Source organism: Haliotis rufescens, unplaced genomic scaffold (assembly GCF_023055435.1).
Source record: "Haliotis rufescens isolate VD_foot unplaced genomic scaffold, xgHalRufe1.0.p SCAF_10, whole genome shotgun sequence".
Lineage (NCBI taxonomy): Eukaryota > Metazoa > Mollusca > Gastropoda > Lepetellida > Haliotidae > Haliotis > Haliotis rufescens.
Genome location: NW_025963780.1, coordinates 34,281,927 through 34,403,822, shown reverse-complemented (window position 1 = coordinate 34,403,822; position 121,896 = coordinate 34,281,927). Strand labels below are relative to the sequence as shown.

Below are 121,896 nucleotides of genomic sequence, written 5' to 3'. Positions count from 1 at the left end.
TTATGCCTGCTATGTGAATCATGCAGACCTTTATGCCTGCTATGTGAATCATGCAGACCTTTATGCCTGCTGTGTGAATCATGCAGACCTTTAAGCTGCTGTGTGAATCATGCAGACCTTTAAGCTGCTGTGTGAATCATGCAGAACTTTATGCCTGCTATGTGAATCATGCAGAACTTTATGCCTGCTATGTGAATCATGCAGACCTTTATGCCTGCTATGTGAATCATGCAGACCTTGACGCTTGCTATGTGAATCATGCAGACCTTTATGCCTGCTTTGTGAATCATGCAGACCTTTAAGCTGCTATGTGAATCGTGCAAACCTTTAAGCTGCTATGTGAATCATGCAGACCTTTAAGCTGCTGTGTGAATCATTCAGACCTTTAAGCTGTTGTGTGAATCATTCAGACCTTTAAACTGCTGTGTGAATCATTCAGACCTTTAAGCTGCTGTGTGAATCATTCAGACCTTTATGCCTGCTATGTGAATCATGCAGACCTTTAAGCTTGCTATGTGAATCATGCAGACCTTTAAGCTGCTGTGTGAATCATGCAGACCTTTATGCCTGCTGTGTGAATCATGCAGACCTTTATGCCTGCTGTGTGAATCATGCAGACCTTTATGCCTGCTATGTGAATCATGCAGACCTTTAAGCTGCTGTGTGAATCATGCAGACCTTTAAGCTGCTGTGTGAATCATTCAGACCTTTGAGCTGCTGTGTGAATCATGCAGACCTTTATGCCTGCTGTGTGAATCATGCAGACCTTTATGCCTGCTATGTGAATCATGCAGACCTTTATGCCTGCTATGTGAATCATGCAGACCTTTAAGCTGCTGTGTGAATCATGCAGACCTTTATGCCTGCTATGTGAATCATGCAGACCTTTATGCCTGCTATGTGAATCATGCAGACCTTTATGCCTGCTGTGTGAATCATGCAGACCTTTAAGCTGCTGTGTGAATCATGCAGACCTTTAAGCTGCTGTGTGAATCATGCAGACCTTTATGCCTGCTATGTGAATCATGCAGACCTTTAAGCTGCTGTGTGAATCATGCAGACCTTTATGCCTGCTATGTGAATCATGCAGACCTTTATGCCTGCTATGTGAATCATGCAGACCTTTATGCCTGCTGTGTGAATCATGCAGACCTTTAAGCTGCTGTGTGAATCATGCAGACCTTTAAGCTGCTGTGTGAATCATGCAGAACTTTATGCCTGCTATGTGAATCATGCAGAACTTTATGCCTGCTATGTGAATCATGCAGACCTTGACGCTTGCTATGTGAATCATGCAGACCTTTATGCCTGCTATGTGAATCATGCAGACCTTTAAGCTGCTATGTGAATCATGCAGACCTTTAAGCTGCTGTGTGAATCATTCAGACCTTTAAGCTGCTGTGTGAATCATTCAGACCTTTAAGCTGCTGTGTGAATCATTCAGACCTTTATGCCTGCTATGTGAATCATGCAGACCTTTAAGCTTGCTATGTGGATCATGCAGACCTTTATGCCTGCTATGTGAATCATGCAGACCTTTAAGCTTGCTATGTGAATCATGCAGACCTTTAAGCTGCTGTGTGAATCATGCAGACCTTTAAGCTGCTGTGTGAATCATGCAGAACTTTAAGCTGCTGTGTGAATCATGCAGAGCTGCTGTGTGAATCATGCAGACCTTGACGCTTGCTATGTGAATCATGCAGACCTTTAAGCTGCTGTGTGAATCATGCAGACCTTTAAGCTTGCTATGTGAATCATGCAGACCTTTAAGCTGTTGTGTGAATCATGCAGACCTTTAAGCTTGCTATGTGAATCATGCAGACCTTTCAGCTGCTGTGTGAATCATGCAGACCTTTAAGCTTGCTATGTGAATCATGCAGACCTTTAAGCTGTTGTGTGAATCATGCAGACCTTTAAGCTTGCTATGTGAATCATGCAGACCTTTCAGCTGCTGTGTGAATCATGCAGACCTTTAAGCTTGCTATGTGAATCATGCAGACCTTTAAGCTGCTGTGTGAATCATGCAGAACTTTAAGCTGCTGTGTGAATCATGCAGACCTTTAAGCTGCTGTGTGAATCATGCAGACCTTTAAGCTGCTGTGTGAATCATGCAGAACTTTATGCCTGCTATGTGAATCATGCAGACCTTTATGCCTGCTATGTGAATCATGCAGACCTTGACGCTTGCTATGTGAATCATGCAGACCTTTATGCCTGCTATGTGAATCATGCAGACCTTTAAGCTGCTATGTGAATCATGCAGACCTTTAAGCTGCTGTGTGAATCATTCAGACCTTTAAGCTGCTGTGTGAATCATTCAGACCTTTAAGCTGCTGTGTGAATCATTCAGACCTTTATGCCTGCTATGTGAATCATGCAGACCTTTAAGCTTGCTATGTGGATCATGCAGACCTTTATGCCTGCTATGTGAATCATGCAGACCTTTAAGCTGCTGTGTGAATCATGCAGACCTTTAAGCTGCTGTGTGAATCATGCAGAACTTTAAGCTGCTGTGTGAATCATGCAGAGCTGCTGTGTGAATCATGCAGACCTTGACGCTTGCTATGTGAATCATGCAGACCTTTAAGCTGCTGTGTGAATCATGCAGACCTTTAAGCTTGCTATGTGAATCATGCAGACCTTTAAGCTGTTGTGTGAATCATGCAGACCTTTAAGCTTGCTATGTGAATCATGCAGACCTTTCAGCTGCTGTGTGAATCATGCAGACCTTTAAGCTTGCTATGTGAATCATGCAGACCTTTAAGCTGCTGTGTGAATCATGCAGAACTTTAAGCTGCTGTTTGAATCATGCAGACCTTGAAGCTTGCTCTGTGAATCATGCAGACCTTGAAGCTTGCTCTGTGAATCATGCAGGTCTTGAAGCTTGCTATGTGAATCATGCAGACCTTTGAGCCTGCTATGTGAATCATGAATTGCAGGTCTTTTAGCTGCTATGTGAATCATGAATTGAAGACCTTTACTGCCAGGTGAATCATGAATTGAAGAGCTTTACTGCAATGTGAATCATGAATTGAAGACCTTTACTGCTATGTGAATCGTGAATTGGAGGTCTTTCAGTCCACTATGTGAATCATGTATGGGGATCTGTTTGCATGTGTAACATGCTTCAAGTACACGCATGAGTTCATGGCATATGGTAACAGATTCACAAGGGTGAGTTTGCATACAATTCTTATCATACAAGGTCGTCGAAAGCTTTGATCTTATTTCATTGTGCAAGCTAATTTCAGTTTATATTACGATTTCTTGCATGTGCTACAATATTCATTTGGGGAATATGTACATTCATGTGGGGAATATACATACAATATTCATGTGGGGAATATGTACAGTGTTCATTTTGGATTGTGTACAGCATTCATACAGGGAATATGTACAGCATTCATGTAGGGAATATGTCCAATATTCTTTTAGGAACTATGTACAACATTCATGTGGGGAATATGAACAATATTAATACTGCATTATATACACAGTTCATATGGGTAATATGTACAACATTATATTGGATTATGTACAACATTCATGTGGGGAATTTATTCATATGGGTATGTATATGTATGCTATTCATACGTGGAAAAATGTACAGCATTCATACAGGTAATATGTACTATATTCATATGGGGAATATGTATGACATTTATGTTGGAATATGTACATTATTCATATGGGAATATGTAAGCTATTCAAACAGGGCATAGTGTACAGTATTCATATGGGAATAGAACTGTGTACCAGGCTTGCCAGTAATCAGGTTCTTCACACTGGGATGGATGGCTGTCGGTTTGTACGCTGTTCATACAGAGAGACTACAACATTGGACTCGTTTTGTCTCAGTTAATCCTGGGGAATCTATACTTCTAGTACGATAATCCTTTTTATCATAACATCTAACAGCAATCTCATTAAAATCAGGTCTATTACTCAATGTGATACCTCTTCTCCATTCTGATCATGTCTTGTGAACCATGATCTGTCAAATCAGATTGAAGGATGGTTTGGGCACCAATCAGATATCAGCTTTCTCAAAATATTTGAGTCTAAATTTTTCGTCAACATGATCTATTGTCAGTCAAAGTTTCTTTGATAAATGACTTTACCATCTCTGCCTGATGCTGACGTTGCAGTCATGGGTAAAGGACATTTCCTCTGTAGTACACCCTGTACAGTGAAGATGGTGCTCAGAAATGACTGAAGTATCCACACCAACACAGCCATTGTTATTCTTCATTTGGCACCGGGGTGGAGGGGAATCCTAGTTGTGAAAGTGTTCACTTTGTGCAATATGTGAAACCCATTTCTGGTGCCCCCTACTGCATTATTGCTGGAATAATGCTGAAAGCGGTGTGAAAACATACTCACTGTATTTGGAACTGCTATGAACACACAATGCCTTTTGGAAAGTGGTCAAATGTAACAAATGTTATATTTGGGATAACACTTTCTGAGTAAAGAACAGATTCTCGTACTTTTTGGGGTCCCGTCCTGGTTTCGGACCCACACTGCCAGAGTAAGGCACCTAATCGCCAGCACACAAAGTCAGCAATCTAACCCACTCAACCACCGAGGATTCCACATAAATGAAAGTCTAACAACTGGTAGTTTAGATCACATACTTTGTGTACCCCTCTGACAAGTGTAAATTGGGTTCGAATCCCGGACGAGACTCAACCCCAAAAATTATGAGAATCTGTACTTCACTTAGAAAGTGTTATCCCAAATATAACATTTGTTACATTTGAACTGCTAGCTGCTTAATTTTGTGATTCAGAAATGAGATATGCAGCTCCAAATGTTTGCTCGCTTCTCCGGGAATTTTGACTCTGTTCTGATTGGCTGATGAGGAAGATCACTAGAAATGACCTGTGATGAAAAGTTTCCCAGATCTGACTGATAGAGCTAGAGGTATGGAATTGGTTTGAAGGATCTGATTCAATGACATACAAATGTAGTCTTAAGGGGGCAGGGGTGGCCAAGTATGTAAGTCTCAGAGGACAGGGCCTGAAGCCACTAATCATGGGTTTCAATCTCGAATTAACCTCTGTTATCATCCTCAGGCTCCAGTTCATGTGCTCACTGAAGTTGTAAACATGTACAATGCACATCAGTTGGTTTTTTTTCTATTTCCGCCTTGTTACAGTGCACATTCCACTGTACTTTATCATTCTGTTTATTATCATTTATCGTCCAAAACTGGCTCCCACAGGAGATATTGCTTGGGTGAGATCAAACAATATCTATACTGTAGATATCACTGCAATGAAATTGCATCACAATGCTTTGCTGACCATTGTGACGTGTTTGGTTACCATGACGTCACAATCAAATGACATCACTAATGGCTCTGCTACTGAAGCTGTTAGCAGTACTTTTTACACTTAAGACACTGCTTATTACTTTCTACAAACTGAAAAAGTTGGAAGAATGATGTTGGATGATAAATAAAATGTCAGCCGAGTGTCTTTTGATATCAAATATATCAACACGAGTTGATAAAAGTGGAAAAAAATCCTCGGCAAGCCTCAGAGTTTTCCCATTTTTATCAACTCGTGTTGATATATTTGATATCAAAAGACAATGGGGTGAGATTCTCTATATGTCAGGAGTATGTGCAGGCTTGTAAGCTGTTTATTACAGGGTTTGCTTAGAATGTTGTTGATATTTTTGGGAAACATAGGGTATGTTGTTTATTGTTGACATACCAGTACATATCAAGTGCTAAGGGTTGGAATGCATTGATATTGAACTTTTGTTGGGTGAATCACAGGGTGTAAATTGTCATGTTTTTCACATGAAGTCATCTCATACTTTGAATATAGGACTTATGGATTGACACATCTTTGTTCCTTCTATGTTTCGATTTAAGTGCTAGTATCGCTCGCTTGACAAGGGTAATAACAGTAAGGCCATTTTACTGTGCTGTATCTCCACACCACACAGAGGCATGCTCAAAACACACAAAGGTACTAGCACCTGTACCAAACGACATATAGAAAGAAAAGAAATTTCTGAAATCGATAAAGTCAATTCTGTCTTCCATCTTCTAAAAAGCCACCTTAAGATGTAATTTCATACATATAACGGTGTAATAAGGTGTTGTGAGTCTTTCATCCCTGGCAGCTACACTTTACCCAGGGTGCACTGTGATCTTAGGCACTGAATCCCACTGCGAAGAGTTACCACAACGTCCCAGGTCATGAGTTTGATTCCTGGGTTTGAATCCTGTGTTCACCCCAATTATGACCCTTGGATCGTCAGCACCAACCTCTGCTCATGGATTTCCTTCATAGGTGTCAAGCAGCATGTCCCTGTTTTCTGGATTGTTTGTCCCTGAAGTGACAGTTCTGGATTTAAGAATAAAATAAAAGGCCTTAGCTGCTCCTTAAGCCATGTTGGTAGTGGAACAGCTAACAGTTAATTCATTGTGGACTTACAGGAAATTGTTCAAGGCCTTAAGAGATATGAATATCTATACCAACAGAAAGTACCCTACCTGATAACAACTTCTTTAATACTGTAAAAAGCAATGTTTCGGTATAGATCCATATATCGTCAGTCTTGCTTGACATTGGTATAAGGATCTATACTGAAACGTCACTTTTTACAGTATCAAAGAAGTTGTTATCCATAAAATTGTGTCTACCTTGTCATCCGCCAACTTCTAAGTAATGCCTATCAAACAATTTATCTGATAAGGGAGTTCCAACAAGCCCTGCTATTTGCACAGACTACTTTAATTGTTGGATGTGTGATATCCTTATCTTTAAGAGTCTATTTTCGATATGTCGGATGGGATTCGAGATAATAATAATTTGACTGTATTATCTGTATGTTATATGGTGTGGCTGAGTTTGAGCCCAGCTAGATGATGGATGACTGTAAGGCAATATAACATAGGCCAGGAAGAGTGATGATCATCTGTTACTCGGAATCAAATTGTTTCATTACAAATAGTTTTCATATGTGGGACATATATATATGGATTTGATTGTTTGTACATTTATATTTATTTTCATGGTTATCCTTTGTATTGGATTTGAGTTCACAATCAAACTGTTTCTTGTTGCACTCACTTGTTGTTACAATTGTTGATTTTGTCCTGGGCCTTGTTCCACAAAGCGATCTTAGTGCTTCAATTGTCGTAAGTCTATGTTAACGTATGGGAGTTATGATCACCTTAGCACTAAGATCGCTTTGTGGAACAGGGCCCTGGTTTGTTTTCATAAGACAAAACATTTATATTTGAATTTACCTCAATTTGATATTTAAAGGTTTTAGGTTTATAATACACTTGGCAGTGAGATAAAATTGATATCGTCATTCTGTAGAGTGGTTATTGCCACAGCATAGAAACATTGATGTCATCAAACAATGCTTCTATGATGTCATTTGTTGCCATTACTGGCCTTAAGACATCTAACATTGTTTCATATTTCCTTTTGTTGCATCACAATAAATTTGTCAATATTGTTTCAGTGTGTGAAAGAAAATACTTTCATGTATCAGATTTATTGCACCTAGTGAAACAAACGAGCAAATTATATGCATCATTTTGGTTTCAAATATGCCAACTTCTAGAGCAATGTGAAAGTAATCTTTATAAGTGCCCCCATTTAAGTGTGAAAATGTACACTACAGTCCATGTTTTCTTGTGTATTTTACACATTTCTTACAGAAATAAGGGGAATATTATTGCCAAGTGGCTATTATTGAAAATGTTTATGGTTTTTTTATCGATGTTTGAACTAAGTTCGTTCACTGTCTCTGACAACAAATTTAACTTGTGTATGATTTTACTAAACGACCCCCTTTGTCAATTTTCTATGTTGATGACAGCAGATGTGGTATGGGAAATTCTATAAATAGATCCAACTCCACCTGACTTTCAGCCATTATAGCGCCCACCGTTGACCTGATCACTGATGGTGATTTCAACGCTATGAAGTTTTACATCCACCATACATCAAAGACTTGCATCACTTCAGGCTTTCCTCCCATGTCAAATTGACATGCTATGATATAATGGAAACATTGTGCAAAAGGGGTGTTCAGCACAACTCCTCACTCACTTGTTATGTAGGTCTTCATCATCCAGTCACTGTTTGTTGTAAGACGCGACTATGCTTGTTGTATGAGCCGACTAACGGGATTGAGTGGTCAGGCTTGCTGACTTGGTTGATGCATGTCGTCTTATCCCAATTGTGTAGATCAATGCTCTTGATGTCAATCACTGGATTGTCTGGTCCAGACTCAATTATTTACACAACGTCGTCATATAGCTTTAATAATGCTGAGTGCGACATTTAACAACAAACAAACAAACAAACACCATCTAGTCAGTAGTTGTCAGTATTTTCCCTGATTTTGTTGCTTTGTAAAGGGATAAAACTGTGTGTAATTATCATAGTCAGCTGGCCCTTGTTCAATTATATGTTTGCCAATATTAGTCAACTGTCAGCTGACCTGACTGAAAGTTACGTGAGCTCACGTCATGGTATATTTGTCGGGCACCTGTCATACACATCCACTCAGAAACCACTAGGCCATTGAAACTGAAACATCACATGCTTGTTTCACGAATGATGACACCTGAATTTGTTCAAGAGGTTTGAATATGATTTTCAATATGCCAGCCATGTCAGCTGTAGTGGAAAAACGCAACTATATATGACCAATGCTCAGCCATTTATGCTTAAAATGTTAAAATGATTGTCGTAGCAGAACTTGCAAGTTAGGCTCTCCGTTTTATTCAAACTAATTAGGAATTTTCTGTGTTTGGGGGTAAAATTGTTTGGCATCAGCAAAATGATTCTCCTCAGAAGGTTTATGAGGCGCAGAGTTGAAAATTCGTGTAAAGTAAGTTTAACTGTGTATTGCAAGAATGTTCTACAACCATACATTCATTCTTGCAGGTTTAGAAACATTGTTGATAGTTCCTAGTTTAAATTTGGTGTCCTCAGTAATTATTCAAAAAGTATTTGAGTAGCAATGCTGACAGCATTTTAATTGTTTCTGTTGACCTATAAATTGTTGACTAATATCCAGGCAAACTGCAGTGCCTTGGCACTATATTTTCAACATTACATGTACATTCTGTGCAGCAGCAGAAATAAGGTTTTAAAATGTTTCATAATGGATTTGTTCTGTGCCAAGAGGGGGCACAGGTGGCCCAGTCATCTAAGGCGCCGCGATTCGCTGTGCAGAGTTGCGTCCCTTGGGCACGCCAGAAACCTATGATTGTGGGTTCGAATCCCGGTTCGCCCCGATTATGTTTCTAGGTTTGTCAGCACCATACCCGTGCTCGTGGGTTTCACCGAAGTGGTAAACGTCTGAGACCTGCATTACTTTGGGCTTTCCTCCCACATTAAGCTGACACGCCGCGATATAACTGGAATACTGGTAAAAGCGGTGTTAAACCCAACTCACTCACTCACTCACTCACTCTGTGCCAAGTAGATTCGTGTCACAAAATCACATTATCATAGATTATAATGTTTGTTCATTTAAAAAAAAATAGTAAAAATGTTTTAATAGTGAGTAAAGTAGAAATTTAAAATGTCGTAGTGTATGCATATCATAGTTTTCTTTCAGACAGTTGTGCTATATAGAAGTAATTCTGCATCCCCATAATCATTTTAAAAAGTAAATGGACTGAAAAACATCACCATTTAATTTGATGGCTTCGCATAACTATGTTTCCTCCATTAGATGTCCGGGTTTCTATTAATTTTGTGCAAACCAGTGATCTGACATTTATTAGGGGCAGGGCATGTATTGTGTTTAATGCTGGCTTAATGGCAACTCACTACCTTACTGAATCCCAAATTCTATAGTCATTCAAAGGGTACATTTGCAGGAAACGGTAATTATTAATCACCAAAATATAACAGTATCAAATAGGATGGGGATTCAGCTTCTATTTGAGCCCTGGGTTCTATTTTTGAGACAGAGCGTGTGAACCGGCATCAATTAGAGGCTGGTGTGTATTGAAGACCTTGTGTCTGATAGAGGAAATGTGGCGTTTGATTTTGACGTCCCTAACAATTGATGATGTCTTGTTTTCAACAATGCAGCAGTGTGAGGTCATATTATTTCCATTGACTGTTAAGAATCACTGAAATATCAATATGATCTCGGTGGCTGGATAGTCATCTTCCCATGGCAATGGTGTTCACTGACTTTCTGTGGACCTTTAGAAAGTCAGCTAACTCCTTTGCTGCGGGAAGATGCAGGATTGTTAGGTCTCATCTCGTTCATCCTCAGTGATGCAGGGCGTTCTGCCTCCATGTAGTAATGATAAATATCCTGGATAACCATAACTTCATCTAGAGTGTCAACGGCATCACATTTGGTTACTCTCGTGAGTGAGAGATATTCTGTGCTACGTTAGCGATGGGCAGATGGATAATCATGGATTTGCAATGGCATCAGTTCATGCACTCGGTACCGCAGCTCATAACTATCAGCCCATTTCTGGTGTTCCCCGCCGTGATATTGCGTGACTATCATCAAAACAAGCACAGATTGCAAATGACAATAATTGTACAAATTGTAGGGTGACAATATACTGCACTTCTGTGATACAGCGAGGTCTATGAGTACAGGGGGCACGGGTGGCCCAGTCCTCTAAGGCGCCGCGATTCGCTGTGCAGAGTTGCGGCCCTTGGGCATGCCAGAAACCTATGATTGTGGGTTTGAATCCCGGTTCGCCCCATTTATGTTTCTAGGTTTGTCAGCACCATACCTGTGCTCGTGGGCTTCACCGAAGTGGTAAACGTCTGAGACCTGCATCACTTCGGGCTTTCCTCCCACATTAAGCTGACACAACGTGATATGACTGGAATACTGTTAAAAGCGGTGTTAAACCCAACTCACTCACTCACTCACTCACTCTATGAGTACAAATGGTTATGGACACCTCATGGGTTGTTTGGTTGTATACTCCCCAGGGAGCAGAGAATGAAAATCAAGTGCACACTGAACAATTGACCAGGGTAATAATGTAGATCTCTCATGGTCTATGCAAATTTTGGCAGCTATAAATTGGAAAGTGTAAAATACAGTTTCAAAGTTAAATTTAACTTAAAACAAATGAGCAACATCAACATATTTCATGGTCTTATATGTCCGTGGATTTCCATATCACTTTCGGATTCTCCTCATTCCAACATTTGAATACAATATTGCCCACTGATATATGTAACCATGGCCCGTTCTGTCATAAACCAATGTTAAAATGTCGGAGTTATGATAACCTTGGCGCTCCGACAGTCGTAAGTCTGTTTTAAAGTGTGGGAGTTACGATGACCTGAACACGAGGATCGCTTTGTGAAACGGGGCCCTGTGCACAATAATTACATCCAACCCACAGCCACAGACCCCATTACCATGCATGTACTAAATATCACACCCCAAGACTTACTGACCAATCAGAAGTGAGTCCTGCTAAGTGTGTTATTACACCTTCATAAATGTGTGAAATGTTAATATTACTTTTAGTGTGCTCTTGAGACCTGACTCCAGTATGGATGTTCCTGTGTAGGAACTAACTTCTCCTCTCTAAATCACCTGTATGTCAAGTTATTAAGCAATACATCACATGTATGTTAAGAAATTGCTGGTTATATTATATATTAAATATGTGCCTTTGTCTCATCTTTGAATATGGTTATAATGAATTATGTACATAAACATTATGTAGAATAGTTGTCCTGTCTTTATTCGGAGAAAACGTCAATGTCCAGTTCTCCCATTCAGTTACCTGCCCCTTGAGGTATGTGACCGCGGGTGTGTCAACATGTAAAATTGTTTTGTTTGAGATCATTTGTTGACAGATTTTGGGTATCTCTATGTGTGTGAATTGAAGAAAGTGTGACCTATGAAGATCCGGGTTAGAATAAATCTTCAGCAACCCATGCTTGTTGTAACAGGCAACCCATAAGCAGCAACTAACGAGGTCAGGCGGTCAGGCGGTCAGGCAAGCTGACTTCGTTGATACATGGCATCGTATCCCAATTGCATAGATCGATGCTCATGATATCAATCACTGGATTGTCTGGTCCAGACTTGATCATTTTCAGAATGCTGTCATATAGCTTGAATATTGCTGAGTGTGGTGTTTAACAACAAACAAATCAAGGAAATGTCAACTGTTTTCTTCCCTTACTGTGACCATCCTCATGTACAAAGGGTATTACTTCTCCAGGGGGAATAGGCCGCCTCCGTGGTCTAGTGGTAGAGCGTCCGCCCGGAGAGCGGAAGGTCCGGGATTCGATCCCCGACCGTGTCATACCAAAAGACGTTAAAAGATGGTACTTGTTGTTACCCTGTCTGGCGCTCGGCATTAAGGGGCTAAAAGAAGGACTGGTCGGCTCGGAGTATACTGTGTCTGAGTGGGGTATTCATGTTAAACTGCGGCATGGTATCTCAGTGGTCTAGCACTATAAATCGGCATCAGTCCGGACTAGTACAAGCAGCCTCACACACACACGTGCATGCACGTCGCTATATAAGTGCAATAATCTTGGACGCGTCGTTAAACCCAATTTCACCTCACCTCCAGGGGGAATACCCTGGACCTATTTTCAGCTCTAACTTTGTTTTTAGACCAGTTTGTAAGCATGACACAAATCAAATAACTCAAATAACGGAGATAGGAGTGATGGAGGTGGTGATGTCACTTTCAAACAAAGCAGAATGATAAAGTGGGCACTTACTTTTACCCCAGAATCCTAATTGGGGACTGATCTGGTTTCATCTCACCAGAGAATGAATGAGTGAATGTTTTCAGATGCAGTCCACAATGTCACAGCTATTTTACCTTGGCCGGTAAAAAATGGAATCTGGGCCAGACAGGCCAGTGATTGACATCATGAGCATCCATCAATATCGTCGGGGTACCATGATACACACAATATCATCAGGGTACCATGATACACACAATATCACCAGGGTACAATGATACACACAATATCATCAGGGTACGATGATACACACAATATCATCAGGGTACGATGATACACACAATATCATCAGGGTACGATGATACACACAATATCATTTGGGTACCATGATACACACAATATCATCAGGGTACCATGATACACACAATATCATCGGGGTACCATGATACACACAATATCATCGGTGTACGATGATACGCACAATATCATCGGAGTACGATGATACACACAATATCACCAGGGTACGATGATACACACAATATCATCGGAGTACGATGATACACACAATATCATCGGAGTACGATGATACACACAATATCATCGGGGTACATTGATACACACAATATCACCAGGGTACGATGATACACACAATATCATCGGAGTACGATGATACACACAATATCATCGGAGTACGATGATACACACAATATCACCAGGGTACGATGATACACACATCATCATCAGGGTGAGATGATACACACAATATCATCGGGGTACCATGATACACACAATATCATCGGGGTACGATGATACACAATCGGCCAGGTCACACACTGCAATCATCAATATCATCGAGGTACAATGATACACACAATATCATCGGGATACGATGATACACTATCAGCCAGGTCACAGGTCACACATTGTAATTATCAATCTTCATTTTAGTTGGCTCTGGCTGCTGGGAACATGCTATCTTGGAATCCACTTACGGTCTCCCAAAAGAAACACAAAAAGTCGCATCTCAACTTTATTCTCAACAGCAAGAACATTCAATACAGTTCAATCATTTAACAAAGTAACCATAGCTGGCAATCTGAGTACAAACTTTGTATACATGTGTAAAGGTAACATTGGTAAATACCTGTATCCTACAAACTGAAAGACATCCACTAATTCTGCAAATAGTGTTCCCTGGGTCACTGACCCACAAGTGAGTCCGGGTGATTCACTGGTACACCCATGAAGATCCGGGTTACAAATGGTCTTCAGCAACCCATGCTTGTCATAGGAGGCAACTAACGGGATCGGTTGGTCAGGCTTACTGACTTTTTGATGCATGTTGATGCATGTTATCTTATCCCAACTGTGTAGATTGATGCTCTTGATGTCAATCACTGGATTGTCTGGTCCAGACTTGATTATTGACAAGCTACCGTCATGCCGCTGGAATATTGCTGAGTGTGGCATTAAACAAACAAACAAACAAAACTGTTAGAACACCATACTTAACTCGAAGACGCAGCACTATTTATGCTGCATGTTTTGGATTTAGTCCACAATTCAATTTTGTTACTTGATAGTTAACGGCACCATCAGTGACATTCCAGCTGTATCAAGGCAGACTATAAATATCTTCGTCTGTACAGGGTACAATGACATGCAAATTCTCTGAGCCAAGTTTGATCATCCGATCGTATTTAGTCACCTCTGACAAGCAATAATGTGCTGGGGACCTGTTCTAACTCGTCGGTTTTGTCTTGAAATTATGACTTACAAAAGAGGAAAACACCAATCCGTTTCTGGGGTATAAATGTTGGGCCACACTTCTTTAATCTTTTGTTTCACATATTTATTCCAGCTTTGCCACACAAGGTCAGTCGAAATAAAAAATAAATAAATGTCAATTCTTTATTTATTCATAAGAAAATCATTCCGCTGTGGATTTGCAGGTGGCCTCTTGAATCACAGATAGTGATGCCATGGAACTTGTATACCGTATTCGACCCAATAAGCGCCCATGTCCCAATAAGCGTGCCCCCCCCCCCCCCCCCCCCCCCCACCGGTCCGGAAATTTATATAGTAATTATTTCGTTTTAAATGAAAATCGTCCGGGAACCGAGGTTTCCAGATATTTGAAGTCCGTATAAGCAGGGCATGTAGATATTTGTGACTTAAGGCTTACTGATGAATTTACGCCAATTTGACTCTGAATTGGTCCCAATAAGCGCCCACCCCTTCTGTCTTTATTTTAAGCGCCCTGGGCGTTTATTGGGTCGAATACGGTATACCTTTATATTGTATAAGAGGGTCTATATTTACTAGCGGGAGACATAACAAAAGTAAATAGTTTTATGTTCAATTTATTTCTTAGACCGGCGGCTTTTCAGCAGGGGCGGTGGGCCTGTGAAACAAAAATAAAAAATGTGTGGCCTTATCATCCATTCACTGGACTGGACTTGAAATGGTGTATTATGATATGTATCACAAGAATGGAGTTTCCAGGTGTTGTATGATAACTGGTGGATCTTTTTTCAGCCCTGTTTTGATCCAATAGACTCATGCTATAACAAACACAAAAAACAGTTGTGATATTGACTTGAATATCTTCAGTATTAACTGTCCACTTCATTTCTTTTAACAACTAGTTACCGTATTCGACGAAATAAGTGCCCCGCTCTAATAAGCGCCCACGGCGATATTCGCTAATATATTGGCAAGTGAACAATCCCAATTAGCACCCTTTCCGATTGATCAATGTACACAAGACTTATTTATTCGTGTATAATATGCACTCGTGTGTTATAGGCACCCTTAATTATGGGCAATTTAATTCTGGAAATATATGTCGTGTATAATACGCACAGACTTTTCTTTTGTATCATTTCAGGCTGTCAGGATCAACAACAAAATTTACAATCTTTCAACTCTGTTTTTTTTCTCTCACCAAAATTATATTCTAATAAGAGCCCCCTACTTCTAATTTTGAGAGCGCCCTGGGCGCCTATTACGTCGAATACTGTATCTGCAATATGAAACCCAGATATATTCCAGCTCTATTCACAGTTAGAATCTATTCAGATATTCTATACATTAATTCAACACAACAATATAACAAACTTAACAAAATATCAATGTCGTTTTGTTAGTGCAACAGTTGATTTCCATTGCACTTGCATATTAATACACATATTGGTGACGTAATAATGATACTAGATAAATTATCAACACCTCCACTCCCTACATATACTTAGACATGACTTTATTCTAATTGGTTAACACATTTTGCCTAAAATAATGGAAAGTAGAAATAAAATAATAACTATGAAGCCCTTTTTTTCTATTCTGCTGGATGCAAACTGGTTGTTCACCACTAAAATAATTTCAAACCAGGGTTCTTCACACAGTTTTATGAATCAAAACCTAAAGAACATCTGTCCTGCACTAGGTGTGTTGGTAGTAAGAATAAGTGCCCTGAACTTATTACATCCTAGGGCACGGATCAAGTTAACTACGGTACACCATATTATGCCATACTCACGCATGGAACGTCCATTATGTTTACATGGCGACTACACAAGAACGTACATGTTATTTCTTAATGAGGAGTCACTGCCCCGAGTCATTGACAAGGGAAATCTACACCCTAGTTTAGAGCTGCCACTATCTTGTGGGAGTGTATCATATTGATATAACAAGGGTTGACTCTTCTTTCACAAAGCCAAATGTCAATGAAATCACTGTCATTGTTAAACTCGATGTTTCTGTTTTAAAGGCAAATTTAATGATGATCAGGGGAAAGATCTATTTCATCAAGATCTCATCCCAACAGACTGTAAGTGAGTGAGTTGTGTTTATCGCTGCTTTAAACAATATTTCAGTTATATCATGGTGTGTCAGCGTGATGAGGGTAGAAAGCCCGAATGGTGCAGGTCTCAGACATTTACCACTTTGGTGAAACCCACAAGCACGGATATGGTGTTGATAAACCAAAAAACATAATTTGGGTGAACTAGGATTCAAACCCACAAATATAGCTTCCTAGCCTGCCTCAAGGACAACTCTGTACCGTGAAATGCAGTGTTTTAGACAACTGGGCCACCCATGCCCCAGACTATGACAAAGACTTCAAAGGTCAAAGGTCATTACCTTTAAATGTATTACATCATGTACAATGTGCCTCAGTCACATAACATAGAGTTGTGCTTCCCACAACAAAAGTAGTTCTATGGAAAATACAATTTCTCTTTTAAAAGGAATAAAGACAAATAGGTAACAAACATATAATATACATTATACAAAAGCTGATATTAGAAAATAGTTTGTATGAAAGCTCATAAAAATATTTTCTTTACAAAACAGCTCCTAAATAGTTGTAACAAGTGAATAGATAAGGTTGCCTACCCCCTTGCATCCCGAGTCTGCCAACCATTTGGACCCCTTCACATCAAAGATGATAACCACATTTGGAGTAGTAACATATACTACTCAAATAAAGTAGAGCACCGGATTCTTTCCTATTAGGGACTGGTCATGTATTATAGGAGAGTGGGCCAGTGAAATTAAGGGGGAATGAGTTGGGGGAGCCCAAAGTTATCACAATTAAATTTAAGAGTGAGTGAGTATGGTTTTATACTGCTTTTAGCAATATTCCAGCAATATCACGGCAGGGGACACCAGAAATGGGCTTCACACATTGTACCCATGTCGGGAATTGACCCTGGGTCTTCGGCGTGACGAGCGAACACTTTAACCACTAGGCTAACTGACCGCCCCACAAAATTTAAGAAGTGGGGCATAAAAAAAATGGCACTTCTATTTTTTCACTTAAAAAATGATAAATTTGATCATTATGAGGGACTGTCATGAAAAAATGTTACATAAAGTGTGTGTGTGTGTGTAGAAATATGCAAAATATGTACAGAAAAGTTTCTAGTTTTCATAAAACATTCAGTTGCATCTGACATACCCCATGTCTGCTAACCAAAAGTGGGCAGGCAACCTCATAAGTGTTTTAAAGACAGTGTTTCCCAAGCAGTTAACCGACACACACACACACACACACAGAGCTAGGCACATCACATATGACGTGTACGGTATGTATAACATCTAGACCGCAGACTACTCCAGCACATGGGGATAATATCTAATATCACGAGGGACGATGCTGTCCTTACTTCATCCCCTACGAAGCTCAAAGTTAATAGTCGGTTGTCATAGTGACAACAGACATCCACATATTCTCTTCACAGCTAAATCAGCGCCTCCTTGTCTAACGCCTCAAGGTCAGTGTAGACTAGAGGATCTGTTCCTGTGTATTGAGATCATAACTATGAGTAATTTTTTAGGAATAGTTCCACAATTTTTAAATCAAACCTTTTTAGTCTGAACCTCAAAGACCAGCCATGTAACCAAGGCAGCATATATCTACAGTAAACTACGTTTATAACGAACACGCTAATAACGAACTGACCAATATAACACTTATTTTTTAGCCATATGTTGTATATATGCTTATAACGAACTGCTGTTATTACGACCTAAAATTAGTGGTCCCTTTGAGTCGGTTACAGTCGTAGTTTACTGTATTTAATATCTAACTTGAAAAATGCCATCAGTGTCTTATCTCCAGTATAAATCTCAAAGTACCACTCTGTGTTGATATTTAACCAATATTTCCTGATGAAAGGAGTGAATCCACCAAATAGCATCTGGATCCTGGAGATTAACAATAATGCCCTTCCCTGCACAAACTATATTTCAGTTGCCAGGTGATCATTTATAGCAAGTGTCAAGATGAACTCCTATAGAGTGTATAGTTGTTATAACAGGAAATCTTTCCAGAGGTCAAGTGAGTGAGTGAGTTTAATGATGCTTTGAACAGTATTTCAGTTACATCAGATCATGTTAGCATACGTGGGAGGAAAGCAGAAGTCATGAAAGCATGGGTATGGTGCTGACAAACCAAGAACAATAATAACAGCAATTCTGAGATTAGAAACACAATCATAGGATCAGGTCACACCTAAGGGAGGCAACTCTATGCAGCGAATATTGGCAACTTTGACAACAGGGCCACCCGAGCCCCTAAACTTGACTAGAAGAGTACAGAGATATTTCAGAAAAACAGTAAAAATCATGAGCAGATCTAGCATTATTTAAAGGGATGGGTCCAAAATATCAAAATCCTTTCTCAAATAATTTTACTGCCTACAACATACTACATTTGGTTTGCAGAAGGGGAGGGGGGTCCGGACCCCTGGACCACGCTCTGGATCACCAAGTGATAGAGGAATAACACCTTGACAACAATCTGACAGCATCACAGGTCATGGACGTTTGCTACTTAATGTTAATTTGTTTAACACCGCACTCAGTAATATTCCAGTTATATCATGGCAGCCCGTATATAATCAAGTCTGAACCAGACAATCTAGTGATTGATATTAGGAGAAAAGGTCCAGGGGAGTCAAGGTACCATGACACCAAGTCACCGAGTCTGACCGCCTGATTCATTAGGCCGCCCCATGCTTGCTGCAAAAGGCGACTGTCGTAAGAGGCGACTAACGGGATCAGGTGGTCAGACTCGCTGACCATTGATCCCAAATGCGTGGATCGATGCTCATGATATTAATCACTGAACTGTCTGGACCAGACTAGATTATTTACAGACCGCCGTCATATAGCTGGAATATTGCTAAGTGCGGCATTAAACAACCAAACAACCAACCAACCATCAGGCCGCCTCTTATGACCAGCAGGGGTGCAGTGGAGCAATTCTAACCCCTCTATCCCCACGAGATTTCTACTTGAATGAAATCCACAAGGAATGGTATGGAGCTGCTGCACCAAGCATCATTATGAAGGCAAGTATGGGACGGGAACCAAAGCAAGGGAGACAACTCTGCACCAAGCATCATTATGAAGGCAAGCATGGGACGGGAACCAAAGCAAGGGAGACAACTCTGCACCAAGTGGTGTACATGCAGTTATGTCACTGGTTGGTTGGTTGGTTGGTTGGTTGGTTGGTTTGTTGTTTAACGCCGCACTCAGCAATATTCCAGCTATATGACGGCGGTCTGTAAATAATCGAGTCTTGACCTGACAATCCAGTGATTGATGTCATGGGCATCGATCCACGCAATTGGGATCGATGACATGCATCAACCAAGTCAGCGAGCCTGACCACCCAATCCCGTTAGTCGCCTTTTACGACAAGCATAGTTGCCTTAGTCACTGGTAGGTAATTATTGTTGGTTCTCCAGAATATCTGCAAACAATTAACAAATATCACAAGACAGAGTCTGACAATCAATATCATCAACAGACACAACAATTATTATCACAGTTGTTTGTGTTTAACGTCTCCCGAGACAAGTAAATTGTGCTCAGGACAAGCCAAAAATGATGATAGCCCTCACTGACCAGTAACATTTGCGGGCTATAATTCTGAACCAGTTCTCAAGGCTTCAAATTTAACTACAAATTGGAACTGAATAAATCTGACAGAGTAAACATGTCTGTCTCCTTCAAGTAGGACCAGCTACAAACAAAGAAAATAAAGTTTCTACGAGTCTTACAAGAAACAAAATGGCTGCTCCAACATAAACCATCAACAGCAGGGTACACCTGTCTATATCGCCCTCTCCATGTAATTCATGTGCCATACATTTAGGAAACAGCTGAATTGCAATTTCACAGCTACAATTGTGAACATATGGGCTATTTTTGGTCAACAGTTATTTAAGAGTTCTTGTCAAAAGATCGATGAAGACGATTAAAAACTTAGTTAATTAAGTTTTTCTTAAATCTCCCCACCCCCTCCCTTCCCACTGCCCCAAAACAGAATTATAAACATACAGACAGCAATATTTCACGCAGGTTGCATAACAGGACAATTAATATTTTGTTTTGATTGTTGTTTTAACACTGCATACAGCAACATTTCAGCTTATGATGGCAGTCTGTAAATAATCAAGTGGACCAGACAATTCAGTGATTTATATTGTGAACAACGATCCATGTAATTGGGATGGATGACATACAGTCAACCAAGTCATGGAACCTGACCACCCGATCAATTTAGTCGCACTTACGACAAGCATGGGTTGCTGTGAACCTATATTCTTACATAAACGAAACTCATTACAAGATATTCAAAACATTATTCCATGAAGTATTATCAGTTTTCATAAAGAAAGCCCCTGGTCTCACAGCTAACAAAAACACTTCGATGACAAAATCCATATTAGCTTCACCGATCTTTTAACCCATAAGTAGATAGTACTAGGCACATAGAAAAATATCACAGGACCCTGAAGCTTGGACAAGTATGTTTCTGCATATCACTCGGTAATGCATAAAAGATCTTGTCACATACCACACACTTCAGTACAAATGCCCATAAACTGTCTTCTGGAATATCCAACTAATTGCACTTGGGTAAAGGTCAATCTCATTCAAACTAGATCTTCAACACAGATATGATACCTCTCAGCTTCAAGATCTGCGATCTTTGAATCAGCCAATCAGTACTGACCTACTAAATTCTCAGTACGAGTTAGTGAAGCATTCAGACCAGATTAACTGATATCTTGAAAACTAATTTAATCAGCGAGCTCTGGTTGCTAAAAATTACACCAAGGTTCTGTAGATCATTATGAAGAAATAATGGCGGCCGTGTTTAAAGTCAGACTTGTGTGGAATTGTGTATGCAAATGTTCCGAGACTCCACAGCTGGAATGGAAATATGCCCCAAGTTGTATGATATGTTATTCCACATACCCCTACCTACTGCAAATAAAGTCACACTTTTCAGAACCACCATAACTAGGATCATTGCTACCAAGTTTCAGCTCCACGGGCCTTGTAGTGGAAGTCGAAATGTAAACGCTGATGGACGGACAACTGGACGCCAGACGTGTCCATCACAAGCACATTTGACTTTAAATGTGAACTATAAAAGTAAAGCCACTATCATATTGTCTTGGATAATTAATACATCTTGCTGTGTTAGCGTCATGGGGCTGACATCCAAAATGGTGTACTGTCAAGGAATATGTGTGTTCTGTGGCATTTTTTTTTGTTTCACAAAGATTGAATTTTCTAAATCGAGGGGTGAAGAAATGAAGCTGTCATCTGATTTTTGATTGCAGAGTCAAAGTTCGCTCCGGGTTCACCTGACACAACCTCCTATGGAGGTGTCCTCAGATCTTCACACAAAGAGGTGAGTGAGTGAGTTGGGTTTAACGCCGCTTTTAACAATATTCCAGTTATATCACGGCGTGTCAGCTTAATGTGGGAGAAAAGCCCGAAGTGATGCAGGTCTCAGACGTTTGCCACTTCGGTGAAACCCACGAGCAAGGGTATGGTGCTGACAAACCTAGAAACATAATCGGGGCGAACCTTGATTCGAACCCACAATCATTCACACAGAGAGGTATCGTATCAGAGTGAAACATCTAATGTCTGAATAACGGCAAGAGGAAAAGTGAGTACATAATGTAACAAAAAGTATTCCATGAGTCAACACTAAACTTGCTAGGAACAAAAAGGAAAAACATTAAAGAAATAACTGATTACAATTATGCCGACGCATTATGCCAGAACAAAACAGACAATTATTAAAAAAATACATTCTTGTCCAAGCTATAAAGATAAAATAAAGCTAGGAAAATTGTATAGCCACCAATGTGCATGAACACAGAACAATAAAAAATAAACATTTCAGTCATCTGTAACATCACACACACAGAAAAACGCAGTCTCGCTTAATTCACTGCCAAGAAATTATGTAGCTCCAATTTGTTGAAACCATAAGACATACATCATATGCAGAGGTAAGGCTTGTGAATGTTCTTTTTCACCTTGTATAATATCATAGAAACTAAGTCAAGAATAATGTAACAGTATTCAGATTGATGTCAACAATTGTCATGATTTAGAAAGATGTATTCGACAGGGAATACATTGACAAAAGAATACAATACTTTTCTCTATAATAAATAGAGAAAAATCTACCAGAGCTGTCAGTTTTATCACAGGCAGGGCTAATCTGGGATTCAAATCCATGATCATAGGATCCTGTCATGTCTAAGGGAGACAACTCTGCGCAGAGAATTGCAACACCATAGACAACTGGGACACTGGTCCCATCTACTTCATTCGATAATGGATGGACTTGATTGCGATATGTCATTGTATATATGATATCGATACAAATTCATGAATACCAATAGTAAATTAATGATTTCCACAGAAATGTTTATATTTATTTAGATTACCATGGTAATAATAAGGCAGAAATTCTATTTATTGGATCAGCCTTGTTCATATTAAGGTGACTAATTGAAGGTCTAGATACACATACAGAATAACAATATTTTTAATTAATATCAAGATGTCGTGAGACTTGTGAATCTATATACTGACACAAAACTTTCCCATCAATGACAGCCCTCCTGGCTTGCACTGACGATGTATGAACAGTGTCACATGAGAGGAATCAATAGGCACAAGATATTATCGCACAGAATAAAAAAATAATAAATACTGTTAAAAAATTCCTGTCCTGTGAAAATTTGACTAATCTATAATGAATGATTCTTTCATTAGGACTATTACAAGGAAATCTGTCCACTGAAAAATAACCTTGTTTAATCCTGCACTGGCCATGGAATGAGATGACTCAATAAATGCACTGGTATGACCGATGGTTAGAACATAATCACAGCAAGTCAACCAAGCCCTATGTGATGTCCATGTTTAGCCTGTTAAACTGTGAGCTCACATCGCCACACACTGATTGGCTGTTGACAGAGTTGTCTTTTCCTGGCTTTCCCACCAAACACCAACAGGAAGGGCTCAGCATCCAACGAGTCCTGGAAATGAGGGCAAAGAGGGTTCAGAACTTATCTTGTCTCAAATACACAAATATGTAGTTTGATGCTGCTTCTTTCAACATTTTGCACACTTCTGGTGTGTGTGTGTGTGTGTGTGTATGTGTGTGGTGTGTGTGTGTGAGTATGTGTGTGCGTGGAGTGTGTGTGTGTGTGTGTGTGTGGTGTTTATGTGTGGCTGTCTGTTTGTGTGGCTGATTGTGCTAGTCAATGTTATAGTGTATGTTAGTGGTGTCTGGCGTGTGTGTGTGGTGTGTGTGTATAAGTTGTGGGAGTGTGGTGTGTGTGTGTGTGCGTGTGTGGAGTGTGTGTGTGTGTGTGTGTGTGTGTGGTGTTTATGTGTGGCTGTCTGTTTGTGTGGCTGATTGTGCTAGTCAATGTTATAGTGTATGTTAGTGGTGTCTGGCGTGTGTGTGGTGTGTGTGTATAAGTTGTGGGAGTGTGGTGTGTGTGTGTGAGTGTTTGTGTTGTGTGTGTATGGTGTGTGTACGTTGTGTGTACGTTGCGTGTACGTTGTGTGTTGGTGAGTGGTGTGTGTGTGAGTGTGTTGTGTGTGTTTATGTGTGTCTGTGTCTGTGTGTGTGGCTTATTGTGCTAGTGTGGCTTATTGTGCTAGTCCGGACTAGCACAATGTTATAGTGCTAACCCACTGAGATATCATGCCACATTTTACCATGAACACCCCACTCAGACACTGAGATACCATGCCACATTTTACCATGAACACCCCACTCAGACACTGAGATACCATGCCACATTTTACCATAAACACCCCACTCAGACACTGAGATACCATGCCACATTTTACCATAAACACCCCACTCAGACACTGAGATACCATGCCACATTTTACCATAAACACCCCACTCAGAAACTGAGATACCATGCCACATTTTACAGCAAATGGCTGGGACAAAAACAATTAATTTGTTATATCCGTCAGTATGTTATAAGCGTGTTCGGGTCTTCGGCATGACAAGCGAACGCTTAACCACTAGGCTACCCCACCACCCCTCCCAAGTAGGTAGTCTGGCTACTTAATTATCTATTCTAAACCTACTATAGACAGGTCCCTGGCTGTTATTGAGTTTTGTCATTTTGTGTTGGGAAGTATACTTAAGACTTGTTATAGTTGACAGGCATATCAAGATTGTGCTTTGTGCAACAGAGCTGTTCATACCTTTCCTTCTTCTTGAATAGAAGCTATCCTCTCTCCCGGATTGCTAGGTCGAAGGTCAAGGTTACTTCCTGTCTGAGTTGCCACAGTTACAAGAACTTTATTAAATCCTCCATCTTGACCTTGTACCTTGTACCTTGTACTAGCATTCTGAGAACTATTCACATCCGCACCTGAGCATAGAGCAGACCCTGAATCTCTTGACCTTGGACTACGGAAATCACCAGTGTCTGACAGGAAGGTGGTGCAGAGGTCGTGTCCCGACCTTGACCTCTGACCTTCAATTGAGCTGCCAATTTTTGGCATGTGAAACAATTCAAGTTCCATGCAGTCTTGCATTATCACCTGCGTGGATTCCTTGGTCAGGATGAAGGGATTGGGCACCTTGACAGGTGACAACTGTTCTTGTTCAATGTCTTCAATATACAAATCATCACAGTACTTGGAGTAGATAGCCTTCTTAGGAGGGTCTATGGTTGTATCACGGTTGGCCGGACTGGTGTGGGCCAGTGTCGAGGTCATCTGGGGATGGGTGGTTTGACAATTGGGTTGGGTGGTTTGATAACGATTTGGAATGGTTGGTGTCGTCAGGATGGTTTTGTGTGATTTCGAGCTGTCGACCTGCGAGCTTCCATGAAGAACAACAGCAGATTTCCTATCCCTGATTTCACTGCCTTGATTCTGGACATGAGGTTCCCTGACAAGGTCGTCAGCATGATGAGTATGTACAACAGAAGATTGTTCTTTGGCATTAAGGGGTTTGGCCGTTGAGTCAGAGCACTTTTTACTTACAGGAGCATGAGATTCATCTGCAGTACAGTCCACTACATTGTCAATTCCAATAGATTCGTTCGAATCTCGAGACACAAATCTCAGCAAGGGTCGTTTGTCGTCACCTGTCATGACCTGTGACCTCGGAGCATGATCATGACCTCTGACCTTGGTCATCTCTGCACTATTTACACTACTGAACTCTAGGGAGAGAATATCACAGTTTCTGCTGGCAGACTTCGCAGGGTACACCCATGACGTCTGTGGAGTGTCTGTTGACGCTGAAGGGCTTGTTCGTGGACGACCGGCATTGATTACACTTGCATTAGGGTTTGGGCTCTGTAATACTGATTCAGAGAAACATCTGGCAGAGTTATCTGCCCCTGCTTCTTGACTGTTGCTACTGGTTACACACACTGTTGCATGCTGGGAACTAGGTAGTGGATGATGAGGGCTGCTTGGGAAAGCAATCTTTCTCCAAACACTTGAATCTGTGGACAGTATCAGTGATATGATCACATATATTGAATGATATGAACTATAATCTATATACTACCATGACTCAACTTTGATTGGTCAAACAGAGGTTTCAAATCACAGCAACCACCTCTAAATTAAACAGCTGATTTGATGCATTGACAGTTCTCCTTCACTAATATTGATAGAAAAGTACTACTTCGTAATCATGATCTGTAGGAATATTTGAGACAAAGAGATGTACAACTGTAGGTTATCAATGCAGAGTTACTGCTACTACAATTTATCATCCAAAACTGGCACCCACAGGAGATATGGCTTGGGCGAGATCAAGAGATATCTACATTGTAGATATCACTGCAATGAAATTGCATCACAATGATTTGCAGCCCATTGTGAAGTCACTGGTAACCATGACATCACAATCAAATGACATCACTAATGGCCCTGCTACTGAAGCTGTTAGCAGTACTTTTTACACTGAAGACACTGCTAGTTACTGTCTACAAACTGAAAAAGTTGGAAGAATGATGATGGATGATAAATAAAATCTCATCCTTGTGTCTTTTGATATCAAATATATCAACACTCGTTGATATATTTGATATCAAAAGACACTCGGGTGAGATTCTCTATGTATACAAGGTATGTGTGCAAATACATTTTGAGCAGGAAACATGATAGAAAACGACTAAGTGAGAGTAAATCAGGGACAACAGGGAGCTTGATATTTGACACTCATCTGTGAAGTGATGTCATAATAGTGATACGTGGTTAAAAACTAGCTACACTTTCACAAAAAAAGTCTCCGTGACTGAAGATGCCGGAAGTTGTTTACAGACATCATGACTTACTGAAGCAGAAGAGCCAGACGTCACTGTACATCTGTCCCTGGTTCTCTCCACCCACCAGCACCATGCTGTCCTTCACCTGCAACAACGTCACATACAGGCGTAATAGGAACATCACATACCATCACAATAGCAACATTGCGTACCATCACAATAGCAACATTGCATACTGTCACAATAGCTACATCGCATACCATCACAATAGCAACATTGCGTACCATCACAATAGCAACATTGCATACCGTCACAATAGCAACATTGCATACCATCACAATAGCAACATCGCATATCCTCATAATTACAACATTGCATACCATCATAACGGCAACGTCACATACCGTAATGACAACAACACAAACTGTACTAATAATAACATCGCACACTGGCATAATAGCAATATTGCATAACATAATGAGCACCATAATGTCGCATTCAAGATTATTGCACTTACACAGTGACATGTGAGATATATGCAAGCCCACTGAGATACCATGTCTCAGTTTCAACATGGATACCCCACTCAGACACAGTACACTGACTCCGAGCTGACCAGTCCTAGTTTTAGCCCTTAATGCCGAGAGATAGGCAGGGTAACAAGAACCATCTTGTCATGTCCTTTGGTATGGCGTGGCCGGGGAATCAAACCACCCACCTTCCACTCTGAGCGGACGACCTATCCGCTACACCACAGAGGTGGTCCTGTAACCATGGTAACAGATTCTGGTGACAAGGTGAGTCATACTTACAACGTCGGCGGAGTGCCCCGTCATGGGAGGGGGGCCTTGCACTGTCTTCATCCTCTGCCACCTCTGACTCACTGGAAAACATAGCTACCATGTACAAACACAGCCTACATCCACTCTCTCCATCACAATGTACAAACACAGCCAACATCCACTCTCTCCATCACAATGTACAAACACAGCCAACATCCACTCTCTCCATCACAATGTACAAACACAGCCAACATCCACTCTCTCCATCACAATGTACAAACACAGCCAACATCCACTCTCTCCATCACAATGTACAAACACAGCCAACATCCACTCTCTCCATCACAATGTACAAACACAGCCAACATCCACTCTCTCCATCACAATGTTACAATTACTTCAGTCTGAACCAGTATTAGTTTCTTACCACTAGTATTCGGCTATAGTGTGGACTACAAATCCAAACCAAGGTGGAGAGGGCAGTATGGACCAACATGCACCTTAGTATGGACCACTGGTCTGAACCAGAAATTAGCCAGTACAAACTAGTATGCAACTAGTACATGTGGTAGGGCGGTCGGGTAGCCTAGTGGTTAAAGCGTTCGCTCGTCACGCCGAAGACCCGGGTTCGATTCCAGACATGTGTACAATTTGTGAAACCCATTTCTGGTGTCCCTCGCCATGATATTGCTGGAATATTGCTAAAAGCGGCATAAAACCATACTCACTCACTAGTACATGTAGTATGAAGCAGTAATTCAGCTAGTATGAACCAGTATTCAGCTAGTATGAACCAGTATTCAACTTGTATGAACCAGTATTTTGCTAAAATGAACAACTATTCAACTGTGATGAACCAGTATTCAGCTAGTATGAACCAGTATTCAGCTCGTATGAACCAGTATTCAGCTAGTATGAACTAGTATTCAGCTAGCATGAACCAGTATTCAGCTCGCATGAACTAGTATTCAGCTAGCATGAACCAGTATTCAGCTAGCATGAACCAGTATTCAGTTAGTATGAACTAGTATTCAGCTAGTATGAACCAGTATTCAGCTAGCATGAACCAGTATTCAGCTAGCATGAACTAGTATTCAGCTAGTATGAACTAGTATTCAGCTAGCATGAACCAGTATTCAGCTAGCATGAACCAGTATTCAGCTCGCATGAACTAGTATTCAGCTATTATGAAGAAGTATTCAGCTAGCATGAACTAGTATCCAGCTCGCATGAACTAGTATTCAGCTAGCATGAACCAGTATTCAGCTAGCATGAACTAGTATTCAGCTCGCATGAACTAGTATCCAGCTAGCATGAACCAGTATTCAGCTAGCATGAACCAGTATACAGCTTGCATGAACTAGTATTCAGCTATTATGAAGAAGTATTCAGCTAGCATGAACCAGTATTCAGCTAGTATGAACCAGTATTCAGCTAGCATGAACCAGTATTTAACTCATATGAACCAATACTCAGCGGTTATGAACCAACACTCAGTCAACGCCTTCCCACTAAATACTGCAGCAAGTATTCTCACAGAAATGGTAGCTCCACAGGTCTGCTTTGAGAGTGAGGTCACACAGCCCCCCAAACGTCCACATGCTGTTGCCGTGCATTATGCTGCTGTGGCCGTGACGACCACCAGGTGTCTCTGACGATGCTGGGGGAATCAGTTGCCAGTAGTCTTCATCTGTCAAAAACAGGAAATAGGTAGGTTTGAAGTCTTCTAACACACTACATAAGACTAGAGAGTAGATTTTATTTTGTTATTTAATACTAGATAAAAAACAACAAAAATGGCACAAGGAGTGCCACGAAGGAGGGAATATCACAATCACTGCCTGTAGGAATAGACACATACAAATAGAGTTAGTGAGTGAGTATGGTTTTACGCCGCTTTTAGCAATATTCCAGCAATATCACGGCGAAGGACACCAGAAATGGGCTTCACAAATTGTACCCATGTCGGGAATCGAACCCAGGTCTTCGGTGTGACGAGCTAACGCTTTAACCACTAGGCTACCCGACCGCCCCTATACAAATAGAGAATTGGAGCAAATAATTAATGCTTTATATAACCGACATTTCTATTCGTGTGAGAACAACACTCAAAGTTCAGAGTGTCAACCCACAAACTATATCACTCTTCTGGACTCGCCATAGTCTCCTGGTAGACCCTGGTTTGTCTGTTCGTTGTACAACGCAACACTCTGCAAAATTCCAACTTCTTGACGATGGTCTGTGAATAATAAGAGTCTAGACCACACAAGCTAGGACTGCATGAGCATAGATACCATGACATGCATCAACCAGGTCAGCAAGTCTGCCAACACAGTCACCTCTTACCACAAGCATGGGGTGCTGAAGACCAATTCCAACCTTGATTGTCATGGGTGAGACCCAGGTAAATCCCTGAAAAGATGGTGATCAGTTCTCCACCTACCTGCATTGTACGCCCACAGTTCACTGCTGGACCCCCTCAGATCCACGAAGCCTCCATATATGTACATAATCCCACAATGCATCACTGCGGAGTGGTCCCTTCGACTGGTTGGCTGTTGAACGTTCACCTCAGTGCAGGGCTTGTGAACAAACTGCTGATCTATATACACAAATAACAGCATTGTCACAGCGACATCCTACAGGCATGACCCCAATGCACATACAACATACAAAGTGATTTCTGTAGCGTTCATCAGTTTTCCCATTCCACCACAATTGTACCCGTCTGCTTCATAGTTTTGATCAAGCATTTGTTTCACTGTATATTTGTTGTTAACGCTGCACTCAGCAATATTCCAGCTATATGATGGCAGCCTGTAAATAATCTAGCCTGGGCCAGACAATCCAGTGATTGATATTGTGAGCAACAAACCATGAGGTACAATGACATGCAATAAACCAAGTTACCGAACCTGGAGTCCGTTCCACAAAGCGATCGTACCGCTAAGGTGACCGTAACTCCCATACTTTAACATAGACTTACGACTGTGGTAGTGCTAAGATCACTTTGTGGAACAGGAACCTCACCATCTCATCCATTCAAACGCCACTAACGACCAGCATAGGGTGCTAACCCGAAATCCTCATGGGGTTGATCAAGAAAAGATCACAAACAAGTTTCATTTTAAATGTGTCCTGCACATTAACACACTGTTAATGGTAACATCGCTAGTGAATTGTCCGGAATATCATATTTCCAGATTAACGAATACTATGTACATTATAATGACCCTACAACAATACAGATCTACATTCCAATAATAACAGTTCATTAGACAGGGTTCTTGAATGACGGGTTTCAGACCGTCACTATACACCTGGCGAAAATCCACTAACTCTGAACGATTAAGAAAACTGTTACATGTTACAATGTTCATTATAATTACAGATGATCATGTGTGACAATATGATAAATTAATGTTGAGTAAAATATATTACCTATGTTAAAAATCCACAATGGTGGATCGGTCCCTGTGCTGAATTCTCCACCAAATATCAACAGCTTCCTCTGAAACATGGCAGACAATGGCTTAAAGACATGGTACATTCTCATTCCTCCATAACATCACAGGGATGTATCTGGACCATGGGCTCCTTCAACAACACGATCTAACACTGTCGTAACTCACATACGTTAACACAGACTTACGACAGCTGGAGTGCTCAGATCGCTTTGTGGAACAGACCCTGTTCAGAGGCCATTATTTCCGCCCCCTCCATCATCCACACTATCAATAACCATGGCAACACCTCTATTATCAAGATTATCCTGAATAACAATACGCTTGTCGTCCATCGCATGTTCAGGCTGGTACGCCACCAAATCAGGCGTTTATTGTTACAACGTACAATTAACGAATTTGTTCCCACTCATTTTTTATCACTCATCTTTGCGCATGCCATTTGCCTTTCCCAATCTACACATGATAATTTCCGATTTTTGTATTGCCATTTATTCGTTCTCACCTTTTGAATTACTGGTAGTGATTATTTTGGTCTGTATAACCAAGGTTTTCGGTTACGGCATATGTCACAAACAAACGTGATCGCAGCTCACACATTCGTACAAAATGGGGACTAAAAAACTTTTCCTCTGTCAATTTCTACAGATGAATTTTCATTCCCCCTCCGGAATATTTCTACATGGGACTTATTTTTCTCTCACATACACATGCAGCTTTTGAGTCTGACTGACCTTGTGAGAGACGATGGTGTGGCCCTGAAGATGTGGCAGTGATGTTCCCCGATACGTCAGACGTTCCCAGGTGCCACTTCCTGTAAACAAGACACTGTAGTTTAGCTGTTTTACATCCCAGTCAGTAAGATACCAGTTATACCATGAAAGCCTGTAAATAATCAAGTCTGGACCAGACAAACCAATTGGTTTATTTCATGGGCAGCAGAGCTCGAGTTAGCTACATAAAACATGCACCAGTGCAACCTATTGTTGAAAAGTGTAACCTCATATCTATGTCTACAAGCACCAAGTGGATGGAAAAGAATCAAATTTGTGTCTGACAAATCCTTACTTGTTCACACATCAACGATCTTTGAACACACATGATATAAGGGTAACGCTATTTTTCAGGGCATTATCATTTGCAGAAGCCTGAGGTCTTCTATTAACTGCCCAACGAAGGAGAAAGACCGAGTAATAAACGACCTGTAATAACGAGTTACCGTTATTATAGCTAAAATGGATGGAATTTGTTATCAAACTAAAAGAAACAACAATATCGGTTTTGAAACATTTACTGCAATCAACACAAATGCCACTGACCCACCTTTACAAATATGGAAACGTCATAGAACAAACCAGATGACGTCACTATTCAAAACCTGATTTACCTGTGAGAGAGATGCAGTTCACCTACCTATGTCTGGTTTACCTGTCAGAGAGATGCAGTTCACCTACCTATGTCTGGTTTACCTGTCAGAGAGATGCAGTTCACCTACCTATGTGGTACCGCCAGAAATCCTTTAGAGGTAGTGTGTTGTCTTTCCCACTGCAGATATAGACATGGCCGCCATGGATGCACGCCGCATGTTTCAGTCTGGCTCGAGGACAGCCATTGCATGCTGGGATTGCCGGGATCTCCCTCCATGAACAGGAGAAGTCCTGTCTTGTGTTGACATGATCATTCGGGGTGTTTATTTTCATTGTATGTGGCAGGTCTTGGTGCGGAGCATATTGAACACCTAGGAAACAAGTGAAAGATGTGTCAGGGACGGATCATTAGGGCATTTATTATGGGGGTTGGGCTGGTGGGATTGGTCTTGGGACTGTATCCATCTTCCTGAGGCAAGAGAGTTAACTGACTTTAAAAGTCCAGTTTCCACCCTTGCTGAACTAGCTAATCAAAATCGCGCACCGAAATCAAAATCCGGTTCGTAAACTGTTGTGCAGATTTTGATCGATTGCAGGATTTGCAAAGCATGTGCACCGCCAACTCGTTGTCAGCAGATATTTTCCAAATCCTTTCATGTTTTTAATCAAGGCGCTCACATGATTTGATGCATTTCGCGATGTAAGACCTGTTTTATCACAATATAGATCTTGATTATTGATCAGATCGTCCTGACTGGGCGCCACCATTTTGTGTGAAGAAAACGCAAGTGATACGAGAGGTGGAATCTGATTGGTCCACAGGAGAGGTTTAGAAGGGACATAATTGGTAATAGCCACTGGTGGCGCAACGATCGAGCCCAGTAATTCCAGCCAAGTTCGCCAAGGGTGGAAACTGGACTTTTAAAGTCAGTTAACTCTCTTGCCTCGGGAAGATGGACTGTATCATGTTTTGCTGACACCTTAAGTTTCTTTTCATGACACCCCCTTATCTATACATATGCTATAGTAATTGACAAGTCCCTAGATAATGTTCAAATAAATAAAAAAAACATCATTTGAAAAAAAAAAACAGAACTGTTTCCAATTTTCATGCCCATCTCCATGTAGTGACAAATTTTGGTGACCCCCTCCACCACCCTGCCACCCCTGCCCAGATATCTAGGAATGTATTTTCTGTATAAAGTCTTAATTCTCATGCCATGGACAAATCAAAGTTTTACAATGATCATACATATCTTCAGTTTCAGTTACATGGGTCTTGTGGTTGCAGAAAACAGTTCCAAATGATTTCAAAGTTTTGAATTTCAAAACAGAAATTAAATCAAATCAAATTTTCATTTTAAAAGCATGAACTGATGTGAGTCCCATTGCCATTGTACACACAATATCAACATGTCAGCTTCTCTGGCCTTCCGGCTTCTGAGCTTCTTACACAATTTGCACCAACTTCTAGTGCTAGGACAAAACACTGCATCGGTAGATCATGATTTTTCACTTCTTAATACAAATATATCTAGCACAGTTGCAAACTAAGTAAAAAAATATTGATTCTTACCTCTTAATGTTTTCTTTAATAAATGATACACTTAACACTAATTAGTAGTGAAAATTGATAGTGAAAATGAAAATATTTTCATCCATTGTGCCATACTTGACACTGCCAACTGTAAATCATCAGTGTGCCAGGTATTCGCCCACCCTGTCCATGAAAAGGATGGCACCACAGAAAAGAGCACTTGCAAATACATGTATCATGATATGTATGGGACTGTGAGTAAGGTATCGTGATTAATATCGGATCGCACAGTCGGTATAACGTCCCAGCCCTACCAATTTCCTCATCGCTTCATCCAACAAGTTGGTTGGTTGGTTGGTTTGTTGTTTAACGCCGCACTCAGCAATATTCGAGCTATATGACGGCCGTCTGTAAATAATCGAGTCTGGACCAGACAATCCAGTGATTAACATCATGAGCATCGATCCACACAATTGGGATCGATGACATGCATCAACCAAGTCAGCGAGTCTGACCACCCGATCCCTTTAGTCACCTTTTACGACAAGCATAGTCACCTTTTACAACAAGCATGGGTTGCTGAAGACCTATTCTACCCCGGAATCTTCACGGGTCCATCCAACAAGTAGAAAGTTAAAGAACGAACTGACACATGAACAATGTGTCAGGAAATCTTTGTACTTGGGTCCCGGTGGGCTGACTATTTTGAGTACTGTCATATTGCATTCACTGCACAACAGTGTTACTGTCCTACATCAGAACTCCTTCAACAACCATGTTATCAAGTCAATACATCCGCATCATCAAGGCAAAACAGTACTTCATTTACAAATAAACGTCAGGTAACATTCATGGCAAAAGCAAAAAAGAGTAGCAGGCAACATGGTTAAACAATGACCTCACTGCATAGTTACTTCCTTGTATGATGTCGCAACACTATGACATCATCAGTGAGTGCACTAGTAAGTAGGGTATAACACCACTTTTAACATTATTCCAGTTATTTCACAGCGTGTCAGCTTGATGTGGAAGAAGTCCAAATGATGTAGGTCTCAGATGTTACCACTTTGCTCAAACCTACGAAGACGGGTATGGTTCTGACATGAGCACAATAACATATAGCAATCATTATGTTTCCTTACAGATTAAATTATTATAAACAATTAAATACTCTTATTGAATGAATTATAACTTTATGAAAAACTGACGGTGAGCGATTAGCCCATATGACTGGAGAGTAAAGCATGAATTTGACATGGTAGCAAATGAATAAAAGAATGCACATTAACACCCTTCCTTCTGTTTTCAATTGGAAAACTGGACTAAATCATCTACATTTTGATAATACTTACCTGAACAACGTTAACAAGAACAGCAGATATCATTACATTGAAGAGTTCATACAATTAATCCCCTGCACTGCACACCGAACGAGAGGCAGTCAGGTATAGAGTCATTACGACACAGAGGTGAAGCAGCAATTGTTTTGGTTACGAAATCTCAAAACAAAGATGTCGTAACAAGCCAGTCCATCAAACTCTGTTGCAACACATGCAAACAAAGCACCAGTCAATCAATCTCTATTTTTGCACTGGAGAGATCACAGGTCTATGGAATATAGATATTATATCAGTGGAATAGAGTCTATAAACATCATGGCATGATAAATGAACATTGACAACCGTTTGCAAAAAATCAAATTTAAAGAAACTTGGGTAGACAAAGTAATATTGGGATATCATATTTTCTTTATTTTATTGATAAAGACTGCCTGTACTTGTCCAGATCTAATGCCATTTTTTGTAATTCTGGGCCTCGTTCTTCAAAGCTATCTTAGCGCTAAGGTGATCGTAAGTGCCATACTTTAACATAGGCTTACGATCATCATAGCGCTTTGAGGAACGGGGTCCAGCAGTTTAACATGGATACGCCACACACATGGACACAGTATATTGACTCCAAGGAGACCAGTCCTTGTTTTATCCCCATTATGCTGAGTGCCAGGCAGGGTGACAATAAGTACCATATTTTAATGTATTTTGGTGTCAGTGACGCAGCCGGGGATCAGGACCTGCTGCTCTCCAGGCAGACGCTCCATCCACTTAAGGATTGAAGTTGCATTTGATGACATTCATCAGCTGATGAAGACAGTACCTCACGGGAGCAAATTCCATGATGTGCAAGCGGTGATATTGACAGATATATAAATCATAACAAAACAATCCATTAAACATCAAACTTTAATTATTCAAAGCGAACTATATCAACGCGGAGAACCGTGACGTCATCCGCCCCAAACATTCCATTTGGAGTGACATCCCTTGGTTTTACAAACAGCGGAAAATAGCGGCTACGGCAATGTCATTCACTTGAAATAAAAGTTGCACCAAGTAAAGTTAGCGTTGGAAAGAAATCCAGACCCGGCTGAAGCTGAAAATGGATTGATATTAACGTTCTGTGAACTTTGAGAGTGCGTTTGAGTCATAATATGGCTGCTGATGACGGGGGGGTTACCGCTTGAGGTGGCGCAGTTTGACTTTCTGAAGCAAAGCACAACAGTGTGGAGCTCAGTGATTTCTTTTCATAAGTCAAGCATTCTGTGTTATAGCTTGGAATGGACGCTTCATTTCGGAGACCCGACATATACGTGATCTGTCTGGCTTCAAAGCCTGCATCAGCCCTAGCCTGAATCAATGTCGCTCTCAGAGAGTGGGCTGAGTACCGTTTTGAACACTTGAATATTCGGAAACATCGGCCATGAAACCTTTAAAACCAGTTTTCCCTAATGATTATTTTTAGACATTGAGGAATTCCCCTAAAGTAGTTCTGAATGTCTCCACTCGATTGACAACGTAATCACGTGACATACTGACGTTCATCGGGAAACGAATGACAGACAGCTTGGTAGTGTTCACCAAGGTGAGGTCACCCGCTACTGTCAATATTAGACCATAGAGGTGGTCGCATTTGGTACTGGCTTGTGCCTTTAAAGCACATGTGATTTCAAAGTCAATGGAAGATGTGCAGAATCAGCATGTGACTGTTTTGTTAAATCGTTTTTATGCTCGAAGAGCACTGATGAGGCGATTGCATCATAAGTTGTAGTGGTAGCATTCGGTGTACATGGGCTTTTATGCATCCTGCATTAGGTTGTATACAACTCGACTCTAGCTCGTGGTAAAAAACCTAACGTGGGTGGCTTGTGGCATAAAACCTAATAAGTGACGCATAAAACCACATGTACCCCGAGTGATACTTCTACGAAATTATCTTACCGACATACAATAATCTGCCATTGTAAATGAATTAAAACAAATTCAAAATTGATAGACAACAACTGTTTCATTGAGTTGAGGTTAATTTGTGCTGTGTCACGTGACTTTCATTGACTCAGAAAGAGCGTGTGGCTTTTTGCTTAAAAGCAAGATATAAGGGATTTATTCTCCCGCTCAGAAATCCACATGCATCCTGTCTTTTTCGCGGCGGGGTATAAGAGATTTATTCTCCCACTCAGAAATGTATTTCCCTCCCAGGCCGGATACATAGTAATTAATAAAGATCATGTGAACCAATCAGATCTCAGATTCTGACATGGAGGTATGATAAAGTCAATTACACCACTTACAACAATAAACATAAAATCACAAACATTCAAAACTGTTCCACATCTTCCAATCATAATATGAAAATCTAAAACAGAACATAAATCAAGTAATATCTACCAAATCTATTTGCAATTTAGTTGCCAAAGAAACGTTGTAAACTAAGTAATCAAGGAGAAAATCCCAAAGTGAGTGATTTGGACTTTCATTGTATTCAATCACGAAAGTCTGATAGAGAGTCTTACTCTTAGATGTCCAAGTATTTAAGTATTAATAGGAACGTCCAGCCAAGTTGTTCCCATGATCAATACAATGCTAGGAATGAGTGATCAATGTTGCATTCATGGGAAACTCATTCTAAGTGAAAGACATGGTTTAGTTTAGCAAGTGACACATGTAAAACTTGCAAGGGTAAAACGGCAAGTTGTCGGCCATTTGAACATGTCTGATAATCTCCTGGCCAATATTTCAAAGTTTTGTGAACACATAAAATTTGCTGTTTCCTGTCATTAACCTAAATGTCTTGCACACCCGTGGGTGAGAAACCCATGTGAGATAACTGGTATTCCAACTTCACGTACCCAACAGCCAAGTCAAATGTCTTACTGTAGGGCTTTACCTTAACTTACATATGTTGTAGTCGAGGGGACCTCCAATAATTAATTTCAAGGCCCTTACATGAAATATGAGGGTCCTGGGGTAGTGAAATGGTGCAGTGTACTGTATTTGATAATTACTTTAATTACCATGATTACAGGACCTTAATACTTCCTGTCATAAATTTGATATAATGAATATTATTGTGTGTTACTCGAGACACAATTAATATTTTTTATGAATCAATTCTAAACATTTGTGAGTGAGTGGTTTTACGCCGCTTTTAGCAATATTTCAGCAATATCATGGCGGGGGACACCAGAAATGGGCTTCACACATTGTACCCATGTTGGGAATTGAACCTGGGTCTTCGGCGGGACGAGTGTACGCTTCAACCACTAGGCTACCCGACTGCCCTAAACATTTGTGAGTACTAGATGCACATTTCTGCATCATGTAAAAAACCTGTTACCGTCCAGTAAACTCTTCCTAGACTGATACCACATCCGTGCAGATCCCGGTTAAAATAGGTCTTCTGCAAACCATGCTTGTCGTAAAAGGCGACTATGCTTGTCGTAAGAGGCAACTAACGGGATCGGGTGGTCAGGCTCGCTGACTTGTTGATGCTTGTCATCGTATCCCAATTGCGTAGATAGATGCTCATGATGTCAATCACTGGATTGTCAGGTCCGGATTTGATTATTTACAGACTGCCATCATATAGCTGAAATATTGCCGAGTGTGGCGTTAAAAAACAAACAAACAAACAAACAAACAAACAAAATACAATGACACCAAAGGACTTGTCTAGACTAGCACCTCCTGCACGCCACCTACCCACAGTGTGAGACAGAACACTCCGGTGCATCCATCCACCCCAGAACAACCTGTCACTCCCGTGTCACCTGCACAGGTCCGGCAGCTGGCACGGCCTCAGTCATCATCACCGCGGTCAGACTTATCCACCACCATCAGCCAGGTGATGCAGACTCGGATGTATTGATCAAGTCAACCATGTGTCCGTCACCAGACAAAGAGCATGCAGATCATTCAAGCAGTTGTTCCCACCGGTTGTCGTGGAAACCCACAAACAAAGATACCCTACACATGACAAACAGGAGTTATTCAGACATCCACAGCCAGGAGAGAAGGTTTAGAGGCTGAATAAAACAACTGTTATAACGCCCTGTGTCTAAATGAAGGGAATAACTGATAGACCCCTGTGATGTATCAACTAATTAATGGCCGGGAGCACTCATGTTTCACTGCAATAATCAATTTACAGGCTCTGATCACCCAGAACGAACAAAGTGCTTAGTCATGATACGTGGTTATAATCATACCAGTAAATGGATAAATATCTGATTGTATTCTGATGTTTGACGTGTAACAAATGACAGGAAAAGTAATTAACTTTTCAATTACAAATCTCGTGATGGTCGATGCTAACATTGTTATCGAGTCAGGGATGTAGGTGAGAAGATGAGTATATGATGTATGCTGACATGCTCACTTGTGTATGTGTATATATCTGTTATTGTTGCCATGGGGACAGGCAAGAGGGGTGGGGCACAATCATTTCAATATGGCGGACATATTTGTCCAATTTTAGAAAGTCAAATAAATATTACATATTATTTTTTCTTGTGATTGAATCCTTCAATTATGTTAGTCATTGACATTGGACCTATGCACTTTCTCATGTAACTCACACAAAGTTTTACTCCAGAAACATGTGCTTGTCATAAATTGAGTGTCAGGCTCACTGACTTGGTTAATTGCATGTCACCGTATCCCAATTGCATGCATCAATGCGCAAGATGTCAATCACTGTATTGTCTGGCCCAAACTCAATTATGTACAGATGACCATCATATAGCTGGAATACTGCTGAGTGAAGTGTTAAGCTACAAATAAACAAATTTTACTCTAACTCCCATATTATATTAGGAGGCATATTAGGATTTGAATTCATGATCAGCAGATCCTGCCCATGTAAGGGACACAACAAAGTAGAAAAAATCCCTGGAACTACAGAGGTGGAGGAACAGACAGCCAAGAGAACCAGTATACAATAATTTCCACACAAAACATTCTAATATGAATGAATGACTAATAAACCACTGAAGGAAATCAAGAACAAACCAATTCATAATCATATCTACTGTTCTGCACATCACATAACAAGTTATCACCAGCTTTTTCACAAGAAAGTTCTATATAAATTCATAAAAATCTTGTACTGCAGATTTCATAGTGCTGGCCCACCATGTCGAAGTTTAACCTAAATGCCCCACTGAGATACAGTATACTGACTCTGAGCCAACCAGTCCTTGTTTAAGCACCTTTATGCCGAGCGCCAGGCAGGGTAACAACAAATACCATCTGTTAACGTCTTTTGGTGTATCGTGGCTGGGGATCGAACCCCGGACCTTCTGCTCTCCGGGTGGACGCTCCGTCCACAAGACCATGGAGGGGGTCCCAGGGTATTGATCATAACAGTATGAAAATATAATACACCAGGACTTGGACAATACACCAACTGTGCGATCTGATACGCATCACAATACCTTGCTCACGATACTTGCATGTGCTCTTATCTGCGGTGTGTAAGCCATCTTTTTCATAGACAGGATGGTGAAATACCTGGGCCCACTTGCACAAAGCTAAGACTATCGTAAGCCTATGTTAAAGTATGGGAGTTACAATCATCTTAGCACTAAGATTGCTTTGTGCAAGTGGGCCCTGGTATACTTACGATTTACAGTTGGCAGTGTCAAGTTAACAGCGTTAGAAACCAACAGTTTTCGTCCACCAGTCCTTATAATGATAACATATAGCAAAACCCTTAAAAATGGCAATTTTCTACTAGTCCTTATGATACCTTTACCATTGGACAGTTTGGCAAGGACTATAGGACTAGTGCCAACTTCTATCACTGAAGTATGGTGCAACGGATGAAAATATTTACATTTCACTACTCATTTTCACTATAAATCTGATGTAACATTTATTAAGGACTACATTTAAGGTAAGAATCAATACTTTTTACGAAGTGTGTGATAGTGATCGACACTTGTATCATGAAGTAAACAATCACAATCCACTGATGCATCAGTCTATCATCCCACTACTACAACAAACTGAGATGAAATGAATTTTACCGGTGTGTCCAAGATTATTGTGACGTGTGTGTGTGTGTGTGTGAGTGTGTGCGTGCGCTCTTGTCCGGACTGATGCCGATTTATAGTGCTAGCCCACAGAGATACCATGCCACAGTTTAACATGAATACCCTACTTAGATATTGTATACTGACTCCGAGCTGTCCAGTCCTTGTTTTAGCCCCTTACTGCAGAGCGCCAAACAGGATAACAAGAAGTACCACATTTTAACATCTTTTGGTATGATGCAGCCGGGGATCAAACCCCGGGCCTTCCGCTCTCCAGGCGGATACTCTACCACTAGACCACTGAGGCAGTCCCTACAACACACTGAATAATGGAATGTGGTTTTCACATTGCTTTCAACAGTATCTTGACATGACGGACTCAAGTGGGAGGAAAGTCTGTGTTACCACAGACATTAACCAAGGCTCACATTCAGGTCAAATCTGGGATTCAAACCCATAATCACAGGATCCTGGCATGGCAAAGGGGTGCTACTCGGAACACCTTTACACCTAGGCAGTATTTTCATTGAAGTGTGACTTAATTGAAGTTGGTTGTCAGTCCATCGATCTGTTTACAACTTTGCATAAGGCATGCAAATACACTCACCAATTTGTTATCCAAAAATCAATCAATCCCTGAGGGAATATTTCTGAAAGGGTCAAGCTGACATTTTAGCATTTGACTTCAACTGTTAACAGACAGACAGGCATCTAGACATCCAGACAGACAGTCAGTATAAAGGCATCATGGACAAAAGTATAAATACCTGTATAGCAGCTCCTAGTGGTTTAAAGATACACAATGAATTATTGAAGCTTACATACGATTTCTTCAAAAGGGGAAACAACTCTTCAAAAGTGAATGAAGTATTTATACGATAAATTCTAGTGAATGTTAAAAACCCTTTTTAAGTAGATAAAAACTGCTCTTATGTTTCATCATGTTTCATAGGTGCTTTGACTGTATTATCTCAGGGGTAGAAATTAACCAAGAAAGCCTACTAGACCAAATAGTGATAACCTTTTGGACCTCTAAGGTAAATATATTCCATGTTATGTCTTGGACTATATAGCAATACCCCCTAAAATGTTTGAAATTCTACTCGCCCTAAAGGATACATTAAAATCAACAAAACTGGTCCGGGTGAGCGAATTGGTGCTAATTTCTATCCTTGCTATCATAACAAGATCCTGTTTATATTAATACTTATGAGCAATATTAATTTGCTGGGTACCTTTTTCTGATTGATAAATATTTTTAAATCTAAATAATACATGGTATTTCCAGTTTGTACATACACAATCAGCTTCCCACACAACCGAGCCCATTCTGAAGAGGTTTATGTTGAGTGATTGAGTGAGTATGGTTTTACGCCGCTTTTAGCAATATTCCAGCAATATCACGGCGGGGGACACCAGAAATGGGCTTCACACATTGTACCCATGTCGGGAATCGAACCCGGGTCTTCGGTGTGACAAGCGAACGCATTCACCACAAGGCTACCCGACCGCCCCAGGTTTATGTTGAAACTGTGCAAAAATATTCATAACTTACTGCTTACATCCAATGACATGTTAGATGATGCTGCAAGATAGTGATTCACGTCCACATACATGCCTGCTCCAACCATTGCCTCCAACAGGTGTGTGTGTGTGTCAGCAGTATGGGCGCTGAGGGCAGGAATACTTGCCCATCTGTCAGCATATCAACTTACTATCACATCATACGTTTGTTGTATTGACAAGGTGGCCATGGCCTACTTGACAGCTAAAGCGTGAACCAATCAGAGTTGGTCATTAATGAGAACATAAACTGTTCCGATAAATAAGAGTTTTCTATGATATTACATGTCATGTGTTTTGTTATGTGACTCAAATATCTTGCTGTGAACACAAATGTGACGGGGTTGTTAGATGCATGGTTTGTAGTATTCCCTTCCAGAAACAAACTCTCATATTTCTCCTTTTCCAAAGACAACCTCACTCTCACATTTCTCAAATGTAGCAACAACCTTTTCATGTTTTTAAGTAATGTCTGTCCTATATTTAGAAGACAAACTCACAATCATGACAGTGAGAATGTCATGGCCAAGATATGTCATATATCACCTAGAATATCATGTCATATTTATTTATACCCGGAACACCACTGCAAGGGCGAGACCGAGTGACAACTGGGGATTTATTACACAACAGATAAACTGTGTCATCGAACTTAGTCCACAAGCTCAAGTTATGGTTTGAGCTTTCAGTTTAATAATCAACCAACCTCCGTCTAAAGTATTGAGCCAAAAAATTGGGGTTAATTCATTAATACTTTCACTGCCACTCTAGTTTTCAGTTGAACTGGAAAACATTCAACTACATGTTGTCTACACCATAAAACAATATTCACACACTCACCCACATATGCAGGATTTTACATGATATACAAATGTGCCTCCAGTACGCTAAAATGTAGGGAATTGACGCAGAAAAATAATATACTGCGTCCCAAAGGATGCACAATAATATTCATAATATACCTTTCAAGCAATTATGGGCATCTGTCATTTCATCCATCAATCATATCAACATGATCACTGATTCATTTCAGGCTCTAAGTAATTATCTAAACGTACAGTACACTACATCATTTCATTACAATACATTACAGGACCCTCATATTGCCTTAAAATTAATTATTGGGGTTCACAATTTTGTAAGTCAAGGTAAAACACTGGATATCTATATTCACTCAACAACAACCAATCAAAGTGTGGCAACGCCTTAATTATAAAATTATTAAATAAAAATTAAATTAATAAAAATTGAATAGAATGAAATGAGAGCATCAAACCACAAACAGTACAATGCAAAAGAAATTGGAAAGAATGCTGTAATCTGATTGGTAGAAATATGCTCTGACATGGGATTGGATCTGGAAAATGTTTTGGAATTTTCATTGAACATGTTGAATAGGAATATTTTTCTTCATTGGTACCTCTTTTTTTACAATGTCAAATTGAAAAACCCAGACTATTCAGCTTGGAAAAATAGTTACCACAATCATGTAAGATAAATATTTGATAAATATCTTTATCATCCAATACTGGCTCCCACAGGAGATATGCTTGGGTGAGATCAAGCGATATCTACACTGTAGATATCTCTGCAATGAAATTGCATCACAATGCTTTGCAGACCATTGGATGTCATTGGTTACCATGACACCACAATCAAATGACATCACTAATGGCTCTACTACTAAAGCTGTCAGCAGTACTTTTTACACTTAAGACATTGCTTATTACTGTCTACAAACTGAAAAAGTTGGAAGAATGATGTTGGATGATAAATAAAATCTCACCCTCGTGTCTTTTGATATCAAATATATCAACACTCGTTGATAAAAGTGGAAAAAATCCTCGGCAAGCCTCAGAGTTTTCCCACTTTTATCAACTCGTGTTGATATATTTGATATCAAAAGACACGAGGGTGAGATTGTCTATATCTGAACAACTTTTCAATGCTTTTGTCGATACTTTGCTGAACATACCCGGTACAGGGTCAGTTATCAAGGAAGCGTATGACATCACCCATTGTATCATGACGTAATGACATGCCAGTGTGACGTCATGCCTGTCTCACAACTGTAGGGTACGGAAAGTTACGTATTTTTTTGTATTTTAAAATGTCGATAAACATTACATGTTTCCAGATTAGCAGGTGGTACATGTATTAAGAATTCAATAGTTTTAACATTTTAACCGCTGGCCACCATGGGTTCAAAAGGAAATTTACGGGCATCAAATACTCAATAGCACCTGCAAATCTGAAAACAAATAATGTTTATCTCCTTAATACCTTCAGGTGTCGTATAACAATTTTAGTGCTAAGAGGATCTTAACTCTCATACTTTAACATTAACTTACAAATGTAGCGCTACCATAAATGCTTTGAGGGCCCTGCAGAATATTTGGTTCACAAATTTACTGAAAATGTCTTTATTTTCATCTGCATCTTTGAATGAGTGAGTGAGGATGGTTTTACACCACTTTTGGCAATATTCCGGCAATATAATGGCAGGGGAAACCAAAAATGGGCTTCACACATTGTACCAATGTCGGGAATCCAACCCGGGCCTTCAGTGTGACAAGCAAATGCTTTAACCACCAGACTACCCCATTGATCCCTGCATCTTTGAACAATCATAAACGTGGATGTACATGTATAAACATTTCTGGGTCACGGATGAGAATAAGTCCCTAGCAATCACACCTGGTTCAGAGCTCCAGATAAGCTGCGTATCTGCGTAAAATACGCATAAAAAATGCAGAAATATGCAGTAAAATAAAATCCAAGTGTATCAAATACGCAACAAACATTACAGATTCGCTACAAAAATAAAAAATCATATCATCAAAATATTGTGAAGCAACCCTGACTATTCGATTAGCAAATCAGCAACTTATTTTGAAATTATAAACGGACATTCCGTCAACCTTGCCAAACTCCACGATGACAGTTACATCATGATCATTTGCCATCACACTTTCTTGTGGAAGTATCGTGGTATTTTTGAGTCCTATATAGCTCTCGAACCCACACAACACCAGTTTGCAGGAACTAGATGAATAGTGTTTCTAAATATTTTACTTAAATACCCACATGTGTAAAAACTAGTGGGTAACAGAAATTTGAATACCCAGATAGAATTACTGATACCCAATGATTTTAAAATGCATGGGTAAAATACCCAAAACACCAAAAGCTTATCTGGAGCTCTGCTGGTTGAAAGGGGCTACCAGGGGGGTCGGATGGTCAGGCTTGCTGACTTTCATGTGATTGTACCCCAACAGTGTGGATCGTTTCTCATAATGTTATATCACTGGATTGTCTGGTCAAGACTCAATTATTTACATGTCGCTGTCATACAGTTGGAATACTGCTCAGTGTAGGATAAACAAGAAACAATAGTAATAATTGCTGGCTTGAGTCATTGAACAAATTTAAAAAATGGTAGAAGGTAGATCTACCAACATGAAGTCTAGCTGGGTCTATGCATACACTGTTTCCAGGGAGTCAATGGCAGTCTGGTAACCATGCGACTGTAACCATAGTAACAATACACTTTGTTGCGACACAACATATATCTCAGTTCATATTGCAACTTGACACTTGCCATAATAGCAGCTATACATTAGATCACTGAATGGTATAAACACATGCCCACTCAATCCATTTTTAGTTTATTTATGTTGATTAGATTAACATTTACGTCAATGTCTGCGTTGCTTTGATATACAATTTCAAGGTTTAATCATACTAAACCCTACAAATGAAATCATGATTTAAACATGTTAAATGTAATTATTTCTGCTTATTTTGAGTTTATCACCCTGTATATGTTTCAAATAGTAATGCTGCATGCAGAAGGAACATCAAACAAACATGGCAGATAGCTGTTTGGAAAGATGCATGTGTACTATATGGTTGAGAGTGACAGAAAACAACAGTGGTAAACAAACAAGAGATAATCTTTGGCAAAATGGGGAACTTTTCAGCAGAAAAAGAAAAGTTCATATACGAATGAAGACCCACCTCAGTGGAACAGGCTATATATATGTACAGTAAGTCTTTGGTGACAGAAACACTGGGTCCTAACAAAGCTTATTCTCTATATTTTGATTATATTATTAGTATTATGTATATACACTATACACGGTGTTTTTGTTCCTTGATATGACGCTGGAATTATACAGCATATAGGCTATGGTGAAATGTGAAATCAATATTACTTGGCCTATAAGCCTAATCAGGCTTTCGAGGATTCAAAATACTCACGTCAAATCCTGAAAACAGTCAGAGAAAGTCAGTCGGACTGTTACTGTTACTTGCTGAAGTTTTAATGAGCGTTGTGTTTACATTTCGTAATCGGCTGCCTTGTCAGCCTGTGGCAAACTCGTTATTGCGAAATACGATTACTGATCAGGGCCGGCTAGGAAATTTTTAGATGTGACTGAACAATTAACTCGTTGATAATCCGATATTTGTACCTTATTTTACAAAATATGAAATGCTATATATACTTACCGTATGTTGAAGTTGTGTCACCTCCTAAAACGCAGGGAATATAACATAAACATAGCTTTCACTGGTAGGTAGATTGTTGTTGTCAGTTGACATTGATAAACGCGCGGAGCTCCTGACAGCAACGATTCAATAACGAAAGAACGATTCGGAGTTGGAAAAGCAGTGTACCGAGTTTATGGCGCTCCGTTTGGTGAAACTCGGGTTATTCCGCTAACCGAGATGACTGTATAATGCAAGGTGGTTCCGATTGATTGTCCCTTATTGGTTATATATATATATATATAACTCTTCAAAAAAAAGAAACGCACGGGTAGTATGTAGTTTAGTGAACCTGACTACACAAAAAAAACGGTATATAAATTTGATATATGTTATTGGAATTTTGGTGGCCTGATATTCGACAAAGGGTGCGTCAAAACGCAGCCAAATGTAAACCAAATGTAAACAGACAGAAGTATACTTGAGATATTCATGTCTAAGTTTCATTCAACCCATTCTTATTTGAACTTAGTGCATTTGTCCGTAGTGAAATAGTGGACAAATCAAAATGCCGATTAAAGAATATTTTACTCCTTAAGTTGAATGGCCTACGCTGTTACAGGATTATAAGATCTATTCTGCAGTATCCCAGTAAAGTGATATAAAAGCCAGTTAAACGCACCCGTTGAATAATAACCATTGGTGTCTAAACATAGCGAATGTCACGCCATGGTATCATGATTTGTCTTTACATGAACAAGCGACGAAACCACAGTTTAAAGACATAATTAAAGTTTTAAAACGTCTCTTTATCGGAAATATTGTGTGAAGGGAGACATACCCACATGACAGTAGACCTGCCTTCACTGAAGACGGAAGGTGAACATGCAGTTGTTTAGAAAATTAAGAATATACACAACAACAATCTAGGTAGGCCTATATAACAATCTAGATTCAAACAAGACTTGCGTAAACTCTGATATTGTATTGTCCACTAGTTAATATAATGAAATTTCACTTCAGTTTTGCAATACTACTTACGCAAATTTGAGTAATCTTGTGCAGGAACACTTTGTACAAAAATGGCGACAACCACTCAGTATAATGACGTCATCTAGCAACGTCATATAGTTTACAATCACTGCTGATAGTATACAAACACTAGAGTTAAAGGGTAGTTAAAGTGATGGTTTATACCTGCTGGTTCTAAAACTGATTAGAAGCGGATGGTGTACGATCCTTATATGGAATAAGTGTAAGTGTATTCAATTATTGCTTGTCATCATTCATCATCAAATGTCATCATATAAATATAATATATAACAGAGATAGCACAGATATATATCGGTGTGTTGTGGTATTATAATGCAATTTTTTTCTGATCAAATAATCTTATGAACCAACTTGATGCTACTATGATATGATTCATATGATCAGTAGTTTGACCTTTGGGTAGTTCTTTTTTAATTATTTTGTTTGTTTGTTTGTTGTTTAACGCCGCACTCAGCAATATTCCAGCTATCTTCCTTATATGACAATCCAGTGATTAATATCATGAGCATCCCAAGCAATTGGGATCGATGACATGTATCAACCAAGTCAGCGATCCCTTTAGTCGCCTCTTACGACAAGCATAGTCGCCTTTTACGGTAAGTATGGGTTGCTGAAGACCTATTCTATCCCGAATCTTTACGGGTGTTATGAAGTGGTGCGTCACAACTGGAGCTGAAACATTAGAGACCAACTAATTAATTGAAGTGGTGCATCGCAACTGGATATGAAACATATGAGAACAACTCATTATATGAAGAGGCACGTTACAACTGGAGCTGAAACATAGAGATGAACTCATTATATGAAGTGGCGTGTCACAACCAGAGCTGAAAAATATGAGAACAACTCATTACATGAAGTAGCGCGTCACACTTGAAGCTCCAACACAAGAGACCGACTCATCATATGAAGTGGCGCGTCACAAACGGAGCTGAAACATTAGAGACCAACATATTATATGAAGTGGTGCATCGCAACTGGATATGAAGCATATGAGAACAACTCATTATATGAAGTGGTTCATCACAACTTGAGAAGAAACATATGAGAACATCTCAATACATGAAGTGGCGCATCGCAATTGGAGATACAACACCGGAGGGTTATGGTTTCATGTGAAGTGGCGCATCACAACTGGAACAGAGCTGAAACATAAGATACCAACTCATTATATGAAGTGGCGCATCACAACTGGAGCTGAAACATGAGAGACCAACTCATTATATGAAGTGGAGCATCACAACTGGAGCTGAAACATGAGAGACCAACTCATTATATGAAGTGGAGCATCACAACTGGAGCTGGAACATGAGAGACCAACTCATTATATGAAGTGGCGCATCACAACTGGAGCTGAAACATGAGAGACCAACTTATTATATGAAGTGGAGCATCACAACTGGAGCTGAAACATGAGAGACCAACTCATTATATGAAGTGGAGCATCACAACTGGAGCTGGAACATGAGAGACCAACTCATTATATGAAGTGGCGCATCACAACTGGAGCTGAAACATGAGAGACCAACCTATTATATGAAGTGGCACATCACAACTGGAGCTGAAACATGAGAGACCAACTGATTATACCAGGAAGTGGCGCCTCTCAAATGGTTCTGAAAAATTGAAAGACCAACTCATTAAAATAGGATTCTGTACTGGATCTAAAACATTAAAAGACTAAATCATCGTTACTGCAGGTGGTACATTTCAGTATAGACTATAGTCTTGATTTTGTTTTCGAAATGATCCTTTGGTAATGATACGCAAATCGTTTTAAAACTCTACAAAAGTTACTTGCCGGAACGGGTATGCACAACAGACGTCCATAACACGAAACCTTTGCAGTGACTATTGTGCTAAATTAATGGTCAAAGGGAGGTCAGCGTATCTCTTCATTTAAACTTGAAGCTTAGAGCTTTTTAATATCTATCAGTACATGTGCTAAAGAGATCAGACTTCCAGACGACCTCAGCTGACACTACAACTGCCTTTCTACGGTAACTGGGGTTTCATTGGGTGTGGACAGCACCCGCAACTCATTCTTACACTTCACCATGAATGCGGAAGGTTATACTTCCCCTACTACTCGGAACATTCGGACCAGCAAAATACACCCCTATATCTACTGACCACATTCTTCACAGAGAAAGTCCAGCATAGCATGGCTTTCTCAGAATGGAGCCCACATGACCACGGACAGTTGCAATGTGTAACCCATGTCCAGGCACCTTGGTCGTCTAGGTATAACGTACAATTGTAGGAGGACATGCTTACATTCAGTCAAAGCTACCGTGACCAGAAACTTTATGGAGTTAAAGTAGCGCCGAGTTTAAACCATAATGTTGAAAAAAATATTCTGTCTTGAAAAATAATCTGATTCGTCTAAGTGATGCGTCTCAACTGGACAAAAATCATAAAAAACAGCTCATATTAGTAGGAAGTGGTGCGTCACAACTGGGTCTGAAACATATGTGACCAACTCATTATATGAAGTGACGCGTCACAACCAGAGCTGAAACATATGAGAACAACTCATTACATGAAGTAGCGCGTCACACTTGAAGCTCCAACACAAGAGACCGACTCATCATATGAAGTGGCGCGTCACAAACGGAGCTGAAACATTAGAGACCAACTCATTACCGAAGTGGTGCAGCACAACTGCAGCTGAAACATGAGAGACCAACTCATTGCATGAAGAGGCGCATCACAACTGGAGCTGAAACATAAGAGACCAACTCATTATACTACCAGGAAGTGGCGCCTCTCAAATGGTTCTGTAAAGGTGAAAGACCAACTCATTAAATTTGGATTCTGAACTGGATCTAAAACATTAAAAGACTAAATCATCGTTACTGCAGGTGGTACATTTCAGTATAGACTATAGTCTTGATTTTGTTTTCGAAATGATCCTTTGGTAATGATACGCAAATCGTTTTAAAACTCTACAAAAGTTACTTGCCGGAACGGGTATGCACAACAGACGTCCATAACACGAAACCTTTGCAGTGACTATTGTGCTAAATTAATGGTCAAAGGGAGGTCAGCGTATCTCTTCATTTAAACTTGAAGCTTAGAGCTTTTTAATATCTATCAGTACATGTGCTAAAGAGATCAGACTTCCAGACGACCTCAGCTGACACTACAACTGCCTTTCTACGGTAACTGGGGTTTCATTGGGTGTGGACAGCACCCGCAACTCATTCTTACACTTCACCATGAATGCGGAAGGTTATACTTCCCCTACTACTCGGAACATTCGGACCAGCAAAATACACCCCTATATCTACTGACCACATTCTTCACAGAGAAAGTCCAGCATAGCATGGCTTTCTCAGAATGGAGCCCACATGACCACGGACAGTTGCAATGTGTAACCCATGTCCAGGCACCTTGGTCGTCTAGGTATAACGTACAATTGTAGGAGGACATGCTTACATTCAGTCAAAGCTACCGTGACCAGAAACTTTATGGAGTTAAAGTAGCGCCGAGTTTAAACCATAATGTTGAAAAAAATATTCTGTCTTGAAAAATAATCTGATTCGTCTAAGTGATGCGTCTCAACTGGACAAAAATCATAAAAAACAGCTCATATTAGTAGGAAGTGGTGCGTCACAACTGGGTCTGAAACATATGTGACCAACTCATTATATGAAGTGACGCGTCACAACCAGAGCTGAAACATATGAGAACAACTCATTACATGAAGTAGCGCGTCACACTTGAAGCTCCAACACAAGAGACCGACTCATCATATGAAGTGGCGCGTCACAAACGGAGCTGAAACATTAGAGACCAACTCATTACCGAAGTGGTGCAGCACAACTGCAGCTGAAACATGAGAGACCAACTCATTGCATGAAGAGGCGCATCACAACTGGAGCTGAAACATAAGAGACCAACTCATTATACTACCAGGAAGTGGCGCCTCTCAAATGGTTCTGTAAAGGTGAAAGACCAACTCATTAAATTTGGATTCTGAACTGGATCTAAAACATTAAAAGACTAAATCATCGTTACTGCAGGTGGTACATTTCAGTATAGACTATAGTCTTGATTTTGTTTTCGAAATGATCCTTTGGTAATGATACGCAAATCGTTTTAAAACTCTACAAAAGTTACTTGCCGGAACGGGTATGCACAACAGACGTCCATAACACGAAACCTTTGCAGTGACTATTGTGCTAAATTAATGGTCAAAGGGAGGTCAGCGTATCTCTTCATTTAAACTTGAAGCTTAGAGCTTTTTAATATCTATCAGTACATGTGCTAAAGAGATCAGACTTCCAGACGACCTCAGCTGACACTACAACTGCCTTTCTACGGTAACTGGGGTTTCATTGGGTGTGGACAGCACCCGCAACTCATTCTTACACTTCACCATGAATGCGGAAGGTTATACTTCCCCTACTACTCGGAACATTCGGACCAGCAAAATACACCCCTATATCTACTGACCACATTCTTCACAGAGAAAGTCCAGCATAGCATGGCTTTCTCAGAATGGAGCCCACATGACCACGGACAGTTGCAATGTGTAACCCATGTCCAGGCACCTTGGTCGTCTAGGTATAACGTACAATTGTAGAAGGACATGCTTACATTCAGTCAAAGCTACCGTGACCAGAAACTATTTGGAGTTAAAGTAGCGCGTTTAAACCATAATGTTGAAAAAATTATTCTGTCTTGAAAAATAATCTGATTCGTCTAAGTGATGCGCCTCAACTAGACAAAAATCATAATAATCCCAGCTCATATTAGTAGGAAGTGGCGTGTCACAACTGGATCTGAAACATATGAGACCAACTCAATATATGAAGTGACGCGTCACAACTGCAACTGAAACATGAGAGACCAACTCATTACATGAAGTGGAGCATCACAACTGGAGCTGAAACATGAGAGACCAACTCATTGCATGAAGAGGCGCATCACAACTGGAGCTGAAACATTAGAGACCAACTCATTACACTACCAGGAAGTGGCGCCTCTCAAATGGTTCTGTAAAGGTGAAAGACCAACTCATTAAAATAGGATTCTGAACTGGATCTAAAACATTAAAAGACTAAATCATCGTTACTGCAGGTGGTACATTTCAGTATAGACTATAGTCTTGATTTTGTTTTCGAAATGATCCTTTGGTAATGATACGCAAATCGTTTTAAAACTCTACAAAAGTTACTTGCCGGAACGGGTATGCACAACAGACGTCCATAACACGAAACCTTTGCACTGACTATTGTGCTAAATAAATGGTCAAAGGGAGGTCAGCGTATCTCTTCATTTAAACTTGAAGCTTAGAGCTTTTTAATATCTATCAGTACATGTGCTATAGAGATCAGACTTCCAGACGACCTCAGCTGACACTACAACTGCCTTTCTACGGTAACTGGGGTTTCATTGGGTGTGGACAGCACCCGCAACTCATTCTTACACTTCACCATGAATGCGGAAGGTTATACTTCCCCTACTACTCGGAACATTCGGACCAGCAAAATACACCCCTATATCTACTGACCACATTCTTCACAGAGAAAGTCCAGCATAGCATGGCTTTCTCAGAATGGAGCCCACATGACCACGGACAGTTGCAATGTGTAACCCATGTCCAGGCACCTTGGTCGTCTAGGTATAACGTACAATTGTAGAAGGACATGCTTACATTCAGTCAAAGCTACCGTGACCAGAAACTATATGGAGTTAAAGTAGCGCGTTTAAACCATAATGTTGAAAAAATTATTCTGTCTTGAAAAATAATCTGATTCGTCTAAGTGATGCATCTCAACTAGACAAAAATCATAATAATCCCAGCTCATTTAGTAGGAAGTGGCGTGTCACAACTGGATCTGAAACATATGAGACCAACTCAATATATGAACTGGTTCTTCACAACTGGAGCTGAAACATTAGAGACCAACTCATTATATGAACTGGTTCTTCAAAACTGGAGCTGAAACATTAGAGACCAACTCATTATATGTACTGGTGCATCACAACTGGAGCTGAAACATTAGAGACCAACTCATTATATGAAGTGAAGCATCACAACTGCAGCTGAAACATTTGAGACCAACTCATTATATGAAGTGGTGCATCACAACTGGAGCTGGAGCTACAACACTAGAGACCGACTTATCATATGAAGCGTCACAACTGCAGCTGAAACATTTGAGACCAACTCATTATATGAAGTGAAGCATCACAACTGCAGCTGAAACATTTGAGACCAACTCATTATATGAAGTGGTGCATCACAACTGGAGCTGGAGCTACAACACTAGAGACCGACTTATCATATGAAGCGTCACAACTGCAGCTGAAACATTAGAGACCAACTCATTATATGAAGTGAAGCGTCACAACTGCAGCTGAAACATTTGAGACCAACTCATTATATGAAGTGGCGCGTCACAACTGGAGCTGAAAGATGAGAGAACATCTCTTATGAAGTGGTGCATCGCAACTGGAGCTGAACCTGGACTGGACTGGACTGAATGTTGGGGGTTTAATGTGTACTTCACAGTTAATATATTTCGTAGACGGGGTAGGTGGGGAATGATAAATATGAATAATATTAATTATATTATAAATATAATTAAATCACCATACACAAGAACCAATAACTGAATGGGAAAAACCTATCTAATAACACCTATGTCTATAATGTTTTCATACAATGTATTCATAATTATGTATTATATCTTAAGTTGTTATTACAAGAGAAGGTATAGATGGTTTAATGAATTTGGAACAGCTGTTGATAATTAAAAACGCGAAATTATAATGACAATATAATGTCAACTTAAACAGCTCCTACTACCCTAATATAGTATTAACGATGTGTATATAAGTATAGCATAATGGGTTATAAATGCATTACAGATAAGCTGTAATTAGATATGTGGCCTACTAAAGAAAGAAAAAGGGAATAAGATCCTAGCCTAAGTCTATAATCGCTAGGGTGGGGAGTCGTGATGGCGAGGTAGGGAGGATCTTGACATTGACAGTTGGTAGGGTAATTGACGTTCGACGTTAGTGCGAAATACGCGGAATGTATCGTTTTTCATTTCCACACGCGGGACGCGCACGTTAAATCTCCAATTGTAGTAGTAGTAGTAGTAGTAGTAGTAGTAGTAGTAGTAGTAGCAGAGTTTGTTTGGGATGTACTAAAATTTGTCCGTGAGTTTAGCATTAAGAATGAAATTGATAATGGAGTTGTATATTGCTGCAGGGTTGAATGGACCGAATAGTAAGGAAATATTGTGCTAATAGTGAGATTGGATAGAGTGATATAGTTGAGAGTGGAAAGTGCTATAAAGTGGACAGTGGTTAAAAATGTGATCTAGATCTTCGAGAATGAGGCAGTTTGTACAGTTACCATTTAGATGTCTTTTTGGCTTAAGTAAATTATAGTTAAGATTTGTATTGCCACTGATAATACGGGATATTATTTTATCAAAAAAGGTCGAATTGTTAAAATTGTGGCATTTATAGATAGGTTTATGAAATATAGGCTTTATATATATTTTAGTTTATTATGATTTGTACTTGTAATGCCACTTAGGACCGGAGTGATATAGTCTATTTTTGATTGCATTTGTGTTTTATATATACTAAGAAGGGCTTGTTTGTCTGATCCCCAGTCGGCGCCTCTGATGGCCCTCATTAGGTTTAAGTCTTTTTACTAAGAGTTGATCAGTTTTGAAATATGAGAGAGATGTCCAGATGAGATGCTTCTTTTTGAAATGTGATTTCTTCTTTGTTTATTTGAAAGCCCCACTTAGTAGACCATTATTGAATAGTGTTAAGTGCAGACTGTATTTTTGTTTTAATTAGGTTTAATGAACATAAAGGTGTCAAGAAGGAACTGTCGTCTGCAAATGTTGCTGTTGATATATTATTGTTTTTAAATGTTTTTGGAAAAATGTCATCAATCGTGAAATTAAATAATGTCGGCGACACTATGCTACCTTGTGGAGTGCCATTTTCTTATGGGTGGGTATCTGATAATGTTTCATGGGATTTAACTGTGACATTTCTGTCTGTTAGGAATGAGTTAATAATATGTAACATTCTCCCATTAATGTCTATATTTTCTAATTTTTGAATGAGGCCATTAAGCCAAACCATATCGAAAGCTTTGCTGAAGTCTGTAAAGATGCCCAGTGTATATTGTTTTTGTGCTTGTGCTGTCCTAATGTCTTGTTCCAAATGTAAAACGTAGTCTGAAGTTTGTCTATTGTGTGTGAAGCCACTCTGGCCTGGGCTAATAAGATTTTTTACTGAAATATGATGCTTGAGCCTGTTATTTATAATTGATTCCATAATTTTACATAAATGGGAAGTTAGTGAAATGGGGCGATATGAGTCGGGTTATTTTGGGGTTTTCCTGGTTTCAGGACTGGTACTACTTTTGCATGTTTCCATGTTGATGGTGCAGTGCCTGTTGTCCATTTTGTTGTATAATTGTAAAAGTAAATTTTGATGGGGATTTTATTTAAAATAATGTAACGAATGTTTTCGAGACCTGTGGCTGAGACTGTATTCTTGTTTTCTATACAGCTGTTTGTAATTCATGTATGTTAAGTATTTTGTTGATAGGCAGGTGGTTGTGGTCTGGTCTTTTTGTGTTTGTGGGATGTTTATTTTATGGTGTTTTGGAATTGGGGTGGGGGTGGGGGGGTAGTAGGTGGGGCTGCTTTTTCTTTATTTGGGGAAACGACTTTAATGTTTGTTTAACTTGTTTTTTAAGTACCTTTTATGGCTTTAAATATTTCCACAATGTCCTAGGATTATTATTACTAATTTTCAAGGAATTACAAAAAGATTGCCGGTTGCTTTTTGTTGCTACCTTCATGAGTTGTTTTGTTTTGTTTCCAAGATTTATGAATAAAAGTAATTTTGAACGGTCCCTCTTTGATCCCTCTTTGATTTTCTTATTTCAGATCTCCACCAGGGGACTGGGTTATGGGTGTACTTTGTGGAGCTAGTGGCCATGCATTTTATGTAATGTATAAGTTAGATTTGTATTAAATGTGTCTACGTTTGTGTCATGTATTGGGTCTATGTCTGTTTGGTTGCATAGTTTTGAAAATAGTTGCCAGTTAGCTTTTTAAAAATTAAATTTTATTTGCTGGGGAGAGTCCGAGGGTGGTTCAGTTGGGGTGTGTGGGTGTGTGGGTTTGGGGCTTATATTTAATGATTTTTTTTATGGGGCAGTGGTGGCTGCCCCAGGTGTCAATATGAACTTCCCAGATATTTTTTTTAAAAAGATTACCAGTTGTTACTGTTATGTCCACTGCTGTTGGATTTTAAAGATGGTTTACACTCTTCGGGTGTTTGGTTGTCATTTAATGAAATAAGGTTGCTAGTATCTATCCAGTCTAACAATAGTCTTCCATATTCATCTGTGTAATCTTTTGGATGGTGTGCATTAAGGTCCCCGGGGATAATGGTATTGGGTTCTATGACATATGTTAGAATTTCTAAGTCGTAGTTATTAAAGGGTTTTTGAATGGTATATATCTATTAATCTTATCTGAGTTTTTTATAGTGGTATTTATTGCCAAAACTTCTACGTTAGGAGTGGGAATATCAATAATATCATAATCAAGGGAGTTTTCTATGAAATACCAAAGAAATACACCCCACCCCCCTCCCCCCAGGATAATTTTGACTAAAGATTTGATTTTTAGGTAATAAAAATTAAAGTTATTTATTTAATTTTAAGCTTTAAGGTGGCTGTTTTGAGGGAGGAGAAGGACTTTTGGTAAACTTTGGGCTTGGTAGCCAGATTGTGTATTTTTTTTGCAATGGGTAGTTTCAGAAGGCTTGCGGCAACAATAAACTTAACTATTTTGTTCATGTTCTGTGTAGTTTTTGTGGGGTGATGTTTGCAGAGGATGCCGTTTTCATGTTTTGTATCCTGTTGGCTAGATACGTTTTCCTGTTTTGTAGTGGGGGGTGGGGCGGGGGTGGTGTATGGTTGGTGTTTTGGTTGTTATTTCGGGTTGTTGAGTTAGTTGGGTGGGTGGCATAGGGGTGTAGTTTTTTGTCGGCTGAGGCTATTGTGTATGTGACTGAGGATTAGTGTGTTTGGGCTCGATGGCGAGTTTTGTGTGGAGATCTTTGTGGTTTGGGTTGGAGGGGATACAGTAGGGGGTGGTGAAATGAGCTGAACGATGAGACTAGGGTTTGGTCCGTGAGTGGGTAAAAGTTGTCCTCTTGATCATCAGTTGTGTAATTGTATGAGGGGATGGTTGCTGGTTTGGGGAGGTCTGATTGTTTAATATTTGTGTTGAGTTTTAGGATACAGTATGTTGTTGTTTGATGGGACATGTATTTTGGTTGAATGTGTGGCCTTCGGCTTGGCAATTTATGTAGTAGGGGCCCAAGTGCATTCTTGAATGGCATGATTTTGGGACCAACTCTTGGGACATAGGTTGTTTTTTTTGCAGTTGATTGATTTATGGCCGAAAGAGAGACACTGCTGACATTGTGTAGATTTTTTTTTCTGATGGGGTGGTCTTTAAATGTTAGTGCGCCGAAGGTGATTTGAGTTGGGAGTGTTGTTGTTTTGAAATTGATGAAAACTGTTTGTGTGACTGTTCTACCTTGTGATGATTTTTTGTTGTTGATTTCTTTAAAGTCTGTAATTTTGGGTTGTGTGTGGATTTGGTTGGCTTATTGTATACATTCCTGAATGTCTTGTGTGGTGTCTTTGCTGTCTAGATATATAACTCCCTGTGTTTGTGATTGCCAGCGAGGGGTTTGCCAATTTATGTTTAACCCGTCGATGATTGGGGATCCCGAACCTGTATTTAGTGATGTTTGGTCAGGAAAAGTAATTTGAAGCCTCGGCCGCAAATGTTGACATATTTAAAGTTGATATTAGGGTGTTTTTTAGGCAAAGAACATTTAGTGGGGTGGTTGAGTAAGCTTAAAAGGCAAGAAGGTTTAGTATTTTGTTAGCAGTTTGGGGGGAGTTTCTTGAGCACATGATCGTTCGTTGTTTCTGTTGGGTTGGGAATACTTTAGAAGATTTGTTGATAAATATTCCGAAGGAAAACGTGACACCTAACCTCACCCCTTCCTATTTAGACACTGGTACTAAGTTTGCGGTTGGTTACTCGTCGGAGTAAGACTACTGAATCGACGGAGCTCAGATCGTTTTTATTGCAATTAATTCCAGGTTTTATTGATATTAACCCAACAGTTTGCAGGTTTCACAAAGAAAAAAACTTGTATTGATGTTACTTCACCTTTCATAGCGGAGCTGGAAAAAACTCTGTATGTATGCATATATTGTTGGCCAGTGTGTGGAGGCGTTGGACAAAATTCTCCTTGTGAAAATTTAATGGAAAAAATAATTCGGTGTGTGTATAGTGTGCACGCGTGGGTTCGAATCCCGACATGGGCACAATGTGTGAAGCCCATTTCTGGTGTCCCCCGCCGTGATATTGCTGGAATATTGCTAAAAGCGGCGTAAAAACCATATTCATTCATTCATTCATTATATAAAAAATACTGATAAATGATATACCACTTGTTCGTACGGGTGGAGTTTAGAAATGGTATATTAACACTGCATGATTGATTGTGTTGAGGAAGCCGTTATGACGGCAACGAAACTGTTTTCTCTTGTTTGCATCACTGGTGTTGTAAGGAGAAACCATGTTAAAACGTTCGCTCCTGTGACAAAAATGAGGGTCTTGTACCCCAACTGGGTAAAATGTGTGAAACTCATCTTTGGTCTTCCCTTCGTAATGCGGTTATAATATAATTATAATTGTGTAATTGGTTAAGTTGAAAACACCAGCGACATAGGTGTAAGAACATAAACAGAATCAATATGTTTTATGTATACATGCTGTATTCTTACATTGAATAATATGCTTCATTCATTGACGACATGGGACAATCTCCCCCACCTCCCTCCACACGCACGCACGCACACACACACAGAGTGACAGAGAATTGTTTAATTACATATTGCTGCACTTACCATGTTTTTGTTCAACGTCCTCTCCAGAGTGAAAACATACGGCAGGGCAGCAAATCAGGCTGAAAATGTTTCTTGTGAAGCCTTCATAATGCACATGACAAATTGACATACCAAAAGTTTTAAACGCAGCGTTCAAAGTAGCGCGTGAATAATATAAACATGAGAAATAGGGGTCTAAGCCCATTGTAATCTCGATTTTCAATGAATTCTAAACAGCTTGTTGAAATTAATTTAACATGCACCGGTGCATTTGATAAAGTAAGCGTCGTCTGCTTCGATCCATAGAGTCTGGATTACGCGCAGGACAAACTCGTGCAACGGAAGTGTTTCCCGATTGGCTAAACTCGTAACCATGACATCACGTGACTATTCTGGTGAACACCTGCATGAAATATACAACACTTCTAACCTGATTTGACATTTGTTTATATAAGTAATCTTAACCGACAAAGCCATTGGCGGTGGGGTTTTTCTAGCGAGGTTAAAGCGTTGACTCGTCACAACAATTCACCACATGGGCACACCATGTGGAGCCGATTTTGACGCCCCTCTTCGTAATATGGCCTGGATTTTGTACCAAATTTCGCAAATGATTTTGTGATAATAAATGGTAATTTTTAAGGGTATTCGTCATGAATACACAATGCCGTTTAGAAAGTGGTCAAATGTAACCGATGTTACCGGACGGGACTCAACCCAATAAAGTACGAGAATCTGTACTTTACTAAGAAAGTGGTATCCCAAATATAACATCGGTTACGGTATTCGTCATAATACAATGGAGATGTAATACAGTTAATGGTCGACCATGAGTTGCCAGGCGCCTTAATATTTTAATGCATTTTAATCATAATGATGATTATGAAAAATATTTTTATCAAAGACTTATGAACAATATGTATAAAGTCACACACGAGCAAAAACGTATTAACTGAGGGTCAAAGGAGAGTATGCCGAGTTTTTTTTATGTAATGGAAAATTATTGAAAGAACTGTTGTTAGATTTGATTACCGGTATGTATATTCAAGTAATCTGTGGCTGAATAATTATGTGTAAATGTATATTGGTTCGATGAAGACTAGGGTAGGAAATGAACTTGCAACCACATGACATCTAACATAGTTGAAATGTTATTAATTTATGCCGAAAAGAGCAAATTTCTTGTTTTTCAAAATAAAATATCAAAGATACCCATCAACGAAATCCATATAGCCACATGGGTACAACCCGTGAATTGCCGTAAAAGGCGACTATGCTTGCCGTAAGAGGTTCGGGATCGGGTGGTCAGGCTCGCTGACTTGGTTGATGCATGTCATCATATCCCAATTGGGTGGAACCGTGAAGAGCCGGGGTAGAATAGGTCTTCAACAACCCATGCTTGCCGTAAAAGGCGGCTATGCTTGCCGTATGGACTATCCTTGTCGTAAGAGGCGACTATGCTTGCCGTAAAAGGCGACTATGCTTGCCGTAAAAGGCGACTATCCTTGTCGTAAGAGGCGACTATGCTTGCCGTAAAAGGCGACTATGCTTGCCGTAAAAGGCGGCTATGCTTGCCGTAAAAGGCGACTATCCTTGTCGTAAGAGGCGACTATGCTTGCCGTAAAAGGCGACTATGCTTGCCGTAAAAGGCGACTATGCTTGCCGTAAAAGGCGGCTATGCTTGCCGTAAAAGGCGACTATCCTTGTCGTAAGAGGCGACTATGCTTGCCGTAAAAGGCGACTATGCTTGCCGTAAAAGGCGGCTATGCTTGCCGTAAAAGGCGACTATGCTTGCCGTAAAAGGCGACCATGCTTGTCGTAAAAGTCGAGTATGCTTGTCTTAAAAGGCGACTATGCTTGCCGTAAAAGGCGACTATGCTTGTCGTAAAAGGCGACTATGCTTGCCGTAAGAGGCGAGTAAAGTTAATAAAAAAAACAAAAAAACAAATCTGAGGCGCCCCAAATCACTGTGCAGAGTCGCGTCCATTGGGCACGCCAGAAACCTATGATCGTGGGTTCAAATCTCGGTTCGCCCCGGTTATGCTTCTTGGTTTGTCAGCTCCATACCCGTGGGTTTCACCAAAGTGGTAAACGCCTGAGTCCTGCAACGCTGACGTGCCAAAGGGACGCCACTTTGCTGCGCAGCGAATTGCGACGTCTTAGACGACTGGGCTGCCCTCTCATGCAATAGAAGAAGAAAATATATATGATGTGAATGGTATACAATATATAGCACCATATGGGAACAGTTTTTTAGTTTAACTATAAAGGTGTTACAAGATATTCTGGAAACTTGTCAAAAATGCATGAGGTGGTGATATATGTCTCCTGGATATCTCCAGCCCTCTCGGTATACATGTACCTACGCTCACTGACATGCGATCTCTTGAGATATAGAGGATGTAGTATGTGTAAATAATATTGAAACTCTTAAAAATATCAATCTTGGCCACTTCTGGACACAGTGGTATATGTAATAATATAGTAAATCTTCTTTAAAAAAGCAAGAAATAAAGGAAATCAAATTATTCTCTAATTAATATTTCTATGTACGGTGGCTGAGTGGGTTAGATCGCTGATTTTGTGTGCTGTCAATTAGGTGCCTCACACTGGCAGTGTGGGTTCGAATCCCGGACAGGACTCTACCCAAAGAGTACGAGAATCTGTACTTTACTAAGAAAGTGTAACATTTGACCACTTTCTAAACGACATTATGAATTCATAGCTTTCGGCCATGGGAGCCGTGCCAAATAACACTTGTCAGAGAAGTACACAAAGTACCTGAGATCTATACTATCAGTTGTCGAACATACATTTCTGTGGAAGCCGCGGTGGCTGAGTGGATTAGATCGCTGACTTTGTATGCTGGCGATTAGGTGCCTCACAGTGTGGGTTCGAATCCCGGACGGGACTCAATCCAGAAAAGTATATGATTCTGTACTTTATAAATATAACATGTGGTTCTTTTGACCACCTTCTAAATGGCATGGTGTGTTCAAAAAAGAAAGAAATACCTTTTCAAGCAAAAAAATATAAAACAAAAATCCCAGGCCTTTCATCAGACACTGTGACTCATCGTAATTGGTCGCTGCTCGTGTTTTCAGTGACTGGTGGGGGCACGGGTGGCCTAGTCGTCTAAGGCGCCGCGATTCGCTGTGCAGAGTTGCCTCACTAGGGCACGCCAGAAACCTATGATTGTGGGTTCGAATCCCGGTTCACCCCGATTATGTTTCTAGGTTTGTCAGCACCATACCCGTGCTCGTGAGTTTCACCGAAGAGGTAAACGTCAGAGACCTGCATCACTTGGGGCTTATCTCCCACATTAAGCTCACACGCCGTGATATAACTGGAATACTGTTAAAAGCGGCGTTAAACACAACTCACTAACTCACTCACTCACTCAGTGACTGGTTCGACTGATCCAGAGTAGATAAAGCTCAGATTATTGTTCATTCACTCACTTGTCACTGACTGTACTTAGTTTCTGCCGCTTCGTGGTCTTGTGGTAGAGCGTCCGCCCGGAGAGCGGAAGGTCCGGGGTTCGATCCCCGACCGCGTCATACCAAAAGACGTTAAAAGATGGTACTTGTTGTTACCCTGTCTGGCGCTCAGCATTAAGGGGCTAAAACAAGGACTGGTCGGCTCGGAGTCAGTATACTGTGTCTGAGTGGGGTATTCATGTTAAACTGCGGCATGGTATCTCAGTGAGCTAGCACTATAAATCGGCATCAGTCCGGACTAGTACAAGCAGCCACACACACACGTGCATGCACGTCGCTATATAAGTGCAATAATCTTGGACGCGACGTTAAACCCAATTTCACCCCACCTCACCTCACCTACTTAGTTTCTACAGCACAGTAGTTTGGTAGCATAGTGATTAAAGTGTTCGCTGGTCACGCCGAAATCCTGCCTTAGATTCCCGACATGGGTACGTGAGTACAAGGCCCATTGCTGGTGTCCTCCACCAAGGTATTGCATGAATATTGCTAAAGGCGGCATAAAACCATACTCAGTCACTCTATCTTTCACACAACGGCACATGTCGTGGCTGTAGGGTAGCCCAGTGGTTAAAGCGTCCTTTCTTCACCTCGAAATCCCGTGTTCAATTTCACACATGGGTATACATTATGTGACGCACATTATGACCCCACACAGTGCCCGAATATTAATGCTTGAAGCGGCTTAAAACCTCTCACTGTAGACATAACACTCAACCATGGCTGACCGGTGGAGACGATTTAACGAGCGCTTCAAGTAGTATCGATTTTGCGCTTTGCTGTTGCTCTTGGCAACTTTACATATCCCCGTGTTATGGGTTTTCGGACGCTTAGGAAACATTCATTCTATTCTCTCTATTCACATGAACAACTGTAAAACACAACTTTCTCTTAAAAACAAGCTATCATCTGAGTGTTTAAAATGTCTGTATGGTGCTACTACCCCCGTTATAGCGCGAGTAATCGCGGAAAACATGGCGGTCCGAAAACGTATGATCCGACTATATATATATATTGATATACAGTAAACTACGGTTATAACGAACTGACGGATATAACGAACTTACTTTTTAGTCCCAACTATTTGCTGTAGTTATGCTGTATATATGCTTATAACGAACTACGGTTATAACGAACTAAAAATAGTAGTCCCTTTGAGTTCGTTATAACCGTAGTTTACTGTATATATGGCTGCCAACGCCCTTCTGGTACGCGGGATTCGAGGGACAATTTCGACGGTATTTTGGACTCGGTAGTGTGGTACGCGGGACGCAAATAATTTCGTATTTAGTACCACCAGCCACCTTGACTTATTTGTTAGACCTCAGAGTACGAGCTGTCTTCAAACTATATCATATATTTTACACATGTATATACATGTATATTTCAGAAATTGCAATCTAGTTTACAATATATCAGTATGTACTTTTTCATCTTCAGATATAAGAAATCATCTCAGGGGATGTAATTACATAATTGTTTAAAGTAATTAAGAGATGTCAAACAAAAATCTCCATTGAGTAAAGATCTATGTCGTGTGTCACACAAAACGAGTAGAGGTAAACCACGCTTACATGACAGGTCAGGCAGTTTACCACAAGCCTTGTCACGTGACATTAAACTATTCAAACAACTAAGATTGATAGAGTAAAGTTATTTGCAACCAAACAAAGCTGAAAACCATAATAATTTATCCGTTGTTGTCTTTTTTTACTTAAACATGTTATATCTTTAACAGATACACGAATTATCCTTTATGTACACTACCTCTAAATGCAATTCAAAGACCCCACACACAAGCAAGAAAGTTATACAATTTAAACTAATGTTAAGAAGCCTATAGTAGAAACCATGCTTATATTTTTATCATGATTTCGTTGATATTCTAATGCAGAAGGTCGTCGTTTTATCATCAGATTTTTTAATAAAAAAACGTAAATGCAAGTCTCTACCTTTCTTGACATAAGTAAACTAACTGTTTGATTGGCGTTTCAAAAGTCGGTGAGTATATAAAAAATATACAACCTTATGGATAACAAGTTATAGGTTATTGCATTTAGCTAGGTTTGATGTTACGCCGACATCTAAACGTAGCTAAATGCAATAAAAATAAACTTTTATATTTTTTTCATGTAGGTATACTGAGGGGCACCCATGTTTCAAGGTGGCTAAAAATGAAACCAAAAAAATGGTTATTCGATGGTGATGTATTTGATGCAGGCATCATAGTTGTATTTTTTACCTTATACGTTTGCAGTGTTTCGGCGACTATTTTCAGCCAAGTAACGTTTTGACAATGTTTGTAAGTTTTGGGTCAAATCCAATTTTCCAGTGTGTACTTTCTTTTTGCCTGGTATAGCTTACTTTAGAGTGAGTGAGTTTGGTTTTACGCCGCTTTTAGCAATATTCCAGCAATATCACGGCGGGGGACACCAGAAATGGGCTTCACACATTGTACCCATGTCGGGAATCGAACCCGGGTCTTAATTCGGCGTGATGGGCGAACGCTTTAACCACTAGGCTACCCGACCGCCCCAGTTTACTTTAGAGTCGCCTCGAACACCCAAAGCGTGGGCTTGTTACACCGAGACTACATGATGTCATATTATTTGACTTTTGGCTTCTGATCATTAGATTATTACATAAGGCGTTTGTTGTTTCTATCAACTCGACTTGTTCAAATCACTCATAAGAATATGGTTTGACATGCTGATGTCATCAGAAATACCATGTCGATGGTATAAGGCCATGAAGACCACTCTACCTTTCATTTGAGTACCTTAAATTTTGAGTACCCATTATCACATTGTTTTTTTACCATAAAACGTCCACTGCTAGACTGGTGTCTTGACACCTGACCTCTGATGCGCCACCTACCAAGCGGCTGGCGTGGACATCACTCAACCCAGCCAAGTGGAACCAGACGTCCTGCTGTGCTGGTCGAACTGTACACTCCAGCAGCCGGTCCGAGTTAGCGTGTGAACAGACCCACCCGACAATAACCGGGTGGTGGACTTAAATTCCTTTTGGATATACGACGTGGATTTACATTTGCTTATTCAACGAAAAAAAAGATGTCATAGACAAGGTAAGAGATTGACACAGTTTTATATCTAAACGGGGAAAAAATAACTTTGAATACAAGATTATTGTGCATTCTTCAAGATGTTTATATCATATTTACAGCATGGTATTAATGTTTCTGTGATGGGTAATGGTGAACTTTATATGGTGACCACTATCTGACCTCTGAACCTAGTACCACACGGGCAGGGTGACTGATGGATTTCAAATTCTTTATTCTTTCAATGGGACCTTTCGGTTAAACGTTTGATCAATTTTCTGTTTAATTGGCATTCTAGAAGTTGGTGAGTTAATAGGAAAACATACAACTTTATGGATAAAAACTTCTGTTTTATTGCATATAACTGCGTAGATTCTTACACCGTTGTCGCTCCAAATTGATAACGTGTATCCACTTTGAAATGTCGCTACATGAAATAAACCAGAAGTTGTTACGTTTTCCTATTAACTTTCACAATACTTGTTGTTTGTTTGCTGTTTTACGCCGCACTCAGCAGTATTCCAGCTATATGACGGCGGTCTGTAAATAGTCGCGTCTGGACAAGACAATCCAGTGATTGATATCATTAACATCGATCCACACAATATTGGGATACAATGACATGCATCAACCAGGTCAGCAAGCCTGACTACCCGATCCCGCTGGTCGCCTCATACGACAAGCTTAGTCTCCTTTTACGGCAAGCATGGTTGCTGAAGACCGGATCTTCACGGGAAACTTTCATACACAACAACCGCCGTGACGTTGCTGGAATGTTGTTATACAAGCGGCGTAAAACCGTATTCATTCCACAGCAACTTTACCTACCACGTACTTCTAAGTCTATATTACTAATACCACTTCAATATGACTATTAACAACTATCCGTTTCTACTACTACTACAGGGGCGAAGGGGTAGCTTAGTGGTTAAAGCGTTCGCTCGTCACGCTGAAGACCCGGGTTCGATTCCCCCACATAGGTACAAGGTGAAGCCCATTTCTGGTGTCCCCCGTCGCGATGTTTCTGGGATATTGCTGAAAGGAGCGACGTAAAATCATACTCACTCACTACTACAACTACTGATACAAAAGACCATTTTGTCGTGTGTCCTTTGGATATCAGCTCGACTCGTTTTGGTACAAGGGATATTTTACTTCTTAAAAGGTAGATTTTATTCATGTATGACTAAACCAAAATCTTATGTTATTTTTTAATTAACTGTGTTATTATTGCCAGTCATGCTCAAGTATACTCCGATCATAGTGTTTTGAAGAAGATTAAGAGATATTTGATCTCAGACGGAAACATCAATCAGATTAAGAAGATAACACCTTTTCCGACAATTACGCTCTGTAAACGATATTACGTGAAAAACAAAGGATCTCCTTTCATGACATCCGAAACCGTTTATCACTAGGGTACATACAATAGTATTCATTAACACCTGAGGAAAACAACTCATTCAGTAGCGGCGCAGTGCTTTGATCACCTGTAGCGCTACCTGGAGGCTAATTAGGAGTGTAAACACAGTTCTCACAAATAAACATCTGTATTACACACGCTCTAAACTTGGAGACTGGCCATAATTCGTTGTAATGTTATGCAAGAGATCGTTTAATGAGAAATCCTTATACACGAGAAAGGGACTGGTCTACTCATCCGATGTTTTAGTGTTTAATGATGGATGTCAGCTGTTGAGGCAGCCATCAATAATGACAGCTGAAGATTTGATTGTCGCCATGATATCCTGCTCTGTTGTGTATACGTGTGAAAAAAAGGTACATTGATCCTTCGGTACAATGACTATTGTGTTTAATTTGTTTTTAAAGTGCTAACGATGGAAACGTTCCTATAATATACTCTATAAGTTAAAACATTCTTGCATGTGAATATACATCAACTGAATAAATTTGTCTATATGTGAATATATCCGAAGGCCACAAAAGAGCATATGTAAGTCATTGTTGTGTTATATGAGTATATGATGACGTCTCGTAAACAAAATGTATGTACATACGTTTCTCTATCTCTTTTCTTTCCTTTCTGTCATTTAATTTATTAACTGTAAATAAGCATACATGTAAATCTATGAGAGAGGGCGTTCTAAGTTGTGATTACTTGTGCTGAGTCCTTTTCATGAGAATAAAATATGTTTAAAAACCCAGATACATTAAACTTGCTATGTGAGTGAGTAAGGCTTTACGCCGCAATATTCCACTAATATCAGAAATTGGCTTCACACATCGCACCCATGTCGGGAATCGAGCCCGGGTCTTCGGCGTAACGAGCGAACGCTTTAACCACTAGGCTACCCGACCGCCCCGAAACTCGCTATGTACACACATGACTAATATTTAAATAAAGTAACATTTTTTAATAAGGGAAAAGGTGTGTTTAAAAAGTTAAAATTGTACAAATATGAAAAAAATGACTGATATGGTTTAAACATATTTTCATTTCGACTGAAAATTGGGATCGGTAAACAAAACAGCGCTTATTTGAATACCTCTCCCTAAAATAGCAATCAGGATTAGTAACAAAGATAGTTAAGGTGTTTACATAATATTTACAAAAATAATACCTTGGTGGTCTCAAGCGTGATTAGCAGTGTCCGGTTTTGATAGTCAGAATAATGGGGTTATCCGTAATATTAAGTACTGCATAATGTACACAAGATACAAATATAATATATGTGAGGGTTTGGTGTATTATTTAAGTTATTGACTGATATTATTTTTCATTGTCAAATTAGCCCGACGCAGTACAGAACATAGCATTATTTCTCACAGGCTGATATACTCGTACAAACGCATAACAAATACAAATAACATGATTGCGGAATATTATGATAATATTGCCTAGTTGTGAGTTTTGCACATTTTAAAATATAAAATAGCATATTCGGTCGAACTGAATAACATATAGGTAGATATAACTTACGTTTAGATGTTAAATATGGACACACAAAAATGTAATGATATTCATTTCCAATATCAGATAAATTTCAAAGAGTACTTGTGTGCGCGCTATAGCGGGGGAAGCTGCTACTTACGCCTAAATTGTTCGGATGCCCATACTTATTATCCATTGGTCCATATAGTATACAAATCGAGTTAAAGACAGTGACAGTTTATTAAGGCGTATCCAATTATGCAGGCTTGAAATATTTACAAACATATATTTAAATCGAGCATGTCAAACATTTCGCTACACAAATCTGTGCAAAAATAAACATAGCTCCCACTAACTAAATAGTGTTCTCTAGTGACAGGTACGTATTTTTACTAATTAATTTCCCGTCAATGCAAATCACCTGTCAATGTAATTAGCAAAAACAACACCAGCGAAGTTCCGCAGCGTCGATAGACATGACAACCCACGTGTCAGTCTGAGGGTACACCCAAGTCTGATACTAACGATATATTTACACTGCTCGAAATTAGCAGTCATTATAAGACAAATTCTTTTAATTAATTAGCTCGTGAGATATCAGACGTACTGACGTATACCTGAGTATTTAGGTGAAACACCATGACACGCGTGCACATTGAACACGTGAAGCTCGTAACACGCACAGCAATTTGCATGATGTTTAACAGTAAAGTAGCTTAAGAAGATTCACGACGAAGCGCGTAGATCAGTTTCGTTTTTACACATGATGGATACAGTTAATTTTCTGGTGAGTGTTTTATTGAACAGCTTTCCTTCCTGGTAAAGTTTCTGGAAGTACTCGTGCTGTATAAACAAAATTCTTATAATTTCAGTACTGGAATTTAATAGAAGTGTATGTTTTTACTTTTATATGTACATATTTTGAACATTAATAACATCTTTGTCAAGTTTTTGGATGCAAAGTCCATGCTAGATCGCATTTTTGTGTGGGTTGTATTTTTACATTTTATATCATAATACGTATTATTTGATGTCCTTATTTATGTATTATCAAGTTTAGTTTTGCTTCATAATCTTTTAACAAATAAACTTTTAAAATTATACAAGAATAAGGGTGAAAAAGTCAGAAACGACAGTCCATCAACTTGTCATGGCACCCCTAGGCGCGTATGTTCATGTCTCGTGTGAAAAGGAAAAGTCCACCTGTCAATCAAACGACCGGAAGTTATCACTCACAGGGCCTTCTGGGAAGGACGCGAAATTTGAAAATGGCTACAGATGAAATCGACAAGATTTTCTGTTAGTAAACAATGGCAATGTAGTTTAGCATCGTGTTTCTCATGAACATGACTGAATCGTCAAAGGGAGGAAGCAAAATAAGGTTTGTGTGTTATTGTGGATAATTCATATGTGGTTTGTATGCCTCAACTTAGTAGTAAGCGAACAAAGCAGGTGCTCCCCGTGAGATAAATGTTTTGTAGATGGCGACATTGACTGATCTATCTGGACATCTCATTCTTCCAACAAGCGCTATGATATGTCGATCTATCCGCCTTGGCGTTTCAAGAGATTTGTCTTTATATTTGTCATCTCATATCCATCTTCTGAGTGTGAATGAAACAAGTAATGTCCACGATAATGCCTGGAACCTGTACGATGAGCTAGCGATTGTTTTCATTTCATCAAAACTTTCTTCTGTATTGTCTATTGTCTTTCTTACCATCCAAATAGAACTTATGTTGTTGAAACAATGTTTCGCCGATCGTCATGAAGGATATGTGTTTGCATTTTTCATATTTGATGTACTACTTGTACATATTGGTCTTATTCATCAGATCCCAAACCTAGGAAGATGAAAATAATGTGTTCTCACAAGCACCATCCCATCCATGTGACTTATACATGGAGTAGTTTTCTCTAAACATATTGTTTGTTGCAAGGTTAATTTAGTAAGATTTTCAAAGATGTACCAGTACTCTTGAACATTTATCGTGGGTGGTTCGGAAACAACCCAGGATTTAACATGATGCAGAAATGTGTGTCTATTCCCAAATTTAAAGAATGAATACAGCAAAGAATATTGAATACCAAGCAATGCACAATAATATTCATTGTACCAAATTCGTGACAAAAATATAAAGATCCTGTAATTCAAAATAATTATGTGAACTTACTGTACAGTATCACTTCACGATTATTTCATTACTTTAAAAGGCCCTAGCTCACGTTCCCGTAAGGACCCTTGAACATGTTGAAGTTAGTTATTGGGAGTCCCTTGTGTCCCAAGTTTTGTAGGCCAAGGTAAAACCATGCAAACCTGACAATTTTTTAATATCTGCAAACATGTCTGACTGATAGTGGTAGAGAAGACTACTAATTTCTGACAAATAGCTTTAAATTGTCTATTCATAAAGATGTATGTGTGTATAATGATTGTGATGATGACACTGAATACATCATAATGATATTGGCAACGTTCCAAAGGCGAAGGTCTGTTTTGGGGATGGACCATTATGGATATGAGGAATTGAATGCCCATAGATTACAATGGTCCAGTTGACATAGTTCCATCCTATTGTCCCTGTCTCCTGTTGTCCATTTCGCAGACCACTGACCCTTAGGGATGAATAAACACAGTGACACATGAATACCTTTTGGGTTGGATAGAAAGTCTGACAAGGGTCGGTTGCGTTCAGAATTTGTAAACATCAGTTGACTGTGACAGACTAAATTGCCTCAAATTGGGTTGTATAAATTAGAAGGAGGATTTGCTTGGTGGACCAACTATGGTTGCAATAGTGAAAGGAGGGTCAGCGGTCATTAGAATGCGCTGATGCAGCAGGGTCTCATGGATAAATTGGAAAGTTGATTTCAAACAGCATGTCTAAGATTGAACTGATACGGGAAGAATTTGTAACTTGAGATAAGAATACATTTTGAAACACAACTAAATATAGACTTACAACAATAGTAGAGACAAGATCACTTTGGAAAACAGGGCCCTGAGTTTCTTAAAAGTAAACCCATTTGCTAACATTTTCACAATTAAATTTACCTCATGGTAAAAAGTTCTTGCAATCACAGAAAAAGCAAACATTTTCTTCAGTGTTGCTAAAGAAATTTTTAACATTGAAATATTTTGGTTCACAGACTCCAGCAAAGACTATATTAACTAAAAACCTCAGTAGATGAAAAGGACAGGAATAAGATTGTGTTGATGTACTTCCAGATTGATAGTTAAGCAATTTTAAGGTACTATTGAAATGGTTACATTTTATTTTGAAAGTTGGCAGTGATATGTTACTGAAACATTGCAAAGTGTAAATAAAGAAGTTGCTTTCTGTGCCGTTGTAGTGGTCGAAACTAAGAAGGAAAGTCCACACTGATATTGCTTGCAAGTATTGTGTTGTATTCAGATACTATCTGGGGTTATATTATAAAGAATTAACTGGCACAAAAAACAGCTTCAACAACTTGTTTTGGTTATTGGTTAGTCGCACTGATTAAGCTTGTCCGCTTATATCCTGAAAATTGTTATTTATTAATGGGTGTAACGGCGGTAGAAACTAACATTTTTAGTCCACTAGTCCTCTTAATGATAACATCTAGCAAATCCTTAAAAATGGCAAATTTCTACTACTCCTTATGATACCTTAACCATTGGACAGTTTTGCAAGGACTACAGGACTAGTGCCAGTTTCTAACCCTGGAGTAACCGGGGACATAAGTATTGTAAAATGGAAGCTCTGAATGGAAAACAGAGTTGCGTCCCTTGGGCACGCCAGAAACCAATGATTGTGGGTTTAAATCCCGGTTCACCCCGATTATGTTTCTAGGTTTGTCAGCACCATAAACGTGCTCATGGGTTTCACCAAAGTGGTAAAGTAAACGTCTGAGACCTGCATTGCTTCGGGCTTTCCTCCCACATCAAGCTGACACACCGTGATATAACTGGAATACTGTTAAAAGCGCGGTTACACCCAACTCACTCTGAATGGAACACAGATCAGCGTTAGAAATTGGCACTAGTCCTATAGTCCTTACCAAACTGCCAAATAGTAAAGGTATCCTGAGGACTAGTAGAAATTGGCCCATTTTAAGGGTTTTGCTATATGTCATCAATATAAGGACTAGTGGACAAAAACTGTTAGTTTCTAACCCTGTCAGATTCTATCGTGCAGTACAATGATGCCCAACATGCCCGATGTGTACATATTGCATCTGTACATATGTCATTACATTTATTTATTTCTCTTTTCTTTTTACCAGTGAATGTGGGGAGCCTGGCCTGTCTGACGACGAGAATGAGGTTTTCTTTGGCGAAATCACCCAGCGGGAGAGACGTCGTGCAGTGAAGTATTCTCGTCGCCGCACTGTTCTCTACATTCCTGGATTCAGGAAAGACAAGAGTTTAATGAGATACAGCCAAGAGTTCACCCCAGACGGCCCCTTCATCTATGCGCACGAAGAAGTAACCTCGGATGTGTGTGTGAGTGAGAGTTCATCCGACACATCACTGACCAAACACAAGGAAGTCTCTGAGGAAGACAAAGACATTGTTGTGAAGAAGCTGTTTGCATCTTTGACTGAACCAGCTGCAGGGGATTGCGAGGAGGGCGGGGAGTCTGGTGCTTCGAAGCTGTCCTCGCCGACCGAGCCTGCATCTAGCGAGTCTGCCATGAGTTCCCCCTGCATCATGGAAGGAGGGGGGGAGTGTATGGCCATGGACCACTGTAGCAGTTTTTTGTCAAAGAACATTGAAGCCTCCAGCAAACTCTTCGACAGTGGAGTTGACTGTGGGGTCGGAGACTCCGTGCTTTTCTCATCCAAACTCTCTGAATGTGCATCGTTAAGGATCGAGTCTGGACTCACCATTCGTGAGAAAGACTCCAAGTCAGTGCTATCAAACTTCTCCGAAAATGACAATAGGGAAAATGATGAGATGGTTTTTGCTCGGCCACACAGCAGAATGGCGTTCGCTCATTCATCTCAAATTGCTTCCATGAGTGACAATGTTCTGTCAAACACCCTCCCACGGAAGTTTGGACACTCTTACCATGCTGGGACTAACTATGCAGGTTCATTCTTGTCCGATATGGAGCATGGCGAGAGTGTGAGTGACATCAGTGATGTTGATGGATTTAAAAGACCTTTCCGACTGCACGGGGTGTTTGTTGGTACACAGACTTGTCAGACCAACATCAGCACACCACGTGTTGCCTCTACAGCATCCAACTTCCCTTTCTCAAGTCCGCATCTCCTAGTCAGTCCCATAGCAACATACAAAGCCAACCCTAGTAACAGAGACACTGAATCGGTTGCCTCTTCACAAAGTTCTGACTCGACTCCGTCCAAGTTGGTGAAGAGTAAAGTCAGTGCTTTCTCCTCATTCCCAGCTTCCACTGCAGTCAGAAGAAGTCTTCGCAAGAAGAGCATGGAAGATAGCAGTGTTAGTGTGTTGCCAGAACCAAAGATTAAGATGGCCGACCTGGATCCAACAAAGGGTGATTCTTGTGTAGGGACCAGTGATGTGGTTACATCGTGTGGGAACACTACATGTCCAAGAGTGCCGGACTCGCTGGTATCCCATATCTCGATGGATGAGAGCAGTTGTGCAACCAATAAACCAGCAGTACCACCTAAACCTGTGATGACCACGACATCCACCCAATCAGACTATCTCTCTCTACCGTCCACACTGGCTGGTCAGCAATTACTTCTTGTCAAGAGCTCGGAACTGGCCAAGGGGCAGCTAGAAAGTTCTCCCGAGTCCCTCGTTTCTCAGTCGTCTTGGTCAGATCTGAAACTGTCCGCTCTGGGTATCAACAAAGAGCGTTTGTGTTTCGCCACAGTGTCGTCAGATTCATCAAGTCTTCAAACACAGAGTGGTGATACAAATTTGACATCATCATCAGATGTTCATAAACCCGATTTAGTCAGTGAAAGTGAAAAACCAGTGGGTCAGAGGTCGTCGGAGGAGGAGGTTCTAGAATCTCTGGGAAAGAAACAAGAGACTGAGAATGTGACTTCGTCTTCCCCATCTACGGAGTGTGAGCTGGGCATGAACACGGAGTACTTCACCCTCAATGACAATGAAGCAAGCACGCCAGACTTATTCAAATCTCACAGATGTGATGATTATGTTGATGGGGAATTTAGTGGCGATACCCAGTCACAGACTGACGAACAAGACGAGGATGCAGGCCCATCAGAACTAGACACTTTGCTCCCCGGACCTGATTGTGAAACAACGTTGCTTGACAAAGATTACTCCCCCGTCAAAGGTCGTAGTTACGAACGTCTTCAGAAACAACTTAAAAATCGTCCAGGGTTGGTCTGGCCGAATCGATACATGACCGATTCGGAAAGCAGCGAAACAGAAGACAACGGTGAACATTCTTTCGACAGTGGCAGTTCGGATTCATCACTCCTGGACTACAGTGCATCCGATTCATTCGAAGCGATGAGTCCACCACCCAAACCCGAGCCAGTCATCATCAATGATGGGAAGCTGAAACCATGGCGACCACCAGGTCACGTGGAGGTCAATGTTAAAAAAAGCTCTGAAGGCAAGTTCTTGTCGCGAACAGGCTTTCAGGCAAGACTTAGAAAAATAAAGGAAATGACAGGTACTTATGTAACCTTACCGTCATGGATCACTGCATGACTTTGGGCTTAATTTACCCCCTTTGTCTTTGTTTACAATTTGTTTTCATATTTTCTTATACCATTTTCCTCTCCTTTCTACTGTAATACCTGAATTACCACAACAAATACTCCTTAATTCTGAACGCCAATCAGTGTCAATGGGTGGTTATGTAATGGCTTTTTAGAAAGACCCTCAGGCGTGGAAATTGTTATGATGCTTGGAGGATTTTGAACAATAAGAGCATTGTGTTTCCTTAACTTGCTCATCTACATGAAACAACAGATTCAGGGGTAGTGTGGAACATATTTAGTCCACTACTTCTTATAAGATAATAATGATATAGCAAACATATTGCAAAACCCTGAAAAAATGGCCAATTTCTACTAATCCTTATGATACCTTAACTATTGGGCAGTTTGGCAAGGACTACAGGACTAGTGCCAATTTCTAACGCTGCAGATTGTTTTGTTCATCTCCAGAAAAACCTCAGTGCCACTATAAAGCTTTAAACTTGCACTTCTGAAATTAGCTGATTGGAGTTTGAAAACCAATAATGTCCCGAGAGAAATCAATACAGACATAACTTTTCGTGTCAGTTTTTAAAAAACAAAAATGGTGTAAGAAAATGATTTTATCTCGGAGGGAAACCTGAGCTTATAAAGTCACTGTTTTGTGAAGTTTCCAAAGATAAACTTGTAAAGAGTGTTATCTTTGATAACTTTATGAAAAGGTGCATTTGATTAATTTAGGTTTTCCTTCAGTGATTTCTTTACATTCTGTGATGGGCATACAGAAGATAATGCATGCAGTGATATTTTGCACTCAGTTACTAGGCACTCTCCATCGGGTTAACAGGCAAGTAACTCACAGTCTAAATTATATTTCTTCTTCTTCAGTTAAAGGAACCAAGAGAGGATCAAGCTTCAAGTTTGGAAGTTTGTCCGGCAACAAAGAAAACCAGGCCAAAGGAAAATTATACCCTAAGGTGAGCACACAAAAACATCTCACTCACTCACTCACTCACTCACTCACTCACTCACTCACTCACTCACTCACTCACTCACTCACTCACTCACTCACTCACTCACTCACTCACTCACTCACTCACTGTTCAATTATTGAGATCAGCTTTTGTTGTGAGTCATGCACACAATAACATCTACAACACTCACTCACTCACTCACTCACTCACTCACTCACTCACTGTTGTTCAATTATTGAGATCAGCTTTTGTTGTGAGTCATGCACACAATAACATCTACAACACTCACTCACTCACTCACTCACTCACTCACTCACTCACTCACTGTTGTTCAATTATTGAGATCAGCTTTTGTTGTGAGTCATGCACACAATAACATTTACAACACTCACTCACTGTTGTGAGTCATTTTTCATACTCTGCAAGTCAGCTACCTTTTCACCAAATAAATATGGCTGAGATACTGCCGATGTGACGTAAAACTTTAACTCACTCACTCACCAAATTATTGTGTTCTTAAAGAGATGTTTTTCTTCCAGTCTCCGCTCCCAAAGAACGACAAGTCAGAAAAAGACAAGAAAAAGACACCCTGTCGTAGAAAGAAGAAGTCTGATATGGTAGATAAAGCTAATTGCTTCAACATATAAACAGCTCTTTTTATGACATCTTTGTGCATCATACCTTATTCTCAAATAAATTGATGCCAAAGGACCGTTTGGCGTGAGTTAATATTTAACGTCACATAGGCATTATTTCAGCCATATTGCGATTAGTTTATCTGTGAAGTTATTACTTTATGATCAGTGTTCAAAATTAAGCATAAAAATCAGGGAGTCCTTGTCATCGACAGTTTCTCTATTTCTATTTCACTGTCAGTAAGTGGAACATCTTTCTCTTTTCAGACGGAGTTGGAGATTGACGAAATGACGAAGCTACACACCATGTGTAACGGACAGCGAGTGGTCCGCTACCTCAACTTCTCCGAGTCCCCCATGATCATCAAGCATTATCCTGGTAAGATCAACCTCTTCTCATCGCTATGGTAACGTGAGATTCAAACATCTTATGTATTCACATTACATGGTAGCTAATACATGTATTAATGTAAATCCAATTGATTTGAAAAGGCAGGATTTCCAAAGTCATTATCCAAGTTACTCTCAGTTTATTTTGACAATCTTATTTACAGCACTGTCTAATTTTCCCCATTAGACAGTTTTTTTCACAGATACCGTATTCTACATCATTAGCGCCCAGGGAACTCTCAAAATTAGAAATAGGGGGCTCTTATTAGAATATTATTTTGGTGAAGAAAAAAACAGTTGAAAGATTATTAATTTTGTGGTTTATGCTGACAGCCTGAAATGTTTATATACGACAGATATATTTTTCCAGAATTTAATTGCCCATAATTAAGGGTGCATACTACACACAAGTGCATATTATACATGAATAAATTTAAGTCTTGTGTACATTGATCAATCGGAAGGGGTGCTAATTGGGATTGTTTACTTGCCAATATATTAGCAAATATCGCTGTGGACACTTATTTGAGTGGGGCGCTTATTACATCGAATATGGTATAGAATAAAATTATACACAATCAAAAGGGTAGGGAGGTGTGATTTAAATTTTTGTCTTTCATTTATTTTTTTTGTCATTAATCCTTCTGATCATTTTGATTTTCTTTCTATTTTTTTCACAAAATTGTAAAAAATGGACAATATGATGAATCTAACTTTGATTAATGTTTTTGTAGCTCCCAAGGAAGCTTCTAAACTCAGCTGGAGCAACACCCTGGCCAACAGTGATCTGTCGTATCACTCCCCAACTCGCACATCATCTAAACCCTCAGCGAGGCCCATACTCACACAGGTCAGTGGCTCCTGCCATTCTTCCAGCAGGTCAACTAACACCATCATACAGTGTATGTCAGTGTTTTCTGAGAGACATTTTAGTATTCTAGTATTCAGAAATATACATGTACAGGGTTAAACATGACAGATACAAAACCTATATTTCATCATTGGCATAAATTCTGTAATTTGGCATTCATGACACTATGAAATCTTCAGATTTTCAACAGAAGTCCTTTTTACTGTCAACTATCCATAATCAGTTGTGCATGTAATAGTATCTTGTTGCCCAAGATTTTTGAACAGGGGCAAGGTGGTAAACCTCACTTCTCTCTCCTGTCTGTGCTAGCAAAAACATGTAAAAGATTTTTCATGTCTCCTGTAAGACATATAAGTATTCTAGTATTCAGAAGTATACATGTTCAAGGTTAAACATAACGATTATCTTTGAGGCAGTGTGGTAGCCTTGTGGTTTAAGGTGTGTGATCATCATGGCAAAGGGCTGGGTTCGATATCCATTAATAGAATGTGCAAACCAATTTCTGCATCCCCTGCCTCGATATTGCTGGAATATTGCTAAAAGTGTCATAAAGCAATATACTCAGCAACTTATCTGTTTAACTGAATGATAATCATGATCTATTTTCTCCTCCAGCGACCTCTGAACCACACCTACCCATACAGCGACGATGTCCCATCACCAATCATCTTGACGAGGACACGACGAACACACACACTGTCACAGAGGGTAACACAGCTGTGACCCCACATGTGTGTCCGAAACTCACACATCTGTCTCGACACTCCATCATTTCACAACACTGGGCTCTTCGCTGCTGAAACTGTCAGCGACAATCTTCCACCACCATCCTCTTTACATGAATACTAGAGACATCTTTGTTCACCAGCATTTAGGTTTTTGTTGATAATTTGAGCTTTAGCTTTTGACAAGACCAGATTAGTTTTTTTATTTTGATAGTAGTTACATTTCGTATCTGTATTAAATGAAATTTGGGATATGCTTTGGGAGAATACTCTCAAGATCTAGTCATTATCTTTCTGTAGATGTCAGTTGTGATAGCTTCTCTTGAGTAATATTGATAAAACTATAACTATTTCACCTCATATTACAAAGTCATTTTCACTCATACGTTAACTTTTAGCCAAAAATGTATTTAAACAATCATAACAGAAAACTATACAATACTATATTCTATATTTCATATCGGCTTTTTAAAATTCATGGGTAACTGAATCTTTGTAGTTCTCCCTTCAGTCAGGGATGAGAATTTATCGCAGATTTCGTTGTCAAGGGTAATATTTGTGATACATGCCATTACAATATACACAAATAGGATATACTTCCCTAGACCCCGGCTAACTTTCAGTGTTCTTTGAAAGAAACCATTCTCAACCCTGTTCAAATTGAGCACGTACTGATGGCTAGTTTCTGTTGATATGATGGAGTAGTTTTGTGTAGATGTGGAAGACGGTTCCCATGAAACTAATTATATCAGATGTATATTCATGTACATAAAAGTTAACACTAGTCCACCAGTAATTTGAGTAGCTTCAACTGTACATAAAATTAACATGTATATTAATGTACACAAACTCCACCCTGACAATCATTTATCAATAACATTTAAAACAACATAGATTAAAGAGCAAATATATGAAAACAGTATTAAAAATCATTTTGAAAATATATATTAACATTCAACTTCTTTTTAAGCATGAAGTCTGGATGACTTCTGAGAGACTGTCAATACCAACATCGTTTAGTTATGAGTTCTGTGAAAGTAGGTTATGAAAGTATATCTGACATGTTCATGATAGCATCACTGCCTTACCAGGTATTGAAACACCAGTATTATCTGAAACATGGCTCAATTTAATACTTTTTCTGATCTCATTACCACCTTTCTAACTTTTTAGATAATTGTTTTGAGCTTTTACAGGCTTGTTGATAATATCTGTTGTTTATTAACAATATTCAGTTTATAGATATGAAATTATTATTATTGATGTGCATCAGAGATGTAATGTTTTTTTTATGTCAAATTTAATTACACTTCACATTCACAAATGAATACATCATCTTTTGTAAATTATATTTCCTGAAATTGTATATTATGTACATTTGTCTTTTTGTTCCGATGTGTGTGCAATATGCGCAGCGATGTCATGTTAAGTTATTGTTGCTCCGTGTTGTGTACAGACGCTTGCATGGTAGACAACGTGTGAGGTGTGAGCCTAGACCGTTCTAGAATATATACAAATGCTATAAAGACTGATGGGATCTTGTGATACTGTTGTGTGATCTGAGACAATATAGGTGATAAAAGAAAACCATGGTTGTACATGCCTCATGCTATTGGAAAAATAAATGAATCTCATTTTCAATTTGTTTTGGTTTTAATTGGAAGATTTTTGTGGTTTTGTTTGTATTAATGGCAGCAAAATAACAGGCTTGAGGTACTGGGAATTCGTGTCAGAATAGGTCCCCAGCAAGCCTGTTTAACCAATACTTAAACCATGACTCCTTTGTCTTTGACTGTGGTCTAACTAACTGAATTGTTAGTTAAACACCACTTGGCAATGACGGAACTTCTTTTTTTCCCTATCATTTATCTTGATGATAGAACAATTTCATGAAAAACGTTTCTCGCCAGCAGAATTCTAACCCGCAAAATCCACACTGAAGCCTACTGAATGTAGTCTTCTGCCACGGCGCCATGGGAGAAATGGTATGAAATTAAAAACTAAATATTTACTTATATCAGTACTAATTGCTTATCCGTTGATGAACTGCGAAATGTGTGTTATGCAATTTTTAAACAGTAGGTTACTCTATGCATACTAGTATTTGTACACTACTTGTGATTTTGTAGCTTTTCGTTCAACGAAACGCACAGATAGAAAAGAAATTACTATTATCTTGATCAGGGCTATATTTGTTCATAATAGTCCCATCAACATGGGCAATTACTATTTAGGTGATTGATAAATGTGCACGTGCGAAAGGCTTGGGGGACACATTTCACGTGCTTCACGCAGGGCCGAATCGTTAACAAAACAATGTGTTTTAAGCGTTGTACTCGCGTTGTACTAGGTGCTATAAATGTTTGACATGGTTTAAGTCTGTTAGACCAGTCGGACCCCAGTGTCTAATCGTTGAAATGGATAATTAAACATTTCAACAATTGGACACTGGGTGCTCGTGGTCTAACCTATACTTTAACGGTGAAACGACTGAATGGTTTTAGTGGTCAGATTGGGTGACGTGCTTGGTTGTTGTTGTTGGTTTGTTGTTTTACGCCGCACTCAGCAATATTCCAGCTATATGACGGCGGTCTGTAAAGTAATCGAGTCTGGACCAGACAATCCAGTGATTGATATCATGCGCATCGATCCACGCAATTGGGATCGATGACATGCTTCAACCAAGTCAGCGAGCCTGACCACCCGATCCCTTTAGTCGCCTTTTACGACAAGCATAGTCGCCTTTTACGGCAAGCATGGGTTGCTGAAGACCTATTCTACCCCGGATCTTCACTTGGTTGTATGTCAGGGATTTAACATAGGGTTCAAGATTATTGCACTTGTATAGGGTGTGTGGTGTCTCTGTGTCCCAACTATGCAGGTTTTAAAGTGCTAGCTCACTGAGAAACCAGTCTGTAGTTTTAACATGGATACAACAGTACCCACCAGACCTTGTTTTATCCCCATAATGCCGAATGCCAGACAGGGTAACAACAAGTACCATCCCCCAACGTCCGACCTTCCGCTCCGGGCAGATGCTCTATCCACTACACGTGGCTGTCTGACCCAACCCAGTGCCTGGGACACTGCTCCGCTATATATATATAGGTGATTGATAAATGTGCACGTGCGAAAGGCTTGGGGAACACATTTCACGTGCTTCACGCAGGACCGAATCTTTAACAAAACAATGTTTTTTAAGCGTTGTACTTTCGTTGTACTAGGTGCTATAAATGTTTGACATGGTTTAAGTATGATAGACCACTCGGACCCCAGTGTCTAATCGTTGAAATGGATAATTAAACATTTCAACGATTGGACACTGGGTCCAATATATATATAGCGGAGCAGTTGAGCATCGATCCACGCAATTGGGATCGATGACATGCATCACCAAAGTCTGCGATCCTGACCATGCACCCGATCACGTTGGTCGCCTTTTACGTCAAGCATGGGTTGCTGAAGACCTATTCTACTCCGCATCTAGAGTCAAGGAGATGTCTTCATGAATGTATATTGAAAGATGCATCATTCAAGTTAAGAATAATTTTTTTTTGCATTTAACTTTATATATAGCACGATTTCTTTCTTCTGTTAGTATGTAAGCCATGTCCCAGGCATATAGACTAGCTGTGTTATATACACATATTTGTCAAAAATATTTGAAAAACCTTCACTTAAAATATCTTCCTATGCTAGAAATGTAGTCTTCTAAATACTACAAAAGTTGATTTGATGAGAAATGTTGCCATTATCTATAAATTCTTTATGTAACACTGTCATGTGCCATGTTTAATGTACTACAGGCCATGTTGCCCAAGATATTTAATAAAATCTGTTCTGTTCTGAATGGTGGAATGAATGATGGTGGTTCTGACTGATGAATAATGATTAAAAAAACACAAACCACTCACTGTGACTATTCTCTTAAACTGAAACTGCATGGGTTCCTGCCGCCAGTATCATTCGCGCGAAGGCGCACACTGAATGAGGCGACCGTAAAATAACCTGTTAGTCACCGACTCTTTGCTCTGACTTAAAAAAATAACCTTTTCTTATGCTGGTGAACTGGTGGGCGAAGATTACTCGCTATTGTCCTAAAGCCGCATTTCAGTTATGTTGTATTTCAGAAGTGTTTGAAAACCAAAATCTATAGTCTGGCTGTACAGTTCTGTCCGAATATAGATCTGATCAGCGTATGTAAATTCCGATGTCTGAGCCTTACGCTGAGTGTTCAACAGTTTTGCTGTAATGAATGATTAATGTTAATGTTGTTTAACGCCGCACTCAGCAATATTCCAGCTATATGACGGCGGTCTGTAAATAGTCGAGTCTGGACCAGACAATCCAGTGATTGTCATCATGAGTATCGATCCACGCAATTGGGATCAATAACATGCATCAACCAAGCCAGCGAGCCTGTCGTTGTAATGAAAAACATCATGAACACAATCCAATAAATTATGATACAACATGTATCCATCATGAACACAATCCAATAAACTATTATACAACATGTATCCATCATGAACACAGTCCAATAAACTATGATACTACATGTATCCATCATGAACACAATTCAATAAACAATTATACTACATGTATCCACCATGAACACAATTCAATAAACTATTATACAATATGTATCCATCATGAACACAATTCAATAAACTATTATACAACATGTATCAATGATGAACACAATTCAATGAACTATTATACATGTATCCATCATGAACACAATCCAATAAACTATTATACAACATGTATCCATCATGAACACAGTCCAATAAACTATGATACTACATGTATCCATCATGAACACAATTCAATAAACTATTGTACAACATGTATCCATCATGAACACAATTCAATAAACTATTATACATGTATCCATCATGAACACAATTCAATAAACTATTATACAACATGTATCCATCATGAACACAATTCAATAAACTATTATACAACATGTATCAAACATGAACACAATTCAATAAACTATTATACATGCATCCATCATGAACACAATTCAATAAACTATTATACATGTATCAAACATGAACCCAATCCAAAAAACTATTATACAACATGTATCCAACATGAACCCAATCCAAGAAACTATTATACAACATGTATCCACCATGAACCCAATCCAATAAACTATTATACAACATGTATCCATCATGAACACAATTCAATAAACTATTATACAACATGTATCCATCATGAAAACAATTAAATAAACTATTAACATGAACACAATTCAATAAACTATTACCATGAACACAATCCAATAAACTATTACACAACATGTATCCATCATGAACACAATTCAATAAACTATTATACAACATGTATCCATCATGAACACAATTCAATAAACTATTAACATGAACACAATTCAATAAACTATTAACATGAACACAATCCAATAAACTATTATACAACATGTATCCATCATGAACACAATTCAATAAACTATTATACACTATGTATCCATCATGAACACAATCCAAGAAACTATTATACAACATGCATCCATCATGAACACAATTCAATAAACTATTATACATGTATCCATCATGAACACAATTCAATAAACTATTATACAACATGTATCCATCATGAACACAATTCAATAAACTATTATACAACATGTATCAAACATGAACCCAATCCAATAAACTATTATACATGTATCCATCATGAACACAATTCAATAAACTATTATACATGTATCCATCATGAACACAATTCAATAAACTATTATACATCATGTATCAAACATGAACCCAATCCAATAAACTATTATACAACATGTATCAAACATGAACCCAATCCAATAAACTATTATACTACATGTATCCAACATGAACACAATCCAAGAAACTATTATACAACATGTATCCATCATGAACACAATCCAATAAACTATTATACAACATGTATCCATCATGAACACAATTCAATAAACTATTATAAACCATGTATCCATCATGAACACAATTCAATAATCTATTACCAACAAAGAAGGTTAATTTCATAAAAAAAAACATTACCATATATTTGAAAATAAGTCTTCCTGTATAACGTAACATAAATATTTTATTGAGATAGTAAAACATTTGTTCTACCTGGCCATGTTAAACTGTTTAGTCTTATCAATGTATCTGGCCATATAGTCTTTGATATGGTATATTCTTCTTCGGGCATTGGGGCGGTCGGGTAGCCTAGTGGTTAAAGCGTTCGCTCGTCACGCCGAAGACCCGGGCTCGAATCCCGACATGGGTACAATGTGTGAAGCCCATTTCTGGTGTCCCCCGCCGTGATATTGCTGGAATATTCCTAAAAGCGGCGTAAAAGCAAACTCACTCACTCACTCTTCTTCGGGCCGGACGTTTAAAGCGCCGCACTTCGCTGTGCAGGGTTGCGTCCCTTGGGCGCACAAGAAACTTTTGATTGTGAGTTCGAAGCCAAGTTCGCCCCGATTATGTTCAGGTTTGTCTTCCCCATACCTCTGCTAGTGGGTTTCACCAAAGTGATAAACGTCTGAGACCTGCATCACTTCTGCATTTCCTCCCACGTCAAGCTGACACGCCGTGACATAACTGGAATACTGTTTTAAGCGGCGTTAAACCCAACTCACTCACATTTAGTACTTGCAGTTACTTAACATTCAAAACACTTAAAACAGCGCCATAGTGTTGTATTTCGGGGGAAATTATCAGTTGTCTGATTTTATTATTTTAAGTATAATATAAATTTTCGTGTGACCGATGAAGCTACACGCGTCCTTCACAGCAAAGTTTCTTGCACAATATGAAATTGTATTGACAGAGACCATATATCGGTATATGATCTCTACTTTTGAGAATATTTCCGTTTCTCAACCGCCATGGCTGAACCCAGTTGTTGCAATAATACGGCTACACATAATAAAGCAAACCCTTGAAGATCCGGGGTAGAATAGGTCTTCAGTAACCCATGCTTGCCTTAAAAGGAGACTATGCTTGTAAGAGGAGACTAACGGGATCGGGTGGTCAGGCTCGCTGACTTGGTTGATGCATGTCATCGTATCCCAATTGCGTGGATCGATGCTCAACTGCTCAGCTGGAATATTGCGGCGATAAACAACAAATAAACACCATAAAGCTTCTGGGAGGCGAGAATGAAGTCAGCTTCATGTGAAGTATTCAACCAATGTTATAACTAGCAAATCAGGTTTTTATGCCTGCAAGATTCTGACCACATTTCATGCATGCACTGATCATATGACGCACATGGGGTTATGTGCCCGCCATGACTACAGCTAAACACCAGAAGGCTATGGTAAAAGTCTTAAGTAATCAGGGGGCACGGCACGGGTGGCCCAGTCGACTGAGGCGCCGCGATTCGCTGTGCAGAGTCGCGTCCCTTGGGCACGCCAGAAACTTATGATTGTGGGTTCGAATCCCGGTGCGCCCCGATTATGTTTCTAGGTTTGTCAGCACCATACCCGTGCTCGTGGGTTTCAGCGAAGTGCTAAACGTCCGAGACCTGCATCACTTCGGGCTTTGCTCCCACATTAAGCTGACACGCCGTGATATAACTGGAATGATGTTAAAAGCGGCGTTAAACCCAACTCACTCACTCACTCACTCTTAAGTCATCAGCTGTTATGATGGTGTCTGATTTCTATAAGACTTGCCAAGACGGAAATGTGGTTATTATCTCGGTGATTGTATTGGGAGGGGTAGCCGAGTGGTTCAAGGGCTCCCGCGTCAGGCCTAAGGCCTGGGCTCGACCCCCCCCCCCCCCCCCCCTTCCCACAACACACACACACATGGGTACAATGTGTGAAGCCCATATCTGGTGTCCCAAGCCGTTAAAAACTGGAATATTGCTAAAAGCGGCGTAATTGTATGGATATAATCATAAAACCCGTAACTGTCGTTCGGAATACCCTCTGTTAAATATTTCGAGGTTGCATGATTAGAAAACACATTCCGACTGTCACTTTCATGATCTGCCAAGCGACGCTCTGATTGGTTGGATGAAAGGTCGTTCTGACGTGACCCAGCTTTGCGTGCTTCCTTTTCATTTCTTATTTCCATCCTCCATTTTTAGCTCACCTAACTGAAAGTCAAGTGAGCTTATGTCATCGCCTGCTTGTCCGTCGTCCATCATTATCGGTGTTGTCCGTAAACGTTTTCCTCTCAGAAACCACTAGACCAATGAAGCTGGGAACTTCACATGCTTGTTCTCACCAATGATAAAACCTCAATCTGTTCAAGATGTTTAAATCCGAATTTCAAAATGTCCGAAACAGGATCAAAGCAATATTGCAACGTCGGTGTGAATATGTCTTGACCAGACTATCCATTGATTGCATCCACCTATACAACTGGGATAAGATGACACGCATCTAACCTAACCACCCGATCCCGTTATTCGCCACTTACGACAAGCACAGTTTGCTAGGGGGGTGGGGTGGGCGGGGTGGGAGAGTGGGTGTTGTGTGTTAATTATAATGATGTTAAGTGTTACGTGTTGATTCCCAAGTTGTAACGCGAAGGTTTACACAGAAATCGGCACGTACAGAACTAAATTGTGAAATCAGCAAACAACCACACAAGATCAATGAACAATCAGCACATTTATTGAAACACACAGGGTAATGTTTACAATACATACAGGGCAATACAATGGGTCCAACCCCCGTGAAGATCCGGGGTAGAAAACGTCTTCAGCAACCCATGCTTGCTGTAAAATGTGACTATGCTTGTCGTAAGAGGCGACTAACGGGATAAGGTGGTCAGGCTCGCTAAATTGGTTTATGCATGTCAATCACTGGATTGTCTGGTCCAGATTCGATTATTTACAGACCGCCGTCATATAGCTGGAATACTGCTGGAGCGGCGCTAAACAACAAACAAACAAACAAACAATGTGTCAAAATATGTGGCAGCAGCAATATAAATATTACAAAAGTCAGTGCGAAAATCAAGTATTTGTCACAGTTGACTGTCTTGAACCGGGCACGTGATGCGTTCTTGAATTCAGGAAAATGTGTTGGAAAAGGCAGAAAAGTATTCCGTCCGCACTGAACAGGTAGACACACGTCGCGTCGTGGAAGGTAGTCTCGAGTCCCCCTAGTGTCTCACTGATATAAGAACGGCCCGCCTTCTAGAAACTGTTGTCTCAATAAACGCAGTTTTCCGGAAGTTAATATAACTTCTAAAAAGTCAAGGGGACAAGCTCCTCACAACGATAGTCAGTTCGCTGAGCTATCTATACTATGCTACCGGGAGTGTAACAAAGTTGTCACGCGCTGGGAAGGAGCTTGTAGGACGGTGCGGGAGGTCACTCCAAATCAATTTCACAACAACAATTCAACATAATACGAGCACATCAATCACACTGCTTCCGCATTCAATCATCAGAAATAATACTGACATTTAAAAAAATACTGCCACATAAGAAATAACAACAACGTTTGAGAATATGCATCGCCTAAATTTGTTAAAAGGCTTGTGTCGGTGTTTCCTAATTCAGATCGTAAACCAACTCAGAACACTGAACACAACCAACGCCGCTTCACTCAATGTCTTTGCAAGCACCAGACAATTCGCGTTAAATTTCGTGATGGCAGAATGGAGATAAACATACTTTGTTTTATCTGCCTTACTGTCACAGTATTACAATCACATTATACGGCGTGTCAGCCTTATTTGGGGGAACAATACAGTTACTACTTTGGCGAAACCCATGATCACGGCAGGGTTGCGGAGAACCTTGGGTAAAATAATCTTGGAGAATTTGGAATTCGCACTCCATAGTGTCGAATGGTTCCAACGTGTTTATGAAAATAGAATGGATACATACTACCCTTGATAATCGAGGATGGATATACGTGACAAGTTTTGATATCAGTGGTGCATTAAGTGAGCTTAACCGAGGCCGTACTATCTACACATCTTGTAAAAATTGAAACCCACAAGGTTGGGTTGTTTTTTTCTATGAGAATTACCTCCCCAATTGTAATGTGTTTGCTCCTGTAGCCTCATACGTCAATTATTCACACTGTCGAAAAATGCTAATATCTCGCTACACGGAAACTTGGACAACGTTTCCCGCAGAGCGATATGCTGTAGGCCTGTCCCCGACCTTCTCGACAGACAGACCCGCTTTACGGAAATGGGTCAACGTTTCACCGCAGCGCAATGCTGTATGGGGAAATAGGTCGGCTCGTGCTAGACCGGTACCCTGCCCATCGCCCCCTTGCAGCTGCAGGCGAGGAGCGCAAGCGCTCTAGCTCAGGTAAACCAGTCTAGGACAGGACTTTGCTCCCTGTTTTGATTTTTGCCGAATAACATGACAAGTTTAGTGTAATAATTTACACTCAGGAATGATTTAAGAATATTTTCATAATTATATATGAATTTCGTATGTGCGCATCTCATGATACACATGTGAGACAAAGATAAAGTTTATTTTAAAAGTTTGGTTACATCCAACGATTATCCCCATAGCCTATGTCCTATGTAATTATCTCAAACCCATAAGGGGACACGGTTGGCCCAGTCGCCGCGATTCGCTGTGCAGAGTTGCGTCCCCTGGGCACGCCAGAAAGCTATGATTGTGGGTTCGAATCCCGCTTCGACCCAATTATGTTTCTAGGTTTGTCAGCACCATACCCGTGTTCGTGGGTTTCACTGGAGTGGTAAATGTTTGAGACCTACATCACTTCGGGCTTTCCTCCCACATTAAGCTGACACGCCGTGAGATTACTGGAACACAGTTAAAAGCGGCGTTAAACCCAACCCACTCACTCAAACCCATAACCAATAGGGAATCGAGAACCGAGACAACTCAGCAGGGTCGTCATCAGAAAAACATACTACCGTGCTATAATGCTCACATCTTTAATTTATGATCAATTCAGATCAATTTCCTTTTCCTCAGAATCGTATCCTTCTTTTGATATCAAAATATTATTTCAAAACAACTTAGATCCAATCGTAGACTTGGGCCGAATGAGGAAGGTAAGACAACGTTGCATTTGATGTATCAAGGTAAGGACGCAAAGACAGATATTTCAGTCTCAGCAGCCGCCCAACAAACTGAACTGAACTTGGAAGTATTAAGAAATGGTCGAAATCCCGTCCCATCTTTGCTAACTTCAGGACCAAAAATATACATATGTTGAACATTTCAGATATTTAAGAACGGACATGAACCGTCTAAATTTGTAATATCGGTCGATGGCAGCTCTCCCTCTCCTTCTCTCTCTCTCTCTCCGTCTGCCTGTCTCTCCGTTTCAATACAACCCCCTCTCTCTCTCGGAAGAAGGGGAGTGACAACAACTGAATGCTTGTTCACAGATGATCAATGGTATACCAGGGTAGGGGGGTTCAGTTTATTCATCGTTGCTTTCTCGTATGGTACCTCTCATCTTCTTGAGGAAACCCCCTGAAGAATTTTCATCCACGAAAAACGGACCCATCAGCTTCTTGCTCATAATAGACAAGAATCAATTTTCCGGATGCATCTTTAGCGAGGTTACGTAGCGTAAGGAGTATTTGTGATATCCACGCGAATACATTTCTTTTATTGGGGGCGGGTGTATAGGTGTTGAAAGGGCGTGGACTTTGGGGTGGGCTGGCTTAGGTTTGGTCTGAAGGTGGATGAAAGCTGTTCATCTGTTTTGGCGTGTTTAAAAAGAATTAATTAATCGGGCATATTCCACGTCCATTAAGGATCCCAGACTATATTTATCAATAAACAGATCTCGCACAATCCTGATATGCCTCCGCCTCAATCGAGATATCATGGCCCGTATTGATTACGTACTGCCTAAATAAGATGCACTCTTGTGCTTTGGAGATAGAAAATTGACTACCCCGGGGAGCATCTAGAGAGGTGAAGTGCCCCTCTTCCCGTCTGCAGCGATAGATCTACCGTCGACTCGCCTGCTCTCGGTTCTGCCCCCAAACTTTGATTTGGTCGCCCGATGCACAAACATCCTAATCAATAACACTCAAAGGGGGGAATATTCTACGACCCCCCACTCCCCTTAATGTCCCCTCCCTCACGCCTCGGGGTACCCTCTTCGATCCCACCCTCCTGCACATAAACTTTATTGCCAAGGAATGAAAATTGAAGCAAAAATCTATATCAAACGCGATCAAAGTTGATCTCAAACCTTACGCTTTTTTCTATGAGCATATTTGAAATTACGTTGTGAAAGGGAAATTCCCTGAAGCGAGTTTAGTACGGGGGAATTTCAGATTATTGGTAGCACTGTTCCATAGGCTTGATTTCTAAATACGGAAAATATTGCTGCCACGTTTTTGTGGGACCGAATGATTAAACCGACCTCGGCATTACGATTAGATGAAGTGAATATAGAACATTACACATGGAGGGGCTCCTAGAATTATGGATCACCTTGAGTGGACAGGCTCCCCATCAGATGACGATAATATATTCCGTCGATAATAACTAGGCTTATACTATCCGTCTTGCTCTCAACCGCATGTCAAGATGAGCAGATAGGTGCAGAAGACGTCACGATGACGTCAAAGATCGCTGAACTTTCATTGGTTACCTAACATCTTGAGAAAACTTAATTGCATGGAAAGGTTTTATTGGATTAATCATCCACTGACGTTTGATACCTTGGTTTATTAATTGTTATTATTGAGTTCGCGCGAGTTTTTTTGTTTGTTTATACTTTGGGAAAGCCGCATTCTCAAAATAGGGACCATCACGGTAAGTTTAGCAGACATATCCGTTGTCGTGGATACATTTATGTCATAATCATATGGCTGAATATAGATGTAAGAATTATGCACAATTTTTATGAACGTCTAGAAACATCGGAAGAAGTGTAGAATCAATGTCCCGTCCTGTTTATGACGACGATTATGATTTGGAACTATCCCAGGTTTATGATATCAATGTCGGCGTGAAGATCCGGGTTAGGTGTGAGAGGCGAGTGACGGAATCGGGTGGTCAGGCTCGCTGTCTTGGTTGATGCATATCATTTTATCCCAGTAGATCGATGCCCATGATGTTAGTCACTGGATTGTGTGGTCAGACTCGACTATTTCCAGACCGCCGTCGTATAGCTGGAATATTGGTGAGTGCGAAGTTAAAAAACAAACCAAACTTCTTGTTTCTGAAAACTGTTCCGAATGAAGCAGTACATATAGAACAATAGACTCGTGGAGTTTGATTAAAACGGCGATCGAGTGGCAAATATTTTTTACCAATATTCTTACCCATTTTCAGTCTGGTTTTAACAAAAACGCACTTCAACCATCCATTAATGATTCTTATCTACCGACATACCCGCTGAGGTGTGGGGATTCATTCATATTCCAAATTTGATCTTCTAACCAGAGGATCACGTCACCAGTATAAATGAGACGGTTTTCAACGGGAGACATTCAGATAGATAAATGATCTACCATTTTTTTCTCTCCGATTTTGGTATCAACTTTCTGAGCTCCTCACCAAAATGGCGGACTGTCGTCTGCTCCGACAGCATGTCAACAGAGAAAACGCGGGAACCCGTCCGTAATGGACAAAGTGACAGATATCATAGATTAGGTCACCGGGATTGACAGGTCAACCAGACAAAGATCATGGTCTGTCTGCACGTGTCAAGCGCGAGCTGAGCTCCCAAGGGATAGTAGATGGTGATAGAGATGGTGTTCGCTGACATCTGGTTTTAACAGGATTGACCTCGCCTTGGAACAGACTTAGGCGAATTAAAGGGGCAGACAGTGTACCAGCGGTGAATGTCAACTTGATTGGTGCAAATTCCAGTGGTCAGGAGTTGAAGTATTCTGAGGGAATATGAATCGTTCTGACGCGTAGAGCAAGAGCAATTTGTCTTTTGGGTTTATCAAGGCGAGCTGTGTGTTCACTTCCTGCAGTTGTATTGCGTACATACATCCATGTTTGACTGTTTCATGTTAATACCACTGTTATTGTTATTCTAGCTTTTTCAAAGCGGTCTCATATTAATCGAGACTGACCAGTGAGTGAGTGAGTGAGTATGGTTTTACGCCACTTTTAGCAATATTCCAGCAATATCACGGCGGGGGACACCAGAAATTGGCTGCACACATTGTACCCATGTCGGGAATCGAACCCGGGTCTTCTGTGTGATGAGCGAACGCTTTAACCACTAGGCTACCCGACCGCCCCGAGACAGACCAGTGATTGATATTAAGAGTAATGCTGTCAGGGCACGGTGACCAGCAATTAACCAAGTCACTCATTCAGTCGCCTCGTGTGACAAGTAATTGAGTACCGGGGTACTATTCTAGCCCATAACAATCCCCTAGGGCAACCAATATATGCTAGAAGATGATATTTAGAATTATACACAGTTTGTTATTAAACTGTTTTTTTATGTTTTTATATAGTTTTTATAAATAAATATATACACTTAAAAAAGTTAAGCACCCCTGTATATTTTACAATGACTGGTCGTGCGAGCGTCGGCATTGAAACCCTGATATCATAACCTCGGAAAAACGAATGTGGTTTGCAAGAAAACACCTCTAACAATAAGAAAACATAAAAGGTTTATCCTATTATAAGATTTGCATCATGAATCTAACAAAAACTCAGAGGCACTGTATTTGTGCAAAAGCCGTAGCCATCATAAGTGTGGAGAATCAGGAACACAATTCCACATCATGACAGATGATGAAAAATGTCATTTTCAGTCCATAGATGATATTCATGACGCAAATCATCAATTGCGATGACAGCTTCCAGCCTTCGTCTCATCCCTCGAATAAGTCTCCTGATCTGCTGAATGGGCAACTGCAGCCATTCCCGATGAAGAGCTGCCTCCAATTGGGCCAGAGTCTGTACCAGTGGGTCCATTGCCTGTACTCAACGTCCCAAGATGTCCCAAATATGCTCCAGCGGGTTCAGGTCATGACTCGTGGCAGGCCATGGCAGTGTCGCCACGGTGTCATTCTGCAGAAAAGCTGTTACTGCACGGGAACGATGTGGCCTAGCATTGTCATCCATGTACAGAGGTCGGATGGCGAGTGGGTTGTTGTCGAAACTGTTTGCAGGACGTTATGAATGTACCGATCACCATTGAGGTGTCCTTGGATGGTGATAATATTCGTGTGACAATCGTGTAATAATCGTGTGACAGGCAACGTCAAACCATTCCCTAACATCCGCCATACGTGGGTGTGTAGTCTATATTTGTGTGCCTCCAAACCCTCGATCGACAGGAAGCAGGAACCTTCTCTCATCGGACCAATGGACTCTTCACCAAGTCCTCAGATTCCAAGCTATCATGCATCAAACATCATGTTAAACGAATTACCCGATGATGATCGGCAAGGAAGGGACGCTTGATTCTACCCCTAGACTTCATTTCCGCCAATTTCAGTCGATTCCTCACTGTTCTGGTTGACATCTGTCTATTGGGTAACCATTGGCGCTTCAGAACAAGAGATGTCTCAAATGGTTGACGACGTACCATCCGACGCAGGGTCACGTCCTCGCGCCCTGACGTCATGCGGGGTCTTCCTGACGGTGGAAGGCCCCGTACAGCATTGGTTTGTCCCAGTTTTCGTACCAGTCTGTAGATTACCGTATACTGATACCCTATTTGACGTCCTATGCTTTTGTGGGTCATGCCTCTCGAACGCATACCAATGAAACGTCATTTCAGCGCCTCTGATAACTTTCTTATTGTGCCATGTTCACAGGCAATGCTTCAACAATGCAAGACAATGACGTAAAATACCCACCATTGCGGTGTACAGGTGCTGTATTTTGAAAATATGCATGGGTGCCATGCTGCACGTGCATTTCGTGCTGCGATGTGACGTCAGACTTGCCATTGCGCTGTCCATCATTTGGACGGAGCACCACACTTGACATATTCATCCCGAAATTTGCAGTTGTTGCGAATGGACATATTTCATTATTAATTATTTCCAGGGATACGTAACCTTTTTCTTTGTGTGTTAAACATATGGTAGAAACCAACACGAATATAACGCACTAACGGTTATAGCGAACTATCTCAGAAGTCCTGACTGGCTTACTATAAATTATCAAATAAAATTCAAGAGAGTAACGAATTCTGTATAACGAGTTAACGTCGAACTAAAGTTTCACCATAAAGTGACATAAAACTCAGTGTATTCTTACATGAGTAACGAACTCAATCCGTGTCAGCCAGGACCCGTCACCATCAGCGGTGAATGAAATTGTGCAGGTTAGCGCCCTCCTTAAGGGCGGTAGGGGTGGTCGGGTAGCCTAGTGGTTCTAGCGTTCGGTCGTCACGCCGAAGACCCGGGTTCGATTCCCGACATGGGTACAATGTGTGCAGCCCATTTCTGGTGTCCACCGCCTAAATATTGTTGGAATATTGCTGAAAGCGGCGTAAAACCATACTCACTTACTCACTTAAGGGCGGTATTGGCGAACAACGCTCGAGGCGTCAGCACGACGATGCAAAACCATGAACCAAGGCTCGCTCGCACTCTGCGGTGCTTTAATTTTAACAAGAGTTTGCCACTAACGTCGCTATATCCCCCGCCCCTGTTGCAGAATTTATGACATAATTAAATCTAAATAAACCCTAACCTTTTTTAACCGAGGTGGAACTTGTCATGGAAATTGTAAAAAAAAAGAAGAGTTTGGAACCTAAGTCCATCTTGTTGCCATGGAAACATAAAAAACAAACATTTCTAAATTTTCCAAATAGCAAAAGGCACCAGTTCAGCATGTACCTGACAGACCTGTAAAGTTTCATGAAAAAATATTGAACGGTTTATGAGTTATGCTCCGGAAACGAACCCTACCCTCACAGAACCTAAGTCCATCTTGCTGTCAAAGAAACATTAAAAATAAAAATTTCTTAAATTTCTAAATATCAAAAGGCACCAGTTCAGCATGTACCTGATAGACCTGCAAGGTTTCATGAAAAAATATTGAACGGTTTATGAGTTATGCTCCGGAAACGAAACGTGACAGACGGACGGACGGAGTCCGTTTCTATATCCCCCGCCAACTTTATTGGGCGGGGGATAACAAGCTTTCAAAACCCGACGGGTTATGGAGGCCCGTCAGTAATTAGAGACCTGGTGCTTAATCTTTCAACTACGGTGATGCAATAAATAGTCACTAATATATTGACATACAATAAAATTTTATGTAAAAAATGTATCGTGAACGTTGTGATATGAAATTGCCTGAAGTGCGAAAACAGAACCCTTCGTTTCTAAGCTTTAATTCATTCCAGGAGACGTAATTTACATCTAACATACCCGGTGCTTATTAGAGAACCTCCGAAACTTATTGTGTTGTACGCTTAATACTAGAGGAAATATGGTAATGTAATAACCTCATTATCACTATATGGTGTACCTAAAATGTATTCAGATACTCGTATCACAGCGACAAGAATAACCAGAAAGAAATGAAAAACCATACATGACTATTGTTTTTGTGATTGCTATTCCCGGTTAATCTTTTCAGAGTTATGCCTTTCATCCCTTCAAGGGTTTGCTGGTCGTGAGTTCGAATCCTAGTTTCGCCCTGATTATGATCTTTGGTCTTTTTGAACCACAGCCGTCCTCGTTGATAAGCATCTACGACCTGTAGCTTAAAGTTCGAGGATGTGAGGGTTCAGACAGACACTGACCGCCTCCGTTGTCTAATGGTAGAGCGTCCGCCCGGAGAGCAGAAGGTCCGGGGTTCGATCCCCGGCCGCGTCATACCAAAAGGCGTTAAAAGATGGTACTTGTTGTTACCCTGTCTGGCGCTCGGCATTAAGGGGCTAAAACAAGGACTGGTCGGCTCGGAGTCAGTATACTGTGTCTGAGCGGTGTATTCATGTTAAACTGCGGCATGGTATCTCAGTGTGCTAGCACTATAAATGGGCATCAGTCCGGACTAGTACAAGCAGCCACGCGCACACATATACACGTGCATGCACGTCGCTATATATATAAGTGCAATAAACTTGGACGCGACGTTAAACCCCATTTCACCTCACCTCACCTCAGACTGACACTGAACGGGTCTTAACTCACATTATTATTTCTTTATAAGAATGGGTTTTTTAAATTTTAGAACTACATATGGTATACAATAAAACCGTCCCGTTAAGATTCGGGTTAGAATTGGTCTTCAGCATCACATGCTTGTAAGAGTCGATCGACTAACGGGATCGGGTGGTCAGGCTCGGTGACTTAGTTGATGCAAGTAATCGTATCACATTTGCGTAGATCGATGCTAAAGATGACAATCATTGGATCGTGTGGTCAAGACTTGATTACTTTACAGACCGCCGTCATAATTATAGCTGGAATATTGGTGAGTGCGGCGTTAAACAACAAATAAACAAACATACGACTGCAGGCTTCTGAGAGCTAAGACTTCAACTTAAATTCGTAAAGTGAAGAATGTTTTCCCGCTGTTTAGATTGTTCGAGACAGCTTCCCATCAATGTCCACTCTAGCCAGTGTCATGACCTTCGACCTTCGACAGCCATAGAAAACTGGTCATGGATTCGCGAAATTCAATCATTCCAGATTCAAAATCAGTCAACGTTTACAAAAGGGGCGGCAACTCCTGACAGCCTGTCAAAACATCAATCGACAATCCACGTTCAGTGACGGTTATACGCTTATTGCAAGACAAGGTTGTTGTGAATTTGTGCTTCTACCAACACTTTCACACTAATATAAACATATATGTTTCCGTACCGTAAATATCATATATTAGAAACATTGTATTATGCCAGCCTTGTGCGAGCATGTCAAACATGTTTTATTCATATACGATAATCACGATACAGAAACACATTGGGTAATAACAGCTTTATCATATACTGTCATTCTTAAAATAATCAATGTTTCAGACGTAATTTCACTGCATGATGTAAATTTAGAAACCGCATAAATATTATGACTTTACTTAAGTTTTGCAGCCATGTTTTTTTTCTACAGAAACACCCAATCATCAAGAAACCTCTTACCCGTGAAGATCCGGGGTAGAATAGGTCTTCAGCAAACCATGTTTGCCGTGAAAAAGCGACAATGCTTGTCGTAAAAGGCGACTAACGGGATCGGGTGGTCAGGCTCGCTGACTTGGTAGATGCATGTCATCGTATCCCAATTGCGTGGATCGATGCTCATTATGTCAATCACTGGATTGTCTGGCCCAGACTCGATAATTAACAGACCGCTGTCATATAGCTGGATTATTGCAGAGTTCGGCGTATAACAACAAACAAACAACAACAAAGGAAACCTCTATCTGGTATATTGGCCATGCATGCTAGCAGTTCCTGGCTTGTGACCTCATTTGCATATTTATCGTCCCTGATGCAAAGTTAATTGGATTGGTTTATCGCATCGGTCTGTTATAGGAAGAATATATCTTAATAATAGTGTCTTCTGTAATACTCTCTTTAGAAAAAGCAACAGCGCCCTGTCAGAATGAGTGAGTTAAAATACAACGTCTCATCGGCATTATTTCAGCCATATAGCGACGAGCGCCTCTTCAGAAGAACAGTCTATTCTACTTGCACAGGGTGAGTAGATTGAAACGAATGATTTGCACGTTCACAATGTGGACATTCGTCAGATAGCAGTGGGGCCAGTAACCCCTAATTGAGAATGGACTCTTCTCCTTCTGTCCACAGTTGAGAATTAACTCGTCTTCTATACACTGAAATGGAGTGGTAAGAATGTAGTATTTTTTTTAAGGGGCGAGGTGTAAAATATCCTTAAATCATCTCCATGCTCGCGTGTAAATATTTCATTCATTCATTCATTAAAATACATCCATTTGTAGTTTAACCACCTAATAACGTGAAAATGTCGCAACAAACGCAAAAATCACGAGCTGCATGAACGTGCAAACGATGGCGTCCTTGACAACTGTTAGGCGCGTATTCTCTAACAGGTCAGGTCATCACGAGACACGGTCCAGCTACACCCTGACCAGCCAAACCCGGGCCGATAGTCTAAGACAAACTGAATCATACATGGTAGGGGTATCAAAACCATGGTTAGACCCATTCGTGACCAACTCGTGTTATTCCGGGACAAGCCGAATAGCAGGTTACGGAAAGGGGCGAGTGGTGACGAACGGGTTAGACCAGGTATGGATCCGAAATTCGGTATATGTGTTTCCTCGATGTGTTTTCCATTGAAAACCACGGCTTTGGATATTTGTTGAGCATGTATTTTCGTCCATTACGTCATCTATCGGATTGCACCTTTAATTATACAAACATGAAGTGATAATATGCAGCTGCTGTGGAGAAACTGTTGATTAATTTTGTACGTTCCTGTTTATCCTTGTAGAGATCTTAGTTCATTTACTTTCCAAGAGGGGGCACGGGGGGCCCAGTCGTCTAAGGCGCCGCGATTCGCTGTGCAGGGTTGCCTCCTTGGGCACGCCAGAAACCTATGATTGTCGGTTCGAAACCCGTTTCGTCCCGATTATGTTTCTAGATTTGACAGCACCATACCCGTGCTCATGGGTTTCACCGAAACGGTAAACGTCTGAGGCCTGCGTCACTTCGGGCGTTCCTCCAGCATGAAGCTGACACGCCGCGATATAACTGGAATATTGTTTAATAGCAATACTCCAGCTATAAGGCGGCGGTCTGTAAATGATTGAGTCTGAACCACACAATCCAGTGATTGACATCATGCGATTGATCCACGCAATCGGGATACGATGACATGCAACAACCAAGTCAGTGAGCCTGACCACTCGATCCCTTTAGTCGCCGCTGAGGGGCGGTCGGGTAGCCTAGTGGTTAAAGCGTTCGCTCGTCGCGCCGAAGACCCGGGTTCGATTCCCGACATGGGTACAATGTGTGAGGCCCATTTCTGGTGTCCCCCGCCGTGATATTGCTGGAATATTGCTAAAACGGCTTAAAAGCATACTCACTCACTCACTCACACACTCACTTAGTCGCCTCTTACGACAAGCATAGTCACCTTTTACGGCAAGCATGGGTTGCTGAAGACCTATTCTACCCCGAATCTTTACAGGTCGTTTAGTATATAGACTAACGCTTAGTCTCTAAAATATGTAATTTTTCATAGAATCAAATAACTCCATTTAACTTGAAAACGAGACCCCGGTGACACTTGAGATTCAGAACCCGTGGAAAATCTAGAGTTGACTTGATTATTTAGGGATTTTGCATTACACAGCGCTGGGTGGCATGGGACAATGATTGGGGAACTGTGAGACATTTCATTTAATGTAGGACGTGTGTCATTTATGTGTGCTTTGTTTGAGTAGGAGGGATGCTCACAGTATACCCCCATTAACGAGTGGGTGAGCGAGTATGGTTTTATGGCATGACGAGTGAACTCTTGAAGCACCAGGTGAGGTGAAATAGGGTTTAACGTTGCGTCTAAGATTATTACACTTAAATAGCCACGTGTGTGTGTGTGCGCGCGCGGGCGGTTGCGTCTGTGTGTTTGGCTGCTTGTACTAGCACGAACTGATGACGATTTATAGTGCTAGCCCACTGAGATACCATGCCGCAGTTTAACATGAATACCCCACTCAGATACAGTATACTGACTCCGAGCGAGACCAGTCCTTGTTTTAGCCCCTTAACGCCGAACGCCAGACAGGGTGACAAGAAGGACCATCTTTTAACGTCTATTGGTATGATGCGGCCGGGGATCGAAACCCCGACCAGCCGCTCTATTACTAGACCACGGAGGCTGTCAGCGTTAACCACTAGGCTACCCTACCGCCCTAGTAGTGAGTGAGTTGGGTTTAACGCCGCTTTTAACAGTATTCCAGTTATATCGCGGCGTGTCAGCTTAATGTGGGAAGAAAGCCCGAAGTGATGCAGGTCTCAGACGTTTACCACTTCGGTGAAAACCACGAGCACGGGTATGGTGCTGACAAACCAAGAAACATAATCGGGGCTAACCGAGATTCGAACCCACAATCATAGGTTTCTGGCGTGCCCAAGGGACGCAACTCTGCACAGCGAATCGCGGCGCCTTAGACGACTGGGCCACCTAAGCCCCCCGCCCTGGTAACATGGGTGGGCGTAGAAGGCACTATGTTTTTCGCATGGATGAGGCGTTTTCTTTTTTACGTTAACGTGCAATCACACCCGACACCCTATCAAGGGGTCGTGTCACGGTTCGCCCCGATTATGTTTCTAGGTTTGTCAGCACCATACCCGTGCTCGTGGGTTTCACCGAAGTGGTAAACGTCTGAGACCTGCATCACTTCGGGCTTTCCTCCCACATTAAGCTGACACGCCGCGATATAACTGGAATACTGTTAAAAGCGGCGTTAAACCCAACTCACTCACTCACTCACTCACTCAAGGGGTCGTGTCTCCGATACTTTATGTGAAGAGACGGAGTTACCACAAAACAAGGGCAGTTCATGCGCACGTGCACATTACGGTGTGTCGATACATCAACGCATTAGACAAAAACTAGTGTCTTTGAAGTTTCTGGCTATGTGATTTCGCTCGTTCACGTAACCGTTCGTGTTTCCATTGCAAGCAGAAAGCACTAACGCAATATCTGCAATGAAAAAATGGAAGCAGAAGGTTGGAAATTAAACCAGAAACGCGAGACGTGTCGTCAAGCTTCTCTACAAATCAAATTGGTGGATGTTAACGGGAACTTAAAGGAACACAAAAATGTGTGAGCTCAGATGGATTGTCACGTGGTATCAATTTAACGGTCGTGTCGCACGTGCATAACATGAATCGGATGTCACGTGATGTGCGGTGGTGCCGTGAGTTGAAACTTGATTGGCAGGTCCTCGCAACCTGTTCGTTTTTGAATGGAATAACTCGCGTATACTCGGTCTATCGAATGGAGTTCAATCGTAACCGCCCCTCGGAATACATCGTGGTACACTCTTATTTGCAATCAACAGCTAACTCATGTATTTTTGTACTTTAACGTCTTAGGAAGATCACTGTCTCTCTGATATAAGCTAAAGAAGATCATGTCATCATCCCAGTCGAAACACAAGATTGGTATGTTGAAAACACCACTTTTTTTTTTTCGATCATCGTTGATTAGTTTCAGTTGAACTAAAATATGATATGAGATTTTACCGTTAAGGGATTGAATTGATATTTCCTGTTCAAGTTCAAATGGAATACTCACACCCACCCGCGCACGAATGCACGCACTTGACAAATATGCCTTGTGGTTAAAGCGTTTTACTCGTCGCGCCGAAGGCCCGGGTTCGATTTCCCATGTGTTTATAATGTATGAAGCCCATTTCTGGTGTCCCCCGTTGTGATATTGCTGGAATATTGCTAACTAATTTTAAAGCTCGTGTCATGTAACTGTACTCGATGGTTGAAACTCTTTTGTCATAATTCCTTCTCTTATTAGGATAAATACTATTATTATCATTATAAACTATCCCGAGCACGCCGTGCAATATTTGTGTCACATGGGTGCTTTTGTGGGCTTTAGGGAGGTGACCGACTTGTTTGAGTGAGTGAATGAGTTGGGTTTAACGCCGCTTTTAACAGTATTCCAGTTATATCGCGTCGTGTCAGCTTAATGTGGGAAGAAAGCCCGAAGTGATGCAGGTCTCAGAGTGAGTGATGGTTTTATGCCGCTTTGAGCAATATTCCAGCAATATCACGACGGGGGACACCAGAAGCCATGGGCTTCACACATTGTACCCTTGTGGAGAATGGAACCTGGGCCTTCGGCATGACGAGGAAACGCTTTAACCATTAGGTTGACCCACCGCTCTTGCAGGTCTCAGGCGTTTACCACTTTGGTGAAACCCACAAGCACGGGCATGGTGCTGACAAACCTAGAAACATAATCGGGGCGAACCGGGTTTTGAACCCACGATCGTCGGTTCCTGACGTGCTCAAGGGACATAACTCTGCACAGTGAACTCCCTGTTCTGACACATAGCTATGGGATCCATGCTTTGGTCATTTTAACAAAGAACACGATGACTTGCAGTACCTCTTGACGCAAATCGTAGCAGATTACCCCATCCGTGAAACCCAGGAAGCAGGGTGTATCTTGCTGACAAACCAACGATCTTTATCCCATGATCCCGTCAGCGGATCCTGTCACGGAACAAGTACTTAAAGAAGTAGCCTTTTTGTAGAATTTACCCAAACACCCAAATAATTGAAAATAAAAACATGATGTATTTTGGAAAAGCACACATAACTGTACTGCGAGTTGAAATAGCAAAACGAATATACATTTTATCAACGCAGCTACCGATGCTTTAAAACTGTGTCTGAGCATGGAATATATCTACACCATCTTCTTAAGAACAGATGAAACAAGCGCTAACGACGAAAATTCAATAAAAAATCAATACCATCCAAAAAATGAATTTTGCTGTTGTCAGCGTCTTTGAAATAATCTGCTATGTCAAGTTCCACCTGTGTGAGAATGCCAAGAGTAATTATATAACCTCCTTTAGTCTTTTTTACAAAATCTCATTCGGAGCTTGAAATCAATTGCAACACAAAACAGACTAGGTATGGTCCAGCAGGTTTGTGTTTTTAGAGCTTACATTTCGGACCCATTCCTTGATTCGTATTCCATGACGTTTTTTACAAGGGTGAGATCATACACAATTATTTCCAGGCGTTCTTTTAGTTTGACGCAGCTACGTTTTTCAATTTCTTATTTAAAAAATCAATTGTAATGGATTTCGTTATCCGATATGTCAACGCGCCCCACGCATAACCCCGAAGTAACAGCTCGCTATCTATTTGTGACACAGCAAATGCTGCCATTTTTATGCAAGCACGCACAAATTCCAACTCAGGGTCGCACTACACCGCCTAAGGGGAAGGGAGCTAAGGTTTTTTTCTTTTCTTAGCGGAAACTGCTCGAAATTGATATTCACCTTTCGAAATCTCGGTGAATGAGGAGTGTCGTTCGCCGTCGATAGAAGGAAGGTTTTGGAAGGTTTTATTTCTTCTAAACTGTTGCGGACTTCCGCTGAAGAAATCGAATGCATGCGAGTCACCGATAAATCAGATATAGGCTGGAACTACAAATCGCCTGTGACATCTGGTCGAAGAAATGCAGTCGATTTATGAGATTGGTTGTATTACATAAAATATATTTATTGGTTTATTGATTTGTGGTTCGTGAGTATATTAAGGGAATAACACGGCAGGAAGGGAATAATTTGACATGGAATTACACATCGCATTTCGATGATGAATGACACTGTGGCGAGGTGCAGTAACATTGTTACAGCTTTGTCGTGTTACATCCACTCGGTGACAGCAACAAAAACCGTAAAATCCTTCAGTGGAATTAGTCGTATCCTGATAACCCCATTTCATGGTAAATGACCCCTTATAGTGATTTAAAAGGCTCTTACGTTTTCCTGCGCCAAGATAAAAACATTTGCAACAGTGCTTTAAGTACAGGTTAAAGGGTCAATGAAAAACATGCACGAAATTCGACAATTTCTTTGCTGTAGATTAAGCAGCTTCTGATTTAAACCAACGGTTTCTTTCTCAGAGTTTGCAACATTGCATTATGGGGAACGGAAGAATGATACATTGTATTATGGGAACCCGAAGAGTGATACACTGCATTGTGGGAGACAAAAAAGTGATACATTGCAGTGTTGGAACCGGAAGAGGGATGCATTGCATTATGGGAGACAGAAAAGTGATACTTTACATTATGCGAGACAGAAAGGTGATACATTGCATTGTGGGAACCGGAAGAGGGATGCATTACATTATGGGAGACAGAAAAGTGATACTTTACATTATGGGAGACAGAAAGGTCATACATTGCATTGTGGGAACCGGAAGAGGGATGCATTGCATTATGGGAGACAGAAAAGTGATACTTTACATTATGGGAGACAGAAAAGTGATACTTTACATTATGGGAGACAGAAAGGTGATACATTGCAGTGTTGGAACCGGAAGAGGGATGCATTGCATTATGGGAGACAGAAAGGTGAGACATTGCATTGTGGGAACCGGAAGAGGGATGCATTACATTATGGGAGACAGAAAGGTGATACATTGCATTGTGGGATCTGGAAGAGTGATACACTGCATTATGGGAAACGGAAAGTGATACATTGCATTATTGGAAACGGAAAAGTGTTGGAGCTTTCTAGGTAACATGAGGTGGATATTGATCATAACAACCAGAGACCCAGAGATTTATTTTGAAAATATTTTATATAAATTCAATGATCTGACAAAATATCATAGTCGGTGAAACCAACTCCCTGTGTTTGTTTGTTTGTTGTTTGTAAAACCATACTCACTCACTAATTATATAGCTCATATTATGTAACTGTACAATATTTTTAAAAAAATGGTTGGTAATAATTCCTGCCCTATTTAATTGTTTGTTTCCTGTTTAACGCCACGCAGTAATATTACAGCTATATGAGGGCGGTCTGTAAATAATCGAGTCTGGACCAGACAATCCAGTTGTTGACATTATGAGCATCGATCTACGTAATTGGGATACGATGACGTGCATCAACCAAGTCAGTGAGCCTGACCACCCGATCCCGTTCTTTTACGACAAGCATGGGTTGCTGAAGACCTATTCTAACCCGGATCTTCACGGTGACAATTCCCTGTGTACAAATATATGTAAGGACATAACAATTGGAGGGGAACAAGAATGTTCCATGACTTCTACGAATTACTGAACCTGTTTTATGGCTGAGTGGATGATCAATACCCCACCCCGTCAGATTAAAATGGCAAACAATCAGCCAGAACACACATTGTGAGCACCCGATCCACATCTGTCAGCTGTCACCACAAGAATACGCGACGGGGGACCTCCTCTGATCCGGAATCACCGAGGGGTCGTATGGAGAGGACGAGCGTCTGTCAGCTGTAGAATTGATTTTTTGGTGGGACTTTTGAAACTTCTCTTTACTTGCGTGAGTGAGTGAGTTGATTTTAACATTATTCCAGTTATATCACGGCGTGTCAGTTTAATGTGGGAGGAAAGCCCGAAGTGATGCAGGTCTCGGACGTTTGCCACTTCGGTGAAATCCACGAGCACGGGTATGGTGCTGACAAACCTAGAAACATAATCGGGGCGATTCGGGATTTTCGAACCCACAATCATAGGTGTCTGGCGTGCCCAACAGCGAATCGCGGCGCCTTAGACGACTGGGCCACCCATGCCCCCTTTTTTACTTGTGAAACCAACCACTGTTTTCGTACACGTGCATGCATACAACTGAAGTATGAGCTTACACAAGCACTGACATACTTCTACGGATGACCTTTCAAGGTCATGGCGTCCAAATCGCGTGTTCTACTAAGAAACATCAACGTTAAGGAATAATTAACACAACTCAGAAGTTAATGACGGTACGCAGGACATTTAGGCACGTGATTTTGCTTTATGTTTACTCACTTAGAAACCTTTGAACGCTAATTACTCAGAGGAATACACCAGTTAGGGCGATAAAATATTCATCGTGTTAATTTGCCGCGACTGGCTATCTCTATTTTTGTTGTGACTTTTTAGAGACGAAAATCCTTTCGTGTGTTATTGGGAACGATGGAAAGTTGAAAACGGACTTTCAGATATAAAAGTAACATCATATTTTATGAAAATGTCTTTAAATTGCGGACAATTTTTGAGATTGCAGTTTCAGCTGTTATCAAGAAATTGACATCATTCTTACGACATTCCTGCACGTTATTCTGGTTTGAAGTTTCAATATTCCATCAAGGGCAAGATCCCCCAGGGCAGATCATGCTGCAAACTTTGCAGCACGAACCTATCGTGAGACGGTGCCATTTCACAGCAGGTACTCATCCGCCAAAACATAGGGCGCGCCCGTAGCATTACGCGGAGAGAATATAGTGCTAAGTGTATTGGAACACGGTGACGTCAGTGAAAGTGCCTGTACGCAAGCGCATTATCTCGATTACATAAAGATAAAGTGTGGTTTTGAGAGGGCCCCCCACTGATTAATGGTTTTATTATACGTTATGCGAGGCTCGGTGGATACGTTTCTGCGATAAATGTGTATGGCATCGTAGGGAGCCTCCCAGCAGGAATTGTCAATTTATAGCAGCGAAGATTATACCACCACGCGAGATGCTGTTTGATAAGGCTTAATGCTTTGAGTGAGTATTGTCTTTTTCTCAAATACAGCATTAAATAAAGTGCAAACACGAGTTTGAAAATCTTTCGTCTGTTGTAATACAACGGTTGAATTCGATGAAACGCATGTCAAGTGATCATTATCAAGTTGACGATGCATGCTTACCGTGGCCCTTGTGAGGTACAGCCGCCATTCGTGACCAACTCATGTTATTCCGGGACAAGCCGAATAGCGACTCGTGCCCCTCTCGGGGCCATTTTTGCGACCGGGTTCCGTCTTAGCGCAAACGGGTTTACCTAAAACAATTGTCAACTCGTTGGTAATGCTTCACATATATTTCCCCATATATTACATATATTTCAGATGGAATTTAAAGCACATCGGGACATGCGGAATTATACAGTATGATTGAACACATTTAACTGAATCTTGGGTATATTTTTAGATGCAAAATATATGTAAAATCAAAAAATTTTCCTGAGGGATTCTTTGACGAAGAACGTGAAGTCATACACGCATTCTGATTAGTTTGTCGTATTTTCGCACATAGCATTCATCGATAGGGGGACGAGTCTTCTTACAGGTTACGGAAAGGGGCGAGTGGTGACGAATGGTACAGCCACGACAGGGTAGGGCTCCGGCGCACGTCAGCTCACAGCGCAGCCATGGTCATGATGGAGCCAGCTGCCGTCAGATAGTGCTGGATATCCGTGTACAGACATCGGGTGGAATATGGGATAGTTAAGTGTGTGTGCGTGTGTTCCGATTGTGTGTCCGCTTGGGTGGTGCACGTGTGTTCTGGGGGAGATGTGATTATGCTTTCGTGCTGTCGTGTGTTCGTGCGTGCATACGTGTAGGTGTGTGTGTGTGTGTGTGTGTGTGTGTGTGTGTGTGTGTGTGTGTGTGTGTGTGTGTGTGTGTGTGTGTGTTCTGGATGGTCTGTGTATATTTTCGGGGTGGTGTGTGTGTGTGGCTCCTCCACAATTATATGACACTCACTCACTCACTCACCCACTCTGCTACAGTGAGGCTGTGAAAATGTTGTTCCCTTGGCAACAGAAGGCGACTACAGCAGGCAGCTTGGTTCTATCCCGTGGCAACAAAAGGCGACTACAGCAGAAATTTTGGTTCTGGCCCATTTATTATCAGCCAGTTTTTGATGTAGTCGATTATATCAATGGAGTTTAATCTAAACTTCGCTGTCGATGGCTATTTCGGTTTCCGGTTGTTTTCAGGGAATTAGTATCTCTGATTAGTACGAGAAGATGTTTATGGGTAAACGTGTGGCCGACATTGCGGCATCGCACAGAAATGGCACATGTATCACACTCACGCCAAAACGAAAACTTGCTAATTGGAACAGTTATCCAGAAAATAGTATATGGCCCACGGCTGCAGTGTTAATCAGAACATCCAATGGGGGTTCACTCTGAACAAGGTAGACAAGATAAGTTGTCAGACAATCAGCACTTGAGGTAAAGACAGTCAAATTGCCCATGATGGCCGATTAACAATTGTTAGTCACGGAAAGGTTGGAAATAGTTGTAGGAATACTTCCTCTTCCGAGGTGATTGTTGCCATCAATGACACAGATACCGACACGATGTGGCGGCATTAATTATACACAGAAGGGGCGAAATGGCGTTTTCCTTGTCGTGGCGGCCCATGTCAAGCACTCGGCCACAAGTGGATTTAACACGTTAGATCGAAACTAGGGACTGAATGTGGTCGTATCGTATACAGGACATGTACACAAACGGCTTAATGATTACCTGGGGTAACGTATTAATGTGCCATTCAGACCGATTAGGACGGGGGTTGTGGCGTAAATTATTATCTGTATGTATGTATATCTATTTAATGTGAACTGATTGTATTAATGGTGACTAAACTGCCATTAGCTCAACACACATATGATTTACTCAGTATTATAGGCAAACTGACTACATGTTCAATACGGTGACTGATATGGAACAGTATTTCCCCTATAAAGGGACGGCCACGATTAAGGGTTGAGTAAAGGGAAGGTTTTGATAAAAGAACAGGAATCTATTGAGGGTTGGGTAAAGGGAAGGTTTTGATAAAAGAACAGGAATCTATTTAGGGTTGGGTAAAGGGGAGGTTTTGATATAAGAACGGGAATCTATTAATGTTTGGGTAAAGGGGAGGTTTTGATATAAGAACAGGAATCTATTAAGGGTTGGGTAAAGGGGAGGTTTTGATATAAGAACAGGAATCTATTAAGGGTTGGGTAAAGGGAAGGTTTTGATAAAAGAACAGGAATCTATTAAGGGTTAGGTAAAGGGAAGGTTTTGATATAAGAACGGGAATCTATTAAGGGTTAGGTAAAGGGAAGGTTTTGATATAAGAACGGGAATCTATTAAGGGTTAGGTAAAGGGAAGGTTTTGATATAAGAACGGGAATCTATTGAGGGTTGGGTCAAGGGAAGGTTTTGATATAAGAACAGGAATCTATTGAGGGTTAGGTAAAGGGAAGGTTTTGATAAAAGAACAGGAATCTATTGAGGGTTGGGTAAAGGGGAGGTTTTGATATAAGAACAGGAATCTATTGAGGGTTAGGTAAAGGGAAGGTTTTGATAAAAGAACAGGAATCTATTAAGGGTTGGGTAAAGGGAAGGTTTTGATATAAGAACAGGAATCTATTGAGGGTTAGGTAAAGGGAAGGTTTTGATATAAGAACAGGAATCTATTAAGGGTTGGGTCAAGGGGAGGTTTTGATATAAGAACAGGAATCTATTGAGGGTTAGGTAAAGGGAAGGTTTTGATATAAGAACAGGAATCTATTAAGGGTTAGGTAAAGGGAAGGTTTTGATAAAAGAACAGGAATCTATTAAGGGTTAGGTAAAGGGAAGGTTTTGATATAAGAACGGGAATCTAAACTAGTGTCCAAAAGAAACGATACCAACTTATTTTCAAAATTGTTTTTTACTAAGTGAATTGTCTAGTATGAAAACATGCCAATTCGTATTGCACATCCCAAACACAGCATAGTCGATAAAAAATACCGGGAACACGTGATCACTTCCGGGAAAAAACGTAAATTTCGTGAAAGTGACATTTCCCTCTCTAGCATGTTCTGCACGTGCATAAAAACTGTATAAAACGGCTGATCAGACACGTTGATATCACAGCAACAAAAAGAACACAAGATATGCCACGTTTGACAGCCATCGAGAGAGAGAGAGCCGTTGGAATGGTCCAACAAGGAGCGTTACACGTCGACGTCGCCAGAAGGTTGGACTGCGCACGCATCACTATCACCAGGTTGATGCAGCGGTTACGTCAGACTGGTCAGACGTCAGACAGGCCCAGGAGTGGAAGACCACGAGTAACCACGCCCCGTGAAGATCGTTACATCCGGGTAATACACCTGAGGAGCCGCACCGTAACAGCGACGTCCACGGCGGCTACAGCACTGGGACACAGGATCAGTCGACAGACCGTCAACAGGAGACTACGGCAGTATGGTATCCGGCCACGTCATCCCTACCGCGGACCGCTCCTGACGCCTCGACACCGGAACAACAGACTGATCTGGGCCAGGCGAGTTCGACGTTGTCAACGGCGGGACTGGGCACGTGTTATGTTATCTGATGAGAGCAGATTCCTCATCTTCAGAAACGATGGACGGCAGCTTGTATACCGACGATTTGGTGAACGTTTGGCGCCTAACTGTATCCAACAGGTCCGGCCGTTTGGAGGTGGAGGGTTAATGGTTTGGGGTGGCATATGTGGTGAAGTCAAAACGATGCGTGTCGCAATTCGTGGAAACCTGAATGCACAGCGTTATCTTGATGACATCCTACGGCCTGTTGTGGTGCCCTTTATTCAGCAACAGCCTCGTGGACTCCTTTTCCAACATGACAATGCAAGGCCACACACAGCAAGATTGACACAGAACTTCCTTGCCAACGCCAACGTACAGGTTTTGCCATGGCCCGCATGTTCACCGGACATGAATCCCATCGAGCACTTATGGGACCACCTCGATCGGCAAATCCGACGTCGCCGTGTGCCTCCAGTCAACGTCCAGGACTTGGAACGATGTCTCCTCGAGGAATGGCAACGCATCACTCCCAACGTCATCAGACGTTTGACGTCATCAGTCCGTAGGCGTGTTCTGGCATGTATTGATGCTCACGGTGGACATACCCGCTACTGACTTGACTTTGAGACGTGTGGTGTGACATTTCCCGTTGTTTCTGTGATCAGTGCTCTAACGAAATGTTCATTTTTTCGACCCCACCCATCTTTAAAGGCTTGTCATATTGGTTGTACAGATTTTATTGAAATGAAATTTTTGTACAGATGTTGTGAAAGGATTTCTCAAAAGCATAACACCAATCCTAAACTTCTGCATTGTTTACTTTTTCTTTTATGTCGTTGCAAACAGGTGGTATCGTTTCTTTTGGACACTAGTTTATTAAGGGTTGGGTCAAGGGGAGGTTTTGATATAAGAACAGGAATCTGTTAAGGGTTGGGTCAAGGGGAGGTTTTGATATAAGAACAGGAATCTATTGAGGGTGAGGTAAAGGGAAGGTTTTGATAAAAGAACAGGAATCTATTAAGGGTTAGGTAAAGGGAAGGTTTTGATATAAGAACGGGAATCTATTAAGGGTAAGGTAAAGGGAAGGTTTTGATATAAGAACGGGAATCTATTAAGGGTAAGGTAAAGGGAAGGTTTTGATATAAGAACGGGAATCTATTAAGGGTTAGGTCTACTGAAAGGTTTTGAAATAAGAACAGAGAACTATTGAGGGTTAGGTCAAGGGGAAGGTTTTGAAATAAGAACAGAAATCTTTTAAGGATTTGGTCAAGGGGAAGGTTTTGAAATAAGACCCAAGCTCTGCTGAGGGTTGGGTCTTTGAAATAAGAAGAGGGGGAAAGTTTGGAAATCTATTATTACCTACGAGGGCAAACATATCGGGGTTCATCAAAATCATATGTGCCCAAGGGTCACATCACGTCACGAGACAACAATGTATTGTTTCCGTCATCCGGACGGCATTGTTGACGTCATTCGAATCTTATTGTGTCGTGAGGTCAGAAACGACGTCATAGCTGAAGATTGTTGACGTCATTCGACAAATTGTGATTCCGCTGCTGTTGCGCAGGCTGTCCTTATTGGTAAACATTAACATTCGTCTCTATGTAGACATCTGCTTCGGTAATAAATAGAACATTATATGAGTGTTCATGTCACACTATGTTTACGACACTCGTGACGATATAAGGAATAAAGACTACAGTCTTGCGAACACCAACCAGTGGTGGATAGCATGTGAAAATGACAGCACCGTTGGGACACAGTGAACCAGGCCCCATATTATAACCATCCTACTTGAGTCAGCTCAGAATGGGGCAAAATGGGGTATTTTGTGGCACTTGCTTCAGCCGGATTCCCCACAAAAGTCTTTTATTAATTCTGGCCAGACGTTTTAAAAACATGGTTTACAAATCCATCTTCTCAAAAAAATTAAAATGTGAAGAAAATTGCAGTGTGTTTTGGATTCCGCAGACCAGAAATAAGAAATAGGTTAAAATAAACCTATTTCCTGTCGCTATTAATTTAAATATATTATTTATCATGCTATAATCATAACCTATTGAACATTTATCTGAAAAACTTCAAAACACATTGAATAATGACGAATGGCGACAGATCCGTGTGTATAACAAAAGGGAGATAACTCTAAATTTGTTTCCTTTCCTAGGTGAAACTACAGGAAAATACACCAATGTCTGGGAACGAAAGTAGGAAATTAATGTGGCAAGGACATTTCCGAAGAAATCAAGCTCCAAAAAACAAAATTGTGACAGTGATGATGTACGTGACCTCGGACAGCACGTGCAAGGGGTGGTATGCCAGATTTACAAATGTCGCTCAGACTCGGCTGTGAGCACACGCATATTGTGTCTTGGAACCAAACGCTCAAATCATTAACGAAGCAATTAACAGCCTTGGTCATGCGACGTTTGCAACGTGGTGAACGCTTACGTGCAATAGGCATGTTGCAGGTGGGAACACGTCAGAGGGGCGGTCGGGTAGCCTAGTGGTTAAAGCGTTCGCTCGTCACGCCGAAGACTCGGGTTCGATTCCCGACATGGGTACAATGTGTGAAGCCCATTTCTGGTGTCCCCCGCTGTGATATTGCTGGAATATTGCTAAAAACGGCGTAAAACCGTACTCACTCACTCACTCACACGTCAGAGTGTTGTCTCCCAAACGCTGCATGTTTCTCATGGGCCTGATACCCACAGACACATAACGTCGATGATCGACGCCACTGTGGACGCCCATGGGCAACAACCCGAGCCCTGGACAGATTAGTCAGAACGATGATATTAAGAAATCTGTTGCAAACTGTCACTCAGAAAATGGACCGGTTGCAACATGCAACTGGTGGAAGAATTCATTCCCGGACGGTGCGAATTCGTCTGCACAGATGGCACTTGCGTGCACGACCTCCGCGTATCACCCTACACCTTTCTGCGTGTCATCTGAATCAGGGGACGCATGCATTGGATAAAAGACGTTGGGCTCATGTGATGTTTTCTAACGAATCGATGGAGGTTCACTATCGACTTCCATGACCGAGGGTCGAGTTTGGAGATGTCCTAATTAACGTCGTATAATGACGCTTTGCGATTGATCCGTGTCTGCAACGGAAGGGAAGTAACTCTAAACGTATTTCTCTCCCTAGTGTGTCTCCCCCCCCCCCCCCCCCCCCCCCCACACACACACACACTCGCCCCCTGCCCCTCGCCAACACCACCTACCCTAACCCCTCGCCCACTCGCCCATCCGACTCCCCTTTGTTTCAGGAAATAAAAAGCGTATTTAAAATAGATTTTTTATTCTTTTCTTACCTACATAATGATTCATGTTTGAGGAAATAAAAAGCGTATTTAAAATAAATTTTTAACTTTTTTCCCGACCTGCAGAATGAATATTTGAGCTAAAAAGCGTTAACCAAAATAAAGATATCTGGCCTATGTAGAATGCATATTTTGTTGGAGTAAATCATGTATATGTTTAAGCAGCTCCACCACGGAGCTACATATGGCCGACCCAGACCTGACAGCGCAATTTCCTTTTTACAACATGTTACAGCTCCCTAAAGATTATTGAATCAGCTGAAGCGGCCCTGATTAAGTCTCCCCGTGTTGTTCTGGGGTGTGATATAAGCCACGGATGTCTGTTTCAAATGAATCCGAACCTGAATGGAATATTAATAAGTGGAAGCTCCTTTGCGTTCAGTGCTCGTGTGAATATGAATAGTCATAAATCACCGCATGTCTGCAAGATTGCACCCGGCAGTTGACACTCGAACAATTTCCCCATTGAAAGATGTCTGTTCGAACCAAAAAAATCAATTATTATTCCGAGAACGCGACAGTTACCTTTAACAGTTATGATAATAAAGGCTTCACACGACAAAACAAGCTTTAATTAGCCGAGATTATTTCCGGAGAGTCATAATCATAGACACCAGTGCATGCTCAATTTTCCACAATCATCCATCTTCCTAGGGTTAGTAATTTATGCCGAGTCAGAATTCATTACCTCAACATGTTTAATTCAAACATACGGCGCACTAACATTTTTCTCTTCCCTCAGCGGGGATAAAATTGCCGGAACAATTACTTTCCAACCTGAACACTCTACATCCCTGCCGCGGTGATGAATGTACTGACATTGCGAAATTGTGATAATTATGTGTACTGTTTTTAGTAGCAAGAAGGACAAAGTTTTCTTGGTTCATGGGGCATCAAACTGAGGAATGTCGTCTCAAGGACGTTTTGTTAGGTAATATCACCTTCATGTATTACATTAACACACTGAAACTGTTGTCATATTTCCTCACTTTAACCAAATCAATAAACAGAATGACAGCGAAAGAGGAACACGACACATCTTTTAACGGTTGCCATCTTGCCCGCTCAATCCTACGGGAAGACCAGATGCAATGCCCTGTCGTCCTTTCTTCCGAACCGCTATTGAATTGTTTTTGTTGTTGTTTTGTTTGTTGTTTAACACCGCGGTCAGCAATATTCCAGGTATGTGATGGCGGTCTGTAAATAATCGAGTCTGGACCAGACCATCCAGTGATTGATATCATGAGCATCACGGTCCACGGATACGGTGACATGCATCAACCGGGTCAGCGAGCCTGACCACCCGATGCCGTTAGTCGTCTCTTACGACAAGCATAGTCGCTTCTTATGGCAAGCATGGGTTGGTGAAGACCTATTCTACCCCGGATTTTGTGATCACATTGAGACAAATAAACTAATGTCCAAAAGAAACGATACCACACATTTTTCTAAATATTTTATTATGAAGAGTTAATTTTCGTCTGAAAAGGTACTTTTGCGTATCCTACGTTCCAAACCAAACGTATTCTGTCGATAAAACCGGGAACATTTGATCAATTGGGAAAAAAGCGTGCAATTTGCTCAAATGACGTTCCGTCCCGTAACACGAAATGCACGTGCATATCTTCTGTATAAAACTGCTGACCCGACACGTTGGGATCACAGCAACAAAAAGCACACAAAAGAAATGCCACGTTTGACAGCGATTGAGAGAGAGAGAGCCGTAGGAATGCTCCAACAGGGAGCTACGCACCGCGACGTCGCCAGAAGGTTAGGATGTGCGCGCATAACCGTCACCAGGTTAATGCAGCGGTTGCGTCAAACAGGTCGGACAGCAGACAGGCCGAGAACCGGGAGACCACGGGTGACCACGCCTATTGAAGACTGCCACATCCGGGCACTTCACCTTCGGAACCGCTTCGTAACGGCGACGTTAACGGCACGGACGGCACTGGGACACTTGATAAGTCGACAAACCGTGTACAGAAGACTGCGGGCATATGGTATCCGAGCACGTCGCCCCTACCGCTGAGCGTTCCTGACACCTCAACACCGACTCAACAGACGGATATTGGCCAGGCGACTTCGACGGTGGCAACGGTGGAACTGGGCACTTGTCATGTTTTCTGACGAAAGCAGATTTTGCATCTTCAGGAACGACGGCCGGCAGCGTGTGTACCGAAGGGTAGGTGAACGTTTGGCACCGAACTGCATCCATCAAGTCAGGCCATATGGAGGCGGAGGTTTAATGGTTTGGGGTGAAATCTGCGGTGACGTCAAAACGAGACTCGTCGTTATTCGAGGAAACCTGAATGCGCAGCGTTATCGTGATGACATCTTACAACCAGTTGTGGTGCCATTCATCCAACAACAGCCTAATGGTATCATTTTCCAGTACGATATTGCGAGGCCTCACACGGCAAGGCTGACCCAGAACTTCCTAGCAAACGCCAACATTCACATTTTAGCATGGCCGGCATGTTCACCGGACATGAACCCAATCGAACACATGTGGGACATTCTCGTCATACAAAGTCTACGAGGTTAATTGACAGGACACACACACACACACACACACACACACACACACACACACACACACCTCCTGAGAGAGGTTCTTGATATTTGGAGCACCTACAAGTCCTCGTAAGTTTCACCCAAGTAATAAACGTCTAAGACCTGCATCACTTCAGGCTTTTCTCCCACACAAAGCCGTGATATAACAGAACTAATCTTCCAGTCGGCGTTAAACACAACCCCTTCACCCATTTTTAATTCTACTTTAAGCTATCATGTACGCGTCAGCTTTAGGTTTGAATAATGTAAAGGTTCCCGACAGATATTAAATTCTTTATTACATATACAACTGATTTATTAGGTACACACTACAAAAGGGCAAACCTCCTTCCTGGAGCATAGAATACAACGCCAAGTATCTGGTTTCAGAGGCGATGCAAGTGCAGACTGACCTTTAGTCCCAGAAATAAAATAATCTTATTTAAAAATATACATCTTCAAAAAATCAACAAAACAACAAAAGGAGCCCAGAACAATTATGAATTTCGGGGACTAATCAAATCTGCCAGAGCTGACGCAATCTAGACTTCCTAAGTCATTCTAGACTTGGGTTGGACTCCTTTTTCAATTTATTTTTTATTGTCTGGGAGACAGACTAATGCAAGGGATGTTCCGTGAGTTTTCTCAAATGATTTGTGTTGGTTTCCTCTAAAGGGGCCTCTTGCCACGACTAGTTCCCCATTTCCGTTTATGTCTGTTGTTCTTGTTGAACGCCACACGCAATTACCCTGACGTATGACGACGGCCTGTATGTAAAATATATTGAGTGATATTAGGAGCAGCGATCCAACGACACGCAATCAGCCAAGTCACCGAATCTGACCACCAGGGCCATTCGGACACCTCTCATGCGTAATCATTAACTGCTTGATCAAATTACAACATAACATGTGAGATGACCCAGTGAAGATCCGGGTTATAATAGGTCACCTGCAACCCTAGACTAACATCTAGTCTCTGAAATGAACATACATGTATTTTACAGAAAATAACAGTTATAAAATGATAAATATACTATAAAGGAGCCAAAGGATTGTCTTCATTTTCTGATACTGCCGTCATCTAGACTTGCCAAATATTATAGACTTGCATGGGCTGTATTGGCTGTATTTGTTTCAGGGTCTGTATGACAGTGAACTGCCATCCATGCTTGTCGTGGTGGTCAGGCTCGCTGACTTGGTTGATGTATGTCATCGTATCTCAGCTGCGTAGATCGATGCTCATGATGTCAATCATTGGACTGCCTTTTCCAGACTCGCATATTTAGAGACCGTTGTTATATAGCTGGAATATTGCTGAGTGGGCGTTCACACTGAAACACCGAAAACTGCAAACTTGAAATCCAAACACAACTATACTTGTATCAAATACACTGCCATGGAATAACCAGTTCTTGTTTGTTTTATTTTAGCCACCATCAAACATGGGTGTGTACTATATTGTGCCAGGCTGTTTATTATCAGCGCGAATGTGAGATATTCAAAACATAATGACCGAAAAAATGGAATGGGTATTACGGGGTGGATGATGCCAGTCGGTGATGGCGAGAGAGTTTGTCCGAGGCTAAATGGGTACTATTTTCTTCTTTACATTAATAGGATCCATTCTCAACGCAGATGGAAAGGGAACATGTTAGACGTCAGTTCTAAAGCGCACACCGTAGCTCTTGCTTCGTACAATATTAACACACTCACTCAAAAGTCGACCCGTGAATTTCCGGGTTCGAATAGGTCTTCAGCATCCCATGCTTGTCGTAAGAGGCGACTAACGGGATCGGGTGGTCAGGCCCGTTGACTTGGTAGGTACATGTCATCGTATCCCAATTGCGTGGATCGATGATCATGTTGTCAATCATTGGATTGTGTGGTCCAAACTTGATTATTTACAGACTGCTCTCATATAGCTCGAATATTGCTGAATGTGGCGTTAAACAACACAAAAACTCCAAAGCGCACACCAATAGTTTGACGTCACTGCATTCTTGGTGCATGTGAGAGAGTATGTAAAGTTTTACGCCGCTTTTAGCAAAATTCCAGCAATATCACGGCGGGGAACATTAGAAATAGGCTTCACACGCTACCCACGTGGGGAATCGAACCCGGGCCTTCGCCGTGATGAACGGACGCTTTAACAACGAGGCTGCCCCATCGCCCCTAGCAGCATCTGAATAACGGCAGTCAAAGAGGTCGATCTGCGGAGAAAACTTTATCCTACGCTTACGTCATTTCCGGTCGCTGAATAACCAAACTTTTAAATTTGTCCAAAACATTTTCCTGATTCAGCATAGTGACATCCTTCAGTCGTAAACAGATCGACAAAGACACACAGTAACAGTCAGTGGTGGTCATAATTAGTCTAACAAGCCCGCGTTGTTAGTGTCAGCGCCATGCCAGTTGTCTAGAAAGCAATGAACTACATCGCCGTAACGAGCAAACATCTTCCGCCCGAGGCAACTGTTGGTGTAGAGATCAAAGGTCAAAGGACAGTCGCTGACCACACGCCTGCTGCTGGAGGGTTGAGTCGCCCCTTCAACGTTGATTGCCAAACATGCCGAAGTGTTATAGCAATACAACGTCAATTCAACAGGGAGAGTTATATCAATACAAAATCAATTAGACCAGTTTTATGGATTAGCAATAGCAATAGCAATATTCAAGGTATGTCCCCTCGATCTGTAAACAATACAGTATGCACATAGCAAAGCAATCAAGGATCAAAGCCGTCGCGGTACGATGACACAATTCAGACAAGTGAAATATTCTTTATATATTTTATAAACAAATGTCGATATATTGTCGCCGGTATCATTATCAATCATCAATATTTAAATAGTCAAGTATTGATTTGTCTACGTATTTATGTGATCCATGATGTTATCGATAACCTTGGTATCACGATCCGACAAATATGCAATGACGTACACTAGCAGGAACCCTATGTATAAATTTAAAACATCGTAACTCTAGAAGTGTATTCATACGCGGCTGCTTAAGTTACTCCAGTGATTGAAAATACGTCTTCATCTTCGTTGATTTTAAGAATGGCCTTAAATGATACAGCGATTAAAAATCACCTATCATTATTGACATTGCGTCGATTGCTCGAGCAATCGCTAAACCTCTAAGACCTGTCTGTCCTGGAATCCCCATTGCGTCTTGGTTCAGACATCATACAACGTATAGTTAGGAGTGAGTGAGTATGGTTTTACACCGCTTTTAGCAATAATCCAGCAATATCACGGCGGGGGACACAGGAAAATGGGCTTCACACATTGAACCCATGTGGGGATTCGAACCCGGGGGTTCGGCGTGACGACCCAACACTTTAACCACTAGGCTACCCCACCGCGTTGTATAGTTAGGAGACCGAGTGAGTGATTGAGTAGCGTTCTGCTCCCACGTCAACTCAAAATAACATATACTTGCGAACAATCTAACCCAGCTCTGCGTGACAAGACCTGCCTCCGAACCCCGTGGTTGGTCGTTCTGGATAAATTGTTGAACATGCAACTCAAACCTCGTTATGAGCCGAAAGGCGGTTGTATATATGACTGTGATATTTTTTCGGTTTTCAGGTTTTGTGTCCAACTAGAAACAGCACGTAGCAGTTCCATAATCCGTGTCCTCTTCCAGCACAGCAGTGATGGCGAGGAACTGCAACCCACCGATAATGTATAGCTTGATGAGTACGACGGTAAACAACAAACAAACAAAAGTGAAGCTAGGTGCCTCTACGGACACTGGGATGGTGGCTGCTATTTCATGGCTGGGTTTCTGCTGTAGGCGACGTAAACAGACAAGGAATATCGGTCCATGAATCACATCGCCAAAACACAACCTGAGGCGGTTAATGATAGTGGACTGTGTTTAGGCGTGCTTGTTAACCTCAGTTTAGAAATTATTAAACAAGTTCCGTTTAAATCTGGATTTGAACATATACGCTGTGTTCCTACTGTAAGAAGTGAAAGAAAATATACACCTCATATACAGCAAATGGCCGGGACAAAAAAACCCGGTTCGTTATATCCGTCAGTTCGTTATAGACGTGTTCGTTTTAAACGTAGTTTACCGTACATTAATATCAACATGCAGTGTTGATAACAAATCTAAACTGCAAGAAAACGGAAGCATGACGTTTGATTGCTTGATTGGG

The 121,896-nt window shown here is 40.8% G+C and overlaps 2 protein-coding genes across 5 annotated transcripts; one reads left to right on the top strand and one right to left on the bottom strand.

Annotated features, from left to right (window-relative positions):
* Positions 1-19,812: 19,812 nt before the first annotated feature.
* On the bottom strand, positions 19,813-47,515 carry LOC124131001 (tip elongation aberrant protein 1-like). 3 transcript variants are annotated; one of them, XR_007219436.1, is made up of 11 exons: positions 38,999-39,503; positions 32,554-32,796; positions 31,793-31,872; positions 31,036-31,105; positions 30,038-30,196; positions 29,132-29,284; positions 27,625-27,695; positions 26,882-26,957; positions 24,783-26,041; positions 22,087-23,584; positions 19,813-21,689 (listed from the first exon to the last, which is right to left on the bottom strand). XR_007219436.1 is itself a non-coding variant. In XM_048389730.1 (10 exons), the coding sequence occupies exons 2-10, from the start codon at positions 32,756-32,758 to the stop codon at positions 23,477-23,479; spliced, it is 2,181 nt and encodes a 726-aa protein (XP_048245687.1). In that variant the 5' UTR covers positions 32,759-32,796; positions 47,407-47,515; the 3' UTR covers positions 22,031-23,476. The 3 variants fall into 3 exon arrangements, 2 of the variants coding, with proteins under 2 accessions (XP_048245687.1, XP_048245679.1); XM_048389730.1 differs by lacking the exons at positions 19,813-21,689; positions 38,999-39,503 and adding an exon at positions 47,407-47,515 and having other exon boundaries at positions 22,031-23,584; XM_048389722.1 differs by lacking the exon at positions 19,813-21,689 and having other exon boundaries at positions 22,031-23,584.
* A 23,616-nt stretch (positions 47,516-71,131) lies between these two features.
* On the top strand, positions 71,132-81,774 carry LOC124131000. Of its 2 annotated transcripts, none has more exons than XM_046494062.2 (7): positions 71,132-71,262; positions 74,151-76,450; positions 77,427-77,515; positions 78,052-78,129; positions 78,415-78,526; positions 79,272-79,387; positions 80,024-81,774. In XM_046494062.2, the coding sequence occupies exons 1-7, from the start codon at positions 71,222-71,224 to the stop codon at positions 80,129-80,131; spliced, it is 2,844 nt and encodes a 947-aa protein (XP_046350018.2). In that variant the 5' UTR covers positions 71,132-71,221; the 3' UTR covers positions 80,132-81,774. The 2 variants fall into 2 exon arrangements, with proteins under 2 accessions (XP_046350018.2, XP_046350017.2); XM_046494061.2 differs by having other exon boundaries at positions 74,151-76,510.
* The last annotated feature ends 40,122 nt before the right edge of the window (positions 81,775-121,896 follow it).

Excerpts from the sequence above, each read along its gene's own strand:
- LOC124131001 (XM_048389722.1), bottom strand. The coding sequence starts at position 39,029 with ATGCACCGGAGTGTTCTGTCTCACACTGTGG. Across the intron at positions 30,197-31,035 it reads ATTGTGGATTTTTAACATAG|ATCAGCAGTTTGTTCACAAG; the intron begins GTAATATATTTT and ends TTGTGTATATAG. Across the intron at positions 26,958-27,624 it reads CGGGGCACTCCGCCGACGTT|GTGAAGGACAGCATGGTGCT; the intron begins GTAAGTATGACT and ends ACGTTGTTGCAG.
- LOC124131000 (XM_046494061.2), top strand. The coding sequence starts at position 71,222 with ATGAACATGACTGAATCGTCAAAGGGAGGAAGCAAAATAAG. Across the intron at positions 71,263-74,150 it reads AAGGGAGGAAGCAAAATAAG|TGAATGTGGGGAGCCTGGCC; the intron begins GTTTGTGTGTTA and ends TCTTTTTACCAG. Across the intron at positions 78,130-78,414 it reads GAAAGAAGAAGTCTGATATG|ACGGAGTTGGAGATTGACGA; the intron begins GTAGATAAAGCT and ends TTCTCTTTTCAG.